Source organism: Rhipicephalus microplus, chromosome X (assembly GCF_043290135.1).
Source record: "Rhipicephalus microplus isolate Deutch F79 chromosome X, USDA_Rmic, whole genome shotgun sequence".
In the NCBI taxonomy this organism is placed as follows: Eukaryota; Metazoa; Arthropoda; class Arachnida; order Ixodida; family Ixodidae; genus Rhipicephalus; species Rhipicephalus microplus.
Genome location: NC_134710.1, coordinates 262,164,315 through 262,272,271, shown reverse-complemented (window position 1 = coordinate 262,272,271; position 107,957 = coordinate 262,164,315). Strand labels below are relative to the sequence as shown.

The window sequence follows — 107,957 nt, the reverse complement described above, 5'->3', positions numbered from 1 at the left end:
TTATCAGCTCCTGTCTTCGTCTTGTAATAACCAAAGGTGGGAACTACGAGTGCTTGCAGCTTCACGACTAGCAACAGATACAAGTTTTGCGTTTGCGTAAATTGTTCTTGCAGATGTAAATTTCAACGCCCATTGTTATCCGCTTTTAGTGCGCAGGCCATGTTGTGATGACGGGTTGATCTGCTCCGTTACATATTTAGTTGTATCTGCAATGTTTGGTTGTAAATTGTTTTGTTTTTGTGTCCCAATTTTATTTAAAGTGAGGTGACAAAGTCTCACGTTGATAACGCTAGTCAATGCCGTAGTTGAACCTACAATTACAAAATGTTACGAATATTCTAGTTCCTGCTGCATACGAGATTACCTTAGTTTTCGTAATTGTGGTATTTTGAGTAGATTCAAACTGACTGTAATGGCCTTTGTCGAAAGTTTGTGACTATTTGTTTCAAATAAAATGTTCTGTTCTAAGGCTGTTTTGAAAATGGTCTACTTACTATTCAAACAGTATTCAATTACTATTTGTATTCTATTTGGTGCCATTACTATTTGACTCTTACTTGATTAGGTTCCGAAATTCACTATTCACACACTTCTGATAACTGCGAACGTTCTTTTTGTGCGGGAAGCATTATGTTGGAGAAGTTGAACATTGTGTAAATCACTCTTTTGGATCATAAAGCTTCACTAAGGAGACAGCCATATTCTAACCTGTCTTTGCATTGTAAAACATGCAGCTGCGCAACCTTGTTTGCTGACACGACGGCGCAGTCTAGGTTCAAAGATAGGGTAGCACGTGTCAAGAAGCATATCTCTTTTAACAATGAGCTGCACCATCTTGAAAAGTGGCAGTGCGAGAGAAATGCGGACAGACAGTGAAGACACAAGGACTGCAGGGCGAGACTTGCTAGAGATGTGCCTCAGAATAACAACATGCAATTCCCTCTAGTGCAAATTCTCAAGGCAGCACTACACTTGCAACATGGCTTGAGCTTGGAGGTGCTGCACCTTTTCGGCAAGACAGCGGTTGTGCAATGCCCAACACAAAAGCACCGTCGCTGTTTTTGAAGATCACTTGACTTAATGAAACATTACGAATGCCTTCGTTGTGTATATATGTGCGTGACTATACATACTGTTTGTGTGTATATGTAAACGTATATGTCACAGTCAGGCGCATAGCCAAAATTTTTTTTCAGTGGGGGGGGGCAGTAAAATGTAAATTGCTGGCAGTAAAATGTAGGCAACAATAACCATCGCCATTGTGAACTTCATGCGCCCTTATCTTGTTGGTGCTTGCCTAGAGTGAAACGGAATAATAAAAAGCTGCAAATAATTTTGGACATAGGATGACATACCGAAGTGCCCTGGTTTTTCCCACCAAGTCCTTCATTTCCGAGTATTTGGCGATGAAGAACCTTGTTTTTCGGGCGCTCCAAAGCTCTTCCACATCTTCAGCCGACGCGGCTGCTGCTGGAAATGCGGCTAAAGCCCCATCGCTGTCAACGTCGCCGTCGCAGGCAGGAGAAGGCGTCGGCGGTTGTGCCGGAGGGGGGTCATTTTCACGATTCCCTGCCATGAACCGCAACGTAACGCGCTTGCCGTCTGCAAGGGCGAAAACCAAGATTAAAAATACCGACATAGCATAAGCAATGCTACGAGGCTGTTTGCTGACCGACTACGACTCCTGGCCGCTAACCACGTTTTTTGGCAATGCATGCAGCCTGACTTACCTGATGCCTCATAGACGTAACCGTTGGCGTCCGTCATAAATGACCCGTCGGGATTGTGAAGTGCCTTAACTTCCTTTTGAACGCCCTGAACAACTATTTGCAACGTCGTCTGCTCTGGCCTTGGGGGGACGCCCGCCATGCTGCACTACTCTGCACCTGCTTTGGAGTGCGTGCACGCCGGTACAGAACTCGTCAGGAACTAGGCTTACACCTAGACAAAACGAGGGAGCCAGTGCAGAGGGTGCGACAGAGGGCGCGCGCTGCTCCGGCAAAACGAGGACGAAGGTGCTGCACCCTTTGAACTGGTTCAGCCGGTGCAGCCAAAACGAAGAGACCAATAGGAACATTGATCTAGTGTGGAGATCAGTGCATAGGAAGAGTTTTTTTGGGGGGATTTTTTCATCTAAGAATTTTCGATGGTAGCGTCGTTACGTTGCAGTCGAGCTACAGTGTACTGGAAGATTCTAGTACACTGCACCGTTGTATTTCCATCGGTTGCCATCAACATCGCCTTATCACGTGGTAAAATTATGGCCAATGGCAGATTGACACGGTTTAAGTGTTGTGCGTTCAAAAAAAGGCTCACGGTGGCGGCCTCTGTTGCTGCTTGTAGTTCTGTTTTCAAGGTGTGCGTGCTGCAAGGAGCTCATTTTCGTAGTTTCATATCCTGGACTTCATTTCTACGCGTCCTATGGCCACGAAAAGGCTGGGTAACCAGCACATCCAAGTTTTCGTCCGGTGCCGGTAAGCTTACGACCGTTTCTGTTGGTAGGACGTCAAAATCCGTTATCGTGATGTAGGGAACCGCAAAACTAAGACTTTTTTTAACGTTACGTTCGTTGTCAACAGCGACTTGTGGGATAACATAACTTTAATGTTTCCGCACTGAAGGTTCTACAACGACTGCCCCTGAATCGGGGCACACACCAGTTTTCTTGCTTATTTCGGGCGAGAGTGTTCTTATCGCCGGCGCCCGTGTTTGGAGGCATCGCCGCGACGCGCAGAAGCGGCGCCGACCTCTTCCCCCCTCCCCCCACGCAAATAAAAGCCGTCGGGGTAGAAGAGGTTTGGGGACCCGCACCTGGCGTCCAAGGCGTATGGTGTAGGGTGTGAGCCTAGGCGTTGCGGGCTGCTGTCGGCGAATTACGGGGGCGTGCGGGGGTTGGTAGGCTCCTGGGTAAAGGATGTATGATGGCTTTATGTGGTCGATGGAAACCTGTACATCCTTTCCACTGATTTGCAGGGTGAATGTTTTGTCGTCGCGACAGATGACTTTGTAAGGTCCGGAGTAAGGCGGCTGGAAAGGTGCGCGTACGGTGTCGTGGCGGAGAAAGGCATGCGAGCATGTTGCCAGGTCCTTAAACAAGAACTGGGTCGGCTTGGTGTGGCGAGCCGCTGGTGAGAGGCGCAGCGCGCCCATTGTGCGACGAAGTCTGCAGGGTCCGAGCTGATTACATCAGAGGTCTGAGCGGAGAGGAGTTCTCCAGGTAGGCGAAGCGGTTCTCCGTAGACGAGTTCCGCGGGCATGGCTTGAATGTCTGGCTTGAAATTTGCTCGCAGACCGAGAGTGACGGCGGGAAGAGCTTCGAGCCAGGTTGAGTGAAGGTGGCACATGATGGCTGCCTTGAACTGCCGGTGAAACCGTTCAATCATCCCGCTGGCGCAAGGGTGTTAGCTAGTTGTCCGTGAACGCTCGAACCTGGTGGAGAGCCCGAGGAGCCTGAAGAGTTGAGATTCGAATTGCCTTCCTTGATCGGTGGTGACTCGAAGAGGAGTGCCGAAGCGTGAAACCCAGCCGGAGAAGAAGGCTGATGCGACGTCTTCTGCGGTGATTCTTTCGAGCGGCCACACCTCGGGCCAACGAGTCTAACGATCGATGGTGGTGAGGCAATAGCGGTAAGGGCCGGCAGGTGGGAGGGGGCCAATGATGTCGATGTGGACGTGCTGGAACCGTTCCGTCGGGAGGGGGAATTCTCCGAGTGGCGACGTGATGTGCCGGGTGATTTTGGCGCGCTGGCATTGAATGCATGTGCGTGCCCAGGTGCGGCAGTCCCGTTGCATTGAGGACTACGCGTATTGATCAGTCACGAGGCATGAAGCTCGGATACCGGGATGACTGAGGTTGTGTAACTGGTTGAAGAAGCTTTGGCGATGCAAAAAAAGGACGTATGGTCTCACTCGTCCTGTTGATATGTCACAGTAGAGAGCGTCCGTTGACCCAGGGATGGTAACTTTTTGAAGTTGAAAGGGAGAGCTATTCTCGAGGAGCGGCTGGAGTTCAGTGTCCGTTTTCTGAGCTTCGTCGAGGACGTCGGTTGTAACGGTTGGTAGCTTGACAGCCGAGACGCGAGAGTGCGTCGGCGACCATGTTTTCCTTTCCGCTGATGTGGCAGATATCTGTGGTGAATTGAGCGATGAAGGACAGCTGCTTCTGCTGGACCGGTGGAAGTTTGATTGATTGATTGATATGTGGGGTTTAACGTCCCAAAACCACCATATGAATATGAGAGACGCCATAGTGGAGGGCTCCAGAAATTTCCACCACCTGGGGTTCTTTAACGTGCACCCAAATCTGAGCATACGGGCCTACAACATTTCCGCCTCCATCAGAAATGCAGCCGCCACAGCCGGGATTCGAACCCGCGACCTGCGGGTCAGCAGCTGAGTACCTTAGCCACTAGACCACCACGGAGGCGCGACCGGCAGAAGTTTTTCGCGGCGTTGGGAGAAGGCGTAAGTGATAGGTTTATCGTCGGTGTATATGGTGCAGTGCTCTGCCTCGAGAATGTGGCGAAAGTGTTGGACTGCTTCGTAGATGGCGAGGAGCTCTCTGTAGTAGGCTGGCCAGGTCGTCTCCGCAGGGGTCGAGGTTGCATTGCCGATGCTGCCGGAAGGCGGGGGCGGCTTCGGGGAAGAGAGTTTCTTCGAGAAGAACGCCAAGGGGTGCCAGTTGTTTCCCACACGCTGCATGAGAGAGGCTCCGACGGCGGTGCTAGAGGCGCCTGTGAAAAGACCCAGGGGCGCCTCTGGCTTGGGATGGGAGAGCAGCGTAGCGTTGCAGAGGGCAGTTTTGCAGTCTTCGAACGCTTGCGTTAAGGCTGGGGTCCAAGTAACAGGATGGTTGCCGCGTTGTCCGGACAATGCATCATGGAGAGGGGCCTGATATGTGGCCGCTTTAGGCACGAAGCGCCTGTAAAAGTTTAACATGCCCAGGAAACGGTGGAGGTCCTTCGCTGTGGCAGGCAGCGCGTAATTTTGCAGGGCCAGGATGTGGTCAGGCAAGGGTCTAGTTCCTTCTGAAGAGCTTTCATGGCCAAGAAATGTGACGACGGGGGCGCCGAGCGTGCTCTTTTGAACGTTTATGAGTAAGCCGTGTTTGTCGAGACGCTGGAACAGTTGACGAAGGTGTTGGCGATGTTCCGTTTCGTTACGGGAGAAGATCAAGATGCCTTCTAGGTAGACGGAACAGAAGTCCAGGCCGCGGACGACGTCGTCGATGAAGCGTTGAAAGGTTTGCCTCGCATTGCGAAGACCAATTTAAAAAAAAAACTCATGAAAGGAAATTCGAATAGGGCGAAAGGCATGATAATTGCGGTCTTTGGAACGTCATCCGGGTTTACAGGAATTTGTGTGTAAGCCTTGACGAGGTCCACCACTGAGAAGATAGTGCTGCCGTCTAAGCGGTGTGCAAAGTCCTGTATATGACGGATGGGGTACCTGTTGGGGACGGTGCGGGCGTTGAGGGCGCGATAATCTCCGCAGGGGCGCCAGCCATCGGTGTTCTTTGGTACCAGATGAAGCGGTGAGGCGTAACGTCCCTCCGAGCGGGTGCAGTACCTTCGGGGAGCATGGCTTCGAATTCGGCCTGTGCGATTCGTAGATGGTCCGGGGCTAGCCGACGGGCACGACATGAGACCGGGGGGCCGGGAGTAGTACGAATGTAGTGCACAGTGAAGTGGCGCACTTCTCGCGGACGCCCGCTAGGTCGAGTCAGGTCGGGAAATTCTGCGAGGATGTCATGGTATGGCGACTGGTTCCCAATAGTGAGTGCCTTGACGTTAGGCTGTTGGGTGGTCGCACGTTGGCCCGGCGTGAAGAGGCCTGTTGTAGCGTCGATAAGTCGGTCATATCGGCAGTCAGGTAGAAGATTGTAGTACGCCAAGAAGTCTGACCCGATGATCGGCTCTGCGACGTCGGCGATGACGAAATTCCATGGAAAATCTCGACACACGTTTTTGAAGTTGATGTTAAGGCGGAGCGAGCTCTAGGTCTTGATGGTCGAATGGTTCGCCGCGCTGAGCTCAAAAAACGTGCAAGGACGCTTGTCACGCAGGAAGGTTCGGGGAAAGCAACAGATGTCGGAGCCACAGTCGACAAGGAACTGCCACTTTGTGGTTTGGTCGGTGACGAATATGCGACGACCTCTAAGTTGGCAGCTCGCGGCCGTCTCTACGGACTGCCGTTGAAGTTTTCCTGATTTCCAGATGAGCAAGGTGGTTGATATTTCCAGGCTTTGTCCTCGAAGCAGCGATGGTAGTAGCAGGGGCCGTTACCATTTCCGTGCGATGAAGTGGCGTTGTTGTCTTGGCTTTGGGAGCGTTTTTGTGGACGCAGCTTTGGGCTTTGATTAAGGCACCTTTGAATTGAGTCCAGCTGACGGGTGATTTCGTCAACACACGGCACGCGAGCTCGCTGCTGGACTGTCGGGTGTCAATGGCGTTGACGGTGAGAGGCGATGCTGGCAACGAAATCTCGACGACTAGATCAGCGATGCGAGAGAGCAGGTCCAGCGACAGATTTGGCTGCACCTGGAGGATGGCCTGCGCATTTGAGGGTAGACGCTGAAGCCAGATGATACGTAGGAGGGAGTCGTCGACCGGGGTGCTGCCCAAGAGGTCACGCATGTAACCCAGGAGCTGCGATGTCTTGTGGTCACCGAGTTCTTCATGCTGGTGTAGGTGACGCACCTTCTCGTCTTGTGAAGGTGAAAGCCGGCGGATCAGTTTCCTTTTCAGGTGTAGGTAACGGTCATCAGCCGGGGGATTCGCAAGTATATCGCGAACCTCAGCCGCATAGCGAGATGTCTAGATGGTAGACGACGTAGTCATAGCACGTCCGGTCCTGGGTGATGCGTGCCGTGGAAAACTGCGCCTCGACTTGAGCGAACCACACGTCAGGCGCCTCTGCCCCAAACGACGGAAGTTTGATGGCGACGCAACAAACGTCCGTGTTGGTGGTGGCCACAGCAAGGGAGGCGCCCGAGATGGCAGGGACCGCTGGAGCAAAGTTTCGGGGGGCGTGACTTAAGTGGGGTGATGCACGATCGTCGGACGAGAGTGCTTCATTTTCATTGCGCTGCTGCTGTTCCCGGAGCTGCTGCTCGTGGTTCTGGATCACTTGCTGCTGGGCCTGCAGTGCAAGGGTTTCCTCGTCGGTCATGGCGGTGCGGTACGTTCGTTTTCCGGGTCACCAGATGTGGGATAACGTAACTTTAATGTTTCCGCACTGAAGGTTCTACAACGATTGCCCCTGAATCGGGGCACACACCAGTTTTTTTTCTCATTTCGGGCGAGAGTGTTCTTATTGCTGGCGCCCGTGTTTGGAGGCATCGCCACGACGCGCAGGTGCAGAAGCGGTGCCGACCCGTTTCACCACAGACTCTTCAGCCCTTATTATTGAAGTCACTTGGGGAAAGTGCGAGGGCACGTGAAGTGTTTTTTCTGGTGTTTTGTTAATTCTGCTCGTGCGTTTCGTCTAGGCCTCCAACTGCATCGGAGAAACGGGACGGCTCCGCCAGAGCTATCGAAGTCGACTAGGAAAGAAAGGAGATCCGTGTAAATGACCGAGTAATGCCGGATCGGACCCCTCGCAAATCGTTTCTGTTCGATAAAGTATTTGGGCCTGATGCAAAACAGGTAAGCATGGGCGCTCTTCCAGACCCGTACTGCTAGTCCTCGGCACTAGTGCCTTTCACGTAACATTTTTTTTTTTGTTATTTGTGTTATGCAGATCGACGTGTACAGGGCAGTCATGGCGCCCACCATAGCCGAGGTCATGATGGGCTACAATTGCACAGTCTTTACGTGAGTGTTCTTGCTGTGGCTGTCTTTTTCCACGTCTTTCTTGACCCACTTTCTTTGTAGGATTAGCAAAGAAACTGCCTGTGGCACCGGCAGCCGCTAGAGCAGGCTGCGCAGTATACTTCCGGCACTTCGTCTCCAACGGCTGGCTATAGTATCGTGACCAAATTGCCGGTATATTTGCTTTAGTTGGGTAGTGCGGGCAGCCAGCACAGTAGACCACGGGGAAGTTTACCGGCAGCCGGGATTGTAGACCGTATGAGAACTTGCCGGCCACTTCTGTGAACATGTGTTTTCAGAAGTGGTTTCCGAGACCACTTCTGAGTCATACAGCCAAAACTCTAAAGCCGATATTTTCCAGCTGAAGAATGACTTTTTTCAATTTAGCATGAAGCGACTCAGCATTTGATGTTCACACAGAAAGAATGTGAACAATCTCGGAAAAACAGCTTAACATACTTTGAACCATGAACACATGTGCAGTGTTCACTGATGCCCAACTGTGTTCACTGCTGCCCCCGCAGTCTTCCCTTTTTGTAGTCCATATATGGTTGAATGTCAATTTGGTCTACCATTAAAGTGACGGCAGTCTCATGCGACTTCAGTTTCTTATATCTCTGGCCAATGTATTTCAGAAATTTCTGATCACCTGATTCATTCTGAAGTGATAGCTTGAAGGACGAGCATACATTTCTGATAGTACTCGGATGTGGCAGAATCAAAGAACCTGATCTCAAAAACTTATGAGCATGGGGAGATATAGTGTGCAATACGCAGGCAAGTACCATTGTTTGTGAAGAGTATTGTAATCTCTCTCAACCAACAAGACTTGCTGCCTCAAAAATTTGACAGTGTCCTTTCTATTCTCAGGGACATTTTGCTCAATCTTTTTAAAAAAATTTGCTATAAAATCAGCAGCTCCATCAGGGGAAGCTTTGTCGCCAGAAATCTACTGCAAGTTAATCAGTTTGTCAAGTAAATAGTTAATATCACTGATGTTATCTGGCACAACACAGTCACCTATGCGTTTCACGAAGTTCAGTGAAACAGTGATACGAAGCTCTTCGAACACAGTTGTAGCGACGTGGCAGCCACCGCGCACCCCGCAGTCATAAAAACCTGCGGAGCAGCATTCCAAGCAATGTGCTGCTCTCCTCTCTGTTTTTACTTCGTCTCCTTCACTCTTGGCACTTCCGGTGCACCTGCTCTATTTTCGACTATCTGGTTGCCGAATAAAGTATACACTGTTACTGAAAAGACGTGTCCGTCTCGTACAACCTGGCTCTACATAGTAACAGAGGACTGAAAAACGGGCAAGCACTCATTTACAATGTGCAGGAACGTGGCACAGTTTGGGTGATAAATGACGGTCCACTCATCTGCAATGCATTTCCCTTTTAGGCGCTCCATCATTTCAGGAAAAGACACAAATTTGGGCTGCTTTAATTTCTCACGCTGCAAGGCTGTGGATTCTTCAATAGCATGAGCAAGACTGTCTGCCTCGAGGCGCGCTTTCTTGGCATCTGAATATTCCCTTGTTGGGAGGGCATCTTGCTTCGACAGATACGAAGGGCAGCCAGGAATTGTAGATGGCACTGATCCAAGGTGCAGACGGGGCACCTTTAGGGGAAGTTCAAGCATTTTTCCTGTCTGGTGATTTGTATACAATGATGTACACTCGATACATGACGCAAGAAGTTTAAGGCGCATACCTGCATTACAGTAGCAAGGGTGCGGAGCACAGGATTACCCTTGCGATATAATCAAATAACATAGCGCTTGTCATGGCTCCCTCATAAACGGCGAATTTGTGGTAACAGTAGTGAGAATTTACTTCGTACCTTGTTGTTGGCAGTAGGCATAAAATTCCGTCGAGAAATCGCACTTCTCCATTTCTTGAAGATCGTTTCATCGTTTGGGAACTAAAACACTTGCACCTTGTTTTCTGTCTTGTACTTGCTCGTACACATAGGCAGACAACACTTATTTGGCATGTCGAGACCTGCATGCCGCAGAAGTAGCAGTAGAAATAGAGGACAGGAGCGACTGGTTCGACGAACTGGCCACAAACAGCAAGAGAGGAAAAGTGCCATCGGGGACTTGGAAGAAGAAGGGACGGGAGGGTCGGTTTGAGGAACCGACTCGTAGAACAGCGATCGCTAGCGTCACCTGAGAAGGCGTAGGCTTTGAAAATATTTAGGAGGCGTTGGCTTAACTAACCTTGAGGTTTCTCTGTTTTTTCTTTCACACAACGACACAAATAGTCCACTAGCTTAGACAAGCCTTTCCGTCTCCTTTGCTTTGACCTCTAGCATCGGCGTAATCTGGGGGGAGGGGTGCGTCTGAATATCCCCCCCCCCCACACTTAAGTTCCGCTGTAACAGCTGTGTTGTTTCCTGACATCTTAATTGTCATGCCGCTTTTTTTTTAATTTTGTAAGCAAAGTGAGGAGGGATTGAACAATGATGCTGCATATATTTACCTTACCAGTTTCTTTGCAGCACACGTAAGCATTTCAGATGACTCTGTGTTACTAAGTGACACTTTCTTGAATAAGCCTGCTGTAAAACCATGCATTGTGAAGCCTCTTAAACATCCTCAATATTCTTGCTTGTGCTTTTCGCTTTCTTGCTGGTGCTTGCTTTGACAGCATTATTGCAATCATGCCGGGCACCCTGGCCTTAAGAAAAATGCCATCATGGATCATGAGCGTAGTCCACAAATTTTCTGATAGGTTTGTCCCATTCGATTATAAACATGGCCTGAGTAGGGCACTATGCTTCTGCCCGACCCAAGCCCCCCCCCCCCCCCAGCAAAGCTCAAGCACACTGCCTTATTGCTTTGTTCTTACTTGTCCCCCAGGTGTTTGTTTTTCTTCTTTCAGTGTGAATTATCTAGTCAAAGTTCTCTTTTTTTATCTGTACCACCAGTAGTCTGCAGTGCCATTGTAGCTTGCTTGTCACCGCTCTATTTTGAAATTTCAGATAAGCCAAGATAACTGCTATTCATTAAGGATCACAGTCTAGATCCCAAGAGAAGGTAAGTGGGTTAGTTTGGCAGATGAGATTAGGAAGTTTGCGGGTATAAAATGGCAGCAGCAAGCATAGGACTAAGTTGACTGGCGGAACATGTGAGAGGAACTTTGCCTTGCAGTGGGCATAGTCAGGTTGATGATGATGATTCTTGTAAACCTTGATACTGAGTTTATTCTGTTACTTGAGGAAGGGAGGGGGGGGGGGGGGCTTTTTATTTAGCATTGATCCATACTAACAATTCCATGTATATGTACCTGACTTGTGAAAAAAATGTTAGCAAAGGTGCACTTAAAACCATCACAAAGCCTTGCTTTGACATAAAATTGCTCTTGTTTTAAGCATGCTTTTCGTTTATATTCACCATGAATCAACTTGCTCGATTCTGACTCCTTTATTTGTGAAGCAACTTGTGTGTAAGGAATGAGTGGTGGATTGTTCTTTTATTGCAAAATGACCTGCTTTTCCTTTTCTCGGTGCTTAGAATACACCGCAATTCACTTCTGCTTTACTGTGACAGGAGTACACAGAGGAGATCCAGCGTCTTCAAAGGGACCCGGCAGCAACCAGATACAGGAATAGAATTTCGTGGACCAGTAGCACTATAGGTAAGCACCCTTTTTCAGTGAAGGTGGGTCATCTAGAGGCCTTTTCCTGCCTGTTTCGTCTGTAATGGTTTAGTGATGCTTCAGTATTCAGTGAACCAGGGAACTATGTCAAATTGTTTGTCACTTAACAGTTACTGGGGGTGAAAGCTCCATAATTACATTCTAGCAACTTGAGAAGCCCTCCTTTTTCCATGCTACATCCTTGGAACCTTTCCGTCCATCCTTATTGGATGCCGTCCATCCTTACTGAATGCACCTTGCAAATGAATTGGTGTCAAATTGACAGAACTTGATTATGCATGAATTGTATAACTTTATATGCATGCTAGTAATGGCTGTCTATGATCTGATTTTCTGTGAAATATGGGTGTTATTCAGTAAAAGGAAAATTCCTTATACTGTTGAATTACTTGTGTTGTTTTGTGCTAAAAAGCTGACATAAGATGACATTTATTAATTTTTTAATGACCCGTGTTTTAACTATGGCCAATCGTTTATAAAATTCTTTTTGTTTTCAGAGTGGCCTGAATCCACAACTCACCGAATCGCTTCAATCTTCTTCTGGATCATCGACAGAGTCTCTGTCATCCAATCGTGCGGTGCCCTAAACTTTATCAATTTAAAAGAATAAAATGCTTAATAAGTAAAAATGTCACTGAAACATGCAGATGATAATTGTGAATAGATGTGCTATGGAGCTGTTAATATTTGAATATGTCTGAAGGAGTCGTTGTCTCCTTCTCGGTGACGCAAGCCTCTTTTCTGCCTTCTTCACCTGCTGTTGTGTTAGTTGCAATACACTCAAACCATGATATTGTCACGGTTATTAGCCGTAAACACAAAAGGACGAAGAAGCCAGCATCACAAGCGGCAGTCTCCGGCATTTTTCGAGGAAGACAACGTTGCGCGTCTGCTCTTGCGCTTTGTTTTTGTATGTGAATAGAGCCTTGCTGTTAACGTCGAAAGGAAGCCTTGTGTCCTGTTCTTTGCATGTTGCGACACTGGTGGAGGTGCGGGGCTTCTATGGCTGATGCTCGGGACTCCTCCGCGATCCGGCACTTCAAGTCCGACACCGGAACCCGTTCCTTCAGTGGATACCACGTCCACCGCTACAGTCGCCGACAGCGAGGCCTTAGTTCTGATGTGATTCCCCTGGAGCTTTCCCAGCAAAGCACTCCGCCTAGAGAAATGGCAACTGCAGGTGCTTCCCAGCTGACTTTAGAGCAACCTCAGATTCCGGAGACATTCCATGATGAGGCGTATGAAGACGTCGAGGACTGGTTAGCCCAGTATGAGCGAGTTGCTAAGGCAAACCGCTGGACCTCCGAGCGAAAGCTTTCACGCGCCTACTTTGCTTTAGCAGACAGCGCTCGTACGTGGTATGAGAACCACGGGGCAACACTGTCTTCATGGGATGAATTTCGGCAGCAAATTATCAGCACCTTCGCAAACAACGACCGCCTTGACTTTGCTCAGCAACTCATCGGGTGGCTCTAAATTAAACTGAAAGAAAAAAAGATATGATTATCAGTTCATGTTGGCCACCCTCTCTGAAACCTTTCATTCACGCATTGGCTGTTCTTGTGACTAGGTCCCAATGCATCACTTGTAAGTGCACTCAGACCCACTTAAATTTCGCTAGTGGCAGTGCTGCTAAGGCAGCTTTCAGTGTGCCAAGTGGGGTTGCTGGTAGGTAAATTATTAATGGTAGACAGGTATGCAGTTCTTTTGAACACCAAAGGCTTGGCAGACGCTTGAGTTTTTAAGTCAAGAGTAGACACTGAAAGTGTAATTAATCGCACGTTGCTTTCACAGTGGGCTTCTACGATGAGATGTTTTTGTTAATAATCACATCTTGAGGAACTAACAGCATGAGGACCTTTACTTTATTATTTTTCGACAGTCCAGGAAGACTATCAAGTTAACACATAAATGAACATAACCTGTTTTGCTGCAGTTAACTTTAGATGATGCAGTTGACGTGATCCATATTTTTTGGAACTACATACTAGCTCTCACCCCCAGGGTGAGGTCGAATGAAACCTTTTTGGTGACTTGAAAAAATGCTTTCCATCGTTACTCTGGTTGTATCAGTTGCCTTTCTTGTACCAGAGTATCGGTATTAAGAGGCTCACGAAACTGTGCTGACTAATGCCGTTTCTGCGGAGCAAAGTGGTGATGAGATGGCTCGTGAGGATGTTGCTGAGTTGGAGCGTTGGGAGCAGGAGCAGATGAAGAAGGGTGTCAGCACTGCACCGGTAAGTTGAGAGTGTTTCTTTTATTCACCAGCTGCAGTTCTTGCTGTGCAAAGTTGGATTCAAATAGCTCGGCTATGACCATGTTCCTGTAAAGAAAACTCCCTCATTTCTCTCCCCTAAATATCATCTTAAAAAATCACTTATACAAAAATATTGCGCCCTGTTTTTTTGTGTGTTTTTTTTGTTCGAATAGGTAGGTTATGACCCACTTACAGCGGCTAGAAACCTCGTTCCCGCGAGTGCACGACAGTTACTTTAGTGACGTTTTAAGTGCCCATCTCAACTTTGCTTTCAACAGAGCATCGAGCTAGATAGGAGCACTCCCGGGGGCAAGGTAAACACAGATGGCCTTGTGACTTCACAAAACTGTGACGTGGGCGCTGCACGCGAGAGCAGGTGCCACACTGACAGCCAGCGCACACAAAGCCGCAAGGGCAGAAGTGGAAATCACAGGTAGTGCAAGCACAAGGTGCAGTCAGCCAACACGAACTCATGACTTAGGTTTGTTTACATTGCCCTTGTGTTGATGTCAGCATTTGGAAGGGCTCTGCATCTTGCTGGGTTGCACCGTGTGCACTTTGATATTAATTTTGAATATGGTCTAGGCTATATTTGCCCTTGGTATTTCGTAGATGTTGTGTATATCTCCACACAAATCTATCTCGCTCATTATCTCGCCTTTCAAATTTTGTGCCATTGCTCCTTTAAGTCATGAATTTCATCGTATGACTTTTGGACCGTTTTATTCCTGGCTGTTTAACTTTTTGCATTAAGAAAATTTGTTAGTGTATCCATAATGCTCGATTGTACTGCCCCTAAGGGCAAGGTTTTGAAAGGAAAATTTAAAAAGTATAAAAATCTTCCTGCTTGCAGAGGTATGAACCAATAGCATCTAATAGACAGGAAAGGTGCCCCACATCTGTGCACTCTGTAGAATACAAATGAGAACAACTTCTGTGAACTAATCACATTGTAATCTCTACTTTTTGAGGTTTGTTCATATGGGGCAGTGCTTGAATGATTAGCCTTTTATTATCATTTTGGATTAAGTGATGAAATCTCACTGAAGGGCTAGTGTTAAAGTGATGTAGCCATTCTAGGAAAGCAGTATCAAACTACCATACTACCCCTTGCTTTTCTTCAGTACGAAATGCCCATGTGCACTGCCAAAATAACATAAAAAGAACAGATACACTATTTCCTGAATGGTTATAATCCAGCGCGAGAAAAACAGATTCACCTGTTTCATTTCTGATGGGTAAACTTCAAATCACAGTGATTTTAGCAGATTTTTGTTATTCGGAACAGTGCTCAATTCGAAGTTCTTCGTGGCCCCATGTTTCAACTGTGTGACTTTTATATAACTATTTCACTGTTAGTGAAACACTGGTTATAACGAATTTAAATTTTCTGCCCTAGGGGGATAAGTACTTTTCTACTGTGAATGTTTACTGTAGCTTGACATTGTGTCTTCATGTCTAATTGCATGCAACTGTGTGCTACAATGCCAACAAGCTCTCGTATGCAGGTTGCAGCCGTCCCAACACCAGAGGAACAGTGTGTGGTGCTAACATAATTCACAGAGCAGCCGACTGCTGTGTCGGTCCAGGACCGGCAAAACCTCAGCTCACAGGCTGTGCTCGAGCGGATAACAGATCGGTGAGACACTCTCTCGCAAATCTAATTTTTTGCGGCCATGTTTGCGCATAAATCTAAGTGGGCAAGGCAAACCGCAAGTATTCTGATGTCACCTTATATTGCATTTTTGTTTATTTTTACTGTACGCATAGCTTCAGTGACTTCCGAGCAAATATAAACCTTTACAGCCCAGTGTCACGAATTCTCGTCATACCGAAAAACTTCGAGCAACCGAGTCACGAAATGTGTGCTGTCTTTCAAGTACTCATAGAAAATATAGCTTTCAGCATAAAAATTCTGGTGCCATCTCGACTAAGGTATTTTATGCTAGAACCGATTGTTTTGTGATGAATGGTGATGGGTGATGGTGGCAAGGGTGGAACGCATGCAACAGCTCACACGTCTTAGTTTTTTCTCACCTGGATGATGCAGCTTCTATCTTCAATAATTTTGTTTATTTGGTGTGTATATATATACATACCTAAGAGGTGGCTCACAACGTGTTACGTAGTTCTGAAGTACATTTTTTGCTGGCAGGGTCCTTGCTTTGTGGAGATAGGTTTGCACTAGGCTTACCTACTATGCGCAACCGTGTAGTGAATAGACGTCCTCCAGTGCCGCTGCGTGCGAAGACGTTGCGGCCGGGTTCGTCATTTTCTCCGGCACGGCGCAGAAACCAGGCACGAGGCAGGATAACAACGACAACGTGTTTATTAACCCAAGATGCAGCACGGTGCGACACTCACGGGCTTGCAGGCTGTATAGGAAACTCCGCAAGACCGAGCAAGTACGCTTGCCTAGGGCACGACGATTCTCTCACAAGGGACGAAGTTGAACGCACGAACGAGAAGCCGCCTGCTTAGCAGCGCGTCAACCTCTCGTGAAGGCCTGAGAGCATCTGCCGCGACGAGCGAATCGTCGGGCGCAACACAGCTTGTAGGAGAGGAGGATGTCACGCGCGCCCAATGGGAAATGGCGCTGCGCTGTGACGTAGGCCCGCGCAGCGCACCAGTGCAGCGTGCCCGGACATGCCAGCGCGGGAAGAAGCCGACGGTTGATGGGCCCAGACGAAGAGGCGCCCTGGCAGCCATCTTGGCGGATGCTGGTGCTTATGCGCGCCCGGGCTACGCTGGTGGCGCGCGTGCGGCAGCTGGGGAACTAGGCGCCAGGTAGGAGGGCACTCTCGATTTTCACATCAGCTCCTCCTAAGACCGAGGCTGCCCTAATGACACTGTAATGACAGCATTCATCGACACCAAAAAAACTGGGGTCCAGGTTCATGCCGTTCATGAGATCGTCGGGCGCCCCGATGTCTTCGTTTGGCGGCATCTCAGCAGGAGCGTAAGGCCGGGGGAGGGCGGCGGACACTGCAGCAGCGATGGCCGACTTGAATGAAGAGTCCGTGACGAGCGCTGCCACGACCGCCTGAACAGAGTCGGTCGACAGGGCAGGTTGAAGGCCCAGGCCAGGCGGCACCGCCGGAGTGGACATGACCGCAGGGGCACCGCCGGACTACGCACGGTGAACCCTCGAACGGAGGTTGGTAGCCTCGTGCACCAGCAGAACACCACAAGCGTCGCAGTAGGAGGCCTCAGGTGGCATCGAGGCACCTCCAGAAGCGTCGAGCAGGTCCGAAAGGGTGCGTCCGCGGAAAGGACGCGGGACGAACACGGGGTCTAACCCCACCCAGACTTTGCGGTGCTTGGACCAGCGACGAGTCGACACGAAGGCAACCGGGGCCTCAGTGTCATGTTGGAACGTCCACGTAGCGACTTCACGACGAGGCAGTGTCTTGTTAGCCGGGGCCAGGGGAGCATTCGACGGAGGCGGCATGGACGCGGCCGGTGCCTGTGGAATCACCGAGCGCGCGGCTTGTCTCCCGGGCTTTTTCATGGAAAAACGGGTCATCGAGCAGGACATAACGAATGCTGAGGTGTCGGTGAACAGCAGAAATGCACTGAAGGTGCGGCCCCGGAGGTGCGACTGGCTGGCCCAATAAAGAGAGCCTACTTTGTCGGATTGAAGATTGCGTGAGCCAATAGGGCGCACGCTTCCCTTCTCCCGCCGACTACGTGGAAGATACCCAGTGAGATAGTGAGCCACCGGGGAAAGGGCTTTTCTCTCTCGAGCAGACGGGAGTGCTGGGAACTGGGTGGATATTCCGCGCACAGCACGTGTAATGGTGTTCCCAGAGAGAAAGCTCGCCAGGTAGCCGTTACTGTTGCTGCTGGATGGGCTCTCGCACAGCAGCTATAAATCTTCGCTCCCTTACATGGAGGGGATAACATCCCGCTACATGCCAGGGGCGAAAATCAGCCTAGGTGCATTTTCGCAGGTTGTACCGGTGGCGGGGTTTGGAACCAGCCTTATCCCGGTTTCCCTGCGGTTCGGTGACCGCCTCCCCCTCCCCAAAGTCGTTGCTGCGGGCAACAAAAGGTTTGAGGTCGGAGACGTTAACTGGACTGCCGACTGGTCTCCCTTAAAAGTCGGCCAGCTTGTATATCAGGGGGACACTTTGGTGTGCTCTCGGTATGGGCCCAACCACTTGGCCGAAAGGGAGGCCGAGATGCCTTTGGTGGCGTCACTCAAGATGTGATTGCGCCTGAGGATGAGAACGCCGACATCGTAACGGACATCCCGATGCGACCGGTCGTACTGAGCCTTCTGACCAGCTCGCGCTTTTGCCAGGTTGGAACGCGCCAAGTCGAGGGCCGCGTCCATCCGTGAGCGCAGTTCCGCCACGTAGCCAGACGGGCTGACCTTCGCGGCGCTTGCCCCGCCGTCGCCCCGTAGGACGCGGTCCATGTGGTTAGGCAGCTCTTTCACAAAGTTGAGGAAAGCGGGCGTGTACCCCGTCGAGCGATTGACCGTAGACCACAAGGAGAAGCCAATCTCGTTAAGACAAGCATCCCAATCCCCGTGTTGCTGCGCAAAGGCTGTCAGCAAGGGCTTGATGTTCCGGTTGATCCGCTGGGTCGGGTTGGCCTGTGGGTGATACGAGGTTGTTTTATGGTGCTTAATGCCAAAGGCAGCACACGCATCCACAAACACCTTGGCCGTGAAATAGGATGCATTGTCCGTGGTCAACTCCGCCGGAAAGCCAAAGCGGGTAAAGACCTCGGTCAACTTGTCCCAGATTACGCGTGCTGTTAACTTCCGAAGTGGAAACAGTTCGACCCACTTCGTGAAGTGATGTTGACAGCCAGGAGAAAAGTATGGCCTCTCCGGCTTCTTGGGAAGGTCCCATAATGTCACAGGCCGCGACCTGCCAAGGCTGTTGGCTGTCGATCGGCTGCATGAGCCCGGGAGGCTTGCTCCCGCGAGGCTTCACGCATTGGCACACGCGGCATGAGCGGGCGTAGTGAAGGGCGTCGCGCTTTATGCCAGGCCAGGTAGCGCAGCGGCACAACTTTTGAAAAGTTTTAAGGCCACTCGCGTGTCCGGCCAACCGCGAGTCGTGGAAATAACCTAAGGTGGCTTTCCTTAGACTGCGGGGTATCACCACCTTGAAAGACTCCTGGGGAGCTTCTTCAGATGAGACGTAGCGCAGGAAAACGCCGTCGTCATCAAGCAGGTACGAGTCCAACGTGCCCGTAGCAATACCAGCCTGTGTACGGCACTCGGCGCCGACAGCAATACCAGCTATCTGTTCGCGCCCGGTGGCTTGACTGCCCCGCTCCGCTTGGGAGCTCAGCTCTTTGAGCTCGTCAATGATGTGTTGACAAAACGGATCGTCCTGCTGTGCCTTGAGCAGCTCCTCTCTGCTAACGATGATACCGGCGGAGGTGACAGGGTCTACCAGGTATGCGTCCTCACCCGAGGCTGTAAACTCGAAAGTCACTTCGGCATCGGGGTTCGCACCTTCCGACCCTTTGGAGCCAGAGGGCCTGGGGTCTACTTGATGCGATTGCTCTCGGGAGTGGCGGACACAAGTGTCGGACGCCGAAACGGGGGCACGCGACAAGGCGTCAGCCACGACGTTCGAACTCCCTTTTTGGTAGCGCACAACAAAGTTGTACCGCTGCAAGATCAACGCCCAGCGCGCGAGGCGGCCTGAGGGCTCGCGCAAGCGCTTAAGCCAGGTGAGTGTCATGTGGTCCGTTTCCACCACGAATGGCATGCCGTCGACATAGCAGTCGAACTTCCGGAGAGCAAAAACTATAGCGAGACATTCCCTTTCTGTGACGCTATAGTTATGCTCGGCGGCGTTAAGTGACCGGCTCGCAAAGGCGACTGGCCGGAGGACGCCGTCGGGCTCCTGAAGGAGTACCGCGCTGAAACCCAGGTCGCTCGCATACGCTTGGACAACCAACTCCCTTTTCAGGTCGGGCAGCTTTAACTCAGCTGTGGACACTAGAGCTTCGGAAAGCGCCTTGAAGGCTCGCTCTTGTTCTGGCCCCCAGCTCCATCGTGCCGACTTTTTCAAGAGTGCAGTCAAGGGCGCTTGGAGGGCCGCACAGTTTGTGATGAACTGTCGATAGTAGTTCACCATGCCCAAAAAGCGACTCAGGCCCTGAATGTTTGCCGGCGTCGGGAACTCCACAATGGCATGTACCTTCTCCTCGCACGACAGAACACGACCGCTCTGAATAAAAAAGCCTAATAGTGAAATGCTAGTCTCAACTATTGGAGCTTTCTTTGGGTTCAAAGTCAACCCAGCGGCACGCAACCTCCCGAGGACATCCTCCATGTGGTGAAGGTGTTCCTCAAACGTTCGACAGCAGATGATGATGTCGTCGAGGTACGCCATGGCGTGTTGCCATATAGCGTCCCCCAGAACGCGGTCTATCAATCTCTGGAACGTAGCTGCAGCTCCAGAACAGCCAAACGGCATGCGGGTAAACTCGTACAAACCTCTGTGAGAGGTGAACGCAGTTTTCTCCGCGTCAACCGGCTCCATCTGAACCTGTAGATAACCACGGCTAGGATCCAAGGTGCTGAAGTAGCAAGCACCGTCTAGAGCAGCCACGATCGAGTCAACGTTAGGCATAGGATAAGCATCCTTCCTCGTGACCTCGTTCAGCCGGCGGTAGCCCACACAGAGCCGATGAGAGCCATCTCTTTTGGGGACCATTACCACCGCTGAACCCCAAGGACTGTTTGAGCGTTGGACAACTTCGGTCTCAATCAACTCATCCAGTGCCTGGTCAATTGCTTTCCTCTTTGCCGCACTAACGGGGCGAGGATTGCATTTCCATGGTTGTGCGTCGCCTGCGTCAATCCGGTGCCTCACCAGAGAGGTGCAACCTGGGCGTTCTGTGAATGTGTCGCTGAAACGTGTCAACAGCGACGACAGGCGTGCTCTCTTGCGTTTTGACAAGCTGTCCGGGAAAGGCGGCAGCGAGCTATTCAAGTTGCTGCTTAGCGGGGGGGTCACCGTCATAGCCGAGACCTCGTTCACCGCGGCAGCATTATGCTCAAGAAAAAGCTGGTATGCATAGACCGTTTTCCGCCGCGCCGGCCAAAGGACCAGTCTTGGCGTCGGAGGGGGAGACGCGGGCCGCGGGGGCAACGCTTGGTCTCCTTTCTTCCTTCCTCCTCGTGGCGTCCGGTGACTTACTGGCAGCTGAGACCACGGGAGGTGCAGTGAAAGGCCGTAGGGCGCCGGAAGAGCCGTCCCTGTAGCCTCCGCTTGCGACGTCAATCACGATACCTGTGCGTGCGCGAAGTCGCGACCGAGAATCACAAGCACGGAAAGACCAGGGAAATGCACAAAGCGCTGTCGGCGTGCGTGATTCTCCCAACGCTTAACCAACCTCGCAGCGCCGCACGAGGTGGCAGTACCGCTGGCGAGGTGGAAGGCAGTGTTGCAAGCTCGAATGCGGACAAAGCGGTCACACAAATAAGCCCTAACCTCTTCGCCGAACAGCGAGATCGAAGGCCCGCTATCCAGCAACGCCGCAAACTCTCGACCAGCGATCGTAAGGGCGATGAACAGCGCCGGCGTGGCTGAAATGTCATGTCCAGCGCGACACGCCATCGGTGCCAGAGGTTGTGTTACACCCCCGTGCTCTCTTACTGCTGCAGCCACCGGCAAGGGGGAGCTCACCGATGGCTCACCCCGTTTCCCGACGGGCGAGCTGGTCCTTGTGTCGGTTGGGGCGCGTTGCACTCACGCGCGGTGTGACCATGCTCACGGCAACGGAAGCAGACAACACCTTTTCCTTTAACAGGGGGGGATTTTGGCGATCCGTTCGAGCTATGAGGTGTCCGTTCGCTAGCCGCAGTGGGGGCTCCGCGATCGGATATCCCCTCGTGCACTGGAGCACGAGGTTTCCGTTCTTGTTCACGCTGCCGGGCAAAGGTGGCCGCCAGGGCGTACGAGTACAGGTCCAGAGCGCAGTCCGACACGTCGAGCGCGTCTCGGCCTCTCGCGGCAGAAGCTGCGTCATGGTTCGGGGAACCCCAGTGTGACGAGTCAGGACCAGCCCACGCGCAACGAGGCTCGAGAGACGCGGACGGCAGTGGCGGCGGGCGATAGGCTCAAGCCGCCAAAATGTCGCCCTAAATAGGCTTCGCATCGGATGCCAGCTCGTTTAGGTCACGATAACGGGCGCTCCGAAGGTAAGCGGCGAAGGTTGGATGAGCCTGACGTATGGCTCGCTCCACCTTCTCGGCATCTGATGCCGTAGGATCGGCAAGTAGAGCTCCTGCAGAGCCTGAACGTACTCGAGAAGAGATTCATCGGGATGCTGTGTGCGAAGCTTTAACTCGCGACGCATGTGGCGCTCGTATTCAGGAGGAAGGAATTCGCTACGGAAGAGTGCCCTAAACTCCTCCATCGAGCGAGCTTGGTGGCCGACGAGCCGGTACCACATCGCTGCTTGGGCTGTCAGCAAGACGGGCAAAACAGAGCCTAGCATAACGCTGTCACTCAGCCGCGTAGCCTGCTGAAAGCGGTGCAGCGCCTCGAGGTACTCTGTGGCAGTGATGCGGTCCGAATAACCTCTGTACTCAGGCAGAGGTACCTTTAAGCTACTCGGAACGCTTGGCTGAGGGGACTCAGGGTCTCCCTTTAAAGCACAAGGCTGCAAGCGCACCGCTTCCAACACAGCGTTTAGGAGCTGCGCCGCAGTTGCGTGCAGCGGTCACTGCTCCGATGCGGGTGCGGCCGTAACAGGTGGGCGCGCCTGTTCCCCCACATGCGCGTCCGACCGAAAAGGGCCAGTACACGGCACGGAGGAGGGTAGGGTTTGCGCTCCGACTGGTGCTTTAGGCCTCACGTGACTTGTAAACGGGTCGACAGCGGAGCACGGTGGCCCACGTCCGTCGAAAGCGTCGCCCACGCGAGTCTCAGGCCAGCGAGCGTCGGTGAACGGGGCGACGTTGTCGGTTAAGCAAGCAGGCTCGCAAATGACATGCCCTTTGACAAATGACAACCTTTGCAATGACAAATGACAAACCCTTTGCGCTCGCGACCACGACGGGTCAGTAAGCGCGTTCGCGCCAACACCTGAGTGCCCTCGGTAGGAAGGACTGGGTGCGGCGATTTGAGCTGTCAACCGTGCTGCTGACGGGGAAAGGCCAGTGAGCGGAGACTGCGCCAGGGACGGGCCCGTAAGCGCGTGTGTCTCGAACAGCTTATACAGCCCGTTACTGGCTTGGCTAGGACTGTGGTCCTCGTTCAAGCGACTCGCATCACCGTAGGGGGCCCCGAAAAAGGCCTCTCTCCAAGTGAACGAAAGCAGAGAGTTGCCGAGAGGGCTGTACCCCGTGCTGTTGCAGCCGTCCGCCTCGAACGAGATCAAGTCCATCGCCACAGGATCGAACAGGAACGAGCGCCTCGAAGGGGTCTGCTCTGAAGCCATGCCGAAACCAAGTTGGGCGCCAGTTATGTAGAGATAGGTTTGCACTAGGCTTACCTACTATGCGCAACCGTGTAGGATGCGTGTAGAGAAGCCAACGATTGACTGGCCCAGACCAAGAGGCGCCCTGACAGCCATCTTGACGGATGCCGGTGCTTATGTGCGCCCTGGCTATGCTGGTGGCGCGCGTGCGGTAGCTGGGGAATGAGGCGCCAGGTAGGAGGGCGCTCTCGATTCCCACAGCTTCTGCGGCATATGGAGAATCGGCAACATACATAAAGTTATGCATTAAAGTTGCATTTTAGAGAACTTTAACTGTGGAATCATTTAAAGCTGGGAAATGAAAAGAATTTGTATTTTGTTTAGCAGTTTTATAATTCAGGCATTAAAGGGTTAGAAGATTGTCATATAACAGATGAAGAAAAGTGTGAGACATCAGTATGATTTGCTGAAGACATGTGAAGCAAACAGGAGAAATACCAGGGCATTAGTGTAAAAATAGGAAAACAAAAGAAGCAACAAAGCACAAAAACGTGCATTGTTGCAGTTCTTCTGTCCATATTAATTTTGGGCTACAAGTATCTATCTCATTGTGTACCAGAAAGTGCACGCTTCCCTCAGGAGCAATAAGTTACTTCGAGTAAATTTGGCAGGACTTTCGGCTACAATTTGCTCTATCATTGTACAATGTTACCTTGTGCCTATGAGTCAACTGTCCGAGTAACTTGACTCTCATAATCTCGTTAAAGCTTTGAGAAAGCGGAGTTTTTTCTTAGTGTAGTATGTGCAGCGATAGATGTCATGTATTGCCAAAGTTAAGCGTAGCAGTTTTTCATTCAGAATCAATCACCATGAAGTATTGCACAGCACACGCAGAATAATTACACACACGCTATCAGAACTTTTATTAGTTTTTTTTTTTTTCAGAACATGTCATTGTTTATATCAAATTGCACCCATCACTGTCAATACGTAGAGCAATTGCTGAGAGCGGTTGGTTTTTTTAGTAGACTTGTGCAACTAGTAAATTTTAGGTTCGAAGGTGATTCAGAGTGAAAAGGAATTTGGTTGCATAATTTCTAATAAAATTGAAATAGCATATATTATTACTTATTATAAGAAAAGTGAGTACATTTGTCATGACCCAACAAACCTGCACAATATTTTTTTAAAATTCAAACAAGGCATGTGCAAGTGTCATTGTTTTTGGTTCAGAGGAAGTGGGAAGAACTTGAATGATTGCAGGGTTCAACTTTCAGTAGAATGCAAGTGATAGTTCGTAAAATATGTTGCCTTTTAAAATTTGCAATACTTTGAGCTTATACTCAGTCTACCGGGTGATTAAACATTAAAAATGATAGTCGATGTGAGGGTAATATGTTTATTTGCTTGAATGTTTACACAAGGGTTTTCTTTACTTGATTTGCAGGTGAACTTGTAGAGTAAACTGCAGTCATTTTTAAGAGTTATTGGCAACTTTATTGAAAGCATGTGGTCACCATTCCAGGCTTGCCACAGTTCGTGAAATGCTAGCTGTGCATCGACGGCAGAAAAAGCAGGCGCTCACGACCTGGAGGTGTCGGCGGAGACCACTACACAGCTGCACCAGGAGCAGCCTAAGTTGGAAACAAACTTCCGCTTCTTCCAAGAGATGCAGTCATATGCTGCTGATCTCATTGAATGCCTTGATGCCAAGGTTTGTGAATACCTATTGCCTTCATTCATGCTGTGAAGCCCAGGTACATGCAGGTAGCATGGATAGTTCCTGTTACGTAGGCTTGTGTGAATGCAAATTTTAGGCTGGAAGCAAATAGCAATTTGGTTGAATAGCTTCGAATTGAATTTCAATAGTATATAGCACTTCTTGTTGTCAGGACCCAACCACCCTGCAATATATATATATATATATATATATATATATATATATATATATATATATATATATATATATATATATATATATATATATATATATATACCAGATTCTTTGAACGTCATTCACGCTGGACCCGACGTATTGTAGGCAAGAAAGAGACGACGAAGCTTTCGTGGAAGCGTCTTTACTAAACGTTTTCAGCTGGTGGACCAGCCTTCGTCAGAGTAATGTGACAACAGCTCATACATGGCTTTAAAAGCTCCTTTCAATAACAGATCAGCGCCATCTGCTCTGGTTAGCATTACAATGCGCATCATAAAATGTCAAGTGCTTCAGAAAAAAGAAAAAAATACAAAAAATACGAAAACCAGAAGGGTACATACATACTAAAGACATAGTTAAGGATTCCCTTACATGTACTGTGACATGATACCATGCTTATACGAGGTTAAGAGATGTAGATGTGCAATGACATTGCTTGGCAGCATAAGAACAATCTTAGTGATATGTGAACGTATAATGGAAGCAACTGTGAAATGATTGAAGATAAATAAAAACTAAAAATAAAAATGGCAGACATAGAAGGCGTGATTTAGGTGGTACAATTTGAAACCAGTGCATCATCGCTCTTAGTCTAGTGAAAGACAGGTCAGTTTTCCTTTGTTTTCGTTGATTCCAGCTGAAACAGTGTTAAATTTTCTTCATTTTGAAAGTAGCCACGTGCGCCATTGGAAGACTGGAATTCCATATAGCCAGGCACAGCGCTTTAGGCGCTGTGCCTGGCTATATGCTGGCTATAGGCTGTGCCTGGCTGTGTCAGTGAGCGCCACCAGTAGCCATGGCGGGGAGTGTGGCACACTCTTTATGAGCCTGTTTGGCGTCATGTAGCACATGAACTTATTACGAGCTAGCAGCTGACCAATAGTCCCTCGTATACAACCTAAGGCACCAAGTCTGCCAGTACGAGAACCTCTGTAATTAATAAGGGAAAGAAGTGTATGCTTAAGGGTAGTTTTTTTGTGTGTTTTAACACCATAATAATGAGATCTAACAGATAATAATGCCAAGGAAAGTATAAGGGAAGTTATTGGACAGATTTGTATAGTAAATGCGAAGGAGGACAAGTGGGTGAAAAGATAACTTGCAGTGGTCAGGAACTGATTTGACAATTCGGTCTAATAACTTCCTCTATTTTTTCCTTGGTATTATTGTCTGTTAGATCCCATTAATATGGTTCAAAACATGAAAAAACGAAAAAACTAGCCCTTAAGTGTACACTTATTTCTCTTATATATATATATATATATATATATATATATATAAACTTCGAGAATTGTGCAGTATAGAAAACGAAACAATAAAATGTTTGTTTAATCCTAACAGTTTCAGCCGGTGGACCAGCCTTCTTCAGAGGATCTAAGCGAAATGATACAAGTTCCCGTAGCAGAGGGCCACCCTCACAGTTTGAAGACCTCCAAAACGAAAAAAAGAAAAAAAAGGAGAAAAAAAAGAGACAAACGTGCGAACGTATTATTTTTGTCTCAAAGGGAACTGGAAGCAACCTTGAATAGTAGTAGCAGGGTTTGACTTTCGGTAAAATGCAAGTGACAACCTGTATAAAAACCTGTATAAACTTCTATAAAAAGCTTTCAAACTTAAAGAATGTTGAATCAGTGTGAGGGTAGCGTGTTCATTTAACCATAAGGCTAGGTTTTGCAGTGAGGGTTTTATTTCAGTTTATTCATGGTATAGCACCCCTCCACTGTAGTGAAACCACTCTTATAGGGAGGTAAGTGCAGACTAATATACTGTACAATAATTAGTTTAATTTTAATGCTTTGAAATTCTTAATATAAATTTTAATCAAATAAATTTCTAATAATGTAACATTTGTTCAAATATTAAAAGTGTTAAAATATTCGCACAAGCCTAGTGTTACGGAATTTCTGTAGAAAGGTTTTTTACAGTATGTGTACCTTGAGGAAAATCTGCTGCAACTGTCTGTAAGAGAGTGAGTTGGGAGTTGGGGGGCTGCTGCGGAAAAACCGGGGTATGAATGTGTGATACTCAGATGAAATGTTGCTTGATTCAGGACAGTTATAATCAAGTTAAGCTTTCCTGGAATGAAGTAATCACAAGTATTATCCCATGGTACTCCTTTGCTGCTGTCCGCTTATGTTTAGTTTAACTTGTGAGCAAGGATGAAAAAGTAAGGCAGCTGGGTTTATTGCGGTGTGCGACGATTTTTTATATTTTTGTAATGTTTCAGTAGCCTGCTATTTTGTTGTTTGTTTTTGCAAAATTGTATAAGCCACCACAAGGTATGGTTTGATAGAAAGGTGTTAGAATAGCATTTTTGCTCAATTTCAGCATAGAATTTCACGCCATTATTATTGTGAATTGAAAAGCTATAAAAATGGTATGCTGCTAGGAAAGATTGGGTTCATATGGAAATTCTTAGATTTTTTTACTACGAAGTTCAGTAAGAATTTTCTTAAAGTTTGTCCTGCAGACGTGTGTACATACATTTTGCTCTTCTATGATAATATTTAGATCAGAAAGGAGGACTGGAACTCATATTTTAAAAAATATGTTTCTATGTCAGATAGGCCAAGCTGTCAGAGATGATATTGAAATCAGTGACACCAGTTTTATTTCCATAACACAGGTTCTGGGACAAAATTCCAGCAAGGAAACATTAGTTGAGCTTGTCTTTTTCTGTTGGAATTTTTTTCCAGCCAACAAAATTTAGAAAGAGAGCTTTTAAATCGTATTTCACCCATGTATAAACCGATTTATTGTAGGTCCGTAGGGTTTTCTTGTGTTGTTGACATGTCTGACATGATCCTCCTACCACTTAATGTTATTACTTAAGGAAGCACACAGAAGGGAGTTTGGTGCATATTGTGTCCTCTGTCACACATTACAGATACCCGTGATCCTGGCCTTGGAGGGGCGTATGATGTCTCTGCTTTCTCAGCGCAGTGAGAAGCTTGTGCAGCGTAGGCACCAGGACATCAAAGACCAGGCCGAAGAATGCAATATCGCAGGTGGTGACTTGTTAAAATTCATTGTAACACACTACTCTCTGTCGCTCTTTTACTCATGTTGTGCATGTATATATTGTCACATGGTCGAGATGTTGACAAAAGCAGCAGCCGGCAGGTCCAAAATGAAACTGTTAATTTGGCTAAACTTGTGGCTGGTAAATAAAAAGTTAGATTACAGCAATACACATTGACACTGATTGCAGCGTACAGGGCACGGCCATCGATAATTTTATCTGCAAAGAGGCGTGTCGGCATTTATAGATGCGGCAGCTAACATTCAAGTATTTTGACTGGTGGCCGTGTTTGTTTGAGAATGAACTAAACTTTTAGTGTTTGCTTGCTCAAGCCTATGAGATGATCCTGAAATACAGTCGACGACCAATAATTCGGACTAAATGAATGCGTCAGAAGAAAGCACTTTTATTGGCTCTTCAGTGAACAGGAGGCCGAAAGAGGCTGTCAATGCGTAATTTGGAATGCTGTCAGACATTCTGACGTGCTTTGAGTAAGGCATTATCAATAGGTGCAATAGGCCAGCAACGTACAACTTATACAGAAAAAAAAGGACAGTGTGTGGCGATATGTTGTGGGTAAGGCAAAAGCTTTATGGAAACTTTGCGCCCCAGGGGAGCTATAAGGTGGGCTAGTTGGTGTTGATTCGTCTCCATTAGTTCACTAAGACATAGGATGAATAAAAATCAGACGAATGAATGCAAACATAGCATGAATGAAATTAAATATCAAGGTCATCAACAATTTTTTGACATTTATCCCAGCCATCCGAAGCATAATTAAAAACAGCCTAAAACCCGGCTCTTGCTATACAAGGACTGCTTCTCATTGTCAAGAATTTGGCAGACTCCAGTTGCGAAACACCGCATCGCAACAGCGGAAAGTGCCAGACCACTTCGTCAGAGCCAGTACAGTTTTAGAGCAAGAACACGAGACTGTAAGAAAACAAGTCAGCGAGATTCTGTACTACATCGTCATCCAGCCGTCTAAGAGTTCATGGGCATCTCCCGTGGTGCTAGTGAAAGAAGATTTATGTTTCTGCATCGATTATTGCTGCTTGAGTATTATCATGAAAAAGGACTTGTATTTTCTTTCGCGGATATACGATGCCCTGGATTGACTCCACAACAAGAAGTACCTTTCATCGATGCACCTCAGGGCCGCCTATTGCCAAATCAAAGTATTATCATAAAAAAGGACTTGCACCTTCTCCCGCGGACATACGATGCCCTGGATTGACTCCACAGGAAGAAGTACCTTTCATCAATGCACCTCAGGGCCGCCTATTATCAAATCGAAGTCGACGAGAGTAGGCTTGTGCAAATCGAATTTGAATGGTATATATATCGCATACTATAAAGTAAAATGGGCATATTTGTCATGGCCCGACAAAGCAGCACAATGTTTTTTAAAAAAAAGGGAGAAGGCCTGTGCAAATTCTCATATTTTTGCATCAATGGAAGTGGAAACAACTTTTAATAGTAGCAGTATTTAAGTTACGGTAGAATGCTAGGGATAAACTGTAAAATAAGTGACATTTTAAAATTTGCTATACTTTAGCATGCAAGTCGGTATAACAAGCTTTTGAACTTGAAAAAATGAATCAATGTGAGAGTAATATTTTTATTTAATATTGAAGTTAGGCTTCGTGGCAGAGCGGATTTTTTCTAGGTATGCGTTTTCACGGCTTATCACTACAATACTGCAGTGAAACTACTTTTACATGAGGCGTTTTCACGGTTTAGCTCTTCTTCACTGCAGTGAAACCACTTTTACAGAATGTTACATGCGGATTAATATGCATCTATTTGATCGTTCAAAATAATTTGAAATTTTCAATAATTTGAATTCGATTCGAAGTCAATTTGAATGGTGCATTGTTCATTCGAATATTTGAAGCATTTGACTATTCGCACAAGCCTAGACGAGAGGTAATGTGAGAAGACTGCTTTTACAACAAAAGACAGCCTCTTTGAGTTCAAGGTCTTAGGTCTTTTGCTCAGCACCTGCGACTTTCCACAACGTTATGGATAGAGTACATCTGGGATTGAATTGGACACAGTACAAAAAGCAATGAGCGCAGTAGCACTTCTGGTGCTATTTGCATTACAGGCTTACTACAAGATGTTAAGCACTGGCATGTACAGACATAGCTGCTTGCATATTTACAATGCCTGCCCGGTCACTGTGCACCTGCCATGATGACTAGAAATGTATAGTATTTTTATATAAGCTTGCTGTCTGTAGTAATTCAGGTAATAATAGAGAGTTTCCGAGTGGGGGCTCCAATTGTTTTGGTAACCAAAGAAATAGCATCAAGCCCACTGTGCATGCGCGGTACCCAAACAGGGTTTGGGTTTTGTGTTGGGGACGCTGTTTCTCGAATTAAGCAGAAGCCCCAAAGCCTGCCCCAAAAGCTTTGCGTCAGACAAACATGACGGCACCCTCTGAAGTGACGGCTCTCAGCTAAGACGGGAATGACATAAAATATAGGGGGAGTGTCCAAAGCACCGCAGACCCAATTTGAAAACACTTCGCTCCTGCTTGACCCAAAGCATGCATACGGCTTTGGTTCCCCAAACTTTTGAGCCTCCCTCAAAACTCCCTAATGACGTGATTGTTTGGGTTTCATGTCCCAAAACCACTTCATATACTTATGAGGGATGTTATAATGGAGGGCTCCCCTGGGAGGTTCTTTAACATGCATTTAAATATAAGCACACAGGATTCAGTGATTGAAATAGGAGAGTCACTTAATGTCAGCCATGTGTCCATTTGGGCTGGTTGGTACATCTTCGCAAATAACAAACTATTGAACAGCATCAACATGAGCCCTTTTTCTTCCTGTCATGTACATGATCTTTGGGGAAAAGAACCAGCTCTGTCCTGGGTGTCATCCTCTTTTTACCTTTTCATAATCCTGCTGTCTAGTGAAGTCACTGAAGTCAGAGTTTTTAAAAAAAAATTTTCTTTCTGCAGTGAAGGCGATGCGAGGCCAGCCCGTAGAGGCTAATAATCGAGGCAGCCAGCAACGAAGTTGGCGGGCAGCTGAACGAGAAGGTCGCAGGGGGTTTTCTCTTCTTGGGATCACATTTGACAATAATTTGCCGTCATTGCTAGTGCATTTACCCGCCAGTTCATAATGCGTGAGCTGGTCAGTGTATTTCTGTTGCCTGGCGAATTCGGCAAGAACAAACTGCACTAGTATACGTAAACAGGGCTAGTACAATTAGCCAGATAATTTTATTGCCTACTTTGGAACAGAATCAATGTAACAGTACACTATGATTGCACAGAGAGACATTTGAAAATACTTTTATATACACGCGTCAGAGACTATCTGGGCATTACCAGGAAGGGTTTACAATGGTAAATAGCACTAGGACATGGTTAAATAGTTGCTCCCACGGTCAAAAGCATTATTCCAAATGTGCTATCCTCCTATGAGCCCTCTTATCTTCACTTGCAGGCAGAACAGTTGACTGGTGAATTAGCCAGTTATTTTTTATCATTTGCTAATAAACCCATGGACAGTCATTCACGTACATTTGCTAATAAACCCATGGACAGTCATTCACGTAGCATGCAGTTTGCTCAGTGTTGACTTCTCATCTTAGTGTGGTCTCATTTAGTCCATGCCTCCTTGTGCTGAATGTATTTATATGTTTCAATTGACATAGCTAATGAATTGCCAATAACTAATATCAAGAAATGGTTGTCAGAATGGCCAGGTAACCTGATGTGCTATTTGTAGAGTGCACAGACACAAGGCTCGTGAGGCCCAGCATGAAGGCTTAGCACAACCACGGAATTTGGTGCATCACGGTGGCATGTCCACCGATGATGAGCAGCCTGATGCCGACAGGCTGTCCTTCGACAAGGAGCGAGGTGGGTTTGCTAATTTGTGATGTGGGCACGGCAAAGTGTTTTCATTTTTTGCTACAGAAGTGTAACTTAGCTTAGCTGTTCAAAAAGGAAAACTGTCATCTGCCTGTGTGTTCCACAAGTCTACAAATCAAACTCATATTAATTTTTGTGAAAGTTTTGTAGCCAAGTAAAAAGTTACTAGACCAAATTTAACCTTTCTTGAGCTGTAAAGCTTTATGGTAAAATAGTGTGAATGGCTGAACAACAAGAGAACAAATAGGAAAAAGTGAAGAAATAAATACACGAGTTCTTAGCTCAGCTAGTCAGTTTACTTACACTGCTAAAAATTGGAACTTAACATTTTAGTGATATGTGATGCACATGCACACTTTCGTTTCTTCTGTTTTCAGTTACTTTCATATCTGTGTAGATTAGACTTGAATACTTGCATCAGAGCCAACATTTACCAGCCATATTTGCAGTGGCATGACTCCGTTGTCTTGAGCTCTTGCATACACTAATCATTATACTAAAGAATTTGATGTCGCATTTGACTTCCAGAGCACTGTACTTTATGGCAAAATAGTGTCAACGATTAGTGCTTTGTCCTCTTTTCTTTATTTTGCTCTCCAGTTGTTCATGCTGTTTTGCCATAACTCATCTAAACTGCTATAACTATAATCCTGTAGGTATGCCTAGTTTTTTGGCCAGGCGGGCCCGGGTAGAATGATGCTGACACGAGAACAGAAACACTGGGTGTGGCTTATTCCTTGGCAGCTGACTCAAAGCGGTTGTAAAATACTTTGCCATGATGTCAGCCTAACACCTCAGTGAATGCCAGTTTCTTGGTTATCACTTTGCAGCAGGACTGATAGTTGGGCTAGTTGGTGATACAATATGGGCAGTACCAGTGCACAAAATCACGGGACAATGAGAAGAGAAACAAACAAGCGCTGCTTGTGTCTCTTCTCATCATCCCGTGAGTGTGTGTGCTGGTACTGCCCATAATGTATCACTTTGCAGCAAAAACCAGCTAGTTCACCTTCTGTGCAAAGCTTTCTAAAAATCCACATGAATTTCCTTTGCAGCTTAGTTCTTAAAATGAGTGTACAACAATTCTTCCTGTATGTGACCCTTCTTTTCTCGTTTATCCTCAATTTTTGTATGCTGTGCGCATTTTATTCAATTAATGCCTGCACAAACACTATCTTAATTGCAGATTAGTTCACATTCTCATTCAGCAACTCACTGTGCCCTGTGCAGTCGTACACACATTTTTTCGAATACCATTGTTTTTCAGTAGTGAGGCAACACTGTGTGCCTCTCTCCTGTATTCACTTTCCACATGCTGTTCGAGAAATGAATAAGCACCGATTCAGCGTGCTTGCCATTTTGCTTATCAGTCTCCTTTCAGCAGCTAATCGGTGGGTCAGAGATTGCAGAGCTAATCCTGGATGATGCAAGGCACGTCTTTGAAGATGTAACTGAGCAGTTCAGCAGTGTGGCTGCCCTGAAGCAGAAGTTTGAGCGCTGGAAGCGAGACTTCGGTGAATCTTACGAGCAGGCATACATTCCTTTGTGCTTGGTCAAGCTCCTGGGGTCCTTTGTGCGACTTCAGATGGTTGCTTTGAATCCCATTGAGGTGGGACTTTTTTCAGATGTACTTTTGCATTGTTCACTGGAAAGGAACAGAGGGGTGAAGAATTCAATGAATGGACTACACCAATAGCTCAATCGTATGTGGTTCTGCTATTGGTGTCAAGTTCTGATTCCTTGCCATGAGGGTGTATTCTTAATTAGGTGAATTGTGTAAACAATGTTTGGCTCCGCCGCGGTGGTCTAGTAGCTAAGGTACTCGGCTGCTGACCAACAGGTCACGGGATCGAATCCCGGCTGTGGCAGCTCCATTTCCGGTGGAGGCGGAAATGTTGTAGGTCCATGTACTCAGATTTGGGTGCACGTTAAAGAACCCCAGGTGGTCTAAATTTCCGGAACCCTCCACTACAGTGTCTCTCATAATCATATGGTGGTTTCGGGACGGTAAACCCACATACCATCATCTGTCCGTCCACTAGTCTGCTGGTCCGTCCGTCCGTCCGTCTGTATGTCTGTCTAAACATCTAAACAGTGCTTGCTTTCAGTGACATTTAGTTCAGTCAGGATTTAATGACAATCATAATGCTATCATCTAAGTATCTTTAAGGTGACCATTGAAATACACTTTAATAAAACTAACTAACTATATAAAACTAAGTAAAAAGAAATTTGCTGCTGAGAGTGATTTCTGGGAGCACTTCTTACAATAACAAGATCAATAAAAATTTGTTATTGTGAAATCTGGAATACTTGATCTCTGTCTATAGTGTGTCCAACATGGAATAGTCTTCTAAATAAAACTTATTGATCAATGTCTTTGTTTAAGGATAGCAAAGATGCAGCTTTTCATGTACTTCTGCAACCTGCTTCGTGCCTGTTCTATGCGACTTGGTGGTCGATTTATTCTGTTAAACTGTAGCACAGTTTGTTGAGTGTTGTACTTTTGTCTCCAAAGGGTTCTATTCTACATATTGCTTTGCAGCATTTCATTAAAGCGATGTTTCTCTACTTAAAACTCAGAAGCAAAAAGGGGATCATAGAGCAAAGTTTGCTGTGTGCCAGATCAAAGTAATGCTTAAATATATGAAGTGTCAGTGAGTGCACTCAAAGGTCAATGATATGGGAGATGTATTGTCATTATGGTTGCCAGCTGTGGATTTTTGGACGGGCCCGGACCCGCCATGATTGAATTGGCTCCCTTTATTTTTTTATTCCTCCCCGCCTTTTTTTTCCAGAGCAGTAAGCGCAGTGTCATTCCAATCACAGGTATTTTCATGCCGCCAATTAGACTAGTAGGTTAGCTCAGTGTGCCATTTTTATTTGTACATCAGGTTTATTTGGCAGAAGAAAAGTGACACTGCTGGTCTTTTTTGTTGTGGCCTCACACATTCTGCTCTTTACAGGGTGTTGGAGAACAGGTCGGGCGCGCCTGCAGCCTTTTTTCACCACCAGTTCTGGTCCTGCCTTAAGATTTGTATTGACAGCGAGAAGACGAACTACTTATCATCTTATCAAAACAAAGCTTGCATAAATGCACACTAATGACATCAGTGTGTGCACCTGCCAAGGTGGCTAGTTAGCTAGCTGACCACCGCTCACATATTGTGCTCACGGCTCAAAAAACAAACTCTAGAAAATGAGGTTGCAGATCTCAAACTGTACTTACTCTCTTAGTTAGCTGGCTAACTGTGACCAAACTCTATGATTAGTTTGGTTTATGGAGTTTAATGTCTGTTATCAACCGAGCTTATGCGAGATGCCGTCAACTGCCATGGCTGGGATCGAACCCATGCCTTTCGAGTGAGTAGCCATGCACCATAACTGCGGGGTCATCACAACAGCATAAAAGATGAATGTTCATGACGTGTTGCAGCTTATGAAAAATGTGCTCAGCTGGCAAGGTCTGCTGGTTGAAGAACCACTCAAGGAGCTCTCCCTGTGCAGCCTCTTGAGCCGTTATCTCATTGTGGCCCTCCAGGCCGGCCTCTCTCAAAGGGACACAGTTGAAAAATGCACTCGCGTGAGTGACTTGCCTTTCCATGGCCACTCTAAGGCTCATTTACAGTTTATTTTGTTTGTTATTCTTTCCAAGGAATGTATCCTTATGATATTTAGTGAAAATTGTTTGATATTTTTTGCACTGGAGGAGGTTCACTTTGAATAAAATGTCCTGGGAAGCAACTGCACTGGGCCAAGTCTGCCAGTGCAGGCATTACTCAGTGATGTTTTGGTTTGACCTCTAGCTGGATGAGAGAAAGAAATTAAACTAATGGCTGCATAGAAAGTTGGCTTGCAAAAAAAAAAAAAGAAGAGTTCGGCAGCAGTTGAAGTGTGTCCATTGACTGCAATTGTGTCACATGCTTATGCAGCTGGTGTCAACGCTGCCGACGCCATGGCTGCGCGGGAGCCAGCTTTCACAGCTGGAGTTCTTAACACGCTTTCTACGACTCTACCTGCAACACCTGGAGGGTGTGTCTGGTTCTTCCAACCTGGGACCAGATATGCATGCCAGGTATATATGTGGCAAGTGTCAAAAAGTTGTTTGAAATGACTGTAGGATACCAGATCTTTTGCATGTGAGATTTTACAAACAAGCATTCTTTGAGTACTGTGGTGGCACCTAGGAGGGCCAGTGCCACATGAGTAAACCTCTCTTTTTTCTTCCCCAGAAATGCTCTAGAAGAAGTTGGAAAGCTACTGGCTTCACTTACAGACAAGACGAAATGATGAGATATATGTTGGAAATAAAAAGACACACCTTCACATTGCAGCATTCTTGCAGCAATGTGAGAGTGCTATATATGTAATGTGTGTTGTCACTTTTCGTCCTTCATTATAATTTTCTCAGTGTTATTTAAATATGTTGCCATTGATTGCAGTTTCAAAGTGGAACCGTCCAGTACCTGAATTTGTTTACAAAGCTGACAACTGACGGAGCCCTTAAACTTTGTTGTGTTGAATATTGCTAGTGACACTGCTGTATTTACTGTTATACAAGTATTGTTATCAATCGCTGTTCTCCTTCCGAGTCATGTTTGCCTGCATTAGTGTGAAATAAAACAATATTTGACTTGTTTGGTAGCCTGTATTCTCTCTCTTTTTTTTGTTGTTTGGCTTCTGCTTACTCAATGTGCAGAAACAGCAAAGGCTGTTCGGTATAGTTATGATGCTACATAATTTTGACTCCTCCATCCACTTGTCCTTGCCGCCCCGCCGCGGTGGTCTAGTGGCTAAGGTACTCGGCTGCTGAACCGCAGGTCGCGGGATCGAATTCCGGCTGCATTTCCGGTGGAGGCGGAAATGTAGTCCCGTGTGCTCAGATTTGGGGGCACGTTAAAGAACCCCAGGTGGTCGAAATTTGTGGAGCCCTTCGCTACGGCATCTCTCATAATCGTATGGCGGTTTTGGCACGTTAAATCCCACATATCGATCGATCGATATGTGGGGTTTGTCCTTGCCAGTGGTTCTGACGGAGTTCTCCCGTGTGCACGAAACAATTTCGGTGGTTGGCCACCGAAACAAAGATCTATCAATCAAATTAGTATTAGAAGTGTTACTTGACCACCTGTTGAACCGAGGCACTAGAAATGCAGCGTAATGGCGAGCGATGCATACATTTGTTTATGTAATGGAGTAAATCATCTACTCTATTCACGGATTGAACGAGATGATTCTGGGAGGAAAAAGCGTTAAGCACAGCAGGCCTGGCCGCGAGGCGATTCGGTCCGAGCGGCACGCGATGGTAAATACATAGAGGAAAGTAAAATGGGTGACGACGACATTGAAGAAAATGCCCCTAAGCTGGTTGGTTCATGATCATGAGATGCGAGTACATTTTCCAATGAGCAGTGCACGTAGTCAGCTGAAGTACCACATTAAGGTGCTGCAGCAGTAAAGAAAAAATAAATTTGTCTGGACTGCTATCAGATTTCGACAGTACGCCGCTCCACCCCGTCCATCGCTTTTGGGTGTGCATTGTATGGTATCAGATAAATGTTACTGACTGGACATTCCAGAACGAATTCGGGACATGCAGTTGCTCGGACAAGAACTCAGGACGCTGCATGACGATAGTTATAGCGCGAGAACAGAACGAAGACTTAGATCGTCATAACTATAACTGTAATGTCATACCAACTAGCCCAAGCTGCCACACTTCTAAGCTGCATGAAAAATCTGGACAATTCCGCAAAATCCGGGACGGTTAACCCTAGACCACGGCGCTTGTCCAGTCTTTCAGCGCTGTTAGCAGCGACACTTAGACGTATGTACCTTCATAGACAGTTGCCGGTTTTGCAATTTGACCAACGCTTCCTTCAATTATGTTACTAAAATAAAAAGCCCTTCGCCGTCGTTCCGTCGATAGCTCAGTTGGTAGAGCGGTGGACTGTAGAAGTTTCACTATGGACATCCATAGGTCGCTGGTTCGAATCTGGCTCGACGGAGTTTTTCTTTTAATGTGCGTTTTTTTTACTTTTAATTTTTAGGGAGCTTTTAATTGGAGTTTGCTACTGCTTTAGAGGCATCCAAGGCATAACAAAGTGCATTAAAAATTCAGAAGGACCACAGCACAGTCAGCATTGTAGGTGTGTGGGGCAGGTGTGGGAGGGGGCATTCCAACTCGCTTGAAATATTCAACTTTGCATGTGTATATGTACCCACATACAAACCCACGCACGAACGTACTTAAAAGCATGGTGACGCCCCCCCCCCCCCCCCCCCCGCCCAAAAAAAAAATCTGGTTATGAAGTGAGGTCAGCTTCTCGAGAAGATGTGTTGACTACCAGACAGCGTTGGAGGCAAGCCAGGGAGGGGGGCAAGTAGTAAGATTGAAGCTCTTCATCCCAACTTACTAAATGTGGTATGGTGGGTAGGGAGAAGACCCTTTTCCAGGCGCGTAGCCAGAAGTTTTTTTCGGGGGGGGGGGGGGGGGGCAACCCCTTGAAATGGCCATTTTTCGCTCTTTATGCCATGGCAAAAACATTTCGGGGTGGGCGGCCACGTGCCTGCTGTAGGAACCCTTGGAATTTCAGTGCAGATTCTTTTCTTATGCTTGAGTCTGAAAGTTTACTTTGAACTGTTGGCATGGGTATGGACTTTTATTTTTATTTGGTAAGAGGCAAAGAAGTCGGTCTGCTACACAGGATGTCAGGCATGTCATTCAGACCATAGCAATGCTATTTCAAAACATCTTATCTAAAGACTAATATGCCAAAGTTGAAAAGGTACATTTGACAAAAATAAGTCCACCTATTGCAACATCAGCCAGGCTGTCTGAGGAGCTTATTTCTGTTCATTCAACCCATATTCGTACTGCATTTACCTTTAGTTTCAATTTACATCGGATAAGAAAATAAGTATGAGCATGTCCATATGGAAATATTCCAATAGAAATCGAATAGTAGCTCCACATGTTCAATTTACAAATCAAATATCTACTATTTGACTTCACAAATAGCTTCACTCATTAACTTGACAGTCCCAATGTCTTGGCATTGCCCCTTAATAGCCGTGAAAGAAATTTGATATTTATATGATGCAAAACACTTGAATGGATGACTTCACAGAGAAGAACATATTTGAGGGCACATCCCTCTTCTTAACTTTTGAATGTATAAGCCAAGGATTGGTATAGACACACATACATGGCTTTAGATATTGGACTCGCCGTAAGCCGACACCACCTTAGAAAAAATCCTGTATCTGCCTTTGGTCAACACATTTTTGTTTGCAATCTTATTTTGAGGCCAAAACTATGGCAATAACATAACTTGCATTACGAGATATAGCAATTTATAGCATGCTAAAGCTGTTCCACTCTGTAATTTCTTGTTCACATTTAACTTGTCTATGGCTATACATTTTTTTTTTGTGCGTACAAATCACAGTAAATATGGCAAGGATATTTGTCACACCAGTTCACTAAGCCACCTCTGTTCTTGTTCAAGCGCATTTGCACTCGCACTGTAACTCATCCACTCCTGTTTGAGGCCTGAAAATTCAGGGCAGCAGAACTCGGTAAATAGTAAATAATACATGTACTAAAGGCATATTGAAAATATAACTTTTTATTAATAATCACACTTCTTCAGCACACATATTAAGCATCATATGTTACATATGTACAAGAGCCACTATAGTGATAAGGGAAACGAATAAATTAGTGAAATCTAGTGATATTTGCTTGCTACAAATCTCTGGTATGTAACAAGTGAATGCTGATTGGGCATTGGTGCCCCAGTTTTCCCTTTCTGCACGTAGACTTGGTAGATGTCTCTTGATGAACGAGGAACCATGGGTGGGCTTACTTCATAGACAGAGTCGATAGTGAAAGCACTCTGCCTTATTCTACGAAGAAAAAGAAAGGAGATAGAATCGGAAAGACAATGTTATTCCAGATTTTATGTGATTGGTGGGCTAAGCTATATTCTTAAAAACGCTGCTTTACTCACACATTCAAGCATGCAAATTCTCATTACATTATTGACCCTTCGCGGACAATTGTCGGGCCCTGCCGGACAATGCAACACGGCCACAGCAGCCCCTGGTTGGGCACTGCTGGGCAAGTTCTATTGCAGTAGATTTACACGCGTGTTTTGTCGCTAAACTACGTCTCATTTTTAAAAGAGCAAGTAAGCCTCTTTTGCTTGAGCTTTAAGTCATTTTTGGATCAGAATGGATGGAATCTGGGAAAAGGTGTTGGACCAAACATTTTTCAAGAGAGGCCTTTATTATACCTACATTGTTCGAACTTGAACGAACATGGTCACAAGCTTATCTAAGGGCCTTCTGGTACCATATCAACAAGCAACATAAGCAACTGTGTGCAAAGACAATATTTAAAAAAAACAAGCTTTACGTACAACTGCAGAGATCTTTTTGGTGTTAAGATGTTGCTGGCATCATTATTGCACGTCATGCCTGACCTTTTTTCCAGCGTTATAAACTTGGAACAAAGATACGACATGGAAGATCGTGCTGAGATCAGACAGCACATGAAACTACTAAGAACAGACAAATGCCACGTGAGAGAGTCAGTAAGCTTGTCACTGACTGGTAAGACAGTTATACTGTAGAACAGAGCGAACCATGCTAGAAATGAGTGTTCTCGTGCACTGAGAGATTAAAAGAAGCAGCATCTTTAAATGGAAAATGGGCTATTGTGCCATACCTCTGACATCTACACATCCCAGTTAATGTGCCAGTTAATGTGCTGAAACTAGAAATACCCATGAAAGATGTTTCTACCTTAATTTTTTTGCCAACCTTGACATTTATGATGAAAAACTAATGTATCAGTTTAGGTTCAAGCACAAAAGCTGAAAGAAAGTTCAGCTCATTTTTTTCTACCGGCAACTGCCTCTATGCAAGCCTTGAATGAATAGTTCCACGACAATCAAAATGATTTAACATTTCTCTTCAATGCATCTTCATTTCTCTGTTTTCAAGCAAACATAAGATGTGAGAGTTAAGCCTGTAAGTGCCTGAAAAGGCAGAACCTTCTGACAGAAACAAATATAATAGTATTGCTCTATTTTTATGTATCTATTTTTAATTACTGCAGCTTCAATGAGGCTATTGCAGGAGCGGGAAAAAACAACAGGAACGAATCAACATTCATGAGCAGGCTTCCGGAAATTCTTGAAGTAATAGCGAATGAACACTTCCAAGCAGCATATTTCAGGCTTCTATAGTTGACGAGTCTCCAAACTGAATATCCTTACACGTAACTTTTTCAAATAGTTTTTTTAAATGCTATTTCAATTTATTTAGTGCTATAAAGCATAAAATTCAAGAAAATGTGGGACAAGTTTCATCCTGACAGTCACAGTAGACCTGAAACACAAGAAGTTTTGTATTTGACCATTCTACACCACCTGAGGAGTCAGATTTTTCAACCAAACTGCTGTCATTCAGACATAGTAATGAGTACAAAGTATTAACTACACTGATTTGAGCATTTACAAAGCAACTATTCAGAATAAAATGTGCAACGTAAGCAATGTGCCAGAAACTGTTGGATATGCTCGGGTGTGAAGATCATTCTAATACAATCACTGTAAATGGCTGCTCATTTTTGAAAACTGTACAAAAAGTATTTCATGGTCAACTGAATTCACCGCTGCTACTCTTTGACCGTGTCTATAATAATGCTATTCACAAATATTCATTAATAAATATATATATATTCACAAAGTTTTGCCCTAATTGCAAACATTTCAGATGGTATGAATGTGCTTATATTAAACTTGTACCTCACACTCACTACTCAAATCCATGCTTGCTTTCGTTTCTGTCATTAGCATCAATAATGCAATCTTAACTTGACATACTTTTCAGCAGCATCATGCAGCAACAACTATCAAGGATTCTAATTTGATCCGATAAAAAAAAATGATAGCAATAGAAGAGATAAAATTGAAGGACACCAATAGGATGCAGACATCATTGTTGCTTACCTCTTGTATACGGTAAGGTCCTTGGGTGAAGGCTCGTGTATCTCCCTGCCATAAGTCTGCAGCATTGTTTGAAAAACGGACTGTGCGAGATAATGGGAGAGTCATGTAAACGATAACATGACGACACTGCAAATTCACTCTTTTCAAGAACTTCTTATTGTTCGTATCTCCTTTCAAGATTTAGCAAAATGTCTGAATATCTTTGCAATCTTTGCACATATTTTCATGTGGTTATGAGTCGCATCTAAAGTCGATTTTTTGTGCTGGAATGCTGCAGGTGTGAAGGATCAACATAGTGACTATTTCATTGTATTGTGTTGCTCACAAACAACGGTGAACACAAAGCCTGCTAAAAACGTGATCTAGTAAAAACAGGATTTTGAATCGGTCAATTTATCCAACAGTACACAATAAAGGCTCACTAATTCAAAGTTTTATGAAAACAACAATGCTTGCTTAGATACATAAAGTCAAGTAATATAACTCTTAGGGTCATAAAACTAAGAGTGACGAAAGCCAAAGAAAGTTGCATCGAATTATGGAATGACAAGCAGTGCATGACATGTTAATGCAGTAATATTTGCACTTTCAAAAGTTGAGACAGCTGTGTTCATGAGCCATGACCACAATAGTAGCTGTGTCTGTGGTCATACCCATATGTATGAAGAATGTTAGTGTGACATATCTTCGCCACTAGCTCCCACACATTAGGCAACGTCTATTGAACACCTGCATTCCAACTTTCTAAAAGAGAGTGACACTTCAAGAAAAAATCATGTTTAACTTAAATTACCGGGGTTTGTTCAGGGTGTAGTTGAGGTGTTGTACAGGTTTTACACAAAAATGATGGAACCTAAGTACAATATACGCTCGAACAAAGCTCAAAGGACAGGCAAATATGTTCCATTTAAAAGAAGTTCCATTTACTGAGGGAACAGGAGTGATGAAATTAAGTACGAAACCAATCATAGTAGGAGTGATGAATTTAAGTACGAAACCAATCATAGCAGAGGTAGTTGTTTCACTTAAGCAGCCATTTCATTTAAGAGGTTTTTGTTTACTGAGAATCTACTGTATATGTAAACAAAGCTGAAAGATTTCTTGACACAGTCTTTCACCAGAGACAAAGTTGGTACTGCGACAAACCTCGAATGTGAAAGGCTTTTGCGACAGGTCATTTGAGGATGACTCGTCACTCTCAACCATAAACTCTGGGTCTGCGTCGCTTGACCCTGAGCTGTCCTAGTCGCTGGCACCGCTGGAAGTGGACATGGTGGACGAGATGCCAGTCACAGAAGGGTTGAACGGCTTATTGCTACCAGCACTTTCGCGTTGCTTTCCTGGCCTGATCCGCACTGAAAATGGGCTGTAGTCCGTGGCAGAATTTGGCATGATGTTTCTATAGAAAGATTCAGCCATGCCAAGGTTAGAGAAACTACATAAACACATCAACCAACCGTCAAAAAAGGAGGTTGTCACTGGTCTACCTGTTGCTGACACGAAGGCAGTATTGGAATGTAAGCTTGAGTGAGTTGATAGGGATGCATGTTTGTAAATGTGTGCTCTTTATGGCGATACATGAAAGAAGTAGACAGGACGTGTGCGATTTCACAACTATCCCATCTATCCCTTCCTGCCTACTCATTTTGTCTATTCTTCAAACATTCCTGTCTACTCATTTTGTCTATTGTTCAAACATTGTGAAGTGCACACACAAGTATGAAGGCAGCAGCACAAATCCGATTAAAATCCACTCTAGTAGTATTTGTTTTTGACAACAAAATGAATAGCATATATGACACTTGTAGCACTGCCAACATATTGGCTTTTCATTACATAGGAGATTTGGTTTGGGTGAATCAAAATTTATGCTTCACTTTATCTTTTATTCATTACACACTCGCATTTATAGACTGTCATAACAAAGGGCTATAGCTAGTGAAAAGTAATTCTACTTACAAAAGAAATAATGGGGAAATTCGGTGAATTTATTGCTTTTACAAGTCTGAAAACGGGACACAAAATGCTTCAGAGAAGAAATGTCGCTCATCCCCCTACGTAGGAATCGGTATAACACGAAAGTGAAACATGTCTTTACAGAGGTAGTTGATCTTTTATTGTGCATTGTTTAAGGTTAATGTTCAATGACAAAGAGCGCATGAGGTGACTTCCCGGATCGCTGTCTAGTAGGTGAACGTGATTACGTATACAGTCGACTCTCGTTAATACGAAGTTCACGGGGACAGCGAAAAACTTCAAATTAAGCGAAATTCCAATTAACCACAATGAACGAAGAATACATTTATTTCAAAGCAGTTTATGAGAAAAAATCTGTGATTGCTGTTTGCTTCTGTTTGCTGAATCTTGCAGCAGAAAGCAAGTCCTGCAGGCTGTATATGTGCCCGAGCGCTTCCTCAGCCTTGCTCTCAGCAGTGAAAAACCGCTGGGCGAGGGCAAGGCCTGTGGCTACATCAGCAGCCCGCGGTAGTGGCTCACTTGCGGCGTCGTCACCGTCAACCTCAGTTTCGTGACTAGGCTCGCTGGGCCGAACCATCTCAACGATCTCAGCGTCCGACAGTGCACCGCAAGTTTCTACCGAACTGTCAGTGGCAATGTACTCCTCGAAAGGGACGTCGCCAAGAGCTGGCAGGAGACCATGAACGTCAAGCTCACTTGTGTCTTCTTCCTCCACTGTACAAGACGCATCATCATCTGCACCACTTGGAATGAAGCCGCACGCCCTAAAGCAGTTCGCAATGGTTTCATCCCATGCTCGCGCCAGCATATGGATAGCACTGATAAAGCTCACCTCATACTGACTTGCACTGTCCATACACAAAAGCAACCGCTCAAGAAGATGCTTCATGTACAGTACTTTCACGTTTTTGATGATCCCCTGGTCTAGTGGTTGTAACACCGATGTAGTGTTCGCTGGCAGGTATCACATGTTTCAGCGTTGACGGCAGTCTTTTCCCCGTTAACGCTTTTAAACACCATATCGTGGCGCTGCTTGAACCGTGTGCGCCACCCATCAGACGAAGCAAAGTTCTCGATGCCTAGCATAATCACAAGCGATGACGTGCTTTCACTGCAACGATATCGCCGCTGAGAGGAAGTCTGTTGCTTCAAGCCTCCCGAATCCAGATGAGCAGCGCTTGCTCTAACTCCGGGTGGGCGCCGGTGCGCATTCTCTTGCGAGACATCTTGAACTGGTCATTTTCGAATGCGTCCAGTATCGAGCGCTTGCTCTTCAGGATGTTAGACAAGGTATTAGGCTTGATGCCGTATTTCTGCGCAATATCTTACTTGGTGGTGCCTCTTTGTTCAACTTCTTTCAAAATTTTGACTTTCGTCGCCAAGTTAAGCGTCTGATAAGGCTTGCGAGTTGCTATAGTAAATGCACGTGGAGCTTCGTCGCACGTCGAAACGCCGAGTCCGTACACGACTGTAACGAGATCAACAATGAGGCCCGGAACCGGAACCGCCGGAGCAGCCGCTTCGTGATCCGGGGCGCTGCATGCAACTGCAATGCCATCAGCTGACGCTTTGAGTTGCGACGCTGTGGTCAACTGCGATGCCCTTGGGTGCCGGTCGGACACGCATTGTTGTTTAGCACTTCGAAAATAAGAAATTTAACAGACATTAGGATTTCCTCCGGGAATTCGATTGAAGATGAATTCAAATTAACCGAAAGTTCAGCCCTCTAGCTTCCAATTACCGAGAATTTCTTCCTGTTGAACTGCATGCAAAACTGATGGGACCCCCACTCCACTTCCAATTAACCGATAATTCCAATTAAGCGACTTCGAATTATCGGGAGTCGACTGTACAAGTCAGTCCAATGAAAGAGCTCGATAATCTTCAGAGTGTGTGCGCTGGCTATGTAGGCAGCTATAGCGGCGTGTAAGCACTCATTTAAGCTTCGTCCTCCCAGGATCACACAAAGCATCTTGAGGTGGCGACAGTTGGTGAGAACAGCAACAAATTGCTAAGTCATGTTAAGAACGGCAAGCAGCTCGGAAGTTGCTGCGCACACCTAAAGCAGGAACCGCGCACGAATTGAGCATACACAGGACAAGCGCGGACTAACAACTGTCACAGCTGGACACTTAAAGTGTGTTGTTCAAACAGAAAGGAAGACGCATGAGATGAGTGCACAAGCATGCACAGGTCAAGCCTGAACAACTGTCACAATTCCTTCTTCGTCGTGTGTCGACAGGGCACTCCTTTTGCAAATGTGGTCGCGGCAGCGTGCGAAGTGACCTTCGTCCTCCCCCGATTTACGAGTCTGATAAGCGCGCGAGAAAAAAAGACCATGCTCCGTTGATGCAGTGCTTCGTGGAGGCGACATCCTTTAGAGTGCACCTAGCGCGAGCCTGTTGCACTATCTCGTTACTGATAACAAAAACGTGCTAAAGTTTCGAAGTTCTGAGGACTGTCAAACGGTGTATGGTGTATATAAGTCGAAATCGAATGGTGTATATAGGTCGAAATTTCCGGAGCCCTCAACTACGGCCTCTCTCATTATCATATGGTGGTTTTGAGATGTCAAACCCCACATATCAATCAATAAGGATGTCCTACCTGACAGAATGGCTCAAGTTGAACATAAAAAGGTCATTGAGGCTTGACATCTCATATGGTCTGTAGAGCTCTACAAAGCCATCAACCTTCTCGTTGGTGGCCTCCAGTTTCATCACTTCCAAAAGGGACTTGCCATGGTACTTCAGCACTGTTTAAGAAAATGGGTGCAATATGTCAGGAAAAAGTTAATATGATCAAACAATGCCATTCATTATTCGGCAAAAATGAGCTGTTTAGGCCAAGCAAACATCTTCATATCTCCCTGGATATCAAGCTGTGGTCGTACTTGTCTAACACAAGCAGCATGAAATAGACCAGGCACATAGAAATAGGCCAATGCCATCTATCAATAGGTAACTGTAGATGAAGGTGAGGTCACTAAAGAGAAATACAATTTATCTTGTATTAGTATACAGCAGACACTCGGTAAACAGAAATTTTAATAAAACTGCAGTGTAAATGGAACAACTGCATATGATATGATTAGCTTTGTATTTGTATTTTGAACCAGTGTTAATTTTTCAGAAAATGAAAACTTCTATTAAATGGAACATTTTTTACTAGTCCCTTCAGGCTGAGGTTTGGACGCACAATTTTAAAATGAGTCTTTGACACTTCAATTTTCTTTTTTAATTATGACTCATGGCAGAACTGAAATTTCCATGAAATAATTGGTCAAACTAGATTTATTTATAGTTATTAACACTGCAAAAACACACTGAACACAGAAAAAGAAAACCACACAGACACGGTTGTGGACTCACAACTCCAGCGCCCGTGTCTGTGTTGTTTTCTTTTTCTGTGTTCTGTGTGTTTTTGCACCGTTCATATTTATGAACCAATATCAACTCGCCGAACTGTCAGGGCTATTAGATTTATTTAGTCTGACTTTCGCGTCTTATTATTATGACATGCAAGAAATTTCACAATAAAAGGCAATGAAATATTTCAGGAGCCAGACAAATTTGTGTCCCTTCTGTTATGCTACAATACAAAACAGAAGCAGCAGGCTCTACTGTACTTTCTGTTATGTCACAATACAAAACAGAAGCAGCAGGCTGAACATGCAATAACTAACCTTCTTCAACAGCAAAAGGTAGAGACATGGGAACTTCTTCATCAAACCAGCAAAAGTAACTGAAAATGGAGAAAATTTCACTTCATAAAATGAGCAGATATCTTAAACTGAAAACCTGACCGCAGTGAAGATGAACAATGTAGCATGCTATATTGCACATGAAAGAGACATGCAATAAGCTTACTTTGGCAAGGATGGATATTTCTGCTTTTAAATAGTGTACTGTGATGCTGCAAAAATGTCCTACATTTCTTCATAACATTATAAGTTTGATAATATTTAGAAAACATGGCTTTCATGTATGGAGTTTCTTTACGTTAGTCTACACTGACTGAGGCTTGCACTGAGGCAATGTGCCACATGGTGTTATATGCACAATGTGCAATCAAGATTGAAAATTTCCAACAACCATATTAGTGACACAGTTGTGTTTAATCATGCGCAAAACATGCCACCTACTGCTTGGTAATTTCTGCAATATGGCAAGACCGCGTCAATTTCATATCAATAGCGCGAACGAGTGCCTCTCTCAGTCTCCTGAATAGTTGCCGTACTTCGTTGATAGTTGGTGGGCAATAAACAGAGCAGAGCGGCGGGTGCATTGAAGACGTTTGCGTTCGGCTTCCTGGGCTTGCGTCTCCTTGGTGTTACCGACGCGCCATCTGCATTCTCGAATGCGATCGGACGCATGCACGGACGGACAGACACATGGATGCTTTGCTCCACTAATTATCATTCACTCCATGAATTCGCTGTGATTTTTTTTCTCCTGTTCTATACATCAAGGTAAAAGAGGCTTTTTTAAATGACCCAATCTATTATTACTATTCGTCTAACAGCTTATGTGCATGCTATCTAAAAAGTGAGGACGTTCGCAAACAAAATTATGTAATGCGTACCAGTTTGCACATGTAATTTTTGTTCATAAACAAATGTGAAAGAAAAGTAAGCGAGAAATAATGAGTTGCGGTGGCACAGTAGCCTGCCAGCTGGGATGGACGCCGCTATCAGCATATGCAAGTAGTAGTCCGTCGTGAGATCCCAAAGTGCAAAGTTATGCTCGTAAGGCCGGTACACCCCGAGAAAAAAATTTATGGCATTCTGCTTGTCAGCATCTGCATGCAAAGGGTGAAAAAAAAATGAACAAAATGTGTTGAATGGAAATGAAAAATAACAGATGGCATGCACTGGGGAAGTGTAACAAGCCTTTATATGGTATTTTTCAACTTATTTGGCAATTATGCTCTATGAATACAAAGCACAAACACTTAACAAGCTGAATGCAAAAGCGACCATCCAGGCAGCTCAATTGTTAGAACATCAAACACATTATCCAAAGACTGCGGGTTCGGTCCCTACCTGCAGCAAGCTGATTTTTCATCACCTTTTATCGATTTCTATTTACGTCATAATTACTATCATATAGTTAAGACCTAAAAATAATGTCTCCTATACATTTATTCAGCTTTGTGATCTGTTGATTTTGCTAAGTTGTGTCTTAACAAAGAAACAAGCCATCAATCAATACCCTGTTTCATTTTACTCGACGCATCCTACAGTGCGTGAAGCTGTAAATAAAAAGGTGTTTTTGCCTGAGAATGTATTGCTGAGGTAGCGAGAGAGGGTCTGCATTATGTCCCTGGAATGTGAAGAAAGAGGTGCAATCTTGCGGTACGTCTTCACACGATGAACCAGCTGAGAACCACCATACTGCAAGGCCAGGGTGTCTCCATGGCCCTCATAGAGAACTTCTAACATGCTGCAAAACAGTGAAGTACAATTATTACTCGTGATATAATGGATGAGGGCTAGAACTTGGCGAGAACTAAGAAATGCAAGTCATGCTGAAGTCAGGCCAGAGGTAGTATGATCAAAGATGTTCAGCCCTGGTAGCTCTACTTAAATTTGACACTGAATTGGTTCCATACCGAACACTGCCTGTGTCAAAAACCAGGTCCGGCTTTGGAAGGACACCGAGAGCATTCAGCTGCACGGAAAACAGCAGACCGTTACCCAAAGATGCACAGGTGTTTGAACAATAACGCACACTAAACTATATGCTACACTTTTCCTCAGAGGAAAATATGTGTTTCAAGATGCCCCATTTAAAGCCAGGTAAATAAGTTCACACACACGACACATAATCAGAACACAATATTTATAAAGCGATTGCTGTGGATTAAGGTCTAAAACCTATCACTAGTTTAAACAAAATGTTTCTCTCTACATTATTCAAAAGTAAAGTACATTCAAGGCATATCTTCAATAATACTCATTTGTCTATAATGAAGATCTTTTTCAAAATAAAGTTCCCTCAATTTCAGTCGGCTTGTATTATCAGCCCATGCGTTACAATGACCCACTGACAAAAAACAAAAACAAAAAACTTCTCTGATCAGCACATGCTAGTTTCCCTAAACTTTCGTGCTACCTTAGTTACAGTTTCTTGTGGCCCTTTTTTTTCTTTGGGCGCTGTACAGAATGTTTTGTTAAGATATTATGCTCATGCTATCTGTCACCCTGATTTCCATTACCAGAGTCACTTTCCAATGCCAACCAATTTCTGCAGGCCCTTATAATGGGGTCAAAGTTTACAGCAGTGCTCCCTTGATGCACACATATGTACCTGAAAAGCCAAGGCACACTTCCCAAGAGCAAACTGGGCTGTGCTGGTGCGATCCAAGCAGTCGACACAGTTGACAAGAGCTACGCCCATCTGCAGACGTGCTCCGTAGGTTGTCATGGCACCTCCCAACATGTATGGTGTAGGCAGGGGGCCAACCTGGCTGCCATGAGTGTGAAATATGCCTGTCTTGCGCAGGATATGGTGAGCAATGTCAGACAGGCAGCCCATCACATTGGCTTCTTTTCTGCATTGGTGAATGCGAAGAAAAATGCAGCGATTCATTAAACAAATTAAACGTAAGCAGACTCGCAGTGGCACTAATTTTTTCAAGAAATTGTAGATTCCAAACTCGTAGCTTATGTAAAATTTTGCCACTTTTTTATGAGATAATTTATACTGCCTGAAAGCCATTCACTATACCCTAAAACCATGCCTTTTGCACATTCACTAAGCCCATCAGTAAACAGTTTCCTCAAAAGACCTGCTGTCGCTGTTTTTTCAATCTCAAAAGCATTACATGAGCAAGGGCCATGGCAAGCCTATTGTAAATACTCACTACAACAAACTAATTAAAAAAAATGGTGCAGACAAATATACTCCTTTCTTGCATTTTTTACACTTCAAGTGCATCTCAGATGCTGCAGTAGTAAATTTGCGAACATCAACATCACTCACCGCATTCAAGGCCCCTACAATACAAGATAAAGATATTGAATGTTGTATATGACACACCAATGCCTCCTAAAAAAGACTACGCCTGCGACGTGAGCTGCAAAAACGCTGCTCTACACTTTCCATTTTCCTCCTTTCCACCCGATACAGTCACTCAACCTGCAGCGAAGCCATTGATAACTCAAGCAGACATAACGACGTGCGTCAGTGGAAAGAATGCCAGTGTTGTTCAAACCAACCAAGTAGATCAAACTAGAGCGCAACGAAATGCATCTCGAACACACTAGCAACGCGACATTGTCAACAGGTTGAAAACAGCGGAAATAAACATGCACCAAGAGAAATTAACGCACTAGAAAAAAAGTAACAATGCCCATTCTTGGCGAGCTTTTTTTGCCTTGATTTCATGCATTCATAGAAAAAGTGATGTGTTTTCGAGCCGTGTGTTCACCTTGCTGAGAAATACAGTTTTGCTCCGTGCCCAAATGCTCGTAAAGCATAAGAAAAAAGAGTTGAAAATACCTTCGGAGAGCTACTTGCGTGACCAGTGACTCAAGGCGATTGCGAGAGATGTCTGGGCACAAACATGTATTGCTGTAGTGTGCGCTAAAGAGTAACCAACAGAAACACTGCCGCAAAGCTGCTTGAAACCCCCATCGCGAAAGGCCGAGCTTTTTGTAAAGAAATGACTGGCATTTGTTGAACTGGCGCTCCTTCAACGCGCAACCAACTGCCCGCACGAAGCAGCCAGCTGTGTTGCTTTATTGACACAATGTTGCCGACAATGTAGTTCTTGCCGGCTTCAGCGATACAGTCGCTAGCAGCACCGCACAGCACCCGTTCAAAATGTGTGGAAGCGTTCCTCTAATGGCCAAACTGGCGATGTCTCAGGCACAGTATTTTTCTAGGAGGCATTGGCCACACCTACTCTATATATCTGCATAACTAGTATGCAGGGACATCAAGAAACAAAGAAGGGTCTGCTGAATTTCATGTTTACTTAAGACCCTCTAAAATATTAAGTGCCATTTGGCTTGGAGATTAATTCTAAACAGCTTTGAACTTTATGAAGCCTTGCAAGTACTACTTTGGCAACTGGTTTATTAAAAAAATTAGGCAATGAAGTGCAGAGGAAATATACTAACAATTTGTTGTTTCTAGCCAGGTTGAAGGCTAGGTTAGCAATGTGGTGTGAACGAGGGAGGAACTGGTTAAGGTAATCGATGCTGTCTAAGAAGGGGTCACTTAGGAGGCTCTCATGGCGGCGTTTCTCACGCTTCTTCACCAAATTGAGAACGACGACGGGCACACCATACTGCCTCAGCAACAAGTTGAAGTGACGACCCGCCGCAAAACAGTATGGGTCGACCAGGTCCACTGCACACACAGATGCAGTGATTGCACAACTCACTTAGAGCCCAACTGCTAAAAAATTTTTAAATGCCCCAAAAAAAAAAAACAAGAACACAGTGCCGGTATAGAGGATCCTATTTGCAAAATCTTACCTTAAAATAACAGGAGCAGATATGTCACAATAACTTAGCAACCTTAAACATTTTTGAGATACTAGTCGTTGGAAATAAATGCAGAACACAAAATTTTGAGAACCTGCTTCGCTTTTCAGCATGATGCCTCACATGAGGCTATGCATTGAAAAAATCTCTATAACCAGTGATTTGCGTCATATCTGCTAACCACAGAGGTACGCGTTGTATGCTCAGATACTATTTCAAGCATGTCAATAAGAACATAGGAAAATTGCTTGCCTTGCAGCTTTGTCAAGGTCGGTTAAATAGTATGCGTTAACCAGTGATATATGCTTGTGTTACAAGTTATGCTAACATAAAATTTCAAAGCAATTAGCTTTAAACAATGTGAATGAACTTGATCGTTGCTTGAAAAAGTACCCGCTGCCAAGTCAGCATGCAGTGACCACACTTTCATCACATCAACTCTGTTACAAAAATATGAGTCAAAGTTGTGACGTACAGTTAATGGCTGGCTTAGGCACCATCTTGGAGATGTCCTGTGACCAGCTGAAAGAAATTGAGCCCCGTACTTGGACAAATGAAGTGAACTTGCCACTTGTGAAAAAGGACACCGAGGAATCGTGGACGATTTGCTCAGTTACCACTTCATTTGCTACGTCGCCCTGCCAGATGAAATTACAAAGAAACCAAGTTCACAATTATATCACAATGACATCCACACTGAGATGAACAATTAAGAAAGTAGAGCCAGTGCTGTGCTTGTAATACTTGTTATTTACCATGATTTTTTTTCCAAAATACAAGCTACAGCTTGAAGAATGTAGTAAGGGTTCTTATTTAGAGCCATCATAGCTGGAAGCTCTGGGTTAATTTTCAGCACAACATGCTTGTCAGTGTGCAATGTTTACATCAGGGTTATTTATTGACATTTCACAGGCGCAGTATGCAAAAAAAGTCATCAGTGCATAGGCTTCTGCATGCGTAGCACCATCGCTATACAGAGACCTGATTGAACGTATTTTGGTTTAAGTTGTACTGTCAAGGACATTTACAGTTCCACATTGCATATGATACAATAAACTAAAGAAATAATTAAATATTACAATATTATCTTGGCATTCTACTGATGGATTATAAAATATTTGGTTCAACATTTCCTCATTTTTTGACGATGACTTTATTACCTGCTGCTTTAACACAAAAGTCTTTATTATACACCTAAATTTCAGTGAGTGAGAGCTGTTTCTTGATATCATCCCCATATGAATGCAGTCACTGTGGATGGGAATCAAGCCCTGCAATGCTAACAGAATGCCCTAACAATGGTCACTTCTTTGTTTCCAATGTTTCACACTCTAATAAAATATGCCCACTGGACACCATATCATTTTGGCCCATACTATACAGTCTGTAAAAGAATGTTCAGTTGACTTGCAGCTTACTATGTTGCTGCATTAAATGTAAAAAAAAAAATTACTAAACGGGCTGCACCACTTAGAATGTGTTGTGGTGCATTCAAATAGTGGGCTCACCAGCATTGACAGTCGATTTGCAGGCTTTGAAAAAGCAAGAACAGGTTTTTATAGGCTCACTAACCTCACAGTTGGCACCCCGCTTCAGAAACCTTGTTCCTGAAAACTTTTGGGAACGACGGGCGATGAGAGTAAGATATATGGGACGGCCATACACACTAATATCTGGGGCACAATGTTAAAGGCAACAACAAAAAGGCTTACAATTTAAAAACTAGCATGGATATTTGTCCATAACAGAAAACCATATAAAACATTTTTTTTTGTCAGCCTAAGCAGCACTATGCTGGGGATGAGACAAACACTTATTAGTGCACAAACACATCAGCATGTAAGTATGCTTAACAACAGAATCTAACGATTCCGGGGCAACTACATTTTGAAAAATGTTCACAGTGAAGGCCTCTGCCTACCACCCTGTCACACAAAAGGATACTGGTCTGACCAACAAAACCATGTGTAACATAAAGAAGCCAATCTGTGTGCAGTTCCACAGGTTCCAGGAGGTAAGAATTCCACACGTACCTCCAGTTAGGCTTTGTGCGTCCAGCAAAGCACATGCCTGAAACACAGAAGCTCAGTGTAAGAGACTTTTTACAGAGGGATTGAGGCACAAACGAGACAAGCACAAGGGGAGACATGGAGGAACCAGGGACATTCGTTCATGTCTCTTCTTGTGTTTGCCTCATTTGTGCCTTACTCTCTTCGTAAAACATGCACCAACTAGCCCAACAAAAAGTTCTATTTATGCAAGAGACTTCTTCAAACGTTATGGACGTGCAAGCTCACAGCCATCGAAGAAAACAGCAATATAAAAGCGCAGATTTGACGTATGACAGCTCATCCTGTCTTATTCCTTTCTTTTCTCGTCAGTGTTTTCATAGTACCGTTTTTTTTTATACACCTGTACTAAGAAGCTCACCTTCGCACCCCCTTGAGCTCACTTCACATGCACAGCACTCAACGCAAAAGAGTTACATGCTATATATAGTCAAACTGCATGGTTACTATTGTGCATTATGCTTGTGCTGTACTTTGTACAACTATTGAATTATGAGCTAGACAAGCCTATGAAGGATGTCTGCATATCCACAATTTATGCCTTGTGACGCCGTCCCCTAGCTATGAAACGTGCCCTGCTCTGAACTGGCCCACGTTTCGCTAGAAAACAGGGTTTATAATATTATAATGATTCCTATTAGCTAGCATGGCCCAACTTCTTTAACTTGCATGTGAACAAAAGGCCCACAACAGTCTTAAAACACCATAAATTCATTTTTCATAGAAACTTTGGCAAGTGTTTGTTCATTGACGCAAAATGTATGCCTCTAGCCAGATAGCGTTTCGTCAGGCCCTGGACTATAAGCTTATACTCACCATCAGACAAGTTACTGCACACAATGTTTGATGAATTTTCAATGCTGGCCTCTTTGCGAACACTTTGAAATCGTCTTCCAGGTAGTTTGTACGCAGGCTTGTAGGCATCCTGGAATGATATCGAATTTTATGAATGCTATCACAGGACTATAACCATGTTTGAATGCTGTAAACAATGCATCTGCAGTTGACAGATCATATTACGGTAGCAGTCATGTCTGTAATCTATTAGAGAGCGAAACAGTGCCAAAGCGCCTGAAATCGTTTACATTTACTTGCACGCTCTTTTGCCTTACAAGCTCCATTTCCATCCAGAATACCAAGGCCACATGCACAAACAGCTCTACAATAAGATACATTCATTAATGGGTATCAGAGAGGTTTAAAGTAATATACATATTGAATGTAGAATGGAGAGCACATGTGCTTTCTGTGACATCACTGGCTATGACACATAAAGCTAGTACATCATCCAATACAACACTGTCTATATTACCAATGGAAGTGCACAACATAGCCAGTATATATTGCCACCTACACGTAGTGGGTCGACTGCAAGAGCGGCTCTACCATCTGGAGGAAAGAAAGAAGATTGCGTGTCTCTTCTCGACTCGAGAGCCAGCCACGACTGACGCATCGTCCCAGCGCTAGCTATTCGGTGGTTTAATAAACCCCCAGTACCTGTGATTCATCGTGACAAATTGGTGGAGGTGCTGGGTAGTCTCACGGATGCTACAGATCACCCCCAGGAAGCCATAATACGAGTCCAGTGCCAGTCAATACTCCCGTGCATCGGACCAGCCGCCGAATCAGGGGATTGCCTCCGGAAGTCGACGATACTGCTCCCACCACGTCAACAAACATGACCAGCACTTCGGTACAAACCTTGCCAACCGGCACGGGAAACATGTCGTCGAACCGTTATACGTTAGAAAGCCCACGGGCACCGGCGACGTTCCATGGTACAGAGCGCGAGGACGTTGAGGACTGGTTGGCGGACTTCGAGCGTGTAGCGACCTTGAATCAGTGGGACGACGCGGCGAAACTGGGTCGTGTCTACTTCTATCTCGAAGACGGGGCACGCACTTGGTATCAAAATCGAGAGGAGCAGCTGACGACGTGGCCCGAATTCTCTCGTAGACTTGTGCAGACATATGCCAGCGCTGACCGCCAAGAAAGAGCTGAACGAGCTATTCTTGCCCACGTCCAGTCCCCAAACGAAACTGTGACCGCGTACACCGAAGACATGACGCGCCTCTTCCGACGAGCAGGTTCAAGAATGACGGAGGACAAGAAGTTGCGTCACTTGATGCGCGGTGTCAAGGACCAGCTTTTCGCCGGCCTCGTGCCAAGCCCTCCGAAGACAGTCGCGGAGTTCTTGTCCGAAGCTGTGACAATGGAAAAAATGCTGCAGCAGCGATCAAACTAATATGACAGGCAAGTCAGTGGCATGTCCACTGCTGACATTTTGACCGCCGCTGGGACCAGCAATGACTCCTTACGTGAACTTATCCGTAATATCGAACGTGAAGAGTTGCAAAAGGCTGGTGTAACACCTCATCCTACGGTTAGCTCTATTGCAACTGTGATGAAGGATGAGCTGCACCAGGCCCTCCGGGACACCTTGCCTCCTGATACAACTGCGTCAGCTCCTGCTGAATACCGCCGTGGGACAACCTACGCGGAAGCCTTGAAACGCCCTGCTACATCGCCGCCATTGTTCGTTCATCCTGTCCCTGCAGTTTCACTCGAGTCAGCGCAGCACATACCATACTACGAAGGCACGTACACGCCACCGCCCCTGCCCTTTGCCCGTGGTGCTTCTGTCGCCAATCGTTCGGTGCAACCGGTCCAGTACATCGACGATCGGCACTCGTCTCCTCGGAAGTCTGATGTCTGGCGCACACCCGATCACCGGCCTCTATGCTTTCACTGCGGAGAAGCTGATCACTTGTACCGCCAGTGCCCATATCGCCGTCTTGGGCTTCGCGGCTTCTCTGCGTACTCGCCGCCACCCCGTTACGGCCAGAGACCACGAGACATCGAAAACTACCTCTCCCAGCAGCATGCACTACCGTCTGTCGGGCTCGCCATCACCGAGGCGATTTTCATCAACGCCCCAACAATATTCTACCGCACGATCTCCTAGTTGCCGCGGGGAAAACTAGCCAAAGTGACCTCTGGGGGCGGGGTCGCTGAACGTCGAAGCGCTGAAGACCTCCTATTGACGCAGAACCGTACAGAACTGGTACGACATCACCTGCAGCTGTAAAGGATAGCCGGCTTTCACTCGACATAGCAGTGACAATTGATGGTTGTGTAGTTAATGCGTTAGTGGACACCGGCGCAGACTATTCTATACTGAGCGGGAAACTGAGAACGCAGCTGAAGAAAGTAATCACGCCGTGGCATAACTCGCAGATTCGGACAGCTGGTGGCCATGTCGTTACTCCACAGGGCGTCTGCACAACTAGAGTACAGATTCAAGGCTTTACATTCGTAGCAAGCTGCCTTGTTCTGTGTGAATGCTCCCGTGACGTCATTCTGGGAGTTGACTTTCTACAGGAAAATGGAGCTATCATTGATCTGCAAGAGCGCCGCGTCACGTTCTCAGCCCAGCGAGCAATCAAAGTGCAGGATGACGGAAGGCGTGTCGACATACTCCATATTTCTGAACAGAGCGTGACGCTTCCTCCCTGAGCAAGTGTTCTAGTCGACGTAACATGCTGTGGTTTGAGCGATGGCGATGTGGTGGCCGAGACAAATTTAGAACACCTCCTGCAGCAAGGCATCTGTGTAGCGAGAAGTGTAATACACGTTCGTGATGGCCGATTTGAATTGCTCGTTACCAACTTTAGCAACGAGCATCGACACCTTTCCGTGGCACTTCGGTAGCATTTGCCCACGAAGTAGCAAACGTAACCGACTGTCTGACGTCAGAAATAGTCGATAACGCAGACACGTCAACGAGCAACATTGACATCAATCCTGTTCTGTCCACCGATAACCAGACTGCGCTGCGAGCGCTCTCGTTCGAGTACAGGTCTTGCTTCGCAAGGTGCTCAAAGATCCGCCAAACGTCCATCACTCAACACAGGATCATCACCTACGAGGACGCACACCCAATACACCAGCACCCCTACCACGTGTCGGCTAAAGAACATGAAGCGATACGTACGCAAGTTCGCGAGATGCTTGACGATGGCGTTATCGAACCATCCAACAGCCAGTGGTCATCTCCAGTCATGCTTGTCAAGAAGAAGGTCGGGTCGCTACGCTTCTGCGTCGATTACCGAAAGCTTAACAACGTGACCAAAAAGGATGTGTACCCGCTGCCGCGCATCGACGATTCGCTGGATAGACTTCGTCGTGCCCATTATTTCACTTCTCTCGATCTCAAAAGCGGGTACTGGCAAATCGAGGTAGATCAGCGAGACCGCGAGAAGACAGCCTTCGTGACTCCAGATGGCCTATACCAATTTCGAGTACTCTCTTTCGGCTTGTGTTCAGCGCCGGCAACTTTCTAGCGAATGATGGACACTGTCCTCACAGGGCTCAAGTGGCAGACTTGTCTTGTCTACCTTGATGATGTGGTGGTCTTCTCTGCCACGTTCGAGCAGCACCTTCACCACCTGCGCAGCGTGCTGGAGGCTATCCGATCAGCGGACCTCACACTAAAGCCACAGAGGTGCCACTTCGGCTATGAAGAACTAAAATTTCTTGGACATATAGTTAGCGCCGAAGGAGTCCGGCCTGATCCAGACAAGCTTGCCACTGTTGCCGAATTGCCAGCTCCTGTCAATAAGAAAGCCGTCCAGCGCTTTCTTGGTTTGTGCGCCTACTATCGCCGGTTCAATCATGGCTTTTCACAGACAGCAGAACCTCTGACTCGTCTCACAAGGGACGACACGTCGTTTGTCTGGGAAAACGAGCAACAAGCAGCTTTTGATAAACTGCGACAGCGCATGCAATCAGCACCCGTTCTCGCTCATTTCGACGATGATGCTGACACGGAGGTCCATACTGACGCTAATAACGTTGGGCTTGGTGCGGTGCTCGAGCGTTCACCATCAAGAGGACATCGAAAGAGTGATAGCCTACGCCAGCCGCTCTCTATCCCGTGCCGAGGTGAATTATTCCATACGGAGAAAGAGTGCCTCGCAGTCGTGTGGGCAATCACCAAGTTTCGCCCGTACCTTTATGGTCATCCCTTCAAGATAGTGACGGACCACCACGCCCTCTGTTGGTTGGCAAGCCTGCGCAACCCTTCAGGACGGCTAGCACGGTGGAGCTTGCGGCTGCAGGAATTTGACGTCACCATGGTCCATAAGTCCGGCCGTAAGCATGAAGATGCTGACACACTGTCACGCAGACCCTTCATGTCGTCAGTCAGGAAGCAGAGGAAGACGAAGGCTTCCTGGGCGCCATTAGCTCATCAGACTTGAGCAAACGGCAGCGGGATGACGCAGAGATTCGTCCGATCATCGATCATTTAGAGGGCCAGGGCACGATTATACCACGTCATTTATTCCGCTCGTTGCCGCCGTTCTGCCTCCGAGACGGTGTGCTGTACAAGAAGAACGCTCGTTCGAACAACCGTGCCTACCTCCTGGTGGTTCCTCGAGACATGCGAGACGACGTCCTCTTCGCTTGCCATGACAAACCCACATCCGGTCATCTGGGCTACTCACGAACACTTGCCAGAGTGAGCGATAGATACTATTGGCCAGGACTTTCGGCAAGCGTCAAGAAATACGTCAAGAGCTGTCGGGAATGTCAGCGCCGAAAGCAACCATCTGTTAAGCCAGCTGATTTGCTTCAGCCCATTGAAGCACCTTGCATGCCATTCGACCAAGTCGGTATGGACATTCTCGGGCCATTTCCCCTGTCTGCGGACAGCAACAAATGGGTGATCGTTGCGACCGACTATTTGACGCGCTACGCTGAGACGCAGGCGATCCCACGAGCCACGGCTTCTGAGGAAGCACAATTTTTCATGCGCCACATCGTGTTACGACACGGTGCTTCTTCCAGTATAATAAGGGACAGCGGGACGGCATTCACGGCACAGCTTATGGACGACGTTTTCAAACTGAGCAACACCAGACACCGAAAAACAACTGCGTACCACCCGCAAACCAACGGACTTACCGAGCGACTGAATAAGACCATCGCAGACATGATCTCGATGTACATCGACGTATAGCACAAAACATGGGACCGGATCTTACCTTACGTGACCTTCGCGTATAATACCGCCGTGCAAGAGACCATGCGATTCACGCCATTTCGGCTTCTCTACGGCCGCGAAGTGCAGACCATGCTGGACTCTATGCTACCATGTCAAGACGAAGACGAGTTGGCAACTGACACCGATAAATTCGCAGAGCGTGCTGAGGAAGCCCGGCAGCTCGCGCGACTACACATTGGCCAGCAACAGCAGGCAGACGCACGGTGCTATAACATCCTCCACAGAGAAGTGTTTCACAACCCCGGAGACCAAGTTTGGGTGTGGACGCCCGTCCGCCGCCATGGCCTTAGTGAAAAGTTACCGAGCCGGTACTTTGGCCCATATAAAGTGTTACGCCGCGTCAGTGATGTGAACTACGAAGTGGTTTCGGACACAACATCGCAGGCACGGAGCAGGACACGACCAAGGCCAGATGTCGTTCATGTGTTGCGCATGAAACCATTTATTGCGCGCTGTTCGTAACTTTTTCTTTGCCGTACACTGTGGTTTGTGTTATTTATTTATTTTTGTGAACTTGCTTCTTCGTTCACTGATTTTTCCTATATTGGAACGCTCGTTAATTTCTACTTTTACTTTATCCGAATTTCCATTTTTTTTTTTTTCACGTGCATATGTCGTAACATCGGGGTGGTGCTATGTACTTTTCTTTCCCTCTTTTGGGACTTTTTTTTTTCTTTTCGAAAGGGGGGATAATGCCACCCACACGTAGTGGGTCGACTGCAAGAGCGGCTCTACCATCTGGAGGAAAGAAAGAAGATTGCGTGTCTCTTCTGACTCGAGAGCCAGCAAAGACTGACGCATCGTCCCAGCGCTAGCTATTCGGTGGTTTAATAAACCCCCAGTACCTGTGATTCATCGTGACAATATTGAACAGTACATCAACAAATGAAACTAACTACACTGCCAATGGTAATGCACAACAAAGCAGTTCACAATGTGGCTGATCATGAGCCTTTCTAGACCCAAGTAAAGACGAAAGTTACCAGGATAGCAACATTGCTTGCAGACTAAACATGCAAGTGGAAGTTGGGAAGTATGAGCTGTGCACTTCGGTATATAAGGTGTACCTCTAAGAAAATGTAGACAGCAAACTAAGGAGGATAAGCTTTTAAATGGTCACAAAACAAGAATATTAGGTTAAGCTGTATTAGTAAATAATGCTTGTTTTGTAGAGAAGTTAAAAGCATACAATTGTTACACAGTGACATCAGTAAGAACTATTCAACAGTCTGCATTACACTGAATAATTTACAATACGATAGCAAGCTTTTGTGCATAAACTAAATAATCATGACAAAATATTAAAACACAGACTGAATGTTAACAAGTCAAACGAGTTCCTGACTCATTTTATGAATTTGTCTAAGAGTAAACACAACAAAACGGTGGTACAACTTGACAAAGATGCAATAAGCATCGGCAACCACATTACAACAGGTCCAAACCCCTATATTTCCTTTTTCCAGCAGCAACCTACCCCTTTCCAACATATGCCTACATAAAATATGGCTTTAAATCACCTAACTATCAGTTTAATTAAATGCCGATTCCTACCAGTAATGAGCACCTAGATTAGTATTAGTATTATTCCAAAGTGCGAGCTTACATCAATGGGAAGCAAGTCTCAGGTGTCGGCTACTTCCACTTCAGAAACCCTCGACGAGGACAGAGAGTCTTCGGTTCACTCCTGAAAGTGGTTGGTTTCTTGGGAACAATGCAGGCAAGTGGAGTAAGATTGTATTGCAGCGTATGTGTCAGGTCATAGGTGTAGCTGCAAAAAAACAGATTTACGGCATCACAACCTCTACCATACAAAACATGATAAAACACAGTCATCAGTGTGCACAGTCATCAATTCTCAGTGTGAACACAATGCAGCATGTCACACACTGCAGAGTTCCAGGGCACAATGTGTGGCCGCACATCAAACTGAAGCAACGCAGGCACACAGGGCCTTAACAGACACTAAAGCAAAAAATAATTTCTCAGTACTACTAAATACTCTTTTACAATACCAAAACATCCACCCTTGCTGTGAGAACGCTTACGATGCGAGATAATGTGGGAAAAAAATATGAAGGTGGCCACGCCACCTTGAAGTTTCAGAACCAATTTCCCCATGACATAACAAGATTGGATGGTTTTTACTAGAGCACACGTAGATCTCAATCAGAAAATATGAATTACATTTTCCATTGAAGAGACCAAAAACCTAGAGTTCCAGGTCCCGAGCCAAATTTGCCCAGGCCATGTAGCCAAGATATCAATACATGCTTAGAAATATGTGAATCATGCCGAACTTTGTGTGCAGAGATTTCAGCGCAAAATTTAAAAAAAAAGAATTTCACCTTCATTCTCTCTTCCAGTAGTATACCTATAATGGCCAAATTATTGCCAGCACAGTTTGCCGAGAATAATCTATTAGCACAAGTTGATTTACTTTAATGTCTCTTCAAGACAGGGCTTCACGTGATCTACAGCATCACAATGCTCATTTCGTTACGAAGCAGACCAGACTTGGCGTGGGCTCGCAGCACACAACGACACTGGCCAAACCCTTTAGCTGGCTGACTGGTTCAATTACCTCAATTACAAAACCATGAAGCGGCTTAATCAACACCCCACTCAAGTCACTACAAGACGTTTGTTCGTGTGTTTTTTTTTATTTGTGCAAGAAGAATGCCTCATCAAAGCAGTTAAAGCAGTTGTTCAGCTGCTGAATTCCCTGATTTAGGTGTGCTTTACAACAAAGCGGGCACAGTGCACTGCAAAAAATGACACAAAGCCTTGTCTCAAAGGCCCTGTGCTGCATTACTTTGGTGTGTGGATGCACCATTGTGCCAGCACTTATGCACGCTGCTATCACACTGCACTGAATTCACCCAAAGAGTGGATGACTTTGCACATGGAGGCCGATGCACTTATTAATTTGCAGTGACTAACCGATCTTCTCATATCGACCTTCTCATAAAGTAACTAAGGTGCTTACCTAGAGTAGAAATTGCTGGACAAGTCGACATTCTGAAAAATTTTCACATATCTAAAACAGAGGGAGCAATAAAAATATATCTTGTAGAGAACAAAATGAATAAATGAAAAACACGTCTGATTAAAATGTCCCTCCACCTGTTTTCATCAGGATGAACACTGTGGTCAGTGTTGTTTGGCAGATAGACCATACGCGTGTCCTCCAGTTTGTAAATTGTGTGATGCCCCACAATGGCAATGCGTCTCCTCTTCGTGGTCAATATAATGTAGTATCCTTCCAGAAGCCGCACAAAACCTGAAAGTGATGCCATTGCTTTACTAGTACTGGTCTGAACAGTGTTGAACCAAACTAATACTGAATTGGTACCTTACCAACTATGCCAAATGCAGACACTGTTCTGTTGAGGCCAGAGTTACCCTTCTGTCCAGTTTTGGGCATCTGTTTTCCTTGGTTAATTTCACTGAGAAATTCCCGTATATCTCTATTGTTGTATTCCACCTAGAAGTATGTCAGGGACATTAATCAAGACAAACAAGTTATCATTCAGTCGTGTCGTACAACAAAACTATTTGTAAAGTTCACAAACTTTGTCATCAAATACAAGCAGCCTATTAGTTTCCGTCCTGTCAATCTCCAACACACGAAACTTGGTCTGTGTGTTGTTCGAGCCGACTAAGTAATATTTCTGTAAAGTAGTATAAAAACTGAGAACAAGTGCCAGACGGCATGAACGCAATGCACATCTGCACATGGAACAGATTAGAACACGTGAAAAGTTTACATTTCGCACGCTTCAAATGTAGCACTTTACTGGTGTAGCCAGATAGGAAAGGGGGATGTGTCATGCACCCCACCCTCAAATTTTTCAAAGTTTGCATGCGTATAATAACACGTACACAGATGCACACCCGAACATATTAAGCATGGGTGACCCCCCCCCCCCCCCGATCCGATTCTGTGAAGTCATATATAAAGTGCTTTCCACACAATGCATAGAGCCGTTACAAACTGGAAGCGCTACAAGCAACACGCCAGCAAATAATTGCGACACAGTGGCCCTTTTGATCGCGATCAGGCTTGCTCAGGATGGAATATCTTGTTAATGATTGGTTGCTTCACGGAAACTGCACAAGGACGCCAATATGCCGAAAAATTTGATCTCAATCGGGCTTAATCACATCAACAGTGCACCTATGACACCAGTACTCGCAACTTACTACAAATGAACAAAATCAATTGAAAGAATGCACTTAAAAAGGCACGCGGTGGTAGCTTTCGCGCAGACACTTGGCAATCGTGACAATCATTTGGTGATGGAGGCATTACGCATTCACACATGTGATTGGAATGCAAAATGCGAGCCGCACCAGGTTGGTCTCGTAAAGGGCCATTCGCTGCACCGAACTGATGACCGGCTGCAAGGCCATCTTTGTTGCAGTGGGTGCCTTAATTGCTCTTCCCGGAGTATGCCATCGTTCACTAAGAGCCACGGTTGGTTGGTTGTTCCCTAGTGTCCTGGCGCAACCCGCCGTGGGGGATCGGCGATGAAACAGACGGTACCTTATTTTAGAGAAAGGTTCCTTTCACGAGGCGACATCGAAAAGGGGGTGTTCTCACAAACGAAAGGCGGCTGCCGCGTGCACACGTCTACAAACGCGCTACACAATGCGTGCGTCACGAATCTTCCGACTTGACTCAGGTCACACTGATGTGGAGTGCTCACAGCGAGGCGGTAACCTCAAAGCACTGATTTTCTAGGTGAAACTAGGTGATTTCTAGGTGATTTTCTAGGCCTCAAAGCCTGCGATACGCCTGAAATGCGTTTCCAAAGTCTCACACTTTCATTCGGGTGGCCGCTGCATATCGTGGCAGCCGGCAAGATCACGTGATGTAAACATTTTTTTTTTCTTTGAACCATCAAGAATTGTTAACACTCTGGAAGCTTCGATTAAGCGTTTGTATTTACCATTACATTCGTATTTGACAATTAACACGTTTTTAATTGAGTTATTAGACCGTATAATGTAAGCCTTCAACATTAACCATTGTTACAGTGTACTAGAAGAATTCAGTGCGATGAGCGGAGGGAGCGCCGCCTTGCTTTGCGCGTCACAGTGAATAGATGGATAGATGGATGGATGGTTCTGGCTGTACCCTTCAGATTGGGCGGCGGCTAAGGCTACCTAGCCGTAATGCTTAGTGAACTAATCATTCGATTTATCTTGTTTTTTTCTTTTAAATAGTGAGGTTGAGGATTCGTACTTTGCAGTGACGGGTTTAATTTTCACTCGTGCCTTGACTTTAGCCACCAAACAGATAACCTCCTTCTAGTTAAGTCTAGCCGTTTAAAGTCAATTTTGCCCTCTTTGTCCCTAAACCCCAGTGCTTTGAAAAACTCTGCGCCATCATCCTGAACTATAGGGTGAAGCCCTTTACAGAACATTATCAAGTGTTCGGCAGTTTCTTCTTCCTCTACACATGCACTGCACACTGTGTCTACCCCTTCGTATTTGGCCCGATATGTCGTTCGCAATACTCCCGCCCTGGCCTCAAACAGTAGAGAACTACCCCAAGTATAATCATATATCCTTTCCTTGGCAATTTCCTGCTTAAAAGTTCGAGAGATCTCTAGTGCAGACTTCTTAATCTTGCCAATTCTCCACATGTCAGTCTCCATTTCATTCACTTTCTTCTTAACCGATAGTTCTTTTTGGTTTGGCCACCTGCTGTTTTCTAAGTACTTGCCAGTCAATTTCCTGGTTCTCTTCCTCCATTTTGTGTCGACATTCTTCATGTACAAGTAGCTGAAAACCTTCCTAGCCCAATGCTCCTACCCCAATTCTCTCACTCACTTCTCAAATTTTATCTTGCTGCTAGCTTCCCTGCCCTCAAATGATGTCCATCCCATATCACCTTGTACTTCCTGATTTGGTGTATTCCCGTGAGCTCCTAAAGCAAGCCTACCTATTCCACGTTGCTTAATTTCTAATCTTGCTTGAACTTCTGATCTCATGCACAAGACGGCATTGCCGAACGTCAGCCCAGGAACCATGACCCCTTTCCATATTCCTCTCACAACATCATACCTATTCTAATTCCACAGTGCCTTATTTTTCATCACTGCTGCATTCTTGTTACCTTTAGTTGTTACGTATATGTCGTGTTCCCTTAGGTACTCGGTCCCATTGCTTATCCATACGCCCAGATATTTGTATTTATCTGTTATCTCTAGCATGGCCTCCTGTATTCTAAGCTCACTACCTTCGTTATCATTAAAAATCATGACTGCTGATTTTTCCTTACTGAATCTAAAATCTAACCTATCTCTCTCATTACCGCAGATGTCCATCAATCTCTGCAAATCTTCCTTGTTGTCGGCAATTAGCACTATATCATCTGCATACATTAATGCTGGTAGTGCCTGATCAATGAGTTTTCCTTGTTTGACTAAAGTGAGGTTGAAGCCAAGTCCACTTCCCTCTAATTTGGCCTCTAATCCTTGTAGGTACATCATGAATAACAAGAGTGACAGTGGACACCCCTGCCCAAGTCCCCGTTTCACTTCTGTGGGCTTGGATACCTGTTTTTCCCACTTTATAACTACCTTGTTACTTTCATAGATTTCGTTTAAAAGATCAGTGACTCCATCTTCCACACCCAGTGTGTCTAGTATTCCCCACAAGTCCTCTTGAACCACACTATTATACGCTCCCTTGATATCCAAAAACGCTAGCCACAGGGGCCTGAGTTCCTTTTCTGCTATTTCGATGCACTGCGTCAGTGAGAACAGATTGTCTTCCAACCTCCTGTGTTTCCGAAACCCATTTTGCAGTTCCCCCAGCACCCCCTCATCCTCTATCCATGCCTGCAGTTTTTCCTTTATAATCTGCATCGCCAGCCTGTAGACCACTGATGCCACTGTTATAGGACGGTAGTTGTTTATGTCATCTTTGTCCCCTTTTCCTTTATAGATCATGCTCATCCTGCTAAGTTTCCATCCATCAGGAACTCCACCATCGATTATTGTTTTGCTCACTGCCTCTCTCAAAGGCTGTTTAGACTTCGGACCCAATGTGTTTATCAGCATAATTGGAATGCCATCTGGGCCTGTTGATGTACCACTTGGAACCCTCTTCTCAGCCCTTTCCCGTGCACTCTCGTTGTGAAAATGGAGCCATTGTGCCACTTGATCCATCTCTGGCTATTGTGGTGTATAAGGCACTTCTTTGTTGAAATTTTTCTGTCACCCTTGTTCTTATATATTCAATAACTTCGTCCCCTTCTAGCCTAGCACCTTGAGCTGTAGTTATAAACCTCTGCTCTAGGTTTGTTTCATTTCTTAGGGAGATTAGATGGTTCCAAAATTTCGCAGCTGTCTTTCTGTCCTTTTTATGTACTTCTGCCAGCTAATGAGCACCCTTTCTTCTAATCTTTTCATTGATCAGGAGGGATGCTTTCCTTCTAGAGGTAAGAAAGATTTCCCATTTTCTTTCTACATCATCCGTCGGTTCACCCCGTTGCTTAGAATGTCTGTGTTCCTTAGAGGCTTCCTGACGTTTTGCTATGGCTCTCTTAACTTCCTCATTCCACCAGCTCTTGGGCTTGTGTCTTCTTTTCCGGGGTGACTTGTCACGTGCCTTCGCAAGCTCTAGCCCAAAGAGTCTAATTAGATTTGTGTATGTCCACACAATTTTATTATCCTCAGTGATTACTTTCTCAATTTGTTTAGTAGCAATTTCTATTTGCCTTTCTGAATGAAAACTTTCCTGTAGTTGCTCATCTTGTCCTCTTTCCACTTTCCGCTCTTCCAAAACTTAGCTTGACACGTTTGTAATCACTACCCAGACTTGTGGAGCCACCTTCATCTATGTGCATTCCCCTGAGCTTATCATACATACTATGTGACATGTGTGACATCCTATGTGACCTACAGTGGACGTTTTTTAGGCAATGAGTTATCCTCCAACCGGAAAAAAAATATCCGCGTGTTGATGGAACTGCATTAAGAGGCCTGGGGTGTGGCCTCACCGGTAACCACCGCCGGGAACGCACTCCCTCACCAGAGAAGGATTGGCCACCCTGGTGCAGTATCTGGCCACTACCTCCCACATGCATACGTCAAATAACTCACGGCCCTCAGTCGCAGCAGCTGCGAAGCAACTGACCACGGCGGCGGTCAAATCTGCAATGCAGCAGTGGGTGCTAAGAATCTCTGGACTACAGGCAGCCATTGGAATCTGAACTTGGAAACGTTTAACGCTAGAACCTTATCTAGTGAGGGAAGTCTAGCTGTACTTTTCGAGGAGCTAGAGGGTGTTAAATAGGATATGATAGGGCTCAGTGAGGTTAGGCGGACAGATGAGGTCAATACTGTGCTACAGAATGGGCACGTCCTTTGCTATCGGGGCTTGGCAGAAGAGAACTGGGAGTGGGGTTCCTAATTCACAGAAACATAGCTGGCAACATAGAGGAATACTATAGCATTAATGAAAGGGTGGTAGGTATTGTAATTAAACTGAATAAAAGATACAAGATGAAGGTAGTACAGGCTTACGCGCCTACATCCAGCCATGATGACGCTTCAGTTGAAAGCTTCTATGAAGATGTGGAATCGGCAATGAGTAAGGTAAAAACACAGTATACTATAGTGATGGGCGACTTTAATGCAAAGGTAGGAAAGGAGCAGGCTGGAGACCAGGCAGTAGGAGATTATGGCATCGGTACTAGAAACGCCAGAGGAGAGCTACTAGTAGAATTCGCAGAACGCAATAATTTGCGGATTTTGAATACCTTCTACCGAAAACGAGAAAACCGCAAGTGGACATGGAGGAGCCCTAATGGTGAAAATAAGAACGAAATAGACTTTATAATGAGTGCACACCCAGGAATCGTGCAGGATGTGGAAGTGGTTGGCAAGGTACGATGCAGTGACCATAGACTGGTACGGTCTCGAATTCGCCTAGACTTCAAGAAGAAACGACAGAAACTGATACGCAAGAAGCCAATCAATGAGCTAGCACTGAGAAGGAAAGTACAGGAATTCAGAGTGTCGCTGCAGAACAGGTACTCAGCTCTTAGTGAGGAAACCAACCTTAGCGTAGATACAATGAATGATAATCTAACGAGTATCATTACGGAGTGTGCAGTGGAAGTTGGAGGCAGGGTAGTTAGACAGCACACTGGCAAGCTTTCCCAGGAAACGAAGAACCTAATTAAGAAGCGTCAAATCATGAAAGTGTCAAGTACAACAGACAAAATAGAACTGGCAGAGCTTTCGAAGTTGATTAATAGACGTAAAGTATGCGATGTAAGAAGGTATAACAAGGAGAGAATTGAACACGCTCTGAAAAACGGAGGAAGCGTCAAAGCAGTGAAAAAAAGGAAACTTGGGATAGGCAAAAGTCGGATGTATGCACTAAGGAAAAAAGAAGGCAAAATAACTACCAATATGGATAGGATAGTTAAAATAGCGGAGGAGTTTTACAGAGATTTGTACAGTAGCCGCGACAACCATGACCTTAATACTATAAGAACTAGCAGTAACCCAGATGAAACTCCACCAGTAATGATAGAAGAAGTCAGAAAAGCTTTAGAGAGCATGCAAAGAGGCAAAGCTGCTGGTGAGAATCAGGTAACATCAGATCTGCTGAAAGATGGGGGACAGATTGTGTTAAAAAAACTAGCCACCCTGTTTACGAGGTGTCTCCTGACGGGAAGGGTACCAGAGTCTTGGAAGAACGCTAACATTATCTTAATACATAAGAAAGGAGATGACAAGGAGTTGAAGAATTACAGGCCGATCAGCTTGCTCTCTGTAGTATACAAGCTATTTACAAAGGTAATTGCTAACAGAGTAAAGAAAACATTAGAATTCAATCAACCAAAGGAACAAGCAGGATTTCGAACAGGCTACTCAACAATTGACCACATTCATACTATCAATCAGGTAATATAGAAATGCTCAGAGTATAACCAACCACTATACATAGCCTTCATAGATTGCGAGAAGGCGTTTGATTCAGTAGAAATATCAGCCGTCATGCAGACACTGCGGAATCAGGGCATCGATGAAGTATATATAAACATTCTGGAAGAAATCTACAGGGCATCAACTGCTACCATAGTGCTTCATAAAGAAAGCAACAGAATACCAATCAAGAAGGGTGTAAGGCAGGGGGACACAATCTCCCCAATGCTATTTACCGCGTGCTTACAGGAGGTTTTCAGAAGGCTAGAATGGGTACAGTTAGGGATAAGAGTTCATGGAGAATACCTTAGTAACCTGCGCTTCGCCGATGACATTGCATTGCTGAGTAACTCAGGGGACGAATTGCAACTCATGATTACGGAGTTGTATGACGAGAGCAGAAAGGTGGGTCTTAAAATTAATCTGCAGAAAACGAAAGTAATGTACAACAACCTCGGAAAGGAGCAGCGCTTCGAGATAGGTAATAGTGCACTTGAAGTTGTAAAAGACTATGTCTACTTAGGGCAGGTAATAACCGCAGAGCCTAACCACGAGATTGAAGTAACTAGAAGAATAAGAATGGGGTGGAGCACATTCGGCAAGCACTCTCAAATTATGACAGGTAGATTGCCACTATCCCTCAAGAGGAAGGTATATAACAGCTGTATCTTGCTGCTACTTAGCTACGGAGAAGAAACCTGGAGACTAGCAAAGAGGGTTCAGCTTAAATTGAGGACGACGCAACGAGGAATGGAAAGAAAAATGGTAGGTGTAACCTTAAGAGACAAGAAGAGAGCAGAGTGGATCAGGGGACAAACAAGGGTTAAGGATATCATAGTTGAAATAAAGAAGAGGAAATGGACATGGGCCGGGCATGTAGCGCGAAGACAGGATAACCGCTGGTCATTAAGGGTAACTAACTGGATTTCCAGAGAAGGGAAGCGGGTTAGGGGGAGACAGAAGGTTAGGTGGGCAGATGAGATTAAGAAGTTTGTGGGTATAAATTGGCAGCAGCAAGCACAGGACCGGGTTAACTGGCGGAACATGGGAGAGGCCTTTGTCTTGCAGTGGACGTAGTCAGGCTGCTGCTGCTGCTGCTGCTGCTGCTGATGACGATGATGATGATGATGCTGATGATGATGATGATGATGATGTGACATCAGTGCGTAATCTATCGTTGACTGCAACCTTCCTGCCTCCCATGTTGTTTCTGCTTCACACTGAATAATGCGTGAAGCACTGAATGTGCTTCACGCATGAATAATGACTAGATTTTCGCCCTCCATGCTGTTTTCTACAATCTCCTGAGCTTTGGCCAGTGCATTCACCATGCTCTTCCTTGACTGTGCCTCCACCCTGACTCTCCCATCCTCCTTCACTGTCTTGAAAACGCCATCCCTAACCCTGGCCACGTTAGAGTCCACCACCACTAGAACCCTTTTACACTCCAATCGCTGGCTTCCTGTTTGTGATGGCACCCCTGTTTACTTCACCTGTTTCTCTGACGCCTGTCCTGTGTTTCTGCCCTGCTTGAAGACTGCTGCACCACCAAGCTGTATGTTCTCGGAGCCTCCGTGCTGTGGCCAGACACTGCGGCACCCTGACGTCCCTTCTCGCCTGTTCCTTCCCGCCTGTCGCCTTCTCCGCTAACCACGCCTTCCGTCTCACACCGCTCGGGGCCGGGGCAAAGCGCCATTAGCTCCCTTACTCGCTGCTTTAGCTTGGTACACCCTTCCTTTTCTTTTCGAAGGTCGCCCTTCATTTGCTCTAATAGGCTGGCGGTAGCCTCCTCCTGCTCACGCGACGCTCCGAGCTCTTTTTGGGGTGCTATCCTCTGCTCCCGTTCCGTCCTAAGCTCCCCCTGAAGCCCCTTGATGCTAGCCTCCATGCGCTGCACGGCCGCCTTCAGTGCCCCGCACAGCCTGCACACGAAGCTCGCCTTCTGCGCGTCGGCCAAACTCGTGAATGCTGTCTCATCTAAGTAGCACCAGCGCTTGCCTTCTTCGCACTGCACCAGCTCACCCTCGCTCGTGATTTTTCTAGCCTCCTTAGCCATTGCCCGCCCGACCATCGGACCGAGTGCCCGACAGGCCTACCTTCAACCCTAATCCCGCTATACAGCCGCCTCCGTTAACTCTCCTACCTCAACAACTGTTTGAAGCTGCCGCCTACACCACACACATACGTATTCAATTTCACTAGTAGCCTCTCACTAGGTCCCCTACGTGTTCGGCTCTAGCTCTTTAACAACTAACCAGACGCCCCGACCTTCTTCAAAACAGCCGCCTAGCCCGTTCACGTGGTCAACGTCACTACGACGTTGCCCGTGGCCCACGCCTACAGTACTCGCAACGCTAATTATTGATTAGAAGAGAAAAGAAATAATAATGGTGTTCACAAACACATAGAAATGAAGAGATACTTATCCCTCGTTGCACGCTGCTTCTGCGCCATGGCACTCCATCTAAAGGGTACATCCACATACATCCATCTTGAAAGCTAGCAGTTTTGTGCGTACACGCGACCGTCTTATTTCAGTGGTGTTCTTGGTGGCTCGGTCTGTGTGGTTGTGTTCCACGCGTGTACTCTCATGTGAACGTGGCCACGTGCGGCAATGAGTGGAAAGCAACGCCTCAATCACTGCTACGCTCCAGAATTCAGCACAGGGTACACGCGAACTAACACCGCGAAGAAGTTGTCGCTATTCAAGGCACCTGCAGACCCGGAACGAAGATCCACGTGGGAAAGGAACCTTCATAGAGCAGACAATTAAGGCGCTGACCGTGGACTGCGCGGTATGTGAGCTCCATTTTGAGCAGCGTTTTATTGTGAGGGACTACGTACACCGCATAAATGGTGAGGAAGTTCGCATTCCACGTGAGACGCCTACGCTCACTTCGGACGCAGTCCCCACAATTTTGCCAAACCTACCAGCTTACCTGAGCAAGCAGCCCACTTCGAAGAGAAATGAGCGAAAAAGGAAGCGCGATGACGATGTCCCACAACAGAAAAAGGTGCGTGGGGAGATTGCGGAGGTGACAGATGTCGACGAATCTTCGAATGGCAATGAAGTCTTTGCGGCCGCGACTGTCGCTGCGGTGATGGAAATCAAAATGCCCGGGAAGCGCTGGACGCTGCATGAACTTTACGATGCCGACGGAGTGTGCTTTACTCATGTTCCCTCGACTCGCTCAGGCGAAGCCACTGTGGAAAAAGCCATGTTCTTCACTGCAAACAGTGTTGGTGCTTTGCACTCCAAGACGTTCGTGTGTGATAAACAAGTGGCTGGCGTGTCAGTGACAACAATTCAAGATGCTATAACCACTCTGCAGGAAGCCCATGACATGCATATATGCAAAGGCGCAGCATTGCGAGCTGAAAGTAGTCTCACAACCAACTTAACAATGAAATTGCAAGGCCAAATTAAGTGCGAGGACAGATCAGTTTACAGTACTAACTGCCAAGGCAGGGCAATGAAAGAAAGAATGGCTTGCGTCATTTGCAAATACGTAAGAAAAGCCCTTGTTAGGCGGCAGTGGCGCCTCAAAAGGCGTCAAAAGGAGGGAGCCTGAACAGTCATAATGTTAGCTCGCGGTGCCGTAGCCATGTTTCGAAGAAACTACAAGCTTGTATCCGAAGAAATCAACGACTTTTATTGAAGGTAGACAAGCTCACCTTACACATCAAGAAAATCAAAAGCGAGTCCCCTGCGACAGCTGATGAAGTACTCGCTAAAAAGATAAGCTTGTTGTCGCCAAAGCAGCAGCTCGCTGTCAGGCAGTGCTTTGAGGCATCCAAAAGGAAGAGCTTGCGGGTCATGAAGTACGACAAAGAATGGATGCTTGAATGCATTTTATTCAAAATGAGAAGCCCGAAGCTCTACCAGTATATGCGAAGACAGAACATTTTGGCACTCCCAAGTGACACAACCCCCCCGTAAATACACCGCTCAGTACAGAAGCGGCTATGGGTTCAATGAAAAGATGCTGAGTGTGTTGCAAAAAAAAGTTGCCCACCTGGGTGCGTACCGACATGGTGGATTAATAATCGATGAAATGAAACTGGCTGAACATTTATCTGTTACCACAGGCGTGAAAATTGAAGGCTGTGTGGACCTCGGACCGTATACGCCCGAAAAAGACCAAACATTGCCATACAATCATGTCCTCGTCATAATGTTTGTGCCGTTGGTTGGCAGCTGGACACAAGTAATTGGTGTTTTCGGTAGCAACGAGAACGTGAAAGGGGACCTGTTGGCCAAAATTATTCTGGAATCCACAGTTCTTCTAGCAGAAAGAGCCGGCCTCTTTGTGGACTACATAACACGTGATGCAGCAGTTTGGAACTGGAAAATGTGGCGCATCTTTAACATTAGAGCTTCTCTAAAGGAAGTGGTGTGCAAAAAACGACATCCTGTTGACAGCAATCGGTTCCTACACTTTTTTTCTGATTTTCCTCATTTAGTCAAGAACGTTCGAAACAGGCTCCTTAATACAACTTTTGACACCCCCGATGGCGAAGTTTCGATGCAATTTGCAAGAGAAGCTCTCAAATTGGACAGTAATGCCGTCACAATTAATGAAGGCAATGCCCGGGATTACCAGCATCCACATAAGCCCCAAAAATTTTGAAAAAATGCGGGCAAGTTATGCGTTCCAGTTGTTTGGGCATGGTCCTTAATAGCGAGCATTTTTTCTTTACCATACTCAGTTGGAAAAGATCTGCGGTAAAATTGATGCGACAGAGAAATTCTTCATGAGAATGAAGTCACTGATTGCTGTGATGACAGCAAGGTAGACAGCCGAAACTCTCAGACCCAAGTCTGCAAGTGAAGAAAGCATTAAGGAAATGCTCAGTTTCCTGGACGCCTGGGAGCGTCGTGCTGATAAGAAGTTTCTCAGCGAGTCAAGTGTTGAGGGTTTAAGAGTCACTTTAACAAGTACTCTAGAGCTCCTCCGCTGTTTGCGTGAGAAATATGGGTTTCACTACTTGTTGACATCCAGGCTGAGCCAAGATAAAGTGGAAAACTTTTTCGGAATCGTGAGACTTTCTTCTGGCTGCAACTCACACCCGACGCCACAGCAGTTCCTGCTCACTGTTCACTGTCTCTCTTTCTATAATTTGGCACACAGTGTTGCAGGCGGGAATGCAGAGGGCGATGTCATCAATTCTCTTCTTGATGTTGGGGACAGGGAATAAACTCCAAAGCAACAGCTGATTGACCAAATGAAACTTTGAGCGGAAAAGCAAGCGGGACCTTCAGGCTCATGTGAAAGTGAAGCTGTAAATTATGAGTACCCCATCCAGAGGAGCGACTCAAGGCTGGCTTATTACATTTCCGGATATGTGGCGAGAAAGTGCGTGCTTCCCACCAAGTGTTCTGCATGTATTGACAGCCTTCTCCCAACAGACGAAGGGCACCGCTTGCATGCGGCAGACGCCACAATGATCAAGGTGGTTTGCTCTACCCATCGGTCGAACTCTTCCGCTTAATGTCAAGACTTGAAGATATTTTCACAAGTTGCTTTAGTGCACGAAAAGTTCACCGGGAGAGCGTAATGGACATCCTGCACATGATTCATTGTGCCGCTCCTTTGAAGGTGGGATGCAGCACTCACGCCGACTGTCTCACTCCTCGCACAGTCAGCTTTTATGTCCCCACTCGGCTTCATTTCTTTTTTTTTTATCAAAGGCTTGAACAAGGCGAACGTGCTGTCAAAGAGCAAGGCAGCGCTACACCTGAAGCTAAGTAGACTAACTTAGCTATACTTCTAGACCGTTAACTTTGTGCATTCAAGGTGCACGAAAAACTTTTGTGCAAGTGAAAAACACGTGCAATAAAATCAAGTAGGACAGTGAGAGTGCTTTCGAAGTCGTTTTTTTTTTCGTACGAATCATGGGTTTTAAAAATTATCGTGCCCGAGTTTAGTTAACGTGCCCCTTATATCTGACATTCCCTACGTTTTTCATTATGACAATTATCACGCGGATATTTGGTTTCACGGATAACATTTGCTTCAAAAATTTTAATGCTCGCCAAACAGCCACATTGCATCAATGCTGCACTAAGGGAAAAAATACAGAGTATCGTCTAGCCTTCTACTGCTACCAGCTTTTCTTTGCTGAGGGGCGCGAAATCATACTTACAGCATAACATACCAATACAGTTATGGAATATGCGAAGAATAATTGAAAATCCAGCCACAATAGTGTTAAAACAGCGGCGGCGCGTAACCCAACAAGCGTTACATTCTCGTGTTCCAGAGAGGAGAGAATAAACTTTTATTAATAACAAATGCACACTAAGCCTGCTTTGGGTGGGGCCCTCAGTCCAGGGCTCCATTGCCTTGCGTGACCCTGCGAGCCCGCTGAACCAGCTGCTGCTGTTCCTGCCGGCGTAAGCTGAGCAGTGCAGACTGCCAAGAGGAAGGGGTAGGGTTGGGAATGGGAGGAACGCCCTGTGGGGCAGAGCGTTCCCACGTGGAGTGGTACACGTACCGTCGGTACGGATCCACAGAAGGGGCAGTAGGAGGGGTAGAGAGTCGGATGAAAGCGATTTAGCATATAAAGGCAAGGATATGAATTGGTCTGTAGTTGCCACCAAGCGACAGCATCTGCTCTGTTAAGTGAAGGATGAGGGGGAGGATACGTATAACGGCTCTGTCGGTAGTTCTCCAGCGTAGCGTTGCAGTCTAGTGGTTCTGTCGATGCTTCGTCTGGATTGGACAGCTCTTCCAATGGAGCCCGGCCGGTCAGCTCTCGGGCGACCGCATGAACGCGTTCAATACCATAGAGAGAGGCGTGTCCAGGAGTCCAGACGATACGCACAGGACGTAATGCGGACGGTGAGACAGAAAAGAGGATATTGTGTGTATGTGCAGCCACAAGTCCTTAAGTGAAAGCACGGCAAGCAGCTTGTGAATCTGTTACAAAAGTGACAGGGGAGTCATGTGACAGTGTCGTAGCGTGAACAATTGCCAGAGCAAGAGCTCCCTCCTCTGCCTGACCACTATCTGTAGTTCGAATTGTGGCAGACGCCACAAGGGCGTCTGTGTCATCAGTCACGGCTAAACACATGGCTGACCTCTAGCTCTGGGTAACGTGCTGCATCAGTGTAAAGTACTTGTAAGTCTGAGGTACCATCACCAAAGACGCGTGTCATAGCCTGAACTCGAGCACGTCGACGACCGGCGTGGCGGGAGGGATTCATATTGCGTGGAACCGGAGGCACTTTGATGAGTGCGCGGACAGTAGAAGCAAGTTTATGTCGCGGTACTTGTGCGGGTTTTTTTGGGAATCGGGTAGCCAAGACGAGACAGGATGGCGCAGCCCTGACGGGTCTGCCTGAGCCGTTGGAGCTGACTGTTGTGCTGGGCCTCGATGAGTTCAGTTACGGTGTTGTGGACTCCTAGTTGAAGGAGGCGTTGTGTAGATGCATACGTGTGGAGGCAAGCCGAGAGCCGCCTTCACAGCTGTCCGTAGAAGGATGTCCATCTTTTTTATTTGAGCTAGCATGAGATTGTGAAAGGGAAGATGATAGGTGAGCCAACTAACTATGAGTGATTGTACTAAGTGGAGGACATTCTTCTCACAGAGGCCTCTCCTGCGATTGGTGATGCGTTGGATCATGTGTGTAATTTGAGTTATCTGCTGAGCCAGAAGGTGTGTAGTGTGCAATGCCTTGCCATCGGACTGAAGGTAGAGGCCTAAAATGCGAATTAATGGTACCAGAAGGATAGGATGGCCTCTCGTGTTCCACGTACGCTGCCAAGGAGAGCCAGGGCGAGTTTTCAAGAGTGGTTGATGGCAGCGCCGCCGCTGCAGCTACCACCGCGTGCGTCAGGCAGCGCGGCGCGGACGCGCCACTGGAAAGTATTTTAGTACACTGTAGCCGAGCTTTTCGGAACGCCGCCACGCTGGTAGTTCACAGAAGGTGTTCTGTGGCCACGCCGCTTCGCCGGTCGTTGAGGCCTGATGGGTGTTCTCTGGAAGTACTTGCATACCTTTCGCCGTACTTTGTCCCCGTGAGTCGTACAGATTTCGTGTCGACAACGTAGTACACGAACCGGTGCCCATAGCGATTTCAACATATGACTTCTCGATAGACAGCCGTCGCAGGCTGCAATGCGCTGCCTTGCCACAACAGGTAAGCAGATGTCTCTTTTATTTGGAGTTGTACTCTGCCCTGCTAGTCGCCGTGGCATATGTAACAGCGAGAAATGCCTGTTTATATCAGATAGCTATGCCGCCGAGATTTGAGAACACTTTCGCAGAGGCTTCCCATGTAGATAAGCACAAAAGTGCTAAATTCTCTGAGTCATCATCCCATTACCCTGATATGCTGGAATGGCGAAATTAAATTGTTTTGCGCTGATCATTTGGGAGTGAGAGAATAACGCTGGATAATTGTAATGGCATCGCATGCTCAAGTAAAAACATACATACGCAGGCTTTTGTGGAACTTCGATTAGTTTCTGTCGAAAAGAAAAAATCATTGCTTCAAGCGGATAATCATCTCCTTCACCTATGGGAAGCTCGAAGATCGCTTATTAAACGATGGCAACGGCAAAAGCTCAACTGCAAGCTGAAGCGCCGCATCGCTGTACTCACTAGACAGGCACAGGAGTACGCCAAAAACCTTGCGAGCCAGAACTGGCGGTCCTTCTGCGACAAACTTCAAGGGACATTGAGCCCAAAGAAGACTTGGCGCATTCTTCGAGCCCTGATCGATGACACCCACACCAAAACTAATCAACGATATATAATTCAGCGGCTCATACACAACTATGAGGGCACAGAGCACCAGTTACTCCAAGAACTTCAAGCAAAACTGTGTGGCTCGGTTAACCAGCAAGCTACCTCCATCAACAATTCGACACCCAGGGAGTACCAAGGAGCACCGAACGAAGCACTAGACCAGCCTTTCACGCTGGCAGAGCTGCACGTGGCCCTCGCTAAGCTTACGCGCAACACGAGCCCAGGAAAAGACGGAGTGACCAATAAGCACCAACGACAGCTACCGCCCCGGGCGTTGGCGGTGCTCGTTCGGCACTATAACGAATGCTGGAGGAAGGGCGAGCTACCACAAGCCGGGAAGCACTCAGAGGTGACCATGGTACCCAAGCCAAACAAGCCAATCTCGATTGTGAATCTTCGTTCAATTTCCCTTACAACTTGCGCTGGGAAACTCTTTGAGCACATGGTAAACGAGCGGCTCACCACACATCTCGAAGACAATGGTGACTACCCGAACACCATGTTCGGCTTCCGCCAAATGCTCGGCACACAAGACGTCCTCTTGCAGATAAAGGAAGATATTCTTCTCCGCTTGAGCAAGCACAGTAAGTGATATGTTCTAGCTTTGGACGCAAAGGGCGCATTTGACAATGTGAGCCACGAAGCCATTCTGCGTAGCCTGGAAGATGTCGGCTGCGGTGCCAAGACATACGCCTATATGCTGGCTGTCCTCACCAACCACACTGCCACTGTAGGGGTTGCCAATATCAGGAGCGAGCTTTTTCAACTCCCTAACAAGGTACGCCGCAGGGCTCAGTGATATCACCAGTTCTTTTCAACTTGGCCCTCCTTAAACTCCCACGTCTCTTGGACGCTGTCCCTGGGATACATCGCGCGTTATACGCCGATGATATCACTATGTGGACAAAAGGTTCAAGCACGGGTGAGCAGGAGGACCGACTTCAAGAGACGGTTAACATCACTGAAGGATATCTCAAGACCTGCGGCCTCCAATGTGCTCCGGAAAAGTTGGAACTGTTAGTACTTGCGGCACGCACGCGGGGTATACCACCAAGCTACGACACTCCTGACCCACAAGTCTTTCTACAGGGAGTCCAAATACCACAAGTTGACACACTTCGAGTCCTTGGACTACACATACATAAAGATGGGTCTGGCTCCGCTGCCCTACCCCGGCTGCAGAACACTGTGACACAGCTCACCCACCTAATCCGAAGGGTGGTTAATCGCCGCAGTGGCTTCAAAGAGCACGACAACCTAAAAATGGTACAAGCTCTCCTTTACAGCCGCATAACGTACGGTACAAGCTCTCCTTTACAGCCGCATAACGTACGGAACTCCCTACCTCAACCTGAAGAAAGCGGAGAAACAAAAACTTAATCTGCTGATACGAAAGGCTACAAAGCTTGTCCTAGCACTGCCGCCAGCCGCCTCCACCGACCGACTGCTTCGCATGGGAGTTCATAATACGTGGGAAGAACTCACCGAAGCACACCTCATCAACCAGGTCGAGAGACTCAAGCTGTCACTCACAGGGCAAGCCCTCCTTCGACGCACAGGATACCAGACCACCCTAGAACCCAACGAAGAACGCAAAGGCAAAATACCGTCACAGCTGCGAGAAAGCCTTGAAATTCAGCAGATCCCTCGGAACATGCATCCTCAACATCACCGAGAAAGGCCGCTTGCCAGGGTTAACATGATCCGGAAAAAACATGGCAATGACCCGCAGGTGCGATACGTGAACGCAGCCAAATATCCGGAACCTAAAGCCTTCACGATTATCGTCGCAGATTACAAGGGCACGGTACTGGCATCGGCGACTATCCTCGCCAAACGTGCGGAAACAGCTGAAGAGGCTGCTATAGCACTCGCCACCCAGACGAGTGAGGATCCCATCGTGGTCTTTACCGACTCACAAACAGCGGCACGGAACTACCTGAAAAGCAGGGTTTCCACGGTGGCGATTAGGCTACTAAAGCGCATGGACAATCCTCCTCCCTACACATGCATCGCGTGGATTCCGGGTCATGGAGGTCTCGAGGGAAATAAAGCGGCACACACCGCAGCCCGCGAATGCGTCAACCGGGCATTCCCATACGAGATCCGAGGCACCTCTCACTCAACAACAGAATCAGAAGCAAGAGAAGTCATACCACTAACGTACCATGCATCACAGCAACATTATCGGCTCGGACGCAGGTTATACTCTCCGCCACATCCAAAACTCACAAGATACGAAGGGACTGACTATAGGCGTCTTCAAAGCAACACGTTCACCCATGACGTACTATTGCACCATATGAGGCCAACGTTGCACAGCTACATCTGCCCTCACTGCAATGTGGCAGACACTCTGGCGCACCTCCTACTGCAGTGCAAAGTAAGCGTCCCAAGACTACGAGCAGCAGCACCAGATGCGGACCAAGACCTCCTCAGTGAAGCGTGGGAGGCTGCGATCTCCCAGCCGGGCCTGGTCGAGCAACATCAACTCGTCGCTCGAGCTCGGCGGGCTGTCCAAGCCAGAGGGTTCCTGGAATAAGGGACCCTCCCACCTTCACTCACCAAGCTTCTTTCAATAAATGTTTTCTCTATCTATTGCTTCAAGCGTGTTAGGAGATACTGCACAAGCACCTTTTGTCTCCGTAGCAAACGCACAAGGCAGTGAGGCCGAACTTGTGAATGTCATCATCATCATCATCATCATCATCATCATCATCAGCCTGACTACGTCCACTGCAGGTCAAAGGCCTCTCCCATGTTCCGCCAGTTAACCCGGTCCTGTGCTTGCTGCTGCCAATTTATACCCGCAAACTTCTTAATCTCATCTGCCCACCTAACCTTCGGTCTCTCCCTAACCCGCTTGCCTTCTCTGGGAATCCAGTAAGTTACCCTTAACGACCAGCGGTTATCCTGTCTACGCGCTACATGCCCGGCCCATGTCCATTTCTTCTTCTTGATTTCAGCTATGATATCCTTAACCCCCCCGTTTGTTCCCTATGTAGTAGAGCATACGCACTAATGCGTATGTGCCTTCCAAAGAGAATGAAAAACCCTGTGCTCTGATTCCACGAGAACCTGGGCCGCCTTTGCCAGACTTGTCGTACGGCCATTTTTCGTTGCGACATTGTTGAGACTCCTTCGGTTCAATAAACGTCATCACATTCGGTGGAGGCTGCTGAGATCCCCAAGCAGACCTGGAGCTCCGCTCTCGCAAGTTGCCCGAGAGACCACCGCGAAACATGACTGACGCAGTCACCAACCAGCCCAACCCAGCCCAGCCAGCACTACCGGCTGTCCCGTCTACCTGCCCTGGCACTACTCGCCAATGGGACCCACCGATCTTCAGCTGCAGTGGTGAGCAAGACGTCGAAGACTGGCTCTCCTTGTACGAACGCGTAAGCGCCAGCAACAAGTGGGACAATGACTCTAAGCTCGCCTATGTTATCTTTTACTTGGCAGACGTAGCTAAGCTTTGGTTTACCAACCGCGAAACCGCCATCGCCAACTGGTCCTCCTTTAAGACACTCGTGACTGAAGCATTCGGCCGACCAGAGGTCCGCAAGCTCCGCGCTTACCAGCGCCTGCGCCACCGAGCCCAGCAGCCTGGCGAGACGTTTACTAGTTACATAGAGGACGTGCTCGACCTCTACAGGAGTGTGAATCCATCTATGCCTGAAGAGAAAATTCGGCAGATTCTCAAGGGCATCGAGGATGGCGCATTCCAGATATTGCTAGCGAAAAGCCCTACCACGGTGGCAATCCTCGTAAGCCTCTGCCAGAGCTTTGATGAATTGCGCCGTCAGCATTCCATCGCCCGACAGAGTGTCCCACCGCCGGATTCGATCTCGGCCGTCGCACTCGCAAATGCCAACGTTCGCCAAGAAAGTCTGTCCAACCAGATCAAAGACTTCATCAGGCAGGAAGTCGCTCGACAGCTCTCTCTGCTGCCGCATAGTGACTCGCCTACCGCAAGCCTGCCTTCGACACTGCAGCGGGCCATACGCACTGAAATTTGCGATGTCCTCCCTAAAGTGCAGGCCCCTTACCCATGCACTTCAGTAGCACCCAATCTCTCAGCTGTCGGCTACGCACCACCTGCACCACCTTCACCTCTCAGCTACGCAGCTGTGGTCGCGCGGCCCCCACCGCATCCAGTCGCCTTATCGGCTTCACCTCCTCCGGCCTCGCCTCCAGTTTACAGGCCCCCGCCTCACTTTTTCCGTCGATCTAATGAGTGGCGCACCCAAAACAATCGTCCTATCTACTTCGCCTGTGGCATCGCTGGCCAAATTGCACGCTTCTGTCGCCGTCACCCCACGCCTGCAAACGCATACTTCGGAACTCCTACCTACGCGCCGCAGCAGGCCTACCGCGTCTGCATATGAACAGAGGCACTCAGACTCGGATCGCCGTCCATCCGACTGCTCGTTTCCCATCCCCTCGTCGCCGATCGCTATCGCCTATGCGTCGTCGACCACCTTCTGAGGAGAGAAACTAATCAGTGCAGTTCCGGAGGCAAGAACTGCAACTTGTGCGCAATTCCTAAGGCCTCCATTTTCGCCGCAAAATGTTGTTGATGTCGATGTTTAGGGAGTCGCCACATTAGCATTAATTGACACCAGGGCCGCCGTTTTTGTGATGAACGCCAAATTTTGTCGGAAACTGAAGAAAGTGACCACATCTCTTTGTGGCATGGTGCTGTCCACGGCTAGCGCGCAACGCATTCATCCCTCGGCTGTGTGTACGGCGCGCGTCGTCATCCAAGACGTTTTGTACGTCGTACAGTTTTTTGTTCTGCCATCTTGCTCTCCTGACCTTATCCTCGGTTGGGATTTCTTATCACGTCATGAAGCTATCATCAATTGTTCCTGTGCCGAAGTATCCCTTGTGCTAACATGTAAATTTCCACCACCCGACCGGTCTCCTCGGCTCTGCAAACTCATCGCTGACGACGACATTACCTTGCCTCCGGAAGCTTCGGTCCCTGTAAGCCTTTCATGTGTGGCACAACCTGACGCCATGGTGGTGTTTACGCCATCCCTCTTTTTTACTGAACGCAAGGGCATCGTTCTCCCATATGCCGTTCTTACAATTGCGTCTGGTTTAACCGTAATGCTGGTTACCAACCACTGCAACTACCCCATTGGCTTACTTCGTGGTGAAACGTTGGAATATGTGCAACCTGTCGACCATATAGATGATATTATTCTTCTTGACAAAACGCCATGTCACATTGCCACAATCACTCATGCATCTGAGCCATCAAGTTTGTCAGCCTTCGACAATGCTATTGACGCAGACCTTTCCCTCTCGCATCGCCGCCAACTTGTTTCTCTCCTTAACAAGTTTTGCTCTTCTTTCGACTTTCAAGAACCTGCTTTGGGCCGCACCATGACTATCACTCATACTATTGACACCGGCTCACATTCACCTCTGCGACAGCGTCCTTACCGCGTTTCCGCCGAAGAGCGCCACGTCATTACGGAGCAAGTAGACGACCTGCTTAAACGTGGAGTCATACAGCCTTCTCAAAGCGCTTGGTCATCACCTGTGGTTCTGGTAAAGAGAAAAGATGGCATCGTTCGATTTTGCGTGGGCTATCGCCGCTTAAACAAGATTACGAAGAAAGATGTCTACCTGCTACCATGAATAGACGATGCTTTTGACTGAGTACAAGGCGCCGAGTACTTTACATCCTTGGATCTGCGTTCTGGGTATTGGCAGGTGGGTATTGGCAGGTGCCAATGGCTGAATGTGATCGCCCTAAAACAGCCTTTGTAATGCCAGATGGCCTATATGAGTTCAAAGTCATGCCGTTTGGGCTCTGCAACGCACCTGCCACATTTTAGCGCATGATCGATACCATCTTGCGTGCCCATAAGTGGAAAACTTGCTTGTGTTACCTGGACGACATCGTAGTCTTTTCATCTGATTTCCCGACATATCTTGTTCGCCTCCACGAGATTCTGATGTGTCTAACTTCTGCAGGCCTACAACTTAACTCCAAGAAGTGCCACTTCGCAGCACGAAAACTAACCATCTTGGGACATGTCATCACAAGAGACAGTGTTCTTCCGGATCCCAATAAGCTTCGAGCTGTCACTGACTTCCCGTTGCCCACATCACTGAAAGCCCTAAGAAGTTTCGTCGGTCTCTGCTCCTACTTTCGTCGCTTCGTGCGCAACTTCGCGTCCATCATCACACCTCTCACGAGTCTGCTTTCCAACAGCAAAGGTATATCGGCATGGTCACCTGCATGAGACGACGCATTTGGCCAGCTGCGCCGCCTGCTGACCTCACCACCTATTCTTCGTCACTACGACCCCGCTGCTGCCACAGAAATTCACACCGATGCAAGTGGCATCGGTCTTGGTGCAGTTTTGGCACAACGGAAAGGCAGCCAAGCTGAATACGTAGTCACCTATGCAAGTCGCGCTCTCAAGAAGGCTGAATTGAATTACTCCGTGACAGAGAAGTAGTGTTTGGCCATAATCTGGGCCTTGACGAAGTTTCGCCTGTACCTTTACGGCCGTCCTTTCGACGTGGTCATAGACCACCACGCTCTATATTGACTGTTCACATTGAAAGACCCGTCCGGACGCCTGGGACGTTGGGCACTTCGATTGCAAGAATACGACATCCGTGTAGTATATCGTTCCGGTCGCAAGCATGCGGATGCCGATGCACTTTCGCGATCGCCATTAACCCCAGATGTGGCTTCTCTGTCACCCCTTTTTACCACCTTGTCATACTCGACTACCTTACTGATCCGTCTGCTGTTCCTTCGACGAGAGCGCTACGCCGACAAGCAGCCCACTTTTCCGTGCGAGACAGCATTCTGTAACGCCGCAACTACATGCCTGGTGATTGGAAGTGGCCCCTTGCTGTCCCAACTCATATGCGCTCTGACATCTGCATGAATTTCCATGCATACCCCCAAAGTGCTCACGCAGGTGTCCTGAAAACCTATGAAAGGCTGCGCCAACCATATTACTGGCGAGGAATGTATCGCTTTGTGCAGAAATACGTTCAGTCTTGCACCACTTGCCAACAAAACAAGACACCTCCGCGGCACCTTACTGGCATGTTACAGCCGCTCCCATGCCCGGCTCGGCCATTCGACTGCGTAGGTATCGATCTATATGGCCCCCTCCCATATAGTCGCTCTGGAAACCGGTGGATTATTGACGGCGTCGATCATCTGACACGCTACGCTGAGACTGGAGCTCTACCGGCAGCGACCGCCCATGAAGTTGCATTTTTCATTCTGCGCAGCTTCATTCTCCGCCACGGGGCTCCAGGGGAATTACTCAGTGATAGGGGTCGAGTGTTCCTGTCCGAGGTCATCCAAGCTATTCTCGCTGAATGCAACATATCCACTGGAAATCTACTGCATACCATCGACAGACTAATGGTCTCACGGAAGGGTTCAACCGCACACTTGGCGACATGCTGAGGATGTACACCTCCTCCGACCACACTAACTGGGACGCTGTATTACCTTTTGTTGCCTTCGCTTACAACACCGCGACGCAAGCGACTACCGGTTTTCCCCCGTTCTTTCTGTTGTACGGCCGCGAACCATCCCACCCACTCGACACCATACTCCTGTAGCGCCCTGATGCATCGGAGTGCTCCCCGCTTTCGGAAGTCGCCAGATACGCTGAAGACTGCCGTCAGTTGGCTCGGTCTATGACAAGTGAGGCTCAAGGTCTAAAAAAAACTCGACCATCACATAGCGCCTACGTTTCGTACTGGCTCCCTCGTGTGGCTTTGGCTGCCCCCGCACGTTCCTGGCCTGTCTTCTAAACTTCTGGCCCGGTACCATGGTCCATACCGTGTCATTGACGCAACCTCGCCGGTGAATTACATCATCGAGCCCCTAACACAATCGCCAGATTTGCGCCGTCGAGGATGCGAGACCGTACACGTCGACCGTCTCAAGCCCTACTACGACCCCATCATTGTGCCTGCTTCCCGAGCCGCCAGGATGGCTACTCTTCACCCCAGGGGTATTGTAGTGGAGCATACACACTAACGCGCATGCGCCTTCCAAAGAGAACGAAAAACCCCGTGCTCTGATTGCACGAGAACCTGGGTCACCTTTGCCAGACTTGTCGTACGGCCATTTTTCGTTGCGACATTGTTGCGACTTCTCCGGTTCAATAAACGTAATCACACCTAATCCACTCTGCTCTCTTCTTGTCCCTTAAGGTTACACCTACCATTTTTCTTTCTATTACTCGCTGCATCGTCCTCAATTTAAGCTGAACCCTCTTTGTAGGTCACCAGGTTTCTGCTCCGTAGCTAAGTACTAGCAAGATACAGCTGTTATATACCTTTCTCTTGAGGGATAGTGGCCATCTACCTGTCATAGTTTGAGAGTGCTTGCCAAATGTGTTCCACCCCATTCTTATTCTTCTAGTTACTTCAATCTCGTGGTTCGGCTCCGCGGTTATTACCTGCCCTAAGCAGACCGTCTTTTACAACTAGAAGTGCACTATTACCTATCTCGAAGCGCTGCTCTTTTCCGAGGTTGTTGTACATTACTTTCGTTTTCGGCAGACTCATTTTAAGACCCACCTTTCTGCACTCCTTGTCTAATTTCTAATCATGAGTTGCGATTCGTCCCCTGAATTACTCAGCAATGCAATGTCATCGGCGAAGCGCAGGTTACTAAGGTACTCTCCATTAACTCTTATCCCTAACTGTACCCATTCTAGGCTTCTGAAAACCTCCTGTAAGCACGCGGTAAATAGCATTGGGGAGAATGTGTCCCCCTGCCTTACACCCTTCTTGATTGGTATTCTGTTGCTTTCTTTATGAAGCACTATGGTAGCAGTTGATCCCCTGAAGATTTCTTCCAGGATGTTTATATATACTTCATCGATGCCCTGATTCCGCAGTGTCTGCATGATGGCTGATATTTCTACTGAATCAAACGCCTTCTCGCAATCTATGAAGGCTATGTATAGTGGTTGGTTATACTCTGAGCATTTCTCTATTACCTGATTGATAGTATGAATGTGGTCAATTGTTGAGTAGCCTGTTCGAAATCCTGCTTGTTCCTTTGGTTGATTGAATTCTAATGTTTTCTTTACTCTGTTAGCAATTACCTTTGTAAATAGCTTGTATACTACAGAGAGCAAGCTGATCGGCCTGTAATTCTTCAGGTCCTTGTCATCTCCTTTCTTATGTATTAAGATGATGTTAGCGTTTTTCCAAGACTCTGGTACTCTTCCCGTCAGGAGACACCTCGTAAACAGGGTGGCTAGTTTTTCTAGGGTGGCTAGTTTTTCTAACACAATCTGTCCTCCATCTTTCAGCAGATCTGATGTTACCTGATCCTCACCAGCAGCTTTTCCTCTTTGCATGCTCTCCAAAGCTTTTCTGACTTCTTCTATCACTACTGGTGGGGTGTCATCTGGGTTACTGCTAGTTCTTATAGTATCAAGGTCGTGGTTGTCTCGGCTACTGTACAAATCTCTGTAAAACTCCTCCGCTATTTTAACTATCCTATCCATATTGGTAGTTATTTTGCCTTCTTTTTTCCTTAGTGCATACATCCGACTTTTGCCTATCCCAAGTTTCCTTTTTTTTCACTGCTTTGACGCTTCCTCTATTTTTCAGAGCGTGTTCAATTCTCTCCATGTTATACCTTCTTACATCGCATACCTTACGTCTTTTAATCAACTTCGAAAGCTCTGCCAGTTCTATTTTGTCTGTTGTACTTGACACTTTCATGATTTGACCCTTCTTAATTAGGTTCTTCGTTTCCTGGGAAAGTTTGCCAGTGTCCTGTCTAACTGCCCTGCCTCCAACTTCCACTGCACACTCCGTAATGATACTCCTCAGATTATCGTTCATTGTATCTATGCTAAGGTTGGTTTCCTCACTAAGAGCCGAGAACCTGTTCTGAAGCGAGACTCTGAATACCTGTACTTTCCCTCTCAGTGCTAGCTCATTGATTGGCTTCTTGCGTATCAGTTTCTGTCGTTCCTTTCTCAAGTCTAGGCGAATTCGAGACCGTACCATTCTATGGTCACTGCATCGTACCTTGCCAACCACTTCCATATCCTGCACGATGCCTGGGTGTGCACTCATTGTAAAGTCTATTTCGTTCTTATTTTCACCATTAGGGCTTCTCCATGTCCACTTGCGGTTTCCTCGTTTTCGGTAGAAGGTATTCAAAATCCGTAAATTATTGCGTTCTGTGAATTCTACTAGTAGCTCTCCTCTGGCGTTTCTAGTACCCATGCCATAATCTCCTACTGCCTGGTCTCCAGCCTGCTTCTTCCCCACCTTTGCATTAAAGCCTCCCATCAGTATTGTATACTGTGTTTTTTTACCTTACTCATTGCCGATTCCACGTCTTCATAGAAGCTTTCAACTGAAGCGTCATCATAGCTGGATGTAGGCGCGTAAGCCTGTACCACATTCACCTTGTATCTCTTATTCAGTTTAATTACGATACCTACCACGCTTTCATTAATGCTATAGTATTCCTATATGTTGCCAGCTATGTTTCTGTGAATTAGGAACCCCCCTCCCAGTTCTCTTCTGTCAGCCAAGCGCTGATAGCAAAGGACGTGCCCATTCTGTAGCACCGTATAGGCCTCATCTGTCCTCCTAATCTCACTGAGCCCTATTATATCCCATTTAACACCCTCTAGCTCCTCGAATAGTACAGCTAGACTTCCCTCACTAGATAAGATTCTAACGTTAAACGTTGCCAAGTTCAGGTTCCAATGGCGGCCTGTCCGGATCCAGAGACTCTTAGCACCCACTGCTGCATTGCAGATCTGACCGCCGCCGTGGTCAGTTGCTTCGCAGCTGCTGCGACTGAGGGCCGTGAGTTATTTGATGTATGCATGTGGGAGGTAGAGGCCAGATACTGCACCAGGGTGGCCAATCCTTCTCTGGTGAGGGAGTGCGTTCCCGGCGGTGGTTACCAGTGAGGCCGCACCCCAGGCTTCTTAATACAGTTTCATCAACAAGCGGATTTTTTTTTTTAATCCGGTTGGGAACTGCGCGGCACGGGGATTTGAACCACGGACCTCTTGCATGCGAGGCGGATGCTCTAACCACTGCGCCATCGCCGCACCTGAGAAGAATCGGTGTTAACTTGTGCTATGTAATCGTGTCTTGAAGAGTGATGCTACCGCTGCACTAGCGTGGATCCTGCAGGTGTTGAGTGGATAGCGAGAGCCCAACACTCACTACAGCTGAGCTGAAATGACTCGGCATGCCAGATGCCTTACACAATGTTGAAGCATTACAGGTCACCACTTGGTAAATTTGTGGCACATAATTCAGGTAGGCCAATCAGTGGTATCCAGAAAAGCAAATTTGGCGATGAGCACTCTCAAACATCTTGGGTCAACAAGGAGCACGTTGGAAAACTGTCGGATGACACTTGCCACCAACTACAGGTTCCAAGACTACTGTTATAAGCAAATCACAGTTATTCCTAGACCAGCAGCAGTCACTCATACTTTGTATCATAGACTGCTGCACCTAATCTCCAAATGCATTTTCATTCTGTATGTTTAGGATAAAACATCTTTTTACAACTTCGCCATTGTCTTCCTAACTGACAGTCACACGACGAATATGAAGTTGTATGTCGTAATCACCTTGCGTGCAATGCAGACTACAGCCACTTGGAAATAATTGCCTTTGTAGATGTCCCCAAACTCTTCTCACTTTAAGTACACGGAACTTACTATCAGCACGTTGAAGTAAACGCTAATAGTGACTACATTCCATTCAGGTAGCCGAGTTGTTCAGGTGACTTTGCGAGGTAGCTTTGATGGACCTCTTACAAACAAGTGTTAGCAACTCTTATGCCGTAACAAGTGTTTGATGATCATCTTACTGAATTGAAAATGTTCCACTGCAATGTACCAGCATCATTAGTTGAGATACATTTTTGGCATCAGTGATTGCTTCAAAAGAGCCACCAAACTTTTTCGAAATAGGCACAAAAGCACAGTGGAGCACTATGTTACAGTAAAAGCTCCTTAATTCGAACTCAAAGAAGACAATAAAATTTTTCAAATTAGCGGGCAGTCACTATAATTAACAGACATCACGTCACACGGTGCGGCAAGAATCCATAAAGGCACCTTTGGACTCTTTCTCGCTAATTAGCATATACTGCTCATTTGTGGCAGGTCATGTCATAAATTTAAGTTCATGCTCTAACAGTGAACAGAATTTAGTTAGTCTGGGATATGTCACATACAAGCAGAGACGCATTCGTGTGAGCAGTGGGCCAAAGTAACAAAATATGCAAGGCTATTTGTGTTCCAAAACACATTCATTGTGTTTCACACAATTGAAACACATTCATTTGTGTTCCAAAACACATTCATTGTTAATGCAATCAAAATAACACTGAAATTTGTCTGAAGGAACACGGCTAAAGGCAAACATTGGCACACTGAGTCGTGCTACCCATACAGCAGTAGCAGCAAACTAGATTTACAACCATAAAAGCATAGATGGTAATCAATGACTACACTTGTTTTTCACAGATGGAAGTCTCGAGTAATTTAAGTGCTGATTCTAGGCCAATTTCTGCGAAGGTAGCCGAGAGCCAGGGCCTTCCAGTTTGAATTAGCCATTGTTTGTCGATACCGATACATTCAAATTATTGGAAGTTTTCCCCTATTCAAATACTCGAGCTGTAGGAGGACCAGGGCGTCAGTTTGAATTAATTGTAAGTTTGAATTAACAGAGTATGAATTAATGAGATTTTACGGTGCTATGTGCCAGGAGGAACTGCAGTGACATAGCTTGCTGAAAGACTAAAATGATGTGGGTGATGCAGCATCAGGTACAGTCCTCTGCCGAACTTTGTTTGCAGCTGCTGGCTGGGCACCTGTTTTGCAATATCCCTCAGGAAAAAAAAAACTATCTTCACCACTATTTGAATGATTGTTTCTTTCTTGCAATGTTTAAAACACCACTGGCATAAGCAGCGAGCAGGACCTAGAAATCATCCCAAGAACACAGAAAAAAAAAATCTAATAAATGGTTTGAGATACTTATGTGTGTGGGAGAATGGAACACAAAGGATTCCAGCTCTGAAATTTTGCTTTCAGGGGACCTCTAAGAGGCACAATCAATCTATGCGCAGGCCTTGTTGAGAAAACAGATGCATTTTCTCACTTAACTATTCTGCTTAACACTAAATTGGCCGGCTATGAACATCTGCAGTCACGCCACTATGGAGCATCTATTGTTTTCCAGTGAAACCCTATTACACTACTATGTATAAACATTGTAACTGAACAACCACATGTACAAACGTTGTTAAAGATTCACTAAAACCTGTGGATAACAAGCTGTTGCCCACTTTCAGCATGTACCATATGTACCAAAGGGTGCTGCTATTGTGAAATATGATGCAAAACATAGTTTTAATTCATGGCCTTGGGAGAGAGTTTTGCAATGATTATTCTGATTATGGACAGAAATTTTTTAGCAATTTCTATTTGTTCTTTGAAGCTTCGCTCGCTTGGTTCAGTGAATATGCTTGGTCAATATAAATTTTAGAAGCTTGGCGTGCAGTCTGAATATTTTTAAATATAAAAACCAAAGCAAATTTCCACATTATAATTTTTATTGACATTTTAGGAATAGCATGGACAGGCGACTAAAGTATGTGCCACTTCTGGATGGAGATTACATGTTCAAGAATGATTGCAAAATGTACAAGGACGATATTGGCATTCTCCTTGCACTATCAGCTGTTGAAACATCTGCGAGCTGCAAAGATGAACGCACTGTAATGTAAACAGGGCCTTGTGCATGCCCTGGTACAGGTCTGTTCAGCTGTGCTATAGAGGACAAAAAACAATTTTATTTAGTTGTTACGCACCAACAACAGAAATGAAGGCCAAAGACGAGGAGCCCCACCAGTGTAAGAAGGTTCCTAGGTGCCTGTATATCGGCATTCAGTCCTTTTTACTTGATCGTAATTGCTTATTCTTTTGCTCTATTTTTGTGCGCATTTACCTCCCAGGCAATCGTAACATAAATGAGTGTAATACTTTGGTATTTTAGCACTACCAAAAAAGAACGATTTAGGTGGGTAACTAGTGAGGTCAACACTCGTAGCGTGTCCATGGGTCTGTGCACGCAAAACGAAAAATGGCCTAGTTGGTACCTTGCATGTGTACTAGTATTAGTTGCCCCTTTCAAGGTTTCACTGTGACAGTCTGGTGTGTGTTCCCCGGAGGCTTCGCGATTTTCGTTACAGTGGAGCAGAGCTCTTTCAGCAGAATGTTCTCCCGTGAGGTGTTCGCAAAAACTCTATAGGTATGCACCCGAAAAAGCAAATATGTGCTAAGCAGCTACCAGCATAGCATAGCTTTGCATAGTGTATAGTATAGCAAAGGGTGGGAAAGGGAAATGAGGGTGAGGAATGATCTTAGGAGGAGTAGGGAGCATAAAGTATAGCACAGTCTATCATAGTATAAGGGGCCAGAAGTTACGAACTTGCCCCCTAATAGATTCGTCTCGCTTGCGTACTAGGTAGGACAGAGTCCGCACACACTTCATAAATTTGACTATCAGTGCTTTATAAAAAGTCAGTTTTGGCAAAAGAATGAAGCAGTAAATGGGATAGCAACATAATCAAATGTTTTACGAAGCAAGGCTAGCATATTTAGGAGCAACATTAATTGCAGTAAATATGCATTTGTTAAGTAACCAAGTTTCCTGCGGCGTGGTCACAGTAGATGACCACAACAAGGCTCGTGCGTAGTGACTGCAATGAAGAGAGGCGCCCGCTGTGGGCAGCGCATGCTTGTACTAAATGCTATACATCGTGTGTCACCACTGGTGGCAGTTTATTATGTGTAGAGCGCATGTATATGTGGACGGCCATTCCAGGTACTCTTTTGGCATCGTTTTTTCATGTTGATAGTGCAGCCCGTAGAAGCTCTTGCCTGCTGTGCGGGCAAGAGCCAGGTGCTGATCGTTGCCGCGATAGCGCGGCAACCATATGAGTCCCTAAGCGGGTACAAGAAATTGGCATTTCCTTGTACCCGCTTTTGGCAAGATTTTCATTTTTTTTTCTCATTTGTTTATTGACATTCTTTATTATTATATTACTCAAATAGTATTGCATTCTACATAAATCTGTCTTTTTAGTAAACGATATCTCACAGATTTTTTTTTTTTTTTATTCCGGCAGATTCGCGGTTTGGGGCTTAGACAAACATAATATGCTGTGCCTTCTTTTTTAACTTGATTTTTATCGCTCCCTCTCCGCTCAAATGAATGTGCCAGTATTATCTATAGCATCGAAACCTGCATCGACTAAAACATACCACACAGACTTTGCGGCTGCTTTGAGTAGTAGCAGCATACGAGGTAAAAACGTGGCTGGCATGTTGTTTCATGCAAAGACAAAATAAATATGACAACAATGTTTATTGAACTAGTTTGCTAAAGGACAATAGTAGAGGAGGACCTACATGAGCTAAATCTCAGTGAAAAACATTGAAGAAATTAGTCGCAGAGCACTTTAGAAGTAAGTTGTATAGGCTGAAATGGAAAACTCCACCATATTTGATCATTATCAACATTTCTTGCATGAACTTTACAAAAGGGCCTGTGTTGATTGATATGTGGGGTTTAGCATCTCAAAACCACCATATGATTATGAGAAATGTCGTAGTGGAGGGCTCCAGAAATTCCGACACCTGGAGTTTTTTACTGTGCACCTAAATCTGAGCACATGGGCCGACAGCATTTTCACCCCCATCGAAAGCGCAGCCGCCGCAGCCGGGATTCGATCCTGCCACCTAACAGTTAGCAGCCACAGCAGTTAGCAGTCACCTAAGCCAGTTTACGACCGTAGCGGGGCAGCCCGCTCCACCCTCCAGGCATTGTCTTCTCCCCTATCAATTCTGAGCCACACCTTTAAGAAGGTCACACAATTTTATCAACTCTGGCTGTCACATATACCCAAAACCCAATAGGGCCCTCTGGAAGGCAGAGGCACGAATCGTCCTTTGTTGTAATAAGAAAACTTCTGTGCCTAGGAATAGTATACACTTTGACCCCATTTGCATGGGGAAGTGCCAGCACTTTGAGAAAATTTTGACATTTTCCTCATGGTATGATTGTGCCAAAGCTTCAAACCTAACCCCTTTTACCCTACCCATCTCAAAAAGACTGGGACGCAGGCTTGCTTGGCTGCTCCGACCCGACTGCCTAGTTGGCCTAGGCCATCCATCGCTGACGTCATTGGAAAGAGGGAGCCCACCTAGTGCTTGTATGGGGCAGTTCCTTGAAGGGCCCCCAAATCTCCTCCAATATTTTTTCAAACACTCAAATAAACACGCGCATCGTATGCAGAATGTCATCACGATCAACGATGGCACACGTGATGACACTATGAGCCGTCGGTGTGCCACAAATTCAAAAAAAACAATACGTGCCTTTCCAGCCTCCTTGTGACGCACAGCTCATTCTGATGCACATCGCATTCATGCCCTCGCTGTTCGTTGTGTTTCCTGCGTGTGCCACCTCCCCGCTGCAAACATTTTTCTAGGTACGCAGAGACCGCACGTACACCAGCATGCCACGCGAGAGTGGAGGGGGGGGATGAATCTTTTCGAAAAGACAGAAATGTAAGAAAATGGGGTGTAGAGTGCATGATAACTACCTATAATGTGATTACACCTCAACCGATACATTCGCGAGGGAATCGAAGGGACAGTGAGAGTGAAGAGAAGTAAGGAGAGAGGGAAAAAAATTGAGGGACCCTTAAGCTTCGCCTTTAAGAGTTCAACGCGATAGTGAAATCCGGACAGGTGTGCCCTTCAACCGCTAAGTTCATAATTATTAATATGTTTTGTTACACACACACACGCACGCAAGTGTGACGTATCTATAGTAATGGTACAGGTTTTTGATCTATTTAACAGCACTTTCATAACAACTTCATCAAAATATTGTACAGTGATATAGTCACATGGTGCTGTATTATGAACTGCACGTAGGCGTGACACTTGTTTTCGTAAATGGTCACATTCTGTCATCCGTCTTGCGTTACTTATCTGGCAATTGTTCAACTTGTCCTTCTAGAGACCTGTTCCAGCCAACAAGCATTGCCTTATGGTCGGCGAAATGGCAACTGCAGTACTTCACTTCTTCAACCGCATCGTGAAAATGAAAAGCTAAATCTATGCAAGTGTTGTGGTTTGTTGAAATGGCATTTCCTTGAAGGGGCATAAAGTCTCACAATGCCTCACAGATGGCAACACATGATCTAGCGTTTGCTGTTTGCTTGATCACCTCCTCTCGAAAGGCATGATATGTTTTCCGCTAGAGGGGCGTAGTTGTCCATTTTTAGAGCTGTTTGAAAGTTCCTATGTGTTTTTAGCTGCGATGGCTGCACTATCTCGGCCTTTTTCGACATAGTTTGATGGCCTCCCAAATGTGCCTACAAATCGCCGAATAGGCTCGTTTTCGTCGTGACACCTGTCGAACAAAATGCGTTAAGGAGACTCCTTCTACTATATGGCGTTTAGGTAGTGTTTTTTCCGAAGCAGCTGCAAGAAACATCGTGGTTTTGTGGTAGGACACCTGCTTGTCACACGAACGGGTTCAATCCTCAATGGGACCAAAAATTTTATTCTTTATTTCATTTGCTCCTTTCTCAATTTTTCGCTCACAACCAACGGTGCCACCGTCGGTGTAATTTGTGACACGAGCTCTTTAACGCCGTCGCGTTAATACGAGGTAAAAAATAGTGTGTGTGTGTGTGTGTGAAGGGAGGGGGGGTTAAATCAAGGAGGCCTATAAAAACAACGTGATGGGCGGAAAAGCTCCTAGAGCGGTGCTCAGCGATAGGGCAAAGTGGCTTTGAGAGAGGATACCAGCGAAGGGAAGAGTGAAAGCAGTGTTTTGATAATCTAAATACCTGTTGACACAATCGTGAGATGGTGCCTTCATGAGACAGTGTTTTCGCACATTTTGGAACACCCTTCTGAGTCAGCGGGACATACATGTCTCACCTTTTTCTGTGATCTGGCCTAAATTTGACAAAATTTAAGATCAGTGCCATTCTGAAAGGCAGAGGGAACCACTCTCGGGCAGAATAGATGGCAATGATTTTGTTGTAGTTTATGTCAATATACCACAGCCGGTTTTTATATCAGTGTCAGAACTATAGGAGAATCTATGTAAAGTTAAATTAACAAGATGTAAGATAGGCTTGGTTGGTGATAAATCCCGAAAATGTATGGCACACAAAAATAATAGGAAATGCGACGGGACAATCCGCTATCTTTCTTAGTTCACGTCTTTGTCATGTGCCACACACTTTTCACAATGAAAGTCAAAAGCTTGTTTTTTTATTTGAAAGTGGCAAATTGCTTTTGGTTGTTCATCACTTCTAGGAACAAATTATTCCCTAATCGCTTTATTTCTGTTGTCTTGAATTTCCAATGTACTGTCTTTGGGAGTGAGAGTGATGCCTCAATATTTGTAAGATGGCACCCGCCCTTTTGGGTATTCATCCCCTCCCCCTTTCTTTTTTTTGCAGGCTCTCTTTAAAAGTATGACGAGGAAGCAATATGCTCAGTCAGCATTCACAATGCATATGTTACATGAGGCCTCCAAGGGATCTGGCCAAAGGAAGACCTGCGGAGTCTGGGCTCTCAATTGGCGCTGTAAGCTCTAGAGCAAAGTCGACATTTTTCTGAAGATCCAAGTGTAAGAAACTGAAGCAGCAGATGGCTCCAAGAAATGATCTATGCGAGTCAGGTTTAGAGGAGCTATAAATAACAGAAGAAACAATAAAATAAAAGGTGTATCTGCAGTGTTTATGTACTTTTATTTTACTATGACAGTATATATCTAAATGAACCTTCTGGAACTTGATAAATCGGTGGCTATGCAGAAAGCTGTGGAAATACAAGAAGCAGCATTTTCTTTGTATGCCCTTCTAAACACGTGCAAGCATGCAATTTTAATTCAACTGCATCACCAATGTGCATGAGCTAAACATAAATTATCATACTCTCAATACCAGTGTACAAAGGAGAGTGGTTAATACATTTACATTATAAAATGCTACGCTAGACAGCTTGAAAATATTCATGGTCTGGGTTGTTGGCAACTAAGCTGAGCTAGTGGTTTTATGCAGATGCTCTCTTTGGCAGGAATGAATTGAAGAAAAGGTTTGTGTGACAACTTGGCACTTTGACTTTGCTATCTATTCCCATTAAGGTGTACCAAGCAGTGCGACACCCCAACTCACACATTTTTCTACGTTTACACTCCTTAAAACTACATGGTCATCAACCTCCATGCTTCTTTGACACAGTTACTAGCAACTACGCTGGCATTTGACGCTATTGTATACGTTGTAGAATTTTAAAAATTTGGCAGAATGGGTGCAGTATTGGCATTTTGCTTTCACTACAATGCATATTGTGAAGGAAAGGTACACACCAGTGGGAGAGATGAGAAAGCACCATTCCTTTTCAAGCATTCAACAGAAGTTAAATACAATCTGTGCAGTATTAAGGAAAGTATTTTAAGGGCTTACTTTTTTTGTTGTTAGACATAATAATAATGATAACAGACAGTAATGGCAAGGAAAGTGTAAAAGATATCTGTAGTAATTATATGTCACAGTAAGTTGTCTTTTTGCCCACTTTACATTTATATGATAATTGCTACAAATAACACCCTTGGATGTTGTTTGGCATTAGCATCTGTTAGTTCTAATTCATGCAGTATTGTATTCATGATTGTTTTACCCACTATGGCAACATCAAATCGCTTTTTAAGACAGCAAAAAAAAATTCTTGCAACGATACTGAAGAAGGTCGAATACTGCAGTAAAGTAAGTGCCCACAATATTTCCCAACTGGTTTCCATATCGTGTCATTGTGAATAAACGAGCATGTCGCCGTATTTGCCGCCTGTTGAGCTGTGCATTCGTACGCGCAAATTTATGAACCTGCAAAATAAAGAAAATAGACTGTGTTTCAACCACCGCGTTCACGTGTGCTCGAGATGGTCGGCTACATTTGCTGTCCACACACAGTTGTGCTAATAGTGGCAAAAACAGTAGTTGGTTTGCTTATAAGTGCACCGAGAATACACCGATGGCTGACGCCAGCACAGTATCGACAGCAGCCGGTGGGAGGCCGGCTCGCTTTTGCCGCTGTGGCGAAATCCTCAATGGCTTCGAGCGGTGCAGAAAACATGTAAACAATGCATTTCATGCAACTTCATTTTAAAACAGCAAAACGACAACCTACACAGAAGACTGGACAACACGAGCGCTGTGTTCTCTGTGTTTAGTCTTTGCGCAGTTTCAAAAAGAACCCAAACCAACTAGCCCAATTTTCGCTTTTGCTGCAGTTTATGCAACCACGGGCCGCTCCAATGAGGGCATATTAAGCGAGTTTTTTTTTTTTCTGTGCACAGAAAAAGGGAGGGGGGAGCTAAGGCAATGTTTGACCCTGCGCGCGAACGACTGCGATATGGTTTTAAAAATTTTGTCAGAAAGTTACACTAGTGGCAGGTATCGATCGAGACGTGAGGACATGTGTCGAAGAGGTACGTAGTTTGTTTCTCTGAGGTTCGTGTTTACGCAGCTCAAGTTCTTTCACATAAAGACCCAGACCTTGGTCAATAATGCAATGTGCAAGCGGCCAAGCATCATTCATAAAATGCAACGACTGCGGTAGCCGCGAAAGCAACAGATATTCGCTTTAACACGCTGACCGCGGCGCAAGTTCGTGCAGGATGCAATGGCGTTTTGCTTACCTTCTGACGACCAGTAGGCGAAGTGTCGCACATCAAATATTGACGCTCGATGTTCCGGATGGTGCAAAATATGATAGCCACGTATGTATACATATACATTTCACAATAAAATGTAGAATAGTGCTGAAGCTTCGACGTTCAACGCACGCCTCGCAGCCAAAAAAGTAAACAGGAAGTCACCATGACACCTAATGCAGGATGCAGGTGGCGCTTCGCGCAATCAAGAATCGAAACCGAAATCGTGATTTTATAAGCATCTTTGATTGACCTGTCATTGGCGGGCGCCAACCGTATATGCACAAAACAAACTTTTTCTATATGGAAAGAATTTATTACTGTAAAACATTTGGCTAAGCTCAAGGCGTTCAAGTAAGAGATCTTAGTCTCAAAATTTTTCACCCTAGCTGAGGCTTTGTAACATTTTGATCTGTAGAAACCGGCCACAAATAAATAAATAAATGTAAGATTGTTGGAATATGTGACCTCATGCTGACTATTGAGCAGTGGGTATTCGGCGCGAAGTTCAAAAGTTTGCTCTTGAACCTTTTTATCCATTCTATTAATCAACTTGTGATTGCAAATACAGATAAAAGGCTCCATTAGGATAATTTTCCCACTCTTGAAAGATTGTGACAATTAAAACATTACAAGCTACCACGCTCAGCAAATAGCTCTAGCTTTTTATGCCGTATCACACAGACTGCATTTCAAAGCTTTATTGAGAAAAATGCAACATAGTAAAAAGAATGAGCCACTGTCCCCATGGTAAGGCCCTTGTCGACCTCTTCCTTTATTCGAACACACTGAATAGATCTTAACGTTGATTGTGCTACTCCTAGTCTTTTACACAGTTGTCAGAAAAATTCTACAGTTGAGCGAGCATTAACTTTGTATGTTAATAAGGTTTGAAGTTAAGATCACGATAGTATCTCGTGATGCACTAAAAAAAAAAGTGAGAGACGCAGACTATTTCAAACAAAATGTTCATGATATTTCATCTCCTAAACAAAATGAACCAGTTCTGGTTATGTATTTATTGTCAATAAGGCTTCTATTCTGGATGCAAAAACACTATAAACACTTTGTTTCAACTGGTCAGCGCATCTTTTTCGTTCTGTAGTTCAAATAAATTTTAAGCTAATAATTGCACCAGGTGAAAGTTGAAGTAATTCATTAGAGACACTCACAAGTTTAGTAATAAAGACTGCTTTATTTTTGCACAATAAACACAGTTTACACAATTAGACTAAACCGTTTAGAACACCCAGTCTCAAAGGATTCTTACACAATAGAATGGAGTGCACGTATATGCTGGGTGTCTGTGCTTGTGCAATTTGGAGAACTTGCAGCATGGGCACCTGCACAAATAAAGGCTATCTTTTCACACACTAAAATGTAGGTAAAAACCTTATTGCGTTCATTCTCATAAATATGAATCACAAGAACTGTTCATTAGTTTAATGTAGGGTTGAAAGGTAGCAAGGTCTGTGCAGGTTTCAGTAGCCCAAATACAAGAGACTTTCAAGGCGCTACTGAAGGTTTCTTAAGAATATAAAGCACCGTCCCAAGTAAACATCTTCTTGCAATAACCACGCTTCCAAACCAACATGGTTTGGAAGCGTGGTTATTTACAAATTAAAAAATACAAAATTAGTAGTTGGCTCACACACAGCACTTTATTAAAGCTTTTGCTGCATAGAAACGGTAGATACTGGTTGAGCTAGAAGATGTGTGATTTCACCTCGTGAGCTACTTTCATGACAGAGTTTGATATGGAAGAGTAAAAAATAACAGAACTGGTTGAGGTGAAGTCAAATCACCCAGAGGAAAGTTTCAAGTGGACCAGGTGAAGAGATGAAGCTAATAGCAGGAGACAAACAAGGTTAAACACTGGGTGGGAGCCATCACAGGAGCAAGTCTGTGCTCTCAAAGTAACCTGACAAACGTTTACATATACACAACAGCTGCTCAGGTCCATATCGGAAATTATATGCCAAAAAATTGAAGATTTTTCTGGGAACAAAAACAAATGTAGGAAGTTAAAGGGCCATGCAAAACTACTGTGTAATTTCAACTGTTTTCAAAGGCTCCAGGCATTTGTACACACCCTGAGGTAACCACAAGCAGGTTTCTGTCATTGATTTATGATATGGTTAAAACACAGCCACATAAGTGTATTTTGTATCAAACTACATAATGGTGTTCATGCAATCTGCAAGGAGACTTAATGTGGTAAAGGTTAATAGTGCTCTTATGCTGCCTATAAGTCAATAGGAGGGCTAGCGCACCGTACGAGCCAAAGTTAAACCAAAGGTCTAGGCAGAATAAAGAATATGAAGTTTTTTGTAACGTTTTTCCAGGTATAAATGAGTAAAAAGCTGTGATTTCCTTCCTAGTTTACAGAGATCGGTTTTTATTCAGTCTAATGATATAGCCCTATAGCATTAGTTGATGAGGCTAGACACTATACATACATGCATACATGGAGCAATGAACTCAGCGGTCGGTAGGGTTCTTACATCCCAGATGGCACTACGAAAAAGGGTGGATGACGTGGGTCATGCACGAATTTTCTGAGCAGCAACACTGGCCACCTCAGCAGATTTCCTAGTCTCTACACTTAAAAAAAAAATCGCAACCCAACATTTGTGAAAGACCTGCTTGCCCATCATTGTTTTACCCTACAAGTGTACGCCTCTCTTCACAAACACATAACAGAAGAGGAAGTCATAAACAGGAGTAAAATTCAAACTGGAGTTTATCCCATTAAATAAAAATTATGTGCCATGTTCTCTACGTGCTATCTGAATTGATTGATTGATATGTGGGGTTTAACGTCACAAAACCACTATATGATTATGAGAGACGCCGTAGTGGAGGGCTCCGGAAATTTAGACCACCTGGGGTTCTTTAACGTGCACCCAAATCTGAGCACACGGGCCTACAACATTTCCGCCTCCATCGGAAATGCAGCCGCCGCAGCCGGGATTCGAACCCGCGCCCTGCGGGTCAGCAGCCAAGTACCTTAGCCACTAGACCACCGCGGCGGGGCTATCTGAATTCCTGCTCCTACTGCAGAGGAAGTCTTACACTCTATTACATTAGCTGGGGCTGCTCAAAGCATCCTTCACACTTGACACACACAGAAATGATCCTGACACACACGTTGGAGTAGAGGGAGGCGCAAGTGTTGAACGGGCGGCTAAGGCCGGTGGGGCCCTTGACTAAGTCTCCCCCTCGCCATAAGTCACTCATACTGCAATCAAGCTTATCTGTTCTGTACAGTTTTCTCGCACATAATTGGTCAATCCACTTCTCGTCAGGTGGTCTACTCATATTTAGACATGATACTTCTATCTAGTTCCAGGTTGAAGCTTGTGACCATGTGTTGGACCATGAGAAGTTAGGCCCTAAGACCGTACACCAACTTGGAAGCATATACTGGCTTGATAGAATATTTGAAACAAGAAAAAATGAAAAATTGTAAGAATTGACGTATTGTTGGTCACAGTTCCCTTTACACCACATGGCAGAATGCTGATTTTGCAGTAAATGAGTAGAGAGACCGGTGCATTGTTGAAATTTGCAATACTTTTTTATTGCCTCATCCATATTTTTTTTTATTGCCTCATCCATGAATCTTGTTTGCACTACAGAAAAAAATTGCAGCATGGAGGGCCAAGGTCATGCCTATAATCTTCCGATAGGGTGCTGTGGTGTATTAAAAAATAAAAAAGGAGGGGGGAAAATCATTCAATTAAACTACAAGATGCAAAAACAAAACTCAGGAGAAAGCTCTATTAAGGCATCTTTATTGTAAGATAAAGTAGGCATAATAGAAACACATACAGCTTTCTTAAGCTATGAAAAGTTGTCCAGAGTAGTTTCTACTCACTCCTTCCTCTCACCTTGCATAACAACAATCTCGCCACACAGGGGCACACAGACTATATCACGTATGTTCTTTCATGGTATTGCTGTGAATGTCCTTTAGTCATCAACTACACCACTCATGTGAAGAAGTGATAATGAGCACACCCTTTTTACAAACAAACAAAAAAATCTGACTAGTAAATGCAGACCAATAATTTAAAAGTAAAAGGTGCTGATAAAACTTTTCCTTGTTACGTTCAGCTAACATGACCTTGGAAGCTCTTTGCAGATGCCGATCAGAGAAGGGCGTATGAGAGTTAAAGGTGTTAGTTTTACCAAGCATGCACTCGAAAGAGATGATTATGTACCTTCATAACATAAATGGGGAGACTCAAAGACTTTGGCGATGGTTTTGGTCTTTGAATGTACTCGTGAAAAAGAGTTTTGATGCACTACAGTGTAGAAAGACACAATGGACCGAACATAATTGGCGACAATAAGTGCTGAATTTTCTACAATGTTTATAGAGAAATAGCACGTATATTGATACCGTTCCGAGAAGACTGAGGACCTAGTTTACCCCACACAGGTAAGAGTCACAATGCAATGCGCACATCATCGGTGAAGTAACTTCGTCAGCCGTTGTAGCCTGTGCTCCTTCTCTTGAACCGAAGTTTGCTGCGGCACTCAGGGAGTCAAGGCCAGTACAGCTTTCTTTTCTATGTAAGGTTTTGCATGAAGCCTCTGCCAATGATAGTGCACATTGTCTTTCAGAAGGTGTAAACATTCTTAACAAATGCAAGATCTTTAAACCCGACCCAACCATTCGATGAGCGGCTTCTCTTCTACGGGACCACTCTATTTATGTTCTCCTGGCCGACAAGGAAGGTGGTTTACGGTTTTACTGAGCAAAAATATTTGACTCAAAGTCAAGAGAAGCGATTTCTACAGTCAATTCTCACTCCAATGTTTCATTGAGTAAACAGAAGTCTAATGCAAAAAGCCTGTGTGACAAGCTTAACATTAAAATTTGGTTAAGGTAATCGATAACAGTAAAAACAATTGTTAAATTTCTTTCTTAGTGCAAAAATGTGCAAGGTAAACGTTCCTTTTTGGACTATTGTAGATGAATCAGAATCAGCGTAACCTCAAGCTTTTATCGATGACCTTTTTATCGTGACTAAATCTAACCAGGTTTTGGACGTCTTTAACACTTTCACTGACAAGTGATATCAGGCTTTATCGATTGGCATCAAAGATCTTTTTTATACCCTGCCTCATAACCTAATCCTTGAGTGTGTTGAGCATTCTACTGAGAAACACGGTTTCATTGCTTTCAAAAACCCTGCAGGGATTTCTGCTAGCGGTTTCTTAGAAATTCCAAGCTTTTATTAGCAATCTATGTATGAAATGCTTGAAGGAATCCCACACCTACAGAAGCAAGGCATATGCACTAGTTCCTGCATTGCTCGGTTCTTAGAGACCCACTTCTTGCTCAATTCAATTATGAACTCAATGGCTCGATCACCGATAAAAATGTTCTTAGCATATTCCAAAATGTATCTCATGGTTACCTAATTGTATTAAGTGGTGACCTGCGTGACTTAGAACTATAAAGCAAAGTGCTACTTGATGTGTTTTCTAATGTGATGAGCCCATTTAGCCTAACCAATGAACTCCCAGTAAATGGCCAAATTAGATGTTTAGATATCCAGTTTCGTTTTGTAGGTGTTAGCATCTGCTGGTGCTATGAACCATGCACTAACATACCACTACTGCCTTTGAAGTCCGCCTTATTAAACGAGCTATTGCCACATCGTGCCTCAGACACTCTGGGCAAACCTTGATGCTGTGGGTTCAGCGTCAAGCTGAAAGGCTGACTGGTCCTGGCCATCTCAAGCTACTCCTCATTTCAGTTGCAGACAGCCTACTTAAGAAGGTACGCCACCACCCGCAAAGTTGAGAAGCCATTGCACCACACAGGCAGAAGGTACAGATGTTAGCAAAACAAGTTGTCCAAACAAGCTTGCATGTGTTGGGCTGTAGCAAGAATAGAGGAAAGATTTATATAGCTGAAGCGTTCTTCAGAGCGAAGGGCTCTTAGAGCTTCATCGACTACCCGCTTAATGGGGCCTAGTCCAAGGCAACCACTAGGCTCTTCAAGGCCTTCTCAGAAAGTTGCGATTCTAACGACCGATGTGGTATTGTGTTGGTCTATATTGAGTTCACTTCACTGGAACATGAAGTACACTCGTACATAATATGTGTAAGTGTTGGCATCACTACCCTCCAGGGGCACTTTTCTCGGTACACAGTGGAGCGTAGCAGTGAGTGTGTCAGTAAATTTGGGTCAGTGCGTGATCCCAATCTCTGGGCTTCGAGGATGTCAGCTCGACTGAATAGTAGCTTACAGATTCATCCCATGGCGCTTCTGTCGCCCAGTATGTATTCGCATGGGGGGCAGCCTCCATGTCGCTTTCTTGGTACAGCAGAGTGTAGAGAGCACCAAAAAATGGCGTGTTCTTCCGTAATATGATAGTTTGGGATTTTGGTGGCAAGTCAATGACAAATGCCTCCACATAATTTAAGAAAAATTTAAGTCGTTCCATCAACGTAAACGAAAATACGCACTGTTTTTAACTTGGAATGCTCACTTCTATGCCTGCAAGAAAAGCAAACAATGCAATGCATTAACAAGTTCGGTTTCACTGCTATGCACGTGCGCTGCGGAGAAGCACGAGGTAAAGTTAATTAAAAAATGACCTAACTGGCATTCACACGTTCGGCTTCACAGCCGTGCACGCGCACTGCGGAGAAGCACACAGTAAATACGAATACAAATTTACTAAACTGAAATTCACAATTTCGGCCTCACTGCCTTTGTACGTGCGCTACAGAGAACAAAGATGTTCGTTCTTTTAACGCGCCTGAAGCAATAATTTTAGTTTTCTATGGAACTAAGCGCAGTACAGTTCCACAAAAGCGTGCGTATGTATATTTCAACCTAATCATTTGGGGCCATTACAATTACACCAGCGTTATTCTCCAATGCTAAATGGCCGACGCGAAACACAGTTTAATTTCGCCATTATCGCATATCAGCGTGATTAGAGGACTCGGAGCAAGTTATACAATTTTTCCGGATGCTATAACAGGTGCCAAAAAAGTCAGCAATTTCATACTTATCTACATTGGAAGCCTCTGGGAAAGTGTTCTCGAATCTCGGCAGCATAGCTCTTTATTATGTCGCGCTGTCTGATATGAAAGGTATTTCTGGCCACTACATATTGGATAGTGATCAACCGCGCAGAGGACAACTAAACAATTGACTGCTTACCTTTTGTGGCAAGGCAGCGCACAGCAGCTCGCTACGTCTATCGATCGAGCAAGTAGTACAGTCACCCTGGTGTTGACGAAATGGCTACGAGGCAGTGATTTGCGTGCTACGTTGTCTACTAGAGAGCAGTACGATTCGCGGAGACAAAGCACGGAGTAAGAAAAACTTCGCTCGATCAAGGCCAGAAAACGGCAGGGCGCGGGATTGAGACAGCAACACTTAGATGATGATGATGATGATGATGATGATGATGATGATGATGATGATGATGATGATGATGATGATGATGATGATGATGATGATGATGATGATGATGATGATGATGATGATGATGATGATGATTAAAGGCCTCCCCTTTGAATCGGGGTGACGGCATGCGCCATCTAGCCTACCTTAATAGTTCGAGTTTAAATTCTGTCCCTCAACTCGGATGTCTTTTTAATTTTGCCCAGCCGCTACTCTTGGCTGGGATGTTATTTTATCGACTTCTCTGCTTTTCCTCCACCAATACTCCAGCCGCTGCTTAGTAATACCTACTGCTGACCAGTTAATGCTTCCATCAACCGCGAAGCCCAGCGCCTCAGGAAGTGTGACCTTCC

At 45.8% G+C, this 107,957-nt stretch overlaps 2 protein-coding genes, 1 non-coding gene and 2 pseudogenes across 3 annotated transcripts; 3 read left to right on the top strand and 2 right to left on the bottom strand.

The window, feature by feature from the left end:
- Positions 1–922: 922 nt before the first annotated feature.
- On the bottom strand, positions 923–2,208 carry LOC142776091 (uncharacterized). Its single transcript, XM_075879019.1, has 2 exons — positions 1,731–2,208; positions 923–1,602 (listed from the first exon to the last, which is right to left on the bottom strand). Exons 1-2 carry the CDS (start codon positions 1,867–1,869, stop codon positions 1,298–1,300), a joined length of 444 nt encoding a protein of 147 aa, XP_075735134.1. The 5' UTR covers positions 1,870–2,208; the 3' UTR covers positions 923–1,297.
- Positions 2,209–2,280: 72 nt separating this feature from the next.
- Positions 2,281–12,415, top strand: LOC142776092 (kinesin-like protein KLP2). Its single transcript, XM_075879020.1, has 5 exons — positions 2,281–2,474; positions 7,489–7,645; positions 7,740–7,813; positions 11,363–11,450; positions 11,969–12,415. The coding sequence occupies exons 2-4, from the start codon at positions 7,580–7,582 to the stop codon at positions 11,448–11,450; spliced, it is 228 nt and encodes a 75-aa protein (XP_075735135.1). The 5' UTR covers positions 2,281–2,474; positions 7,489–7,579; the 3' UTR covers positions 11,969–12,415.
- A 1,218-nt stretch (positions 12,416–13,633) lies between these two features.
- On the top strand, positions 13,634–36,633 carry LOC119183603 (PAX3- and PAX7-binding protein 1-like; annotated as a pseudogene).
- A 1,275-nt stretch (positions 36,634–37,908) lies between these two features.
- Positions 37,909–37,997, top strand: TRNAY-GUA (transfer RNA tyrosine (anticodon GUA)). Its single transcript is given in 2 exon segments — positions 37,909–37,945; positions 37,962–37,997. It is a non-coding gene; the product is annotated as a tRNA-Tyr (tRNA).
- Positions 37,998–39,604: 1,607 nt separating this feature from the next.
- Positions 39,605–101,109, bottom strand: LOC119162245 (polyphosphoinositide phosphatase-like; annotated as a pseudogene).
- Positions 101,110–107,957: the final 6,848 nt, after the last annotated feature.

Bases quoted from the DNA above. Each gene is read 5' to 3' on its own strand.
- LOC142776091 (XM_075879019.1), bottom strand. From the start codon at position 1,869: ATGGCGGGCGTCCCCCCAAGGCCAGAGCAGACGACGTTGCAAATAGTT. The intron at 1,603-1,730 runs GTAAGTCAGGCT...TCGCCCTTGCAG, and splicing joins TTACGTCTATGAGGCATCAG to ACGGCAAGCGCGTTACGTTG.
- LOC142776092 (XM_075879020.1), top strand. From the start codon at position 7,580: ATGCCGGATCGGACCCCTCGCAAATCGTTTCTGTTCGATAAAGTATTT. The intron at 7,646-7,739 runs GTAAGCATGGGC...TGTGTTATGCAG, and splicing joins TTGGGCCTGATGCAAAACAG to ATCGACGTGTACAGGGCAGT. The intron at 7,814-11,362 runs GTGAGTGTTCTT...TTACTGTGACAG, and splicing joins TACAATTGCACAGTCTTTAC to GAGTACACAGAGGAGATCCA.